A 115,917-nucleotide genomic window follows, 5' to 3' on the forward strand; every position below is an offset into this window, starting at 1 on the left:
AGTACACCAAGGTTGTAGTGTTTATAATTATTCACCAGAACATTACATAATTATAATTGTCATCATCCTGACCAGAATATCTCACCACCCTTTACCAGGTGTTTTAATACTGTATAACGGTTTGTATGGTGGAAATTTTCGTATTTTTCGTATTGAAGAGCATCATACGAAAATTATACAGCAATAGATTTAACATGAATATTTATAATACAAAATATTTAAATGGGTATACTTCATACGAAAATTACCTGCTATACGGTATACCTTTACGAGGAGGCTGGAACCACTTGACCTTAGATTATTAAAGTCACTAACAACACCATGCACTGTATAATTATGCATGGAAGGAAGGTTCAATTTCGGGCAGTCAGTCAATTTATAATAAATCGTGACCAACCTCCTTTGGTTGCGGACATATACATAGGTGTATATAATATTGTTGCAGAGCAACTATACAATGCGTAGCATAAGCTAGTTTAAGAACTTTAAGATCACAGCAACAGACAAATGCACCAGTGAGACTAAAACATGTTACAGAACTGAACCATTATATTAGAATAAGACACTAAATCTACAGTTATGTCTAGCACTCATAAACAGTACAGGTACAGTTCTATTATACAGGTACAGATACAGTTCCAAAGCGTAGTATAGTTCCAACAACAACAACAAATAATTATATGTATAGGTGTAACATAATTGTCAGACATTGATAGGCTCAATATTAAGACATAATCTTGCATGGGTACAATTAATTAATTATTGCTGTTTATTTAAGGGCACTTACAGTCAGGCTTGAAGTCAATAGGAGTGTGGACATCGAATATTGTCTTAAGAAACCGTGAATTGAAACCATAACTGATTTTAAACAACATCAATTAAACTATTTGATGTGTTGTATACCCTTTACCTATTTGAATCAATATAACGCGTGCCCTGCACTGTGTTCATCAGAAATGTCACGGAGAGTGCACAAACTTGCTAAATCTACCCATGTAGTACGTAAGCATAATTTTTATCCCGTGTTTTGGCATGCAAACGTGCATGAGGGGATCTTAAGGGGAGCACAAAGTCTCCCCTTAACCAGGGTTTGGGGCTTTTAAGGTTTCAGCATTCCCGAGACGTCATTTGGCGGGTAGCTGAGGATGTGTACATGTACACTAAAGTTTTGTACCAACCTCATCATGTCCTGATATATATAGGTGTCGTCCTGAAGTTCCACGAGTACTTCGAGGCTGTCGAAAGCCATTAAGGATCCTCAACTGTAATTATAAGCCTTCCACGTGTAAGCAATAAAGATCACCAACTTCCATCAAAGGCAGAGGGTATTTGATGGAAGTTGGTGATCTTTATTGTCATCGATCACTTCGCTATAATTATATAGCTTAATGTTGGCTTATTGCTACTGTGTTGTGCATATTAGTTTGTTCCTGGCAGTAAAAAGGTTCCTAACCATTGTTTATGTAATCATGCATCATCCATGACTGGGAATGTAAATAGTGCCTATTCTACACATGACTTGTACAAATTAAGGTTTCAGGAATCTAGAAACCTTTGAGGAAAGTGACATCTCTAAATTTTAATGTACGCTGATCCAGTTGAACGAGATTATTTTTCCACGCCGAAATTTCTCCACATAATCTACCGGAATACCGTAAGACTATATAAAATTGAATATAAAATTGAATATAGACATGCAGCTAGCCTATAGTGAATTAATAAAATTTTTGCACAACACCATGCATTATTATGTATTTTGCAGGGAAAGAACTCAAGCTTTCAGCTGTCAACCTCATACAAACTCCACCAACGGCCCCCCAAAGAAAGAGAGCATGTGAACGTTCATTGTTCAAAACACAAGTCTGCTAATGTAGTGAGTGTGTAAGGGTGTAGCATAACTTGCTAATCTCATGTAAACAAACAAATCTCTACTGGCATAAACTTCCTTACAGAGTATTTGGGGTATGTGCAGTTATGGGGTTGGTGTCCTGTTAACATGTACATGTGTATATGTACTGGAATAGCTGATATACCAGGAGTTCTCCTCCTTACAACAGCTTGCAACAGCTTGCAACACTGTATTATGTTAATTACATTTGAGTGTATTTAGCAGGGAAATATGAGCTATGTACTTGAAAAGTTCACATGCATACACAATGGTACCAGTAGAAATGTTTCGACTGTATAGTATAGGTACTATAGATTGCTCTAGGGCTACAAACTACAACCTTATTATATCACATGTAGTGTCATTAATTAACTTACATGAAGATTACACATAATTATTGTCTAGATGTTTTGTCCATAAGGTATTATTTGATCATCCCAGTGATATTGTCGTAGTAGCCAATAGCTATTACAAATAGAGTGCAGACTAATAATGACTCTTCTTTCTTATACACTCTTGCTTATACAGAATTATGGCTATAGAAGTGCATGTATATAATTTATAGTCTCTAATTAGTTAGGCATCACAATTGTTAGCCGTTCTTTAAAGGGGGTTAAAAGGAATTTCACTGATTTGACAACACCTGCCGTAATCTCTCGATTGTATCCTCCTACTGGGAATTCTGCCATGCATGGGACATCACAGCCTGATCTGCTGTGGCCCAGCTAGGTGTTGTATTGTAGTATATGCATGGTTGTATAGTATGGTTTGGGACTATGTTTACCACAATAGTAGAAGCAAAATGTTTCACGCTGATTATCCCAGGTACACATGACTGTAGTGAAAATTGGTATAGGGACTGTGTCCAACTCTTTTTACCTCACTTGAAATAAAGCTAAAAGAGCAGCTAATCATGATTGTGTGTTGAGCTACTGTATAGTGCATGGTTGACTATAGTGGTTATGCCTCAGTGTGCATGCGCAAGCGAGGTACTACAGCTGCTCAAGGATCAATCAAGTGAAAGTCTATATAGGCTTCTAGTCATGTTAAGTTCGTGGATTTGCAAAATAATGCTTCGTTCTCGAGTTATGCCTATAGTTTTGCTTACTTGGAATTACTAAGTAGTTATAGCTCTGCACTATAGAACACTAGCTATTGGTAGCGCTGCAAGCGTGAGAAGAGAGCTGCAAGTTAAGGCTCTGCTGATGCAGCCATTAATTTTAGACTTGAACTTTTGGCATCGATCGTGCAGCAAAATTAATTAATGTTCATCATGATAATTATAATGTGTGTGTATAAAAGCTATTAGTAGCTTAATGTTTGGCACCTCCACCGAGGCGTCAGCACCGGTGGTGATTTCATGCATGGGTTCTCTATAACAAGGTTGCATTCAAGTGAGGTGAAAAGGGTTGTACATAGAGTCTTTGTTCTTTGTAGTACTCTACTGTGCAAACCTATAATTGATGTGCTTCTGACCAAAAGCTGTTATGCACACTAAACCCCTCTCCCCTAAACAACAGACCATTCACTGTTGTAAATACTGTGCTTTATTCACTAGAAGAATTCACTACCCTTTACCAGTTGTAAATACTGCGCTTTATTTCACTAGAACAATTCACTACCCTTTACCAGTTGTAAGTACTGTTTTATACTAGAACAATTCACTCCCCTTTACCAGTTGTAAATACTGCGCTTTATACTAGAACAATAATTTTATTCGCTACCTTTTACCAGTTGTAAGTACGTACTAAGTACTGTGCTTTATTCATTACACCTTTACCAAATGCATGATATAGCATTAGCTGGGCGTGGCCCGGCTGACGGGTTACTATAGTGTCCAGTCCCAGTTGGTCGACATAGGATTAAATTTTGCAAAACAACGTCACTATTGACTAGCTCCTTGTCTATAGCTGATCATCTATAACTCCAGTTTCGGGCTTTTTAGATTACAAACATGCTTGTGATATTGTTCCCTGTGGCTTTGCCGTGTTCTGTGTTTGGGAGAGGGTGTGTCTGAGTAAAGGGGCTCAGGCTGTTCTGTACTGTTGCTGCTATTTCTGTTTGGGGGAAATCGATCATTAGCTGGGAGTTTTGTCCGGAAATCCGGTCCATTCAAGGATTGCTGCATATCACTTATGTCTGGAGATTATAATTATGTTATAACAAGCTCATCTACTGTGCCATTCGTGAAACCATTGAAAGCTCCAATACCTGAAGCGGAAAAGTATGGAATTAATTTCGCATTCGGATCTATCAGAACTTGATTACAATCAGATCCACAATTCTCCTTCTGATGTGGTACTATAGCAGACCATTTATGGTTTTATGATTGTTGAATACATGTCACTATAAATTAATAATAGTGTTGGGTACATTTTGTCAAGCTTGAGACACTCTCACCGAAAGACTGTTTCAATAGTGGGCACATGTAAAGTGTATCTAGAAAGTGAAAGTACGAAGAGAATGAAGTGATGTCATTGTAATGATGTATGGGAGTAATCACTGTAGTTTGTGTAATCACCGTAATTCCGTAATTTTTTCTTCAATAAAGCATGTGTACGTGCATGTATAAGTATGTAGTTGGGAGGCCCTCTTTCGTTGAAAGTACATGTAATATCAGCGTCATGTAGGGGTCGATGATTTGATAATCTTGTCCCACGGATGCACATAATTGATGATTGAACAGCAGCGAAGGATAGCTTGCACCTTAACTAGCAGCTGATCACTACTGAGTAGTTTTTCCCTTCTTCAGGCAAGCATGTCTGCTAATCTTTTGGTGGCCTCTTGCCCAAGTCCACCTGTGGTTGAGAAGACGAGGGGGGTGAAAACTCCTTGTGATACAGGATTAATTGCTGTACAAACTTCAGTCTAATAGCACGTCATACGATTAGCACTGTACTGTTGAGTTGGTAGATTATGCTGGCATAATTTTGAGCATAATAGGCAAATTTTTTTGGTGAGAATTATGTTGGCATAATAGACACCTTTACGAGAATAATAATTTTATAGACATGCAGGTTTTGAAAACTTCGAAAAAATTAGACCCTCGAACAATTACAGCATCTAGGATAAAACGTTTGATGGGGAAGATTTGGGCGTGTCACAAAATGGCTGGCTACACCCACTTTTATTGACCACACACCCTATTGCATCACAGTAGATCTAGTTATAATAATTATTATTGCACAAGTAGGCTTGTAATCCCAATTTGCCTTTTGACATCCGAGATCAAAGAGTCTATTGATTTTTAATCGTTTATGATGAAGTAGAAATACTACACATCCTCTAACTAGAAGTTCTCTGCAGTTTTATTAACATTTCCGCCGCGGCCGTTATTCGCGAAAACAATACGATGTGCAAGTGCAATTACTGGACCAGATGTGATATGCTGTACAAACTCCCATCACTAATAGCACATCATACGATTACTGGTTACATATAATTTATATAGTGTGATATTGTAGTGTCAGATGACTGCAACAATTCAATGTTCGAAAATCTTATAAGGGTATACTTTCTGCCAGTGAGTGATCGAGCTAGTTAGGGTACATTGCTGATTATAATGAGGTGCTTGCAATAATCATACAGCGGATATGCTCTTATCATTATCATAATTATAGCAAGCATGTACCTCAATAGATCTATGAAGAAACACCTTTATAAGATCAGCTATATATGATCACCCTACAGAAAGTAGGCATCTATATTGACTATAATTATTGACTTTTTGTTGTATTATAGTGGCTCAAAGAAGTTTTCCTGAATGTATACCTTCGTAAGATTAGCAAGCATCCTCACTGGCAGAGAGCACACCCTAAAACATAATAATCAGTATTATAACCTCATTGACAGTCACCCTAGACACTAATATCACACCATGGGTTTGTTTTGTTTACTGTTATCACTAGTAGTGGTATGTGTTGTGACATTAAGTTAATGATTGTTGTGAAATTCACAGTTTAGATTTTGGCTTCAGAGAATTTATGTCTGAATTTGAAAACAAGCCTGTCTATTATGGGGTACCGTTTGTGTCAAACACCATTTGTAAAAACTGAATGTTGAAAAAATCACTGTATGGGTCTCCCAATTTACTAAATCAGTTAGTAAACGTGCGTTGTCTGTGACGTTTATGTTATGGTGGCCAAGCGGATATCAGCGTATAAAAACTGGCCGACACCTGTACAGCACCAGCAATTTCTCAAAGGGAAAAAAGCACAGTGATTCGATCGTATTGTTTGAGCATTGTCGAAAGTTGTATTACGGAGAGATAAAGTGCCTCATGTGTGCAGGGCCGCTGTTTGTGACGTTTTAAAGCGTAAACAGCAGATAAATGGTTAAGGCTGCAGATGGTAAAGCTAAGTAATTAACACACAGCATGAGGACATTAATCTGGACTACGATTTAGTAAATAGGGGACTGATACAGTGAAGAGCATTTTAAAGTTTTACATGGTGTTTTGACACAAACAGCACCCCATAGTCTATATAGCGCTAGCTATAATTATACTCTGCATGTATGATGTTAAAGTGAGTTACTGCACGTTTACTCTCTTTATGGTGATTACGGTACACTCTCGTTAATCCGGCCACCCTTGGGACAGTGAAGCTTGGCCGGAATAGCAAAGTTGCTGCATTTCAGAAAATAGCCTCGGCTAAAAAAACGACCTTACATCGATCAAAATTTTTGTGGTTCTGTCTCGAGGATAATGAAGGATAGTGAATCAATCTGCTCTCTATTTAAGTGTATCTGCCAAACCACACCCAAAACATCCAGCCGTAATAAGAAAACCCAGTATACGGAATAGCGAGTGGCCGCATTTTAGGGCGAGCTTTGTGCAGTAAACATCTAGCTAGCAATCCGTGCCGAACCAAAATAATGGCCGGTATATCGAGGTGGTAACAAAACACCTTATCGCCTTGCATGGGCTTTGCTGGTTACCACTCAACGGTGTAAAAGTCCCTGGCATACTTGTCAACCAATCACATAAAGCATCATAATTGACCACATAACTTAATTCCACTCAACACAACTTCCACTCAACGCAAATATAAACTTTAGTTAACATAACAGCTCTAGCTCAGCTTTGCAAGGTTCCCTGATCTAGAAATTGCTCCACCCTGTATAATTATAGCTACTGCACTACTGCACTCTATATACTTGTCAGTGTTTAATAGCTCTATAAATTACAGCTGTGTAGATCTAGTTTGGCAACAACAGGAAGTTTCAACTAGACTAACTCTAGATCTATGAGTAATCACTGTTCGGACTGGTCAAAGTTTTGCTGTTAGTGTTGTGTGCAACCAACTGTCTTCCACATGGACACAAGTCACACGACACAAGAGTAAGGAAACTTTTAGCTTAATATCATACAAATTATGTTGATTCAGATTGTATAATAATTAATATCTCAAGAGATAAGAGTGTTGAACTGCTATTAATTAATAACATTTGCCCGTGCAACGCTGCGTCATTGTATGCATGAATACTAGCAAGAGCCCATACGACAGTTAGATCGCAAAGGGTCAAATTTTTCTGCTGATATGCAAAGGTTTTCACCTGCAAAATATTCTAGTGGACATGTAATATATACGGTAGAAGCTTCTGTAAGGCCACTCTAAGTAACTTTCTTGTCCTGCAGGACAATAACTACCGTATAGCGGGTAATTAAATTTTGGGTAATTTTCGGGGGGAAAATATCCGTGGTTCAGCAATATTGAGACATTTCGTGGGTAATATTTTCGTGGTTGGAGCTTGCACTGCAGGTAAGCTAGGTAAGCAAGGTCGCTTCATTCGTGGGTAAAATATTCGTGATCAGACCTTCCAACCACGATAACCACGAATATGTTGCCCCACGAAATTACCCTCTATAGTATGAGGTGCCGGTTTGTCTCATTATGTCCATGGGTATTTATTTAGTGTAGCTTTTCTCATCATGGATTGATTTATGACAGTATGACATACATATAGTAGTACAAGATCATCACCTTCTGATAAATACCCTCACTTTGATAAATACCCATGGACATTTATAAGTACCCATGGACATTTATAAATACCCATGGACATATATATCTTACACAGTTTTTAGACAAACGGCACCTCATACTACAGTGTATACGGTATTATAGTCAGTCAAGTTGAAGTAGCATTATAGTAAAAAATTTAGACTAATTAAGGCCAGACAGTTCTCGTCAGCCTCCCTCTTACAGCTCTTTTATCACTTTTGCAGCTACCAATAGCTATAGCGTTCTAGTGCAGATAACTACTAAAGTAGAGCAGCAACACTCCATGATGGACAAGATTTGCTACATATTCTTCTAAAAAGGACAATAACATTCCAAGTACTGGGTACAGTGGCGTATCCAGCTAGGGGCTCAGGGTGCTCAAGCACCCCCCTAAGTTCAACATTATAATTACTGGATAGCTGGGAGCTGCATGAGCCTGAGCCTGCATCTATAGCTAGCAAGAGCTTTTATACTGCGGATTGCATGGAGACCACACCTTCATGCAGATATCCAAGTTTCTTGGGCATGCGTACTGTGTACTGTGACAGCATGCTAGTTAGTGACTCAGGTTACAACCATCACCAGCAGAGGAGAGGACCTGATCACACTCTACCTGAATAATTATACAATGGGTTTTGATGCAGATGTTCTGGTGATAGTATATTATCATTGTGCTCTCTCGGCACTATAGCCTATAGTGAGAGCACAATGATACTATCACCAGCTAGTCTGAACATCTGCATCAAAACCATTGTATAATTATTCAGCAAATGTTCTGGTGATAGTATATCATTGTGCTCTCACTATAGGCTATATAGTGAGAGCACAATGATGTACTACCGTATAGCGGGTAATTTTCGGGGGACAAAATATTCGTGGTTCAGCAATATTGAGACATTTCGTGGGTACTATTTTCGTGGTTGGAGCTTGCACTGCAGGTAAAGGTAGGCAAGGTCGCTTCATTCGTGGGTAAAATATTCATGGTCAGACCTCCAACCACGTAAACCACGAATATTTTGCCCCACGAAAATTACACGCTATACGGTATCACCAGAATATCTACATCAATATAATTATTCAGGTAGAGTGTGATCAAATCCTCTGCTCTTTTCTGCTATAGTATAGCCGCTCAGCAGAGAAGTCTTTCAGTGCACGGTCTAAAGAGAATAAAGACAGCAGTACAATCACACAGAACAATCGACTGACAAGACTATGTCTTCTACACATAGTGATAAAATACCTGTAGATATTGATATAAATGCATGGTAGAATTGTGATTGTTCTTTGTAAAATCAGTATCGTTGCCTATAATGCGCAGTAAAACGTGGGTGTGGCTTCCTGTACGTGGGAGGGATCTAAAAATTCCGCGCTGTTGCGCGACCTGAGCACCCTCCTACCAATATTCCTAGAAACGTCACTGGGGTAAACAAAACTAGAGATCGAAGCATTATGTTTGCAAATCCCAGAAGCCTAGAAGCTCTTACTTGCACTTCATTGATCCTTGAGCAGCTGCAGCAGTCTACACAGACAGACACACAAACACATGCACTACCGTATACCTCGCTTGCATGCGCATGTGCACTGAGGCATAATTCTACACATTTTCTTATTGAGTGACCTCCCCAACGATCTATTTTGTACAGTGCTCAAATTAAGCTAGCCAAGGATTTATGGGAGGCTGTACACCATCGTGATGTCATAAAAGTGAGGTCTCTGTTGGTACAGGGGGCGGACCCCAACCACCAGTTCTACTGGAGTGAGGAGTGGAGATTAAGGGATCCCCTATTACACAATGCTTGTTATCTGGGCTACCTTGAGATTGTGAAGACACTTGTTACCCATGGAGCTCGTACTGATAAAGGTAGTGGTCGGCGTAAAAGAGTTCCAATTCATTGTGCCTGTGAGGGAGGCCATAAAGATGTGGTGGAGTACTTCATTCAGGAGGTCGGATGTAGTACTGGTGAGTGGTTTTTAATCCGATGCCGGGCCGCGGCCAGGGTAGTCGTTTTGTCTGTTTGTCATTTCTGAGCATGCTCACCTGGGCACTTACAGCCTTCAGACACGTTTAATAGTGGCAGAATTTGCTTCGTTGTCGAATCAAGCTAGTAAATTAAAAATCTTAAACTTGCACGTTCCATGGCTATATAGAGCTAGCTAGATGTATGCGGCTTTAATTCGAAGCACATGCAGTGGCCATGTAGCTATGTATACAGTGCCTGAGAGTAAAATACCACAAATTTGTGAGTATAAATGTGAATATCCTGACATTGCAGAATGTGTAGGTGATTGTGTATAATTATAAGTAAATGATTGAGCTTCAATATAATTATCCCAAACATGTAAACTGAGAGTGGTGCATGGGTATAATTATGTGCATGGTGCATACTTTTTAACACTAGCTATATAGCAGGCCTGCTCTGCTATGGACTCCCAGTGCATGTCTTATTTGTAGGCTCCTTTGCTAACTCTGCTGTGTGCATGTATGCCTGACCATGCACAACTGCCCTTTTCAAAGACTTGTCATTATCTTGTTTTCCTCTGCATGTATAGTTTAGGTAGTTTCTGCTAGGTTTCCATGTCATAAATTATAATAATTGTGCCAACAATCTGATGGTGAGACGTACAACTGTCGTGAGATTTTAGTATTTTAGTTATTAATTGTGTCTTGATAAAATTCGTCCATATCTGATATTAATGTTATTATTGTGATAACAATACTGTATATAGGATGCCTTTTGTGTCAAACTTATTCTCATTCATTGCTATATGCCGCTATGTATTACATGCATTATTATGTATGCCATAGCCACGAAGTCATAATACACTTACCATGCACAAAGTCAGTCATAATGCACTTAACACAAAGTCATGCACCTACGTAGGTACCACAAACACCTCTGGCGATAATTATGTATATAGACATTATAAGCCTGGGGGACACAACCTTAATTCAGAACGCCTACATAATTATGGGTCAGATTTGTCTGCGTAATTGCATTTGTGCAATTACGCTGTGCATGGGCTAATAGGAAGCTACGTACAGGCTTACTCTAGGAACACCCACAATCAGAGCCTCCAAGTATACGGTTTTTTCCGGATTTATACGGATTTCTGTCTTCTAATACGGTTATACGGAATTAACTGCAAAAATACGGATATACATGTAGATCTAGAAGACTAGAAGTGACCTTTTGTCAGCTTTACATAATAAGTTAACTGGCCTTATAGTTGACAGTGAATGATCTAGTAGCATCCCTACAGCTGTAGTAGCTCTATGCCCTATACTGGTAGTAGTCTGATACTGAAAGACAGCTATAAATTTATCTTGTAAAGCCAAGTCTCGCTTGCCACGCCCCTTTATTGAAGGGGCGGGGAAATTACAAAGCCACTAAAAAGCATTTCATCTCATTTCCATGTTTTGTACTGAAAATTATCATTAAATACGGAAAAATGAGCTGATTAATACTGAAAAGAAAAGTCTCTACTTGGAGGCTCTGCACAATAACGTACGCGCTAATGGGATCAGTAGCAGAGCTCTATGCGCTTAATTCAAGAATACGCTTATATTGTCGTCATTTCGATCCCCACCTAGTAACCGGATGATTGTCTCTGTGACGAGGGATGACTCGATTAGCTAGAGCAAACTAGCCAAGCTAGATCTATATCACACTGTTATGTTACAGATCATGGCTGCCCTAGCTATAGCTACCGTAGATGTATAGGATAGACTACACCTAAGAGTAGAATATGCGTCTATGTAACCTCCGCGGTTGCGGTTAGCCCGAGGCGCAAAGCCGAGGGAATCTAACCGTAACCAAGGTGGTTACTAAGACGCATATTCTACGAGTGGGTGTGGTCTATCTAACTTGGACTTCATTGCGCATGCGCGAGGTGTGGTTATAAAAAGCCAGGTTTGGTGCGTAGCAACAGAAATTGAATTTGTGCGAGCTAGACGAGCTGGACGAGCTGTGAGAGACACCAGTTGACAGAAAAAGACAAGAAGACAGCTTCAAAACAACGAAAAACTACAGTAAAACTTAGTAGAGATTGTGAAACGCTTTTTGAAGATACTGGAAAGAACAGACAAGTAAAAAGAACCTAGAACTGACTGCAACACTACAAGAAGAAGAATGAAGCTCTGTGGTGGAGTGGACTGAGACTGGACCGGCATGGAACCTTAAAAAATTCAATGGAAAGTGTCAAGCGATTGCTGAAGTGTTTTTGATGCTTCCTGGTCCCCCTGCCCATGCCCAACTGGAAATAGCAATACAAAGCAACAGTGGACATGGAAAGAATGGATATTGACTGAACAAACTATTGCTTTCTGTGTTTTATAATGTTTTTGTCATCTTCTTGTCACTTTCACTAAAAATTTCCTTCCAACTTTTGAGAACTTCCTACAAATTATTTGTCACTTCCTGTAGAATATGCATCCATTTCCTGTAGAATATGTGTCCACTTCCTGTAGAATATGCGCCCATTTCCTGTAGAATATGCGTCCACTTCCTGTAGAATAATTAGTACCTTCTTGTAGATTATGCTTCCATGTATTCTAATGTTTTTAGCCAATCAGATCAATTACAGATGATGTAATGTAGTCTAAGTATGAAATTAGCTGATAAAACTAATATCCCTCGCATAATTGACTTCAATTCGAGTACAAAAAAGCTGCGCCTGCATGGTACTCAATATCCAACAGTTAGTTGTTTTTTTGCTTCTGCCCAGCTGATTATAGACGTCCTGTTAAATTAGATTCCGTATAATACGTAAATATTCAGTTCGTAATGTACAGATGTAAAGGACGATCATGGACAATCACCACTTGACCTAGCTCTGGATCAGGCTGAGCATCTGTATGCAGTTGATGGCTGTGTGGATGTTGCCCTCTACCTGATGAGCCGTGGCTGTGGTAGTGATGAAGACAAAGCTAAGTTACTGTGTGGAGCATGTCAGTGGGGAAAGCTGGGTGTGGTGAAGGAACTGGTTGAAGAACACCAAGTTGACCCCACGAGTGAGTGTACTTGAGCAACACAAAGTTGACCCCAAGAGTGAGTGTGACCATCTTTTAATGGCCCTCTAGTATGTGTTCATCGTGAATCATTCAACTGTGATATCAGTGAGTACTTACACTTACATGAGTTCAGACTTGAATAGACCTATACCTAGTCTATACCTATATAGGTACTATCAGCTTAGTGCTCTGAGCCGCTGTCCTCGAGAACAAGCGTTCGAAAAATAGCATATGTTCGATAATTGCATAGGTGCCAACCTCCAAAGAAAAATGTTCGGGGCATGAGGAGATTTAGTTGCTTTCTGCGCATGCTCAGTATGATCATCCTGGAGAGCCCCAACCAGAAAAACTGCAAAGAGTGCAGCAGCCCCACCCCTCTTTTCTAATCAATGTTTTGATCGTAGCAATAGGACGGACAGCATAGTGCAAGAAACTGAATTCTGCTCATGATTTAAACTTTCAAGCCATAGCTTCAGTATAGTTGAGCTTCTTTGGACTGTATTATCCCAGTTCAGGAGCAGCAACCTTGAAAATCCGGGACATTTCAGGTAAATAGCAATTTCCGGACGGAACACAGGACAGATCGACCCTTCATATCCGGGACAGTTGGCACCTATATGTAATGGATGGTTTACTCTAATTACCCCCTTCCCAAAAATCCTGGCTACACCCCTGTTATTATTGTGGGGCAAACTGGGTGTGATGAGGAACTTTTGATCACAAAGTGGTCGTCCTGCTTACCTACTTTTTGGCTGTGTAGATCTAGTTTAAAATCATTGCTCCCTCACTCCAAGAATGTTAAAGTACGATGTGTTTTGTGCAGATGTGAGGGACGATGGCAATCGGACCCCTCTCCATATTGCATGCTCTGGGGGACACAGAGATGTGGTGCAGTACTTGGTGGTGAAGGCCAACTGTGATATCAGTGAGTACAACACAACCCCCGAGTAGTATTCCTGGTGCTCAATTCGTGTATATAACCGTTGTGTTTGACTGTATATGTAATGTACAGATGTGAGGGATGATAAGGGACAGTCACTACTGGACATAGCTCTAGAACGTATGTATATTATTGGGTGTGTGGATGTTGCCCTCTACCTGATGAGCCGTGGCTGTGGTGGTAGCGAGGAAAAAGTCAAGTTACTGTGTGAAGCATGTCAGTGGGGCAAGCTGGGTGTGGTGAAGGAACTGGTTGAAGAACACCAAGTTGACCCCACGAGTGAGTGTACTGTGCTTTTAAAATGGGCCTCTTTAGTATAATGTATTCGATCATACCTGACAACTGTGATATTTTTTAGTGCAACACAACCCCCCATGCAGTGCATGCATGTTATACTTTTGTTCCCATCTATACGTACTCTTGTTCAGGTGCAACTGATGAAGATGGTGTGACTCTTCTTGACATCGCTACACAGAAGAATATCACTAAAATTGCTGACTACCTCAAGTCTCTGCCACAACAATGTAAGCTCACAAGTACACAGTGTGGTCCAATACAGCTATATGTACTCTCTCTATAATTATACAGCTGCTGTGACTGGAGAGAATGACTCTAGGATTGAGGATAATATACCACCACCAACAATGAAACAAAAAGGTAGCTTGCTATTTGAAATCACTGATTGAAAACGTTCATGTAACCACTGCAGTGACCTCTGACTCTCTCTCTGGTAAACAGACACCCAGTGCTGGCAAGGAACGACCAGAAACAACTGGTAGGAGACACTATAGCTAGCTACGTACTATAGGCCAACAATGAGCTAGCATGCTTATATGCTTGGTAGATATATTATTACCTGTCACTCCTATAAATTAATTATTATTATGTTCACAAAATTAATGTACATTATGTGTTGCATGACGCATTGTTCGTTACTTGTACCTTCAGATACTCCAAACTGTTTCAAGCAACTCTTTTCTTCAAAATATGACGAAACCTCATCAAGTGAGTGTAATAAAATAAGCCATTTGAATCAGTGATTCTGTGGTGCTGATTAATAATTATGTACACTGTTATAATTTTACATCACGACTAACTCTTATGCCTCGAGGCTACGCAATTGTGTAATGATAACACGGAAGGGACTGTATGATTTTATACGTACTATGCATTGGTGTTCTTATTATTGCAGTGTTTGCTGGCACTCCATTGACTGAGGAAGACTCTGATGCTCTACAACAACTGCTCCTAGACAACAAAATTGAAGGATTTGCTTTGACTGGTGAAAGGACATACGAAAAAGTTGTACACCATCTTTGTGAGCAAAGACAAGAGGAACTAGCTACAAACCTCAGACGAAACCTCGACAAAGGTAAGTAGTAGATAGATGTTGAATATTGCATTGAATGAAGCAGCCTAGCTTGTAGATGGCATAATTGATGTATTGGCATCTCTTGAACAGATGAAAATTATCACACATTTCACAGTGATTACACAGTTGCTTTAAGTCACTTTTTCATGAAAATAAGAATACAAGCATAATTATTATGATTGAATGACATGGGTTCAAAGGTAGCCAGGTAGAAAACTGGTTTAACAGGTCAAACTGTACAAATGGCAGGCTTTACACGAGACTAGAGATAACGTGACAGCATAAATCCTTTAGAACAAAAATAACCAAAAGCGTGTATTTTAATGCTGGTGCACTCGGATGCATGGACCGTAATGCGCTCAATATTCGTTGTATTAATTGTAACGTACCATGCATGTGCGTATTTAATAATAGTTAGCCTCGATCCTAGGCCGCACTTCCTCGAAGAGTGGGAGCTAGTGAAGGAGGCTAAATAAGCCTGCTAGTTACTGTAGGTACATTGCCATGCATATAAAGCTTTGGCAGCTCCACCGGAAAAATCAGCACCTGTTCATTAAAGTCCATATTCCATTACAATCATATAGTTGTGGTGTATTCTGAGGGATATGCTTGAGTCTAGTTTATAATGTATACAACACATGCATGTTTGAGATACCGTAGAAACTGCGTTTGCTCGATTATAAGCATATCTTTATTTTAAGCGCATGCTAATTATGCAGTGCTTGGAGAGCAGAAGCATTATTTGAAAAAATTGGACGATCTGATGACTGACAAAGAAACTATCTATATACAATATCTCCGACTCCTTCTTGTCGGGCCACCATTTGTGGGGAAAACAACAACCCTTAGTCGTCTGCTGAAAAATATCGAAAACATCAGTTCTGCTGGAGACAAGACAAAGCTATGCAGTACGCTACTCACCAATTGCGATCAAGCGGTCGTCTACATTAACAAAGATGCCACAGAATGGGTTTGTTCCAAAGACGCGGACGAGGAAGCAAAGATCCTCTTCGGCTACATGTATAGTAATAAAATCGATGACGCCCCAAGTGAGGAAAAGAGGACAAAAACTGGCTTTTTGAGCGAAAATCACACCAAACCTTCTCCTGAAAAGCCTCAACCAACGCCTCAAGAAGAAACCCACACTGAAAGACGAGAAAAAGCTTACCAACAGAACAGGTTCCTACACATCAAGACACGGCTTCAAAAGCTGATAAAGAGTGGAAACTACTCCCAAATGGCCAAATGTCTTGGCAACACCTTGCTAAACATCAACGATGTCGGAGGTCAACCAGGCTTCCTGAAAATGCTACCAGCCCTATGCAACGGTCCAGCCATGTATCTAGTGTTCTTGGATCTGAGCAAGGAACTTGACAAGCCCTACGAAATTCCCTTCAGTCGTGACGCCACAGTTAACACTCCTTTCAAAGCGATTCACACAGTGGAAGCTACTGTCTCTCAAATTCTCTCAGCAGTTGCCAGTGTCCATCATGTCTCAAGACCCTTGTGCAAAACCTTCAAATTAAGTAAGAAGTTTGAAACCTTCCAGCAAGTTTGCCCAGTAGCAGCTTTGATTGGTACTCACATGGACCAGTTGAAAAATCCGAAAGAGAAAATCAAGCAGGTCAACGATGCTCTGAAAGTGACCACTGAAAAGTTTGCCGAGATCCTGGTATCACCTCCGTCAGATTCTGAATGTTCGTTTTTTGCCGTGGACAACTTTGCTGGAACCGAACAGTCTGACATTGCTCCGATTCGTGATTTCATGAGCAAGGTTTGTGCCTCTCACTTCAACAATGCATCTCTGCCCATCAAACCGAAGTGGCTCCTACTGGGTACACTACTGCGGATGGAGTACTCAGTCTCAATCGTATCCGTGAAAGACTGCCTGGAAATTGGGAAATTGTTGGAGATGGATAAAGAAGATACAAAATTCTGTCTTTGGTATCTTCACCAGATAGGATCTATCTTACACTACAGGAATGTTCCTAATGATGTCGATGGCTGGCTAAAGAACCACATGTTTTGCACCCCTGAAGTGATCTTCACTAGCATCAGACAACTGGTGCTTCCCGCTTTACGCCTCCTCCATTCTGAAGGCCACGTCACTGAGTTTGAGCGAGCAGAGTTCATCAAGATGGGGCAATTTTCATTGAAAGCCATGATCAAGTACTGTACTGGCTCTGAAGTTACAAAGATGCTCAAAGAAGGCAAGATTATCCCAGCCAAGCAGCTCATTATACTGCTTCAGCATCTCAACCTTCTCTCTGAAATTGTCCACAAAGATGCCAATGATCCAAACGTTACTCGAGTCACCTACCTGATGCCAGCTATTCTGGACTGTGCTTCACAAGATGAGTTTACCAACCCACCTCAAGCAGACACCAACAACCCAGAACCACTCTACATCACATTCAGCTTTGGTTACGTACCAACTGGAGTCTTCTGTGGGATGATCGCTCGACTAGTTTCCCAAGGCCCCCATGGAATTCTCGGATTGATGTGGGAATTAATGGAAGATGCCGTCAAACAAAACTACGTCTCCTTTTATGTTGACTATGTACACAAAGTGACACTGCTCTCTCACGACAGAAGCTACGAGATACGAGTTGAACGCAATGCAGAACAGATCGATTTCTCCCTTCACGATCTTTGCTCCCACATTTTGTCAGCAATCCTGTATTTGCTCAAGAACCTATTCCCAAAGTTGAACTTCAGTGTTGCATTCCAATGTTATTGTTCCCGGCATGCAGCAGGCAAGACTCTCAACAACCTTTGCACCCTCGTTCAAGGCAGAAAGATTCACTTTCTGTGTGGTAGAAATCCTGTCACCCTCCGTGAAAGACAACAAGTGTGGTTGGGAAAGGTGGGAAAACATACTGTTCTTGTGTTGTATATTTACCTTAAGGTGACATATTTCACAGGTATAGATTTGTCTGTTAATTCACTGTTTAGCTCATTTTTTTCCTCGCACAAACAGCACGTATCTCTAGGAAGCAGTACGAAACTAGAGGTACTAAAGTTTGCTGAGGGTGGTTTCTCCTTTCACTGGACCAAAGAAGGCTCCAGGCGTCATATCAAGACAACTGATGATCGGCCCAACACTCTCAGCTTTCAGAGTGTGAGTGAAGAGGACTTTGGTCATTACCAGTGTGAGGTGAAGGATCAAGCTGCTGGGAAAGTGGTCCTCAATCTCTACATAGCTCTCTACAAAGAGAAGACAAGTGAGCTATCTAACCTTAAGTAATTACTATCTACGCCTGCCTTAAAGTTTTATCAAATCGTATCATGCAGATTTGTATATTGTTATTCGAAAGCTTTAAGTCAGGGAACTACATTGTCTTGATTCCTATACCCTTTTATTGTTGTTATCTCCACACATTAATTTTATCAGAATAATTATGGCTTGTATAAGATCACATGTTTTATTGCTTACTACCCTTCAGTCCAGGCCGATTAAAATACGGCCTGGTATGCATGTGTGATAGTGCGCATGTGCTAAATCCCATGCATTGTATGTTGAAGCTAGCTAGTTGTGGCTAAGTTATGCCTCTATTGTTGTCGAGAAGTCTTGTACACTATATGAATATTGTAGAAGTAGATGGGAGCCTCTTTCTGGCTTCAGACAAGGGCTTATAAAGAGAAGGGGGCATGCGACTCGACTATTCTCACACTCATTAAAGTCATACTGTTACTATTTTTAGACATTCTGCATTGGCAGAATTCCATATGAGTTACATAATAATAATAGTGAGTGCAGGCCCTTTTTCTCTTTATAAGCCCTTGCTTCAGACTATAGTGTGCAAGCCTTCTCGACAACGCAATACAGCCTGGTATATTGTATGGGTGATAGTGCATGTGCAAACTGAATCTGGGGAATTCGTTCTTCTACGTTAGTAAACCTTTGTAAATTATACCTGTTTGATTTTGTCTCCCGTGAAGCTGTGGCTTATGCCCTCTATTTTAATTGGCCTGGATTCGAAGCTAGTTGCTTACCTAATTATTGCTTATACTTGGTATCTGAACAATGCTAATAGTTTTATTATCTGTATACTGTAGACCATGCATGAGTATTATATTTACTTGTACGTACAGGATCATCATCAGTGAAGGATACAAACAAAGAAAAAAGTGCAAACCAGCCAATTGTTCTGACTGGAGCGGATATTCAAACAATTTGCGAGGGTCTCAAAACTGCAAGCAATAATTGGTTTAAATTAGGATTGGCTCTCGGACTGAACTTTTACGAGTTGAAAAACATAGAAAGCCGCTACCAAGATAACGGTCGCCGCCTAATGGAGATGATCGGCAAGCGTCTTGAAGTCACTGATCCAAAACATCCAATTACATGGCCTTACATATGTCAATGTCTAAGGAGTCCTACTGTTGAGCGTAACGATGTAGCTGATAAAATCAAAGACAGCTATATATTATGTGTGGACAGCAACTGCAGTTCCTTATAGTCATATTGCAATTCTATTTTATCGTGGAATCTGACAATTAATTAAGTATGTTTGTGCCATTAAATTTCACTACCCTTTATATAATAAATTATTATGTATACAGTGAAAAAATTTAAACTAATTGCCACTGCCTTTCACGTTATGTTCATAGAATTTATAGAAGCTCAGTATACAGAACCGCTTTTAACATGTACAATTATATTATTTTGGGGAAATTTGGAATGCCTTGTCAATATTTGCCATACCCAAATTCTTCACTATGTTGCTGCATGGGATTTAGTTAAAATTAATATCAGAGCCTTTTCTAAATTCTATCATGTGTCCACTCAACAGATCGGTCTTATTGTGGGCGTCTTGCCCAATCAGTATAATTTATAGGCATCCTATTATGATATTAAACCTCGATCTGGCTTCGTAATTATTAAAAGTGGCTATAATTACGGTTTAAAGACATCAATGAAAAACAATTTGTAGTTGTATTGATAGCACTACCTAGGTAGCCTCGTTCCCAGCCTCGTTGTCTCTAGCTAGATCTAGTACGTATTTTTCATCATTCCCAGCCTCGTTGTCTAGCTAGCTAAATCTCAACGTTAAAAAAAAATCAGCCCGGGACCGAGGCTGTACCTGAGGTAGCATTACAGAAAGTGAAATATAATCCTCTACATACCGAAAGAGAAAATACTCCTCCATGCCTGCTTAGTGGCTAGTGCTTACAGTATACAGTAATAATATATATGTCTATCTAGCTATAAGATGTGAAATTATAGGTCTACCAGACCTCTGAGGATCAAATTATGTGTCCTGTTATTCTCAACTATGCTTATTACTAGAAGTCTCCCTATTATTCCAAAAATAATTATTATGCTAGCATAATATTGTATGCCATAATAATGGTATATAAATATTATATCAATTACAGTGGAACCCCTCTATAACGGACACCTTTGGGGAACAATGTTTTGGCGTTTATACAGAGGTGGCCTTTGTTGAGAGGTTGTTTTGTACACAAACTGTTCATTTGGGACCTGGGTGCCTGGCCGTTATATAGCAGCTGGCCTTTATTCGGAGTTGATTGTTAACAGAGGTTCCACTGTATATGTGCAGATTTTGTTCGAGATGTCATGCATGCAAAACACAGGCTTGGCCGCATGTCATTTAACACACCCGAAGAAACGTTGATTAAAAACTGTATCTGCTGCAATTTACCAAAGTTAATTCGACTGACTTTTTCAGACTTTTCATATAATAATTATGCTAACAGCAGTATTAGCACTAGTACTGCATGCTATTACGTACCGTATAGCGGGTAATTTTCGTGGGGAAAAATATTCATGGTTTTCGTGGTTGGAGGTCTAACCACGAATATTTTACCCACGAATGAAGCGACTTAGCTTGCCTACCTTTACCTGCAGTGCAAGCAGCTATCACGAAAATAGTACCCACGAAATGTCTCAATATTGCTGAACCACAAATATTTTGTCCCCCGAAAATTACCTACTAGTATATAGAAACCGAACCGCATAATTACCAGTGGTAAAATTATATAATTATTATAGACATCTATATAGCTATTCCGAATTGATGTGTTCAATAAAATTAATGTATAATGTATAATTATTATAAAATTAATGATAACACATACAAAAATATAACAGGTTGTAAATAATTATTGCTCTATAGGTCTGCATGTCTAGGTGAATTGTGATTTTAGAATTTAGCTAGTTACTTACTTTAACTACATGCATGGATGCATACATTGCGAGCATCTTCACCTTTCCCAAACTTCAGTGCCATGGTCACCAGTGCTCGATACGTGGCCGATTTAGGATCGCTTTCCTTCCAAAGTTTCAATGCTTCTCTCATCGCTCCTTGATGGTTCTCAACATACTCTACTTTTAATAGATCGGCTTGCTTACTAGCGTCCAGTCCCAGTTGGTCGACATAGGTTTTATAATTACCAAAGCAACCAGCTAGGATTTGAATGTCACTATTGACTAGCTCCTTGTCTAGCTGAGCATCTGTAACTCCAGTTTGGCTTTTCAGATCAGCCATAGTCAGATTACAAACAGGCTTGTGGCTTTGTGTTCTGTGTTTGGGAGAGGGTGTGTCTGAGTAAAGGGGCTCAGACTGTTCTGTACTGTTGCTGCTATTTCTGTTAGGAGGCAATCGATCATCAGCTCGGAGTCTTTGTCCGGAGGTCCGGTCCATATCAAGATTGTCGTCACTCGTGTCCGGAGCTTTCAAAATGTCGTCATATGTTTTGACAAGCTCACCTACTGCGTTCTTCGTGAAAGCTCCAGCTTTTTTGAAGGCTTCAAGAAAAGTGTGGAATGCTTTCGGATCTATCAGAACTTGATTACAAACAGAATCCACAATTCTCCTTGCTTTATCGTCGTCATTGTGATGAGGGTTGCTGATGAACTGAAAGTCTTGTGGTGCTAGCAGACCATATGGTTTGAGCTCAGTGGATACAGTACCAGGTGATTGTTGAATACAGGTCACTAGTGTTGGGTAACATTTTGTCAAAGCTTGAGACTCTGGAGAAGTCATACTTTTATGTCAGTCGCTTTTATAACGGTTAGGCAAACAACTAGTATTGATAGACTAGCTACTCCCATGTCCCCACCCCTAAAGTCACTCCCATGAATATAATTTGGTTTTTGAAATTCATAATTAATTTACCTAGCCTTCACAAGGCCTCAAAAGTCAGTGCAGCCTGGAATCGAGGCTACTGTTATGCTTGCTTATGGTCGAATAATTATTACCAGCTTTATCTTGATCCGTTTCTCAGCACACAAACCAATAAAATTATTGATAAGATTATGTAAACTCTCGTTAATCCGGCTCTCTGAATTACGGTTCCCTCGATACGGTCGTTTCGTTTGATACGGATTGCTAGCTTGATCATTACTGCTCACCCTGAAATGCGGCCACTCGCTATTCCATATACTGCATGGTCAATTCTGGTTGCCTGAAAATTATAGATTTTGGTTACAGCTGAATATGACGTTTTGGGTGTGTGGTTTGGCAGATGAATATTATTGGATTACACTTACGCAAAATCAATATGTAGCCGCGGCTATATTCTGAAATGCAGCCACTTCACTATTCTCGGCCAAACTGCACTGTTCCAAGGGTGACCGGATTAACGAGAGTCTACTATAATAGAGTACCGACATGAATCGTATCGATTAATTTTATGTCTTGACAATGATACACAGATCCACAGTCATGCATGTAATGCACATTTCGTTAACAATTTACTTCTGAATACTGCATATTAGAATGAGAGATTTGTACATCTTCAACCGTCTTCCAAAGTCCCATGCTGTGAAATACAGCCACTCTATAGTGCTCTATAATAATAGGTAGCCAAACATAGTATAATAATGGTATAATTGATTACACAGAATGAATGTGAAAGGCAAAAAAACTAGCACAAACCTAATTCTGTCATTTCACTAAAAACCTACCATATATATAAAAGAGTCATGATCGACATACACCTGAACTGCATCAGTACTACATCACTTTCTCGGCGATGTGCTTTGCCATCCCAGTAGCTATGTATCCTTTATCCATATCCAGCATGATCTCCAACAGGGCACGATAGGTTGCAGCAAAGGGATTAGGATTTCGCCATTGTTTCAAAGCTTCCACCATTGCCGTCTGTGTGCCTCTAAGATGATACAGATCTTTGATGTCTGTTTGCTTGCCTGGTTTCAGTTCGAATTTATCAAGGTAGCCATCAATACGATCGAAATATCCTGCTAGAGACTGTAAGTGTCTGTCTTCAATACATTTCTTGAGTTTAGTTTCAGTGAGTCCTTCAGTGCCTTGAATGAGTGCTTCAATCGTGAGTGCTTGTACAGCTGATCGAGCTGGAGGGAGAAATAATGTTCAAGTTTTGAATTTGAATCAAAAATATTGTTGTGTGAAGCAAGAGTATCTATCGTACGTATTCTATTTTAGGTGACCCTAAAAAATGAGACGTTTTATATACACAGAACTAATTATTATCGTATTCTAGAATGGCATCAAACATATGCGAACTTTGCAAGTGTTTGATCACTACGCAAACGCAAAACCTAAATAAGTACTGGTATTTACACACGATTCTTTCCAGAACGCAATAGTTAGATCACAAAGGGTCAACATTTTTCTGCTGATTTGGCTCACATAAAGTTTTTCACCATCTAGTAATACGGTATAGGAGAAATGTCCAATTGTGGCATAGCTAGACTTGTGTGACGCCAAACACAAGTAGGTTCCGTCTTTAATAAAAATTATTATAGTACTTTAATAAGGGTACAGATTCTCTACCAAACGTAAGCCTCATTAATGGTCACTGAGTTAATAATGGTCAGTGTCAATTTTATGGTGTATAAATTATGTGGCGTACGTTTTGCTTCAGCTCTATCACCATTTCCTTTGTTTAAGGCCGTCCCAGTCAGACTCTTGTACTCGTCTTCTAGAGCTTCCACCAAGTCCTTCGTCCACAGTCCAGTTGAATGTAACGCTTCCACAAACTCTAGAAATACACGGGTTTTCTTTTCTTGGTTGCCAAAGTCAAGCCTAGTGTTCACAGCTGCTATTATTCTCCTAGCTTTTTCAGCATCATCGTGCATTTGATGGGCGATAAATCTCTCGTCTTCAGGAGACAGAAATGCCTTTAGTCGATCAGCAATGTCTTTAGGGGCCCGTGAAATACACTTAACAAGCTGAACATTACAGTTCACAAGAGTAGTCTTTTCAGACATCTTGACAATAATTATTATGTGGTAAAGGTTTATCAGCCAGAAACACAAGTTGATTTACGTGTTTCAAGTAAATACAAACTAAGATCCTTACCATAAACATAATGAAAGTAATGTAGATCTAGTCAGCACAGTGTCTCTGTAATATATAGTACAGTAGATCTACTAGATCTAGATCTACTAGCCTAGATTGAATCGAAGCTAGATCTAGTCATTCCAGGTCTATATTAAATACCCAGCTCGGCTCCCTTTGCAGGCTATAAGCTTAGCAGTTGCCACAATCACCACCATTAATTAATACTGGCCCGACTGCATGGTCCTCCAGCTCATGGAGTCATGCCTTGAGACAGTCACCCATGCATGGAATCATAAATATGCTGAAATCGAGGCTACAAAGTTGGCAATAGTTAAGCTGTCGACTATAACACATGATGTAATAGTATACCCCCCCCCTCCGAATATTAATTTTGTTCATCTTGAATTATATAGACCCATCCGATCTCCCTATAATTATATAGTGAGCAAGTGCTAGAAATGCTAAGTGTACGACATACTCTCTTTGCAGTAAATCTCCCAACCTTCAGTTTCGCTTTCTCAGAAATCACTCGTGCATATCTGCATCAGTCCAACAACTGCTGTGTTTCATACATGAGGTTATACCACTGCTCTATAATAATATAGACTCGTCAGTCACATGCAGGTTGATGTTATAATTATACTTCTATTTAAGAAAGCTTTTGATAGTCTCCCACCATGGCCTACATGTAAAGCTGAAATCACTATAGGTTTTGCTTGAAAAAAAGGCTCTGTGAACTATTAAATATCTCTATAATTTTAACAGACAGCAAAATTAGTACTTTCAGTCAATATGCATGCATGTGTGGTAATTATTTGTCAATTTTGCTTGTTAATTCCTGAGTTGCACCCCCGATATTCTTTCATACCCAGCACCGTTGAATTTGCGACTCCTTGTGATTGTGACAATATTGTGGTTTTTGTTCTAATTCTTGCATGGTGCTTCTCATGCTGTGGTATCACTATATGATACTTAATTGGCTGAAGCCCAGAAAGTAGTCAAAACAACATTAATTGTGGTTGGACCTGCCTTGCTAGGAAGGCACACTGCATCATGTTTATGATGTAACTGGACAGGAAAAATTCAATGGCTGAATTGTACAGGTGCTATAGCCACTCGGCTTTTTACCATACATTAATTACGGACCATGCAGAGTCGTGAGTTCTAGGTTGTGTTGTCATGATTATATAATTATAGCAAAGATAATTAAATTGATGACGTGATGTTGAAATAAATAAATGGCGCAATATTAGTGCCGATGCCATGCAATGATGAGTGCATGAGGTCAAGATTGTGTTAAGTGAGTGTGCATGGGCATGAGCTATAGAAAGTGTTGACTGCATGGATTGCATGAATATATACAATTCATGGCTGTCAACTTTGACCAGATCAAACTCCAATTCTTGCCTGAGGGAAGGAATGTATACTAGACCTGTAACAGAAAAGAAATCGAAAAACATTTTGCCAGTTTTGCATCGGAGACTGATTTGGTTTACATTATCGATGTGGCTCTGACAGACGAGCTCAACAGTGCTGCTCTGAGCTATGTTGACCCTCAGGTAGTATCTGTTTCCACTGCCGTCCTTCACAAACAGTTTCACACCCACTGTGGCATTAGGGGTTACATGAACCGTGGGGTTTTTATAATTACATTCATAGCGAAATTTGTATGCGTGGGTGCAACTGTTGCCTGTAACCGTTATCTTGATGATTATTGTTGATTCCTCTTTAATTTATATAGTCTGCTATAATCGGCATTATAGTGATAACAGTTCAAGGGTATGGGGGATTATAAAGGACAAACATATTATTAGTGAAAAGGATTCTATATGATAACAACATGTCATTGAACTTCCTGTTTTTACTATAATTATAGTTCCTGCATATGGAACTGCAACATGCCAACTCATGGAATTCCTTCACACGTCATGCATGCATGCATGCAGCAGTGCATGACAGGAATTGTTAGATCTATAAATATATACATTAGGTGGTTTTAGGTATGATGTATTTCAATATCAGTCGGTGAAGTTTGTGAATGCACTGACTCTAATGCACTCTTAAAATAATTATGAGAACATTCAAACAGTCAATATTATAATCATGTCAAGCTGTATTAAATGTCACTCTCGTATAGAATGTCCTCTAACACACACATGCACACAATTAATTATATACAGCATGGATGGGATATTTCCAGAGGAGGGAGGACACAATTAACCTTTAGGCACTATAATTATGACCTTTTAACGAATGATTCATATTGGACACGCCCACTCGCTAAGGAATGCCATAATTATGAGTAGCATGTCTAACATGCAGAGTAATAAAGAAATAAAGATGAATCGTTCAAATAAAAAGTGCCTTGTGTCCTCCTTCCTCCGGGTTATTTCAATAAGTGCTGCATGACCTATACTTTATGACCTAATTATGGATACATTGCATGGTTTTAGGGTTATATAAGACTATACAACGTACATGTAATATTTATATAAGACTACAAGTACAGTTATACAATCATGAATTTAAAAATCTGTATATAGTTAGTGTATAGAGTATCTGTTTCCACTATTATACCGTCCATATTATATATATATACAGTTTCACACCCATGCATGCATGTACTGTGGCATTATAGGGGTTACGAACCATGCATGCATGGATATCCATTGGGGTTCCTGGTCAAGTATTGCATGGATATATCTCTGTTTGGAATGTGAGATACCGATATCTTTTTGTTGATATCACTAAACACTTACAGTCTGTGAAGAGGTCCATTGTCATATAGTGGAAGCTGCAAGAAAACACACTCATGCAGTCGTAAATAGTTTATAATAATTATCGATTGATCCAATAATATCCAACAAAATAATTAATTAGATGGTTCAGACACTCATTCTCAGGAAACAAGGGTGTAATTACACGTACCATCTGAGCATGATTACGTGTATGTATAATTATGTTTGGATAATCCACCTGTGAATGACATTGGGATAGATTGATGTACCGGCCGGTACGTCTCTTCACTGTCGCTTTTTTTTTACTTTTTGGATCGACTACAACACAGGTGGCATAATAGGAATCAAAACAAAACTGTCACAACGTTAATTATGACTTATTTACAGGTGACATAATTATTATTAAGTAAAATGGTTCAGAAGTCTGGTCAGGATGTCTTTTTTACATGGCTATGAGGAAAGCCTTAAGGCTCTTGATCACAATCTACTACCGGGCCGATAAACTGCTTGTGGCACGAATTGCCATGCATGTAATAACTAATTTATTGCCTTGAAAACCATTTTTTGCATATAGAAACCTGCATAGAATGCATAGATACGAAACAAAAATGGTAATTTGGTCGTTTTTGTTCTGTTTTTAGTGGCTGGAATTATATACACTGCATCGAAACCATGCATTATATGCTGCCTGGTAAGTTTCCCACAGCAAATATATATATAACTGTCTCATTCAGTGCATGTGCACTATAAAAGTAATGATTTGACAGTTTGGATGGGAGGTGGAGCACTTCACCGAAAGGTCAATTTTCTGTATGCCATAATTATACAAACTGACCACAGTGCAATATGCCATAATTATATCTTAGATATTTCACGTCAGTATATTATTATATTTATATGAATGCTGTTAGCCACACAGGCTATACTGGGAGTGGGGGCTTTTTGTAACGTTGTGTATAATTATACAGAGCATGCATTGATTTGATCCCTATTATATGGGTTGGTCGCATGTGTTCTCAATAATATATAAACGATGATATGTGTGATGATAATGAAGGAGTATTGCGATTGAGATGGCAATGCTACAGTAATGGTCATTGTATTGAGTGATCGATTGTCGGCAGTTCTATGTGAGCAGTACTATAATTATAATGTTCAGAGTCTACAAGTCATTGATGTCAACTGTAACCAGATCAAACTCCAATTCTTGCCTCAGAAAGGGATTGTATTGTGCCTATAATTGAAAATAAGTCAGAATGAAAAATATGCATATCGTCGTATTAATAAATCAGGACGTGTGATGTATAATTATAATTATGTAAAATGTAAATTGAAGTCGACTTACATTATCGACGTGGCTCTGACAGACGAGCTCAACATTGCTGCTCTGAGCTATGTTGACCCTCAGGTAGTATCTGTTTCCACTGCCGTCCTTCACAAACAGTTTCACACCCACACTAGAATTAGGAGTTACATGAACCATGGATCCACTGGGGTTCGTGGTCAGGCCTTGGGAACAGCCTCCAGCTGGAACGTGAAATATCTTCTTGTTGCTGTCACTGAACACTTGCAGTCTGCGAAGGGGCCTATCATCATAGAGATGGAAATTATCAGCAGCAGGAGATTTAGAAAAGATTTTTGAAAGCCAGTCGAGGACTCTGTTTTTATGAATTATAGGTACAAAATTCTTACATGAACTCTATAATCATTATTAGCATGGTAGATCTAGTGCTAATAGTAGGGTTGGGTCAAAAACAGCAAAAAGGCCCCCTCTGGTTATATATAATTATAATTATAGCTATTATGTCAAAAGGAAAATGATGATTCACACAGGAATACCATGCAGGGGCGTTGCACCATTCGTACAGAGCATGCACTTTGATTTGAGTATCAACGTTTTCTCGATAATTCAGTATTGATAATAATTATAGCCAAAAATTAGGTAATAAAATTAATTATGATCTACATGATGATGAAAGCATAATTATTATAGGAAAGTTGTGTTGTAATAAGTGATAGACTGCATGAATCGTCGGCACTTCTATGTATTATGTGTTCAGAGTTAATACAAGTCATTGATGTCAACTGTAACCAGATCAAACTCCAATTCTTGCCTCAGAAAGGGATTGTACTGTGCCTATAATCGATAAGAAATCAGAATGTAAAAACATGTCATCGTAACATAAATCAGGACGACTATAAAATTTAAATAGGGATTTCCGTCGAATGAATTAAGTCAACTTACATTATCGACGTGGCTCTGACAGACAAGCTCAACATTGCTGCTCTGAGCTATGTTTACCCTCAGGTAGTATCTGTTTCCACTGCCGTCCTTCACAAACAGTTTCACACCCACACTAGAATTAGGGGTTACATGAACCATGGATCCACTGGGGTTTGTGGTCAGGCCTTGAGAACAGCCTCCAGCTGGAACGTGAGATATCTTCTTGTTACTGTCACTGAACACTTGCAGTCTGCGAAGAGGTCCATCGTCATAGAGATGGAAATTGTCTGCAGAAGAAATTAAAATGCACACATTTGTAAGCAAAAACATTAATACAGCTGTATGTAGTCTAGTTTACTCTCAGATATAAAAGTCAACTCATTATCTTACTTGAATGATTCTTCAAATGATGAACTGCCACAGAGCTTCCGTTATGGGTAAGGTACTGGCTGGTCAGTACATTTCTGATGAGATTTACAGTGCTGGCCATTTTAATGAGCTTGGAGTTGTCTTGCTTGAAGTTTTAAGAATATGCGATTGATATGCTGTTTTGATTTGTAAGCCCAAAAATTTATTTTTATAGCCTGTACCAAGTTGTTAGTATGTATTACAATAATATTTAACAGGGGAATATTACAGAAAGGATGTTTAAAAGCCAGTCATGATTTATGGTTTCTGTTTATGATGTGCAATTTACACTGATGAGTGGGCCTATAGCATCTTGGGTTCCTGTTTCCCACTCATATAGATCTAGAAACATGGAAATCCTTACACAAGGTTCAAAGTAACTGTTATTTGTATTCACACAAATGGCAATATCTGTGAACTTTGTGAGTGTACTCTTAAACCCGTATCCTTTAATTAAGACAACATGTTAAAAGCTATAATTATAATAATCTTTATGACAGCACTATATAACGTCATACAGAAGGGTAAGTTCCTAAAGGAACATTTTACTTAGACTTTGGAGTAAGCAATTTTAACCATTATTATACAACACCATTATTAATTATACTGATCGAAACCCCGAAATATTCGATAGGTAGACTACAAGAAAACAATAATATGATTGCATGTGGACTTTATATGCACGGTATTATATACCCGAGGCTGAGGTAGTTTATAAGCCTATTACTAGGCAACCAGTCAATAACTATAACATTATAGATAATTGTTAATGAATAGTGGTAATAATTGTCTCCGCTAATAATTATTCTTTTTTTTTATTATAATTGCTTTATTTAAGCGTTCATTTTTTTTCAATTCGAATAAATGTATGTCATACCGTATAATTATTGATCTAGATCTATAGCGGGTAATTTTTGTTTATGTAAAATTATGAACTAGATCTAGCTATTAAATATTATATTCATATATGCAGCTCAGAATAGTGATGTACATTCTATTGGGTGCATAATAATTTGCTAACCTACGAAATCAGCCAAATTGCGTGCTATATGGCATGCCGGTATAAATTTTACTGATGGTAGAGATGCATGTATCAATTCGCGGCAAATTAATGATCTACGATAGCTCAGGAATTGGGTTTTACCATAGTTAAGTACAACAACTGTATTTCATTTTGCATTTATACAGCATGCATGCAGTAGATCAGGAATGCTGAGTAGACCTATATAAGTAATTACAAAAATTATTGATAATAATTGTTGAATAGCTAGATCTATATAATAATTATAGCATTAATTATAAGCTTCATGTTTGGTGCCTCCATGCACTGAGGCGAGGCTTCAGCACCCGCGGTGCTTTCATGGATTAAGTAATCAGTTTCATGAGCTAGAAAGTGCTAGAAAGTACTACTGCATGCATGTGTTTAAAGTTCATTGCTGTCAACAGTGACCAAATCGAACTCAAATTCATGTCTGCAAGGGATTTAGAAAGGATGTTTGAAAGCCAGTCGAGGATTCTGTTTTTATGAAAGTATTATACGGTGAAATTCTTACATGAACTCTATGTATATATAGCTCAAAATGGAGTTGTATAAATTTGTAAGCCAGCTTCCTGTTTCCTGAAATATGTTTGTTCCTGCCACTCATATATACATGGAAATCCCTCACTCCAGCTTTTATGACAATGGCAATATCTGTGAACTCTTAACCCATGCATCCTTTGATATGTTCAGCTATTATTATAGGCTTAGTTAAGCTGCAATGCATGCATAATTATATAGATCCTGCAGTCATGCAAATTCTTGAAGGGTATAATAATTTATTTCGTAAGGAATTAAATTATATCTTCCTTCCTAGGCCGAGTATAATTGTTGTTGACCTATAGCAGCCTGGGAATGAGGCTAAAACTCTGGCTTTTAAGTTTCGAGGTTATAGGTAAAATAATATGAAACTGCAAAAGATTATGCGCCTCGAAAATGTTATACAATAATTATGATTGCACATTATTGTGTTCAGAACATGAACAAAAATGAGTGATTTAACATAGAAAGAGCATATAGAATAATCTGGTTCAATTAATCGCGAATGAAGCCAATAATTAATCAAAATGTATAATTATGCGTACGTACATAATTCACATCATGACATTCAAGCAATCTATGCTTCGATTATTACCATCTATAGAAGCATATAGTTTCGTCGCATTGCAACCGTTGAGCATGCAGTTGCAGCTGGAACAGACACAGACACATGTACGGACGCAGACAGTCAGCTTTACCGTATCTGTGCAGCTATACGCCTCAAGGCATAATAATTGTATCACTGTATATAATTATAAAGTGCTAGACTGTAAATGCGTAATACAAACTAATGCTATTATTGCAAGGGCCTACTATATATATACATTTGTATCGCAAAATGATTGGCGAGGCCTGTACAGTCCCCATTGAAATCGCGGTATTTAATTGAAGCAATCGCACATAAAAATTGCATAATGTTTTCTAAGCCCTAAAAATTGGTCAAAACACAGTATTTTATGCTTGCATATAATTATATCATTTCTACACTAAAGATCGAGTCTATAACAACATGCTTCAAATGATAAAAGAATATAGGTATAATTATAATGGCTTCGATACAGTATATGCATGTATATGTATGATGATTCACACAGGAATACCATGCATGCAGAGGCCATTGTACCGTTTGTACAGAGCATGCAGTTTGATTTGAGTATCAACATTTTCTCAGTGTAATAATTATAGCCAAGTAATAAAATTAATTATGATCAATAATTATGATGATGAAAGCATAATTATTATAGGAAAGTTGTAATAAATTGTTGTAACAAGTAATAGACTGCATGATCGTCGGCACTTCTATATATGTATAATGTGTTCAGAGTTTACAAGTCATTGATGTCAACTGTAACCAGATCAAACTCCAATTCTTGCCTCAGAAAGGGATTGTACTGTGCCTATAATTGAGAATGAAAAACATGTCGTCGCATTGAACATAAATCAGGACGACTATAAAATTTAAATAGGGATTTTGTCGAATAAAGTTAACTTACATTATCAACGTGGCTCTGACAGACGAGCTCAACATTGCTGCTCTGAGCTATGTTGACCCTCAGGTAGTATCTGTTTCCACTGCCGTCCTTCACAAACAGTTTCACACCCACACTAGAATTAGGGGTTACATGAACCATGGATCCACTGGGGTTCGTGGTCAGGCCTTGGGAACAGCCTCCAGCTGGAACGTGAGATATCTTCTTGTTGCTGTCACTGAACACTTGCAGTCTGCGAAGAGGTCCATCGTCATAGAGGTGGAAGTTGTCTGCAGGAGAATGGCAATGTGTAAAACCTTATTTTGAATAGACATGTCAGTAATTAGTCTATAATGATAATTATGTATTTTGCATTAAATGTATCTTACTTGAATGATTCTTCAAATGATGAACTGCCACAGAGCTTCCGTTATGGGTAAGGTACTGGCTGGTCAGTACATTTCTGATGAGATTTACAGTGCTGGCCATTTTAATGAGCTTGGAGTTGTCTTGCTTGAAGTTGTGAGAATATGCTATTGATGTGCTGTTTTGATTTGTAAGCTCAAAAATCTCTTTTTATAGCCTGCACCAAGTTGTTAGTATAATGTTAATACATAACATGGGTTATTACAGAAAGGATGTTCAAAAGCCAGTCATGATTTATAGGTTTCTGTTTTTATGATGTGCAATTTAGGTACTTTTACACTGATGAGTAGGCCTATAGCATCTTGGTTCCTGCATGTTTCCTGAAATGTGTTTGTTCCTGCCCACTCATATAGATCTACATGGAAATCCTTACACAAGGTTCATAGTTATTTGTATTCAGACAAATGGCAATATCTGTGAACTTTGTGAGTGTACTCTTAAACCCATATCCTTTAATTAAGACAACATGTTAAAAGCTATAATTATAATAATCTTTATGACAGCACTATATAACGTCATAGAAGGGTAAGTTCCTAAAGGAACATTTTACTAAGACTTTGGAGTAAGCAATTTTAACCATTATTTAAAATTATAATTGCTTTATTTAAGCGTTCATTTTTTTCAATTCGAATAAATGTATGTCATACCGTATAATTATTGATCTAGATCTATAGCGGGTAATTTTTGTTTATGTACAATTATGAACTAGATCTAGATCTAGCTATTAAAATTAATATTATATTCGTATATGCAGCTCAGAATAGTGATGTACATTCTATTGGGTGAATAATAATTTGCTAACCCACAAAATCAGCCAAATTGCGTGCTATAAATTATGGCATGCCGGTATAAATTTTACTGATGGTAGAGATGCATGTATTAATTCGCGGCAAATTAATGATCTACGATAGCTCAGGAATTGGGTTTTACCATAGTTAAGTACAACAACTGTATTTCATTTTGCATTTATACAGCATGCATGCAGTAGATCAGGAATGCTGAGTAGATCTATAAGTAATTACGAAAATTATTGATGATGATTATAATAATATTGTTGAATTAAACAAATAGCTAGATCTATATAATTATTATAGTATAAATTATAAGCTTCATGTTTGGTGCCTCCACTGAGGCAAGGCTTCAGCACCCGCGGTGCTTTCATGGATTGAGTAATCAGTTTCATGAGCTAGAAAGTATACTACTGCATGCATGTGTTTAAAGTTCATTGCTGTCAACAGTGACCAGATCGAACTCAAATTCATGTCTGAGGAAGGGATTGTACTGCAAGGGATAGAAAGGATGTTTGATAGCCAGTCGAGGATTCTGTTTTTATGAAAATATTATACAGTGAAATTCTTACATGAACTCTATGTATATATAGCTATTATGTCAAAAGGGAGTTGTATAAATTTGTAAGCCTGCTTCCTGTTTCCTGAAATATGTTTGTTCCTGCCCACTCATACATGGAAATCTCTCACTCCAGCTTTTTTGACAATGGAGGTTATTGCAATATTTGTGAACTCTTATTAAGCTGCAATGCTTGCATAATTTATATCCTGCAGTCACGCAAATTCTTGAAGCCTAGGAATGAGGCTAAAACTCTGGCTTTTAAGTTTCGAGGTTGGAGGTAAAATAATATGAAACTGCAAAAGATTATGCGCCTCGAAAATGTTATACAATAATTATGATTGCACATTATTGTGTTCAGAACATGAACAAAAATGAGTGATTTAACATAGAAAGAGCATATAGAATAATCTGGTTCAATCAATCGCAAATGAAGCCAATAATTAAGCAAAATGTATAATTATGTACATAATTCACATCATGACGTTCAAGCAATCTATGCTTTGATTATTACCATCTATAGAAGCATATAGTTTCGTCGCATTGCAACCGTTGAGCATGCAGTTACAGCTGGAACAGACACAGACACAGACACATGTACGGACGCAGACAGTCAGCTTTGCCGTATCTGTGCAGCTATTATGCCTCAAGGCATAATAATAGTATTACTGTATACATGAAGTGCTAGACTGTAAATGTGTAATACAAACTAATGCTATTATTGCAACGGCCTACTATATATATACATTTGTATCGCAAAATGATTGGCGAGGCCTGTACAGTCCCTATTGAAATCGCGGTATTTAATTGAAGCAATCGCACATAAAAATTGCATAATGTTTTCTAAGCCCTAAAAATTGGTCAAAACACAGTATTTTATGCTCACATATATATCATTTCTACACTAAAGATTGAGTCTATAACAACATGCTTCAAATAATAAAAGAATATAGGTATAATTATAATGGCTTCGATACAGTATATGCATGTATATGTATGATGATTCACACAGGAATACCATGCATGCAGAGGCCGTTGTACCGTTTGTACAGAGCATGCAGTTTGATTTGAGTATCAACGTTTTCTCAGTGTAATAATTATAGCCAAGTAATAAAATTAATTATGATCAATAATTATGATGATGAAAGCACAATTATTATAGGAACGTTGTAATAAATTGTTGTAACAAGTGATAGACTGCATGATCGTCGGCACTTCTATATATGTATAATGTGTTCAGAGTTTACAAGTCATTGATGTCAACTGTAACCAGATCAAACTCCAATTCTTGCCTCAGAAAGGGATTGTACTGTGCCTATAATTGAGAATGAAAAACATGTCGTTGTATTGAACATAAATCAGGACGACTATAAAATTTAAATAGGGATTTTGTCGAATAAAGTCAACTTACATTATCGACGTGGCTCTGACAGACGAGCTCAACATTGCTGCTCTGAGCTATGTTGACCCTCAGGTAGTATCTGTTTCCACTGCCGTCCTTCACAAACAGTTTCACACCCACACTAGAATTAGGGGTTACATGAACCATGGATCCACTGGGGTTCGTGGTCAGGCCTTGGGAACAGCCTCCAGCTGGAACGTGAGATATCTTCTTGTTGCTGTCACTGAACACTTGCAGTCTGCGAAGAGGTCCATCGTCATAGAGGTGGAAGTTGTCTGCAGGAGAATGGCAATGTGTAAAACCTTATTTTGAATAGACATGTCAGTAATTAGTCTATAATGATATGTATTTTGCATTAAATGTATCTTACTTGAATGATTCTTCAAATGATGAACTGCCACAGAGCTTCCGTTATGGGTAAGGTACTGGCTGGTCAGTACATTTCTGATGAGATTTACAGTGCTGGCCATTTTAATGAGCTTGGAGTTGTCTTGCTTGAAGTTGTGAGAATATTCTATTGATATGCTGTTTTGATTTGTAAACCCAAAAATCTCTTTTTATAGCCTGCATCAAGTTGTTAGTATAATGTTAATACATAACATGGGTTATTACAGAAAGGATGTTCAAAAGCCAATCATGATTTATAGGTTTCTGTTTTTATGATGTGCAATTTACGTACTTTTACACTGATGAGTAGGCTATAGCATCTTGGTTCCTGCATGTTTCCTGAAATGTGTTTGTTCCTGCCCACTCATATAGATCTACATGGAAATCCTTACACAAGGTTCATAGTTATTTGTATTCACAAATGGCAATATCTGAGAACTTTGTGAGTGTACTCTTAAACCCATATCCTTTAATTAAACAACACGTTAAAAGCTATAATTATAATAATCTTTATGACAGCATTATAAATGATAGATATTTATAGAATTGATCTATATAACGGCATACAGAAGGGTAAATTCCTAAAGGAATAGACTTTGGAGTAAGCAATTTTAACCATCTAGATCTATTATACAACACCGTTTAATTATACTGAGATCAAAACCCCGAAATATTCGAATAAAATTATATTTTGCAAATGGTAGAATAATTAACTATGTAAGAAAACAGTAATGTGAATTGCATGTGGACTTCGATCATATGCACGATATTATACGCCCGATGCTGATGTTAAGCCATACTATTACTAGGCAACCAGTCAATAACTAGATCTAGAACATAATTTTAGATAAAAAAATTATTGTTAAGTTATGAATAGTGGTAATAATATTGTGTATCTGTTTCCACTGCCGTCCCCTTCACAAACAGTTTCACACCCATGCATGCACTAGAATTTGGGGTTATATATATGAACTATGGATCCACTGGGGTTTGTGGTCAGGCCTTGGAAACAGCCTCCAGTTGGAACGTGAGATATCTTCTTGTTGCTGTAACTAAATACTATAGCAATCTGCGAAGGGGCCCATCGTCATAGAGATGGAAATATCTGCAGGATAAAACACACATGCAGTTGTACAAAACAAGAGGAGTATAGCTCAACTGCCTCTCATGCAGATAGAAAATTATAACTTACTTGATAAAAATTAATGATGAACAGTCACAGAGCTTCCGTTATGAGTAAGGTACTGGCTGGTCAGTACATTTCTGATGAGATTTGCTGTGATGGCCATTTTTTAAATTAATGAGGTTGGAATTGTCTTGCTTGAAGTTTTGAGAATTATATTGGTTTGTATATGCATGATGCACTATAGGGCCAGCCAGCATTATGTTAATTGTGGGTATAAGAGCAGGGGATTTAGAAAGGATGTTGTTTGAAAACCAGTCGAGGATTCTGTTTTTATGAACATAATTATTATACGGTGTAATTTAGGAAATTCTTACATGAACTCATATAGCAAAAGGGAGTTCATCTGGAGTATAAATTAGCTTGCTTCCTGTTTCCTGAAATATGTTTGCTCCTGCCCACTCATAATTAGAAATCCCTCACTCTAGCTTTTTATTTTGACAATGGAGGTTATTGCAATATCTGTGAACTCTTAACCCATGCATCCTTTGATATGTTCAGCTATTATTATAGGCTTAGTTAAGCTGCAATGCTTGCATAATTTATATCCTGCAGTCACGCAAATTCTTGAAGCCTAGGAATGAGGCTAAAACTCTGGCTTTTAAGTTTCGAGGTTGGAGGTAAAATAATATGAAACGGCAAAAGATTATGCACCTCGAAAATTAATTTTGATACAATAATTATGATTGCACATTATTGTGTTCAGAACGTAAACAAAAATGAGTGATTTAACATAGAAAGAGCATATTATAGAATAATCTGGTTCAATCAATCGCGAATGAAGCCAATAATTAAGCAAAATGTAAATTATGTACATAATTCACATCATGACAATGTCATTCAAGCAATCTATGCTTCGATTATTACCATCTATAGAAGCATAATTATTATAGTTTTCGTCGTATTGCAACCGTTGAGCATGCAGTTATATACAGCTGGAACAGACACAGACACATGTACGGACACAGACAGTCAGCTTTACCGTATCTGTGCATGCAGCTATACGCCTCAAGGCATAATAATTGTATTACTGTATACATGAAGTGCTAGACTGTAAATGCGTAATACAAACTAATGCTATTATTGCAAGGGCCTACTATATATGTACATTTGTATCGCAAAATGATTGGCGAGGCCTGTACAGTCCCTATTGAAATCGTGGCATTTAATTGAAACAATCGCACATAAAAAGTGCACAACATTTTCTTATCCCTAAAAATTGGTCAAAACACAGTATTTTATGCGGGCATATACATTTCTACACTGTTATTATGGTATAATTATAAAGATCGAGTCTATAACAACATGCTTCAAATGATAAAAGAATATAGGTATAATTATATAAATCGATAATGGCTTCGATACAGTATAATTATGCATGTATTATGTATGGTGATTCACACAGGAATACCATGCAGGGGCCGTACGTTGCACTGTTCGTACAGAGCATGCAGTTTGATTTGGGTATCAACGTTTTCTCAGTATAATAATTATAGACAAAAAGTTAAGTAATAAAATCAATAATTATGATGATGAAAGCATAATTATTATAATTATATAGGAAAGCTGTAATAAATAAATTGTTGTAATAAGTGATAGACTGCATGATCGTCGGTACTTCTATGTACATGTGTTCAGAGTTTACAAGTCATTGATGTCAACTGTAACCAGATCAAACTCCAATTCTTGCCTCAGAAAGGGATTGTACTGTGCCTATAATTAAGAATAAATCAGAATGAAAAACATGTCGTCGCATTGAACATAAATCATAAAATTTAAATAGGGATTTTGTCGAATAAAGTCAACTTACATTATCGACGTGGCTCTGACAGACGAGCTCAACATTGCTGCTCTGAGCTATGTTGACCCTCAGGTAGTATCTGTTTCCACTGCCGTCCTTCACAAACAGTTTCACACCCACACTAGAATTAGGAGTTACATGAACCATGGATCCACTGGGGTTCGTGGTCAGGCCTTGGGAACAGCCTCCAGCTGGAACGTGAGATATCTTCTTGTTGCTGTCACTGAACACTTGCAGTCTGCGAAGAGGTCCATCGTCATAGAGGTGGAAGTTGTCTGCAGGAGAATGGCAATTGTAAAACTTTATTTTAAATAGACATGTCAGTAATTAGTCTATAATGATAATTATATAATTGCACTTACTTGAATGATTCTTCAAATGATGAACTGCCACAGAGCTTCCGTTATGGGTAAGGTACTGGCTGGTCAGTACATTTCTGATGAGATTTACAGTGGTGGCCATTTTAATGAGCTTGGAGTTGTCTTGCTTGAAGTTTTGAGTAGATTAATTGTTGAATTGCTGTCTTGGTTTGTATGATGTACTAAGCCCAGACACCTCTTTTATAGACTGAAATACAGTAGGTAGGTAGAATGGGTTTTTTTCTAAAGGAAGTTTAAGAATCCTATACATATTATACTTCCTATAAGGAAGTTCTGACTTCCTGAGTTGTATATGGCTATTACATATACAATGTTGCACGGTTCTGGAAATCCCTTTGAACCATGGCACACAACACAAGATAGAGCAACAGTTACTGCAACACCTATGAACTTTGTATGCATGCACATATCTTCTCTCAGGAAGTAACACAAGAAGTTTATAGTAAAAGCTCAGAGACAGTCCACCTACAGTACACTAAGTGCCTTATGAAAAAATGATACGTTGTTATGACAGAAGACATTATATAAACATAAGTAGTATAATTTTATAATGTTATGCATGCATGATTCAGATCATAATAATTATTATTATATAATAGGCTGTACATTCAATCGAAATACATGTATAATTATTACTGATGTTATCTATGCGCTATACGGCTTGCAGGTATAATTTTACTGATGGGTAGAGATGCATGTATCAAATTAATGATTTGTTACAAATCTTGGTATATCGGTACCTAGATCTGTTGAAGTCAGAATTGTGCCTCTTTTTCTCGTCCAGTCAGAAAATGTACTCATCATTATTTCTGAGTAATGTCTATTTTCTGCACCGATAAGAGTGTTATACCGTACAGCGTGAAACCTTTGAGGCACTTACATTTCATGGAATGGCCTCTAAAAGCATTTCGTTGATGAACAATGTTCGTGGAATGACTGCTTAACGGAAGCCATCCCTTTAATCTTTGCACGTTATAGATCTAGCAGATTTCTAATTAATTTTCGTGGACTTAATTTTCATGTAGGATTGCTAACCCACAAAATCAGCCCACTTTTGTGCTATACGGCATGCAGGTATAATTTTACTGATGGTAGAGATGCATCATTATGTAATGATCTACGATAGCTCAGGAATTGGGTTTTACCATAAGTACTATAGTATACAATACAGTGGCGTGCGAAGATTTTTTGCAAGGGGGGGCTCATAGTAGTCTGGCCACGCCCTCCCCAACTTCGTATTCTTGCAAAGACTGAAAGAGGCTGGAATTCGAGACTAGACTCATATATAGAGCAATCATTATCTCTGTGGTATAGATCTACACGTATCACTTTGCACATACACATTTTAAAACTTAGCCCATCATTGAAATAATCACGTAATTTGCAGCCAGCATGCTGTAGCTAAGCTAGCTCAACAGTTCAAGCTAAACATTGCTTTCTGCAACAAGGGGGGGCTCCAGCCTCTGGAGCCACCCCACTGCAATAATTGTATTTCATTTTGCTGTATGATGATTCACACAGGAATACCATGCAGGGTACATGTTGCACCGTTCGTACAGAGCATGCAGTTTGATTTGAGTATCAATGTTTTCTCAGTATAATAATTATAGCCAAAAAGTTAAGTAATAAAATTAATTATGATCTATACATGATGATGAAGCATAGGAAAGTTGTAATAAATAAAATTATTGTTGTAATAAGTGATAGACTGCATGATTGTCGCCACTTCTATGTATAATGTGTTCAGAGTTTACAAGTCATTGATGTCAACTGTAACCAGATCAAACTCCAATTCTTGCCTCAGAAAGGGATTGTACTGTGCCTATAATCGATAAGAAATCAGAATGAAAAAACATGTCGTTGTATTGAACATAAATCAGGACGACTAAATAGGGATTTTGTCGAATGAAGTCAACTTACATTATCGACGTGGCTCTGACAGACGAGCTCAACATTGCTGCTCTGAGCTATGTTGACCCTCAGGTAGTATCTGTTTCCACTGCCGTCCTTCACAAACAGTTTCACACCCACACTAGAATTAGGGGTTACATGAACCATGGATCCACTGGGGTTCGTGGTCAGGCCTTGGGAACAGCCTCCAGCTGGAACGTGAGATATCTTCTTGTTGCTGTCACTGAACACTTGCAGTCTGCGAAGAGGTCCATCGTCATAGAGGTGGAAGTTGTCTGCAGGAGAATGGCAATTGTAAAACCTTATTTAAATAGACATGTCAGTAATTATGATAATTGTATTTTGCATTAAATGTATCTTACTTGAATGATTCTTCAAATAATGAACTGCCACAGAGCTTCCGTTATGGGTAAGGTACTGGCTGGTCAGTACATTTCTGATGAGATTTACAGTGGTGGCCATTGTAATGAGCTTGGAGTTGTCTTGCTTGAAGTTTTGAGTAGATTAATTATTGAATTGCTGTCTTGGTTTAATGATGTACTAAGCCCAGACACCTCTTTTATAGACTGAAATACAGGATATATAGGTAGAATGGGTTTTTTTCTAAAAGGAAGTTTAAGAATCCTATACATATACTTCCTATAAGGAAGTTCTAACTTCCTGAGTTGTATATAGCTATTACATGCAATGTTGCACGGTTCTGGAAATCCGTTTGAACCATGGCACACAACACAAGATAGAGCAACAGTTACTGCAACACCTATGAACTTTGTATGCATGCACATATCTTCTCTCAGGAAGTAACACAAGAAGTTTATAGAATATACTATAAGTAAAAGCTCAGAGACAGTCCACCTACAGTACACTAAGTGCCTTATAAAAAAAATGAAATTATACCATTATTACGTTGTTACGACAGAAGACATTATATAAACATAAGTTGTATTATAATGTCATGCATGCATGAGTCAGATCATAATAATTATTATTACATAATAGGCTGTACATTCAATCGAAATACATGTATCAATAAAATAATTATTACTGATCCCATAGCTACGTGTACATTAGAATTTAGAAAAAGTAAAAACGTACAAAGGTCTATCATAATGATAGATTACCGGAAATGATTAAAATTTTGAGAGGGTGGTTGGTCGTTTTACAAAAGTTATAATACTCTTTGAGCTAAGACCTAATGGCACTCAATTGAGTGGTTAGCCAGTCAGGTATAGGGGTTTTTACATGTCTACGTAGCAACTGTGCAAGTTTTACATTATCAACTCTATAGTACTGTTCCAAAAACTTCAAGTCACCGACGGCGATATCTGGATACTTTCTGCCTTTACTTGGACCAAGACAGTGATTGTTGACGCAGTAGAAACCTTTACCGGAGTTCCACCTTAGTTAGGAGTGAGGTGCATGTGTGTGGCAGAAGCTAACGTAGCTATACTAAACTCACTTCAATACATGTCAGTAAATAATTATGTGCGAGTAATTCATATACCTGGAGTATGCATGTGACCGTGTGTGTGTGGTCCAAGTAAACGATGTACCACAACCGTGATCATCAACCAAGGAATGTTGTCCCTCTCATATGGAATGTACACTAGCACATGCACACACACACACACAAACACACACACACGCACAACTGTACTTATACAGTACTGCAATTGTGTGGGTGGGTTATTTCAATAAGTGCATACTGTATGACCTATACTGTTATCCCCCTATTGGATAACAGCCAAAATAGGAGTACTCCGCTGATAAGCCTAACATACCGTGATTCGTACATTATGAATTTGTAAAAAGTAAAAAGTAGGGGTACACCAGCCCACATAAACTGAAATAACTCACTTTAATATCTCATTGTAGTCAAGCATTTCTAGGTTTAGGAACTCCTGAACTGTTTCCATGACAATGGATGGTTTGATCGCAAGTGTTTCCCCGTCAATCAGCAACAATTGCTCAGGTAGAAAGTGATCCAACCACCTGCAAGACAGAGAGATACATTGTACAGAGAGTTCCATATGCTCGTAGGTATACATGTACATAATGTACTCTCCCTGTTGAATAATTACATGCATGCATGGACTTTGTATACTTGTAGAAGCTAGTATAGACCATACAATGAAGCCATGCAGCCACCCTTAGGACACCAACAATAGCCTGCTAACACACAAGGGAAGTTCGGGGCTTATTGAGTTACCACACTAAACAGCTAGGATTTGTCTGTTCAACTTCTACAGAAAGCCAATTAACTACACATTGAGTATATGTACATGTAGCACATGATTGCATGAGAAAACCACTTACAAGTTCAAGTGCCTCTGGTACTGGCCCGGCGACAAACAATGTTGCCGTAGTGACAGCAATCCTCGATCAGTGATATTAGAAGCACTGTTGCTTCCTATTACTTCAGAGAATGTGTACTTAAGAGCAACAGGGCTGTTGTGTGCCTGCATGTGCTGTGGGTGTGCGCATGTATACAATAATTTTTTATTGCTTTGGATAAAACAGGGAATAAATTCCTCAATACATACTATAGTAAATTTTTCCTTAAAAATGAGTGCGCATACATGTATACAGTACCTGATACCAGGAGTAAGCTCTATTGACCGGGTCCAGCAGAATCACCACCAGTTTGATGTTAGGGAGGAGGGCTTTCACTCTAAGTGGGAGAAAAGCAATCTATGAATATGATACCCACCTAAACCGATATAATTGACAATTAGGATGTTGCTAAATTTTACACATCCTGTCTCCCGGCCTCCATGAATACGATTATACTGTGCTGGTGTAAGCTAGATAAATCGTTGACTTCCCCTTTGATCTTGACCTCAACCACAATATCAATTTTGTAGTACAAATAATTTATACATATACCTTAAATTACAGCACTACGTGTACAACAGCTTTGTGCACTAACGATGGAAGTATTTCATAACTGCCACTAAATAATGTTCAGTGGAGGATGCACAGACTGATAAAGTGATCTCAACAATACAGTATGCACAATAAAGCAATAAAGAATGTTTGTGTCATATCTGCATGGGGGGGGACCAACCTTTTGGGAGCCAGAGGGTGGGTGAAGTATGTAGCACTCTTCTCGAATATGACCTGGTTGTTGCGGGGGACAGGAAACTGTTCCATGTACCTACAGGGGAAATAGAGCAGTGTAATGTATGGTACCATGTATTGTTAGTATAATGTAAGGTACAACGACCGTTACTTGGGGCCACGATATGCATGGTTTAGTGGATCACAATTTAAGTTGTTGCCATCTCTGTACCTATACATACATATATAGCCCCCCATCCCACTGATGACACCTTGTGGCCTTATCAAATTTGGTTGAACAATATTCAGTATAAGCATCACACTTTCATACATGGATTCGCAATTTTCACAAGTTAATTAACAATTATGAGGGTAATTTAAGATAGCATGCAAGTTCCTTAAAGTGATACACTGTCAGAGGACCATGCATGAGCATGACCTGGAAATGTAGCCAGTAACTACATGTATAGTTATCACATAGGAAGTGAAATGTGACCTTTAAGCGAATTTCATTTGACCATTCATTACACGCGGAAGCATACAAGTATAGCATGGGTTGCACAACACCTAACTTATACAGCATCACTAGCATGCATGACGGGTGGCTGTAGCATAACAGGATATTTATTGTATATAAGATCGATACTGCCAGTACAGTAGAACCTTGTTACCAAGAGTGCACAAATATTCATGCACTCCTGTTGTTACCAATACTACTTCAGTGCTACCAATATCAAACAATCAATCCTAGGTGTAGTCCTTGGTACATGTAACAAGATAGCATACAAGTTCCTTTGATCTGGTAAGTAATACACTATAAGAGGAAATGACCTAGCTGGAAGGGAAGTCAGTAACTAAGGTGGAACCCACTATAACGACCACCTCCGAAGAGCAACTACACATAACGGCCAAGAGCTCGGGTGCAGATTTAAACTACAATGACTTCAATGTAAAGCAACCTCTCAGAAACGGCTACCTCTCTACTTCGTGTAACAAGCAGCTTTCTAGCCCACCAGCTTTAGCAATGGAAAATTACCTCCCAGAACAACAGCTATAACTAACAGAAAATTATTGCTGAGATGGTATATTATTGTGCACAATCGTGAAAACCTACAAGCTACAGCCTTTTCGAAAACCTTAATTTGGCAATCTTCGGTAATTTAAATTCTCGCCAAATTTCCCGTTATACAGTATACGCTCACACTTACCACTCGATTCCATAGTTGTAGAGTGTCTCATTGCTGAAGAACTGGACTTCCTCGTAGTGATCTTTGTTGTTCTTGTTAGCTGATATCAGGGGGTGCTCCTTCAGGAATGTGTACAGAGCCGTAGTACCTAAAATGGATACGTGAACAGTATGCACTTAATGTACACAGGAAATGTACATAGCAAACTATACGAATCATATCGACCGTTTCCTGACCAAAATTATAAGTCGAGCAAAATTTGAGCACTTACAATACATGGACAAATGTCTGGCCAAACCAATGCATATGCTGTTAAGTGTCACCTGATTTCTGTGGTCCAAGAATTAGCAGTGAAGGTAGCCGAGAACAGTTTTTTGAAGGGGGATAAATGTCAATGTGTCTCTTGTGACCACACGGAGACTGTGTGTGTGTGAGGGGAGTGAGTGCTAATGACAGTATAACTGCATATGCATGAGCAAGCAGGTTCACTATTACTTTACACACGTACGTGACTAGCTGTGTACAAGTGTACAAAAAGCTGTACAAGCTGAGGGTGTGTGTACAAATAGCTTTACAAGCTGAGAGAAATTGATAATGGGATGATGTGATACAAGCTAGTAGTCACAACAAGGTAAAGTGCAACGGAAATGAGGTTGTTTAATGACAATCTTTAAAAGTTGTAAGAGGAGGAATGCGGGCAGTGGAAGATGGTCACCATGTACTGTTATGGTGGCAGCTAGGTCACCTCTATAAGTTAATGGGCTTATATGCAACATTGTGAAGTGTTCAACCAGCGCTAGTAGGCCAACTCTTTATTCATTTATATAGCCGCTGTTGGTCTAGCTGCTTGATAAGGTACTGAGTTTCAATACAACGACAATGGGAAACCTACCCCCCAAATTGGTACTTTATCTTCTGGGAAGATCTCAAAGTAGCGTTTCCCGAGGTTTAAAGGTCGATCAGTTGTTAGCTCCAGATTGGTCCAGGTGCGAGTAAATTGGAAAAGGTCCGAGAATAGTTGCAAAGTGAGTCGGTCTGTGGCATAATTGGTGACGTGTGTCATAAAAATGGAGATCTGTGGTAGGTTTTGTATGTGTATGTGGTGTGTGTGTGTGTGTGTGTGTGTGTGTCATATAATATGAAAGCATACAGTGCAGATATGAAATGATGCCAAAAGAGACAATTAATTTGTCACTCGCACAATTCAGACGATTTGTTTAAAGACACGTTCAATTTAGATAGAGACTTGTATACGTGTATGTACGTACCATCCATTTACTATTGAGCTACATGCATGCAGCCATTTGTAGTGTTGAAAGGAATAATGTTAGGCCTCATACTGAATGGGTATGGGTTGTTTCGTTGAGTACCATCGTTTACTCTCACACAAACATGACAGTGTATATATATGGCCACCATTTCCATACACACAGTGCTCAGTGTGCAGCACCCCTACACAATATCAAGCATCATCAATGCACTTACTGGATTAAAGAGGAGGGTGTTGAAGACGGTCCCACCATTGCCAGCTTCATGAAACGCTTCTTTACCTCCGGGGAATGTTTCGTAGGATATTGTGTGAGTGAACAACCTGCACGTCTGTCTGGGGAGCACCTAAAGAGGAGGTTATGAGTATTAAGCTCAGTTGTACATAGTACATGCATACATGCATGTTCAGAATTACTGGTGTACAATTTTGAGGACCCATAGCTCGACTTCAGGGCAATAACGAAAGTAGGAGCTCTATTAGCCTCGATTCCAGGCCTTCCTTGCGGCCTGAAGTAGAGGCTAGAGTTTCTATCAAATCAAAAATCAATACAATAGTGTGAGACGGCCAGGTTTCAAATTTGAGTATTAAACAAGGTTCTTCCATGAAAGAATCGCAGCGAAAGCACTGAAGAAAGCCTGCCTGCTTGAAACTAGAGGCTGAACCGCAACTATGCAAATTAAGTTCAATTGCAATTATTTATAACTACATACGTATTCTTATTGTATTTCATACATGTACGCAGTATTTGAGAAATATAGTTATCAAGTTATCGCATGCCTACCATGATTCCACGATGTATGAAACCTCTCCTCAAATGCTCAGGATAGATATTCGGGTATTCCTCCGTGGTTGTCATAGTAATATTCCATATCCGCCCCCAGGTCTCGTACAGAGGTGGGTAGACCGGGTACACGCCCGAGTGGTGGGGAGACACTGAGTAACCATGCCCCACAGCAATGGAGGTATTCTGAGAAGGGGAGAAACAGTACACTGAACAGCTACTAGTATGTATGACTTCTATGTAGTCTCTGCTTGACATTGTACAGACTGCAAATTTTCAATCTCGATAGGGATGGCAATAGTTGTCCTGGTGCAGTGATTCATTAGCACATGTATAGAGCCTATACGTATAATTCCTTGGGCTAACCAAGAGCACCGAATGATTGCACACGCACTCAGTAAGTGTAACCCTCCCACACACACACTCACTTGAGCGAACTGTTTGCTTTGGGTCATGAGCGTAGTGAGAATGGCAGTAGGTGGGGTTGAAGGTGGTTGAAGATGTGACCAAACCACTGAAAGTTGTTGGACCGGCGGACCTGCATGGGTGTGGCAAGATCGTACACTCATAATATAATATGTTGTCAAGGTGGTAACAATCATAGTCCCTACAGTACTGTACGTGCTATATAATTATTCCTTATTACTAATTTAATAGCGTATACATGTATATCAGGGTACTTGATCAATGTGCCCTTGTTATTACACAGTCATGATGTCTCGAGGCATACATTGTAATTTGGAACAGGGTCATCATGATATAAAACACAAATTGCAATTAGCCGCTGGCCAAATGCAATTATAGTAACTGCTTCGTGAGGAACAATTGGTCACAAACGTATGACAATCTCCCCCTCCACACAAACAATCACAAGCTCGTGACTTCCCTCCCCCTCCACACATACTCACAAGCTCGTGACTTCCCTCCCCCTCCACATACACTCACAATCTCGTGACTCCCCTCCCCCTCCACACACACTCACAATCACGTGACTCCCCTCTACCTCCACACATACTCACAAGCTCGTGACTCCCCTCTACCTCCACACATACTCACAAGCTCGTGACTCCCCTCTACCTCCACACACACTCACAATCATGTGACTCCCCTCTACCTCCACACACACTCACAATCATGTGACTCCCCTCTACCTCCACACATACTCACAAGCTCATGACTCCCCTCTACCTCCGCTGGGGTGCCTCTCTTGTAATATGCCCCACAGAAACCAAGATTAAACGTTAGTCCAGGAACAAAACTACGCAGTTTCTCCTGAGTCTGAACGAGTGCCTGCAGTGAACGGTAATAAAGTAAAGTGCACAACATCAATGCATGCACGCAAACTTTGTGTGCTTTCACACGGTGGTACGTGCTACATGTACATGTTAATGGTTACGATGACATTTTTACGCACCTGTACATCATTTTTGTTCATTTTCAATCCCTCTGGAGCCACAAAGATATCATCAATGTCGATTAAAATCGATCGTTTCCTATCAAACCTCAAAATTCTCGTTCGAGAAAACAACCTCAATAAATCCATCAATAAAATTTTTGTCAGCCAAAAATTTATTGGTGTTCCAATAAAAAAAATCTGAGGCCCACCCTCCGTAGCCTGTTCATTCAAAATGCAAGGTGACTTATTTATTGACCCTTGAGAATCGGTGTAAATCCAAACACATTTCTTCAAAATTCGAGGCAGCCATCCCTTTAATCTTTGCACGTTATAGATCTAGCAGATTTCTAATTAATTTTCGTGGACTTAATTTTCATGTAGGATTGCTAACCCACAAAATCAGCCCAATTTTGTGCTAAACGGCATGCAGGTATAATTTTACTGATGGTAGAGATGCATCATTATGTAATGATCTACGATAGCTCAGGAATTGGGTTTTACCATAAGTACTATAGTATACAATACAGTGGCATGCGAAGGTTTTTTGCAAGGGGGGGCTCATAGTAGTCTGGCCACGCCCTCCCCAACTTCGTATTCTTGCAAAGACTGAAAGAGGCTGGAATTCGAGACTAGACTCATATATAGAGCAATCATTATCTCTGTGGTATAGATCTACACGTATCACTTTGCACATACACATTTTAAAACTTAGCCCATCATTGAAATAATCACGTAATATTTGCAGCCAGCATGCTGTAGCTAAGCTAGCTCAACAGTTCAAGCTAAACATTGCTTTCTGCAACAAGGGGGGGCTCCAGCCTCTGGAGCCACCCCACTGCAATAATTGTATTTCATTTTGCTGTATGATGATTCACACAGGAATACCATGCAGGGTACATGTTGCACCGTTCGTACAGAACATGCAGTTTGATTTGAGTATCAATGTTTTCTCAGTATAATAATTATAGCCAAAAAGTTAAGTAATAAAATTAATTATGATCTATACATGATGATAAAAGCATAGGAAAGTTGTAATAAATAAAATGATTGTTGTAATAAGTGATAGACTGCATGATTGTCGCCACTTCTATGTATAATGTGTTCAGAGTTTACAAGTCATTGATGTCAACTGTAACCAGATCAAACTCCAATTCTTGCCTCAGAAAGGGATTGTACTGTGCCTATAATCGATAAGAAATCAGAATGAAAAAACATGTCGTTGTATTGAACATAAATCAGGACGACTATAACATTTAAATAGGGATTTTATCGAATGAAGTCAACTTACATTATCGACGTGGCTCTGACAGACGAGCTCAACATTACTGCTCTGAGCTATGTTGACTCTCAAGTAGTATCTGTTTCCACTGCCGTCCTTCACAAACAGTTTCACACCCACACTAGAATTAGGGGTTACATGAACCATGGATCCACTGGGGTTTGTGGTCAGGCCTTGGGAACAGCCTCCAGCTGGAACGTGAGATATCTTCTTGTTGCTGTCACTGAACACTTGCAATCTGCGAAGAGGTCCATCGTCATAGAGGTGGAAGTTGTCTGCAGGAGAATGGCAATTGTAAAACTTTATTTTAAATAGACATGTCAGTAATTAGTCTATAATGATAATTATATAATTGCACTTACTTGAATGATTCTTCAAATGATGAACTGCCACAGAGCTTCCGTTATGGGTAAGGTACTGGCTGGTCAGTACATTTCTGATGAGATTTACAGTGCTGGCCATTTTAATGAGCTTGGAGTTGTCTTGCTTGAAGTTTTGAGTAGATTAATTGTTGAATTGCTGTCTTGGTTTGTATGATGTACTAAGCCCAGACACCTCTTTTATAGACTGAAATACAGGATATATATATAGATAGAATGGGTTTTTTTCTAAAAGAAAGTTTAAGAATCCTATACATATACTTCCTATAAGGAAGTTCTGACTTCCTGAGTTGTATATGGCTATTACATATACAATGTTGCACGGTTCTGGAAATCCCTTTGAACCATGGCACACAACACAAGATAGAGCAACAGTTACTGCAACACCTATGAACTTTGTATGCATGCACATATCTTCTCTCAGGAAGTAACACAAGAAGTTTATAGTAAAAGCTCAGAGACAGTCCACCTACAGTACACTAAGTGCCTTATAAAAAAAATGATACGTTGTTACGACAGAAGACATTATATAAACATAAGTTGTATAATGTTATACATGCAAGATTCAGATCATAATAATAATTATTATATAATAGGCTGTACATTCAATCGAAATACATGTATAACTATTACTGATGTTATCTATGCGCTATACGGCATGCAGGTATAATTTTACTGATGGGTAGAGATGCATGTATGATTTGTTACAAATCTTCATTAATTTTGGTATATCGGTACCTAGATCTGTTGAAGTCAGAATTGTGCCTCTTTTTCTCGTCCAGTCAGAAAATGTACTCATCATTATTTCTGAGTAATGTCTATTTTCTGCACCGATAAGAGTGTTATACCGTACAGCGTGAAATCTTTGAGGCACTTACATTTCATGGAATGGCCTCTAAAAGCATTTCGTTGATGAACAATGTTCGTGGAATGACTGCTTAACGGAAGCCATCCCTTTAATCTTTGCACGTTATAGATCTAGCAGATTTCTAATTAATTTTCGTGGACTTAATTTTCATGTAGGATTGCTAACCCACAAAAAATCAGCCCAATTTTGTGCTATATGGCATGCAGGTATAATTTTACTGATGGTAGAGATGCATCATTATGTAATGATCTACGATAGCTCAGGAATTGGGTTTTACCATAAGTACTATAGTATACAATACAGTGGCGTGCGAAGGTTTTTTGCAAGGGGGGGCTCATAGTAGTCTGGCCACGCCCTCCCCAACTTCGTATTCTTGCAAAGACTGAAAGAGGCTGGAATTCGAGACTAGACTCATATATAGAGCAATCATTATCTCTGTGGTATAGATCTACACGTATCACTTTGCACATACACATTTTAAAACTTAGCCCATCATTGAAATAATCACGTAATTTGCAGCCAGCATGCTGTAGCTAAGCTAGCTCAACAGTTCAAGCTAAACATTGCTTTCTGCAACAAGGGGGGGCTCCAGCCTCTGGAGCCACCCCACTGCAATAATTGTATTTCATTTTGCTGTATGATGATTCACACAGGAATACCATGCAGGGTACATGTTGCACCGTTTGTACAGAGCATGCAGTTTGATTTGAGTATCAATGTTTCTCAGTATAATAATTATAGCCAAAAAGAAATTAATTATGATCTATACATGATGGTGAAGCATAGGAAAGTTGTAATAAATAAAATTATTGTTGTAATAAGTGATAGACTGCATGATTGTCGCCACTTCTATGTATAATGTGTTCAGAGTTTACAAGTCATTGATGTCAACTGTAACCAGATCAAACTCCAATTCTTGCCTCAGAAAGGGATTGTACTGTGCCTATAATCGATAAGAAATCAGAATGAAAAAACATGTCGTTGTATTGAACATAAATCAGGACGACTAAATAGGGATTTTGTCGAATGAAGTCAACTTACATTATCGACGTGGCTCTGACAGACGAGCTCAACATTGCTGCTCTGAGCTATGTTGACCCTCAGGTAGTATCTGTTTCCACTGCCGTCCTTCACAAACAGTTTCACACCCACACTAGAATTAGGGGTTACATAACCATGGATCCACTGGGGTTCGTGGTCAGGCCTTGGGAACAGCCTCCAGCTGGAACGTGAGATATCTTCTTGTTGCTGTCACTGAACACTTGCAGTCTGCGAAGAGGTCCATCGTCATAGAGGTGGAAGTTGTCTGCAGGAGAATGGCAATTGTAAAACCTTATTTAAATAGACATGTCAGTAATTAGTCTATAATGATAATTGTATTTTGCATTAAATGTATCTTACTTGAATGATTCTTCAAATAATGAACTGCCACAGAGCTTCCGTTATGGGTAAGGTACTGACTGGTCAGTACATTTCTGATGAGATTTACAGTGGTGGCCATTTTAATGAGCTTGGAGTTGTCTTGCTTGAAGTTTTGAGTAGATTAATTATTGAATTGCTGTCTTGGTTTGTATGATGTACTAAGCCCAGACACCTCTTTTATAGACTGAAATACAGGATATATAGGTAGAATGGGTTTTTTTCTAAAAGGAAGTTTAAGAATCCTATACATATACTTCCTATAAGGAAGTTCTAACTTCCTGAGTTGTATATAGCTATTACATGCAATGTTGCACGGTTCTGGAAATCCGTTTGAACCATGGCACACAACACAAGATAGAGCAACAGTTACTGCAACACCTATGAACTTTGTATGCATGCACATATCTTCTCTCAGGAAGTAACACAAGAAGTTTATAGAATATACTAGTAAAAGCTCAGAGACAGTCCACCTACAGTACACTAAGTGCCTTATAAAAAAATGAAATTATACCATTATTACGTTGTTACGACAGAAGACATTATATAAACATAAGTTGTATTATAATGTCATGCATGCATGATTCAGATCATAATAATTATTATTACATAATAGGCTGTACATTCAATCGAAATACATGTATCAATAAAATAATTATTACTGATCCCATAGCTACGTGTACATTAGAATTTAGAAAAAGTAAAAACGTACAAAGGTCTATCATAATGATAGATTACCGGAAATGATTAAAATTTTGAGAGGGTGGTTGGTCGTTTTACAAAAGTTATAATACTCTTTGAGCTAAGACCTAATGGCACTCAATTGAGTGGTTAGCCAGTCAGGTATAGGGGTTTTTACATGTCTACGTAGCAACTGTGCAAGTTTTACATTATCAACTCTATAGTACTGTTCCAAAAACTTCAAGTCACCGACGGCGATATCTGGATACTTTCTGCCTTTACTTGGACCAAGACAGTGATTGTTGACGCAGTAGAAACCTTTACCGGAGTTCCACCTTAGTTAGGAGTGAGGTGCATGTGTGTGGCAGAAGCTAACGTAGCTATACTAAACTCACTTCAATACATGTCAGTACATAATTATGTGCGAGTAATTCATATACCTGGAGTATGCATATGACCGTGTGTGTGTGGTCCAAGTAAACGATGTACCACAACCATGATCATCAACCAAGGAATGTTGTCCCTCTCATATGGAATGTACACTAGCACATGCACATGCACACACACACACACACAAACGCACGCACAACTGTACTTATACAGTACTGCAATTGTGTGGGTGGGTTATTTCAATAAGTGCATACTGTATGACCTATACTGTTATCCCCCTATTGGATAACAGCCAAAATAGGAGTACTCCGCTGATAAGCCTAACATACCGTGATTCTACATTATGAATTTGTAAAAAGTAAAAGTTGGGGTATACCGGCCCACATAAACTGAAATAACTCACTTTAATATCTCATTGTAGTCAAGCATTTCTAGGTTTAGGAACTCCTGAACTGTTTCCATGACAATGGATGGTTTGATCGCAAGTGTTTCCCCGTCAATCAGCAATAATTGCTCAGGTAGAAAGTGATCCAACCACCTGCAAGACAGAGAGATACATTGTACAGAGAGTTCCATATGCTCGTAGGTATACATGTACATAATGTACTCTCCCTGTTGAATAATTACATGTATGCATGGACTTTGTATACTTGTAGAAGCTAGTATAGACCATACAATGAAGCCATGCAGCCACCCTTAGGACACCAACAATAGCCTGCTAACACACAAGGGAAGTTCGGGGCTTATTGAGTTACCACACTAAACAGCTAGGATTTGTCTGTTCAACTTCTACAGAAAGCCAATTAACTACACATTGAGTATATGTACATGTAGCACATGATTGCATGAGAAAACCACTTACAAGTTCAAGTGCCTCTGGTACTGGCCCGGCGACAAACAATGTTGCCGTAGTGACAGCAATCCTCGATCAGTGATATTAGAAGCACTGTTGCTTCCTATTACTTCAGAGAATGTGTACTTAAGAGCAACAGGGCTGTTGTGTGCCTGCATGTGCTGTGGGTGTGCGCATGTACACAATAATTTTTTATTGCTTTGGATAAAAAAGGGAATAAATTCCTCAATACATACTATAGTAAATTTTTCCTTAAAAATGAGTGCGCATACATGTATACAGTACCTGATACCAGGAGTAAGCTCTATTGACCGGGTCCAGCAGAATCACCACCAGTTTGATGTTAGGGAGGAGGGCTTTCACTCTAAGTGGGAAAAAAGCAATCTATGAATATGATACATGTACCACCTAAACCGATACAAGTGGTTGTTGCTAAATTTTCCACATCCTGTCTCCCGGCCTCCATGAATACGATTATACTGTGCCGGTGTAAGCTAGATAAATCATTGACTTCCCCTTTGATCTTCACCTCAACCACAATATCATAATTAATTTTGTAGTACAAATAATTTATACATATACCTTAAATTACAGCACTACGTGTACAACAGCTTTGTGCACTAACGATGGAAGTATTTCATAACTGCCACTAAGTAATGTTCAGTGGAGGATGCACAGACTGATAAAGTGATCTCAACAATACAGTATGCACAATAAAGCAATAAAGAATGTTTGTGTCATATCTGCATGGGGGGGGGACCGACCTTTTGGGAGCCAGAGGGTGGGTGAAGTATGTAGCACTCTTCTCGAATATGACCTGGTTGTTGTGGGGGACAGGAAACTGTTCCATGTACCTACAGGGGAAATAGAGCAGTGTAATGTATGGTACCATGTATTGTTAATACAATGTAAGGTACAGCGACCGTTAATTGGGGCCACGAGATGCATGCATGGTTTACAATTTAAGTTGTTGCCATCTCTGTACCTACATACATGTATAGCCCCACCCCACTGGCCTTATCAAAGTTGGTTGAACAATATTCAGGTGTATAAGCATCAAACTTTCATACATCGATTCGAAAATGTTCACAAGTTAATTGAGGGTTTCAATCACTAGAGCTAACTGGTGTAGCCCTATGTACATGTAACAAGACAATGTACAAGTTCCTTTGATCCGACTAAAGTGATACACTGTCAGAGGACCATGCATGCATGAGCATGTCCTGGAAATGTAGTCAGTATAACTACCTTTATATCTATATTATAGTTATCACACAGGTAGTGAAATGTGACCTTTAATTGAAAGAAGTGAAATTCATTTGACCATGCATTATACACGGAAGCATACAAGTATGGCATGGGTTGCACAACACCTACATGTAACTTATACAGCATCACTAACAGTGTTTAGCATGCATGACGGGTGGCTGTGGCATAACAGGATATCTAGATCGATACTGCCAGTACAGTGGAACCTTGGTACCTATAATTGTTACTAAGAGCGCATGAATATTCATGCATGCATTCCTGTTGTTACCAATACTACTTCAGTGCTACCAATATCAAACAAGCCCTTTGTACATGTAACAAGATAGCATACAAGTTCCTTTGATCTGGTAAGTAATACACTATAAGAGGAAATGACCTAGCTGGAAGGGAAGTCAGTAACTAAGGTGGAACCCACTATAACGACCACCTCCGAAGAGCAACTACACGCTATAATAACGGCCAAGAGCTCAGTTGCAGATTGAAACTACAATGACTTCAATGTAAAGCAACCTCTCAGAAACGGCCACCTCTCTACTTTGTGTAACGAGCAGCTTTCTAGCCCCCAATCAGCTTTAGCAATGGAAAATAACCTCCCAGAACGAACAGCTACACCCATAATTAACAGAAAGTTATTGCTGAGATGGCATATTATTGTGCACAATCGTGAAAACCTACAAGCTACAGCCTTTTCGTAATTTGGCAATCTTCAGTAAATTAAATTCTCGCCAAATTTCCCGTTATACAGTATACGCTCACTTACCACTCGACTCCATAGTTGTAGAGTGTCTCATTGCTGAAGAACTGGACTTCCTCGTAGTGATCTTTGTTGTTCTTGTTAGCTGATATCAGGGGGTGCTCCTTCAGGAATGTGTACAGAGCCGTAGTACCTAAAATGGATACGTGAACAGTATGCACTTAATGTACACAGGCTATGTACATTTTACATAGCACGAATCATATCGACCGTTTCCTGACCATAATTATAAGTCAAGCATAAATTTTGAGCACTTACAATACATGGACAAATGTCTGGCCAAACCAATGCATGTGCTGTTAAGTGTCACCTGTTTTCTGTGGTCCAAGAATTAGCAGTGAAGGTAGCCGAGAACAGTTTTTTGAAGGGGGATAAATGTCAATGTGTCTCTTGTCACCACACGGAGACTGTGTGTGTGTGAGGGGAGTGAGTGATAATGACAGTACAACTGCACATGCATGAGCAAGCAGGTTCACTATTACTGTACACACGTACGTGTGACTGTGTACAAATGTACAAATAGCTGTACAAGCTGAGCTAGGGTGTGTGTACAAATAGCTGTACAGGAGAAATTGATAATGGAATGATGCGATACAAGCTAGTAGTCACAACAAGGTAAAGTGCAATGGAAATGAGGTTGTTTAATGACAATCTTTAAAAGTTGTAAGAGGAGGAATGCGGGCAGTGGAAGACGGTCACCATGTACTGTTATGGTGGCAGCTAGGTCACCTCTATAAGTTAATGGGCTTATATGCAGTCTCCATAATATTGTGAAGTGTTTAACCAGCGCTAGTATATAGGCCAACTCTTTATGTTATAGTTATAACACGGGCACAAGGGATGTATGGAATATATTGCACTGAAGCACGAGGGCGTAAGCCCCGAGGGCTGAGTGCAATATATTCCATGCATCCCGAGTGCACGTGTAATAACTAGTTTATATCCCGAGGGCATAGCAACATAACACTGTCTTAGTAACACAATATAAACTGCACAAAAAGATGACAAAGACAACTCTAGACACAGCTCCATCTCTTCTCTCTCCTAGACGCCAGTATATGCAGCGTATAAGATTGGCATGACAGACGAATGGCTTGACACAAAATTGTTGGAGTTCCAACGCTGAAACCACTGCAAAACAGCCCCACCCCTCTACTGCATGCTGCAAAGAAACAGCCCCACCCCATTTACTGCTGCGAAGAAACAGCCACACCCCACTATACTACTCAGTGTAACTGCTGCTCGAACAGCCCCCTCCACTAGCACTATCCTCGGTATCACAACCAAGCCAAAGAAGCTCGCCTCTACACTGCTGCAAAACAGCGCTAGTATATAGGCCAACTCTTTATTCATTTATATAGCCGCTGTTGGTCTAGCTGCTTGATAATATATACACGTAGGGTACTGAGTTTCAATACAACGACAATGGGAAACCTACCCCCCAAATTGGTGTTTTATCTTCTGGAAAGATATCAAAGTAGCGTTTCCCGAGGTTCAAAGGTCGATCAGTTGTTAGCTCCAGATTGGTCCAGGTGCGAGTAAATTGGAAAAGATCCGAGAACAGTTGCAAAGCGAGTCGGTCTGTGGCATAATTGGTGACGTGCGTCATAAAAATGGAGATCTGTGGTAGGTTTTGTGTGTGTATGTGGTGTGTGTGTGTGTGTGTGTGTGTGTGTGTATGTGTGTGTGTGTGTGTGTGTGTGTGTGTGTGTGTGTGTGTGTGTGTGTGTGTGTGTGTGTGTGTGTGTGTGTGTCATATTAATGAACAATTTAATAGCTAGAGGGCTGATACTTGACATGATGCCAAAAGAGACGATTAATTTGTCACGCGCACAATTCAGACGATTTGTTTAAAGACACATTCAATTCAGATAGAGACTTGTATACGTGTATGTACCATCCATTTACTATTGAGCTACATGCCATAATTTGTAGTATTGAAAGGAATAATGTTAGGCCTCATACTGAATGGGTATGGGTTGTTCCGTTGAGTACCATCGTTTACTCTCACACAAACATGACAGTCTACATGGCCACCATTTCCATACACACAGCAGTGTGTAGCACCCTACACAATATCAAGCATCATCAATGCACCTACTGGATTAAAGAGGAGGGTGTTGAAGACGGTCCCACCATTGCCAGCTTCATGAAACGCTTCTTTACCTCCGGGGAACGTTTCGTAGGATATTGTGTGAGTGAACAACCTGCATGTCTGTCTGGGGAGCACCTAAAGAGGAGGTTATGAGTATTAAGCTCAGTTGTACATAGTACATGCATGTTCAGAAATTATTGGTGTACAATTTTGAGGACCCATAGCTCGACTTTAGGGCAATAACGAAAGTAGGAGCTCTACTAGCCTCGATCCCAGGCCTTCCTTGCGGCTTGGAATAGAGGCTAGAGCTTCTATCAAATCAAAAATCAATACAATAGTGTGAGACGGCCAGGTTTCAAATTTGAGTATAGAACGAGGTTCTTCCATGAATGAATCGCAGCGAAAGCACTGAAGAAAGCCTGCCTGCTTGAAACTAGAGGCTGAATCGCAACTATGTAAATGAAGTGTCGATCGCAATTATTTATAACTACATACGTATTCTTATGGTATGACATACATGTACGCAGTATTTGAGAAATATAATTATCAAGTTATCGCATGCCTACCATGATTCCACGATGTATGAAACCTCTCCTCAAATGCTCAGGATAGATATTCGGGTATTCCTCCGTGGTTGTCATAGTAATATTCCATATCCGCCCCCAGGTCTCGTACAGAGGTGGGTAGACCGGGTACACGCCCGAGTGGTGGGGAGACACTGAGTAACCATGCCCCACAGCAATGGAGGTATTCTGAGAAGGGGAGAAACAGTACACTGAACAGCTACTAGTATGTATGACTTCTATGTAGTCTCTGCTTGACATTGTACAGACTGCAAATTTTCAATCTCGATAGGGATGGCAATAGTTGTCCTGGTGCAGTGATTCATTACCACATGTATAGAGCCTATACGTATATTCCTTGGGCTAACCAAGAGCACCAAATGATTGCACACGCACTCAGTAAGTGTAACCCTCCCACACACACACTCACTTGAGCGAACTGTTTGCTTTGGGTCATGAGCGTAGTGAGATTAGCCAATGGCAGTAGGTGGGGTTGAAGGTGGTTAAAGATGTGACCAAACCACTGAAAGTTGTTGGACCGGCGGACCTGCATGGGTGTGGCAAGATCGTACACTCATAATATAGTATGTTGTCAAGGTGGTAACAATCATAGTCCCTATAGTACTGTACGTGCTATATAATTATTCCTTATTACCAATTTAATAGCGTATACATGTATATCAGGGTACTTGATCAATGTGCCCTTGTTATTACACAGTCATGATGTCTCGAGGCATAATTTGGAACAGGGTCATCATGATATAAAACACAAGTTGCAATTAGCCGCTGGCCAAATGCAATTATAGTAACTGCTTCGTGAGGAACAATTGGTCACAAACGTATGAGAATCTCCCCCTCCACACAAACAATCACAAGCTCGTGACTTCCCTCCCCCTCCACACACACTCACAAGCTCGTGACTTCCCTCCCCCTCCACACATACTCACAAGCTCGTGACTTCCCTCCCCCTCCACACACGCTCACAATCTCGTGACTCCCCTCCCCCTCCACACACACTCACAATCACGTGACTCCCCTCTACCTCCACACATACTCACAAGCTCATGACTCCCCTCTACCTCCACACATACTCACAAGCTCATGACTCCCCTCTACCTCCGCTGGGGTGCCTCTCTTGTAATATGCCCCACAGAAACCAAGATTAAACGTTAGTCCAGGAACAAAACTACGCAGTTTCTCCTGAGTCTGAACGAGTGCCTGCAGTGAACGGTAATAAAGTAAAGTGCACAACATCAATGCATGCACGCAAACTTTGTGTGCTTTCACACGGTGGTACGTGCTACATGTACATGTTAATGGTTACGATGACATTTTTACGCACCTGTACATCATTTTTGTTCATTTTCAATCCCTCTGGAGCCACAAAGATATCATCAATGTCGATTAAAATCGATCGTTTCCTATCAAACCTCAAAACTCTCGTTCGAGAAAACAACCTCAATAAATCCATCAATAAAATTTTTGTCAGCCAAAAATTTATTGGTGTTCCAATAAAAAAAATCTGAGGCCCACCCTCCGTAACCTGTTCATTCAAAATGCAAGGTGACTTATTTATTGACCCTTGAGAATCGGTGTAAATCCAAGTACACATTTCTTCAAAATTCGAGGCAGAAAATTGTGTCCTGTTAATAAGGTGATCGAGTTGTGACGGCAGATTGCAGCGGTGGTTTCTTGGGTGTGGCCCCGTGCAGTTTGTGCGATTGACAAGCTTAAATATGTGGTTTTGAATCTCTGCAGATGCCAATGTTGGGAAGGTATGCCAGACGCCACTTTTGGCAATAAGCGATTTAGGAAGCAGCAAGTTGTTCTTGGAGTAGTGGAGATTGAGTTTGGTGGAGATGTGTACCTGTGGGAGTGTGTAGTTAGTTACATCTAAATTAATGTGAAGGACAAAGACGATTAGGGTGTGGGAAAAATGTAATACTATGCAAAAAGGCTTCTCATAATAACATTATAGCCAGTTACGTATCTCTCAAATGACAGCTACACAGTCAACTTAAGATAAGCACCTTGGTGGTGCATTGCCATGTATATATAATTATGAATAAAACGTGGGCTTGCGCATGCACTGGATATACCTGGTCAACTGTAGTCGGTGTTAGAGGCAGGGAGGAGTGGCCCTTGTAACTGAATAGGTGATGATAGTGGCGGTCTTTCAAGTCTCGTCCATCTTGAGGTATAAAAATGGTTGTCACGTTGAATTGTCGGGAATAGTTAGTAAAACGGTCACGTACTTTCGGAGTCCATCTACGACAACGAGAAATTGTGAGTGTGTAGAATGCCATTTCATTAATAAGCTGTAACAGTTGAACATGTTGAGCAATATTTGTGATGGAAGGTGTATAATTACCGTATTACAGTATGCCTAAAATAAATAGAAAATTTTAACACTGTAGAACCTACCTCCCAAAACATGTTTACCCTGCATGCTTAGTTATGAACCATGCAGGGTAAACAGTACGAGATTGTATGACTATCTGTCTACACCAACAATCGAGTGATCCGAACTCACTTGTGAAAGAAACTGATGTGGTCAGCGAATATCAGAAGAGAATATTTCCCTATAGGTCGAGAAGCAGTATCCTACACAGTGTGTGTGTGCGTGTGTGTGTGTGTGTGTGTGTGTGTGTGTGTGTGTGTGTGTGTGCGTGCGTGTGTAGAGCAGATACAACACCCAACACCATGCAACTCCTGAACAATTAATTCTACAAGAGGCCTAATTCGGTATCTATATGGTTATAGTGTCCCTCATCCATACACATTCATACACATACACTGTAGATACCTCATGCCCATGTACTAACTACATTGTATAACAACATTTTATGCCGTTGCTGTATATGTTTTTTTGGCTGAAACATTCATTGGTTAAAACTCTCTCATTATGGATTGTAAATATCCATGCAATCACTCACCTTTTCTTCAGTCAAGCTGATGGTTTGTTCCAGGCGATACTTGTACGTGTCCACAGGCACACGGAGAGAGTCCAGAATGACCTTTAACCCTTTGGCAGTGTGGGTAGAGATGAAGTCATACATCAGTAATACTCGTCCTTGAACCTGATTGGTTTGTCGGGGAGCTTTAGCTGTACGAGAGAAAATTATATATGTTTCAGAAATGTATCATGACCATCAACAGATAATTAAGCCACAGAAAGTTCAATTGATGCCTTGATCCTGTGTCTATCCGAAATAAATAATGTCTACAGCTGGACTGGGATGACAAAAAAAGGGGAGCTCAGATGTGTACGAGAAATGAATGAACAGTTTCAATTTTCGAAAATGAAAAGATTGGGGGGGCTCTCAGGTATACTCAAACTGATCACGAAACTGCACCATGTCTACGCTATCAGTATATACTTGCTACCACTTACTTGAAGCAAATGCCTTGGGTAGTGTGGTTGTTGGCTGTAACGAAAAGGGCGTCTCAATGATGTTACGAATGGTGGCATTTGATTGAACAACTGATTCCTTGAGGGTACGCAATTTAGTAGTTTTCTCTGAATATTCAAACGGTACTAGGTCACTGCTGTGATAATGATTCTTGTTGATGAGCACAAAAATAAATAATAATGATATTAGCAGTAAAAAAATACATATCTTGCGATGGCTCATTCGACATCTTAGGAACTGGAGCACAAGTCGTAAAAACTGCCCCATTTTGACTGATCACTATATGCTAATGTCAGTATTGTCCCTTGGTTGCGCATTTCAGGATTCTTCAGTGTAGCTTCATTAAATATCTTCAGAAGAGAATACCTGCAGGGGGAGAATAATTATAGTTGCCAAATGAATTGTCTAAACTAACCATATTCCCATGTGATAGACTGAATTAGTGTACATTAGCTGTTAACAAGCAATTAGAGTGCCTACATGCACTACACCCACGTGCATAGTTACAGAATACAGTCAGTACAAGAAAGTGTACTCCATTGTATAAATTTAATTATAGACTCAATTAATAGTCAGACTTATTTGCATTAGAGCAGACACAGTGACTATGCAGTATGCACACTAACGTATCTGTTGCAGTCAATACACATACCAGTAAACTATAATTAATCAACAGCATTTTTTCACAAGGACTGAAGCAGTCTCTGCAATGATCAACTGTATACACCGTGCAGTAAAGGGTAATTATGTCATTAATAGACCTTGCAATTGATGAATCATACTTGCCAATGCCTTCAGGCCTTTATAAAACATTAGGTATTAATACCTCTGGCTAAACAGAAACCATATCTAAGCAACCTCAGGCATATGCTGGTTCTTTAGAGGAGTCTATACTGGATATGTACTGACTACTTTAAAACAGCAGCTATAGCACAAGGCTCAAGAATAACTGGAAGACACACATTCCTCACAGTCAGACAGTTAAGTGCGTGGCAACAAGGTAACTGAATACTTCAGTCAGCCAATTAAACAGCACTAAAATTTGGTAAATATTGACTATAGACCCATGATGAATAATGCCTGTGGGTGTATGTGAGTAAAAATAAGCAGAATTTAAAAGAACTTCCTTAGGACACCAGAAGAGTACATGCAATTAAGGCACTTCAAATGCTGAGTAGGCACTGCCATACTACTGACTAACTCCATCAGCATTTCGTCAGCAAATGAATCACCCCCAGATAAACTGATTGACCAAAGATGACCACAATGTACCCAGAGAAACCCTATCCACTCCACCCTCAATACTACCTAACAACTTACACTTGTACCACACACTTCTCCCAGATCTTTGTGCAGCAGTCAGTGCACTTCTTAAAGACTATTTTTTAAGTACAATGGAACCGAACCAAATGTTCAGTTTTTGTCTTGGCTGCATTGCACTTGCATTGCGCTTACATTATATTATCTCGCTCACTGAAACCCATTGAGGACCATGCACTCATCTGAATTTTTAAACTCAATGACTCCTAACCAGGCCACCAGCTTGGGATCCTCTGACTACCAGAAAACTAAGCATTTTGTCAGCAAATGGGGATACTACTGACTACCTCTATCAGCATTTTGTCAGCAAATGAATCACCCCCAGATAACCGTGATTGACCGAAATTGACCACATTGTACCACAATGTAAGCAGAGAAACCCTATCCACTTCACCCTCAATCCCTCAGCACAGTGCAATACCAACCATCGTGGTCAAGTGGCACTATCAATAACTGACCATACTTCTCTCAGATCTTTGTAGTCAGTACATCAAACATTCCGGTTCTCTCTTGGCATTGCACTTGTCAAACTAATCCCCCTCCCCCCTCCCTACTGGGGATAGGTTGATTTGTACCATACTTCTCTCAGATCTTTGAGACTAGTCTTCAGTACAATGGAATCAAACATTCCGTTTCTCTCTTGGCATTGCACTTGTCAAACTAATCCCTACCACCCCTCCCTACTGGGGATAGGTTAATTATTTTCTACCTAGAGGATCGCTTAGAGTTAGATACAGGTCGAATTCCCACATAACCCCTGTGTACTTGGAATACCAGGGGATTAGACCTAGCCCAAATAACATGCCCAAAGGTAAGGGGATTAAACCATGTGATTGGTCTAATCCCTACTTATCCCGGTAGGGATGAGGGGCATTACTTTGACAAGCTAGTGTATATACATGCTTACGTATATATATTAATATCTTGCTTGCTAATGAAACCCATTGATAAGGACCATGCCCGGCACTCAATATAGATCAGTCTTTCTAAGAGTAAATAAATTATTAATGACTGCTATTACACGTACACCAGGTTGGACTCGGTATTCTACCAACCTAAACTCCAATTAAATTTAGTTACACTGAAACTCTAAAAAAATATTGTGTGTGTGTATGCATATGCGCATGTGTGTGTATACAGTAAATGTCATCATGATACACTGTACTGGTACATAGTGCTAGTATAGAGTACACTCTGATCATCAATCTTACCAAAACACTTCTCTTCTGGGCAATCTTTGTCCACTCAATAAAATAAACTGTACACACTCAATCCATCAACTGTACAGTGCAGTGTACTCCCTTGGTGTCCACAGACTTCTTATAATCTGTTTTATATACACTACTCGATCCAATAGGCGGCGGCTAATACTACATTAAGGTGTGGCCTAAATTTTAAATGTACCGGTGTCACAGGACACGGCCTCCCCCAGGACAGGAGCTCCGGGGGGGGGTTCCGTCCTTAGGATAAATCCTCCCCCCGGAGTTTCTGTCCTAGGACAAAAGCTCCTACCCCAGGACCAGAGCTCCCCCATTCTGCGGTGCAGGTGAAAGTCTAGCCTCGATCCCAGGCCGAGTTTTCGCTTTTATAACGGTTAGGCGAACAACTGGGCCTGGTACTAGTTGTCTGCGCATGCGTCAAATTTTCATTGTATATTTGTGGTCGGCAAAAATATTTAATAAATCAATAATCCAAATTTGTACACAGAAAATGCACAGAGTGAGTACACAAAAGATGCACATAGGGAGCTGCTTCACAAAGGCCTGGGGAGTTGCCAGTTGTGCTGCAGCACAATTACAGTGACCCAGGGCAACTTCAGGATGATTGAATGCCTTCAAATTACGTTTCAAAAAGATTTAGCAGGCTGCTGGACTTCTCTGATTCTAGGCCCCAACTCGTAACTCATTGCTTGAGAAAACGTAGATTCTCTTGATGTCTCTGAGCTACCCAGCAACGCTCGAATGAGCAGGTCATACTCCAGTCCTGTGTCTGTGAGTATAGGACAATATTAAAAGAAACCAAAGACGGTTAAACCCTTACCTCAAACTGTCCAGTCTCGTCCGTTAGTATAGCCAAGAGGAGCACTGTTGGGATAGCTGGATATTAGCCATTGCTCCTGTACAGAGAAGTAGACATTTTAAATACGTGTAGATCTATACATATTAAATTTCTCGGTTATAGTGTCATTGTCGACGAGCTGATGATGGCAGCACCAAGTTCTCTAGCTCACACTCTTCACTTGATCCACCATATTAATGATGAAACTATAGTCTACCTACATTCTTGCCAAACATGAACAAGACTTGATAGCATAGCCGGCCATAGGGCCCACACAAAAATATCTGACCTTAACAAGCTTGACAAAGCTTTATACCTCTTCCCTTGTTGTTCAGTCTTCAGAATAAGCTTCAGAGAAGAGAGAAGCTTCAGCTAAGAGCCATTCCAATCGATTCCAATAATGATAAAACGGGAACTGACTTCTAGTACACGATAGTACACGAATATAAATGGCACGAAAGTGAACGAGAATATCCATTCGTCAGAATCTGACAAACGACTGACGCATGCGCAGACAACTAGTACCAGGCCCAGTTGTTTGCCTAACCGTTATAAAAGCGAAAACTCGGCCTGGGATCGAGGCTAGTGAAAGTCAGTCCACAGGTAATCTGAGAGGACTAGTCTAGGCTACGAAGTAAACAGCCATAGACAAAGCCTAACTAGATGCAATAGATTCTGTATCTATTATGTTATAGATCTCAATACTCAATATATACAACAATGCAAGAGAAAGAAGTACAATAAATATAACCAAAAGTGCACAAATCATAAAGTGATGCAACCAGAACAAAACCAATTACCTACTGGTTCTTTGCGAATTTTGGCACAGCGATAGTGATACCACTCACTTCATTTGTCACACATGACCATATCCTCAAAAGAGTCCGGTCTCTTGCACATGCAGTATATTGTAATGGCAATGGTTTGTGGTGTTGGTCTTTTGGGCATCGCTTTCTTTGTGCGAGGGAACCGTGAGAGTTTGCCCTTCTCAAAGCACTTAATGAGATGTGCTCTCATTTTGGCCTCATCAAACACTAGAGAATCCACATTATCGTTCATAGCAGCGTGATATGCAGCAGCAATGCTAAATAGTCCGCAGTTGTTAGCACCCTCTTGCTGCTGGAGAGCCACCACAGAAATCAACAGCCCATTGCATTGAATTAATGGGCTATACACTTGTGCTATCTGGAGCTCAGTACTTGGGGAAAGCGTTCCATTGAAGCAGCTGTCGTACAAATACAGTTCACCCTTAAACAGAGAAGTGGCAATCCAGTGCTGTCGTTCTTCAACAAAGAAGATTTGCACAGCTGCATGTGTACAAGTAAAATTATCATAATTACATAAACGTTGTCTTACCTGGGCCTTGATTATTGGAAACTGGTGGAAATGCCTTTAATTGGGCCAAGAGAGTATTATAGCAGCCTTTAAACTTAAGGAATTGCATCGATAATAACTGGTGGGCTGCACGCATATGCTTGTCGGAGAGCATACCACCTATTGCTCTCAACACTTGTTTGTCAAAGAGGTTTAGATCTAGGGTCTTCAGCCACATCGTTCCCTATAATCATATACACAGAAGTCTAAGAATTGTACAAGATATATACACAGCTTATACAGAATATTCTACCAAGAAAATAGACATGTTATGATAATTATATATTATTACCTGACTCTTTTGTTTCTTCCTAGGAGGTGACTTGCAAGGATCTTTTGTGTCAAGAGGACGCTTATCACGCTTATCTTGCTTTTGAGAGGGTAGGTCAGGCTTTTGAGAGGGTAGGTCAGGTTTTTGAGAGGGTACATCAGGCTTTTGAGAGGGTACATCAGGCTTTTGAGAGGGTAGGTCAGGCTTTTGAAAGGGTACATCAGGCTTTTGAGAGGGTATATCAGGCTTTTGAGAGGGTACATCAGGCTTTTGAGAGGGTATATCAGGCTTTTGAGAGGGTAGGTCAGGCTTTTGAGAGGGTAGGTCAGGATTTTGAGAGGGTACGTCAGGCATTCGTTTATTCTTAGGAGGTGATTTGACTGGAGAAGAGTGGTTGTCTTCAGAGCCAGGAAGAGTGTTTTCTTCATCGTTGGTTTCTGTAAAATGTTTTAATCATAATTATATAGCAAGGAACACGACAGAAGGAGGTTATTGCTAGCCACACTTTACCTGGAGAGTAGTATTCCTTTAGCAGTACCCCATTGTAACACTTTTTCAATACTTTGCCGCTCCCAGACTGCAACTCGTATCTACCCTTGTCAAGGATCTTATGGACAATATATGGACTTTCCAGGTGCAGTCCATTTTCCCTCCCATTCGATGAGAATTGGCCATATTCTTTAGCATGACACTGCTGCCAACTGGATAACTCTACGACAAAAATGGAAAAAAATAAGCTAAAGTTTGCTATATAAAATAATACCTTCAAAGAGTTATGCTTGTTGTCATACTGCTGCTTCTGTTTTTGCTGTGCAGCAGCAATGTTCTCCTTGGCATTGAGGTGACAGCAGTCACGAATTTCCATCAACCTTCGGAGAATTCCATCCATGTCTTCTCCGTCTTCTTCATTTTCAGTCTCCTCTCCACTCAATTGGTCAGCATCTCCTCTATCTTCTATAGCGTCGGCACCATCTCGTTGATCCATATCAAAAGTAACAGCTTTCCGCGGGTGGCGATTGAACATTAGGAAAAAGGGTGTGTACTTTGATGACGCCTACAATCAAAAAATAACATATGCATGCATGATATAATAATTAAAATTTTACCTGTTTTGATATGCGATAGGCATAAAGAGCAGCAGAGAGATGCTGATCCCAGTCATCAGTACTAGAATCGATTACCTTCTTGAGAGTGTTCACTAGAGTCTGGTTGAAGCGTTCATCAAGGCCATTTGTTTGTGGGTGGTAAGCACTTGATACGCAGTGCTGTATGTCAGTCAACTGAAAAAGTTGGGTGTTGATTTCGTTGACAAACTCTCTTCCTTGGTCTGATTGAATCACTTTTGGCCACCCATGCCTGCAAAATGTGTCAAACAGAAATTTTGCTACACCTTCTGCTGATTTTGATGGGAGTGGGGCAGCCTCAGGCCACTTAGAGAAATAGTCTGAAAGGGTGATAATGTACTTGTTTCCAGAGCTTGTTTCAGGTAGAGGTCCTACCAAGTCAATACCAACTCTGTACCAGACCTTTGTCACAGGGATGGGGTGTAGTTCTGCTCTGGGCTTCTGCAGTTGGTGATTCGTTCGTTGGCATTTGTCGCAGTGCTTGCAGAGCTGTATGACGTCAGCATGTAGGCCTTTCCAGTAGAAACCCTGAGCAACCTACATGCATGAAACAGATATAATTATACTTTATAAGATATGATATACCTTTCCATAGGTATTGTCTCTCCCAAAATACATCCCATCCAGTCCATCGTGGCACATGTTTAGTATCCTGCTTTTCTCCTCTTGCTTCACCACAACTCTTCTCATTCTATGCATGCCAGTGCTGTCCTTCTCAGGCAGGTATAAGCATTGTTGCTGCAGAGCATATCTTTGAGCTTTGTCTCTTATACTTCTCTTGTCATTAGTGGAAAGCCCGTCTCTGTATTTCTTCTGGCCAGCATTCCTGGCAGCAGTCTTGTACAGCAGTATGTCCTCATACTCTTGTTGAGTTAGCCATTCTGATTGCTAACAGTCTATACATTTCGCATGCACGCGCACGCTTATTATACTAAAGCCTTGACAGGTTTTGACAGGGTACATGTACCCGGATGATATATCCTGGGGGCGGGGATTCTGTCCTAGGAGTAGGACAAAACCACCGGGGGGGGAGGCATTGTCCTAAGACCGCAGCTCCGGGGGAGAAACTGTCGCCCGGAGGTTCTATCCTATGACACCGGGTAATTTTCGGGGGACAAAATATTCGTGGTTCAGCAATATTGAGAGATTTTGTGGGTAATATTTTTGTGGTTGCTGTTTGCACTTGCAGGTAAAGGTCGCTTCATTCATGGGTAAAATATTCGCGGTCAGACCTCCAACCCCAGTGCGGTACTCCTGGCTGGGTGTCAACCACAAACATGCATGCAACATGCAGGAAGTCTATAATAGGGGGATTAACTGCCAACTGGTACTACATAACAAGCCTATAAATAGAGTGTTTGCATGTACTTGGAAGCATCACTGATCACTCCATAGATATTGGACTTATCAGTCCAACCATTACCAACACATCAGCAACAACAAGTCTTTCAGTTCATCTGCTAAAAGCCATGGCAGTCTCCACCATTGTCAAGATCGTCCTTTATCTAACGATTGGCCAATGCATCCTGTCTACCTCAACCTTTGCAATTCCTCTTCTTGAAGGCGATAGAAGAAATGAAGCCTTTGTTGTGGGTGGTTCCATCGTGGTGTTTACAACGAGCGTTTCTACTCAAGCCAGAGAAGATGTCCGGAATGGAATTTTGAGTGCCCAGCTGTTGCTAACAAGAAAATCGATCGTGAGAACAATGCTGACGAGTGGTATATAACATACAACACTTTTCTGAGTAAAGTCGGCTTTGGTGTCCATTCCTTTGAGAACAAGAAAATGGTCAATGCTGACACGTTCACAATGGAAGAAATAGCCCTCAGCACTTTTAAGGATATAACTACCCCGACTGGGAATTCCCTGGCAAAGACTGCAATCGAAGCTCTGGGAAAGCTACCTGCGAGTGACCGATCAGTGCAGATCTCACTTCTAATGGGACCTTTGTGATCAACACAATGGGGTGGTAGCTATTGGTTTTGGGATGCTGAGTTTTCATGCACGCCCTCAATGGAACAAAGCTGATATTACAATGTTCACTGCTAAGCAAAGTATTGTCCTTAATGAAGACGTTTATGCTAGCGTGAGGGACGTTCTCAACAAGAAGCTGGGAGACAGAGTACTCACCTTGACTTCTGAAATTAAAATCTGAATTGTGATTGCTATCGAACTTAATTGTAGTTAGTCGTGTTCTGTGCCTTAATTGCCAGTATAATTATAGTTAATGTGTGCACTGCATGCTAATTCATTGTGATAACCTGAACAATTACTAGAATGAAGAAACATCAACATTTTAAATCCCATAGTGTTTTTGTATAGCCATTATAAGGCAGCCATTGAATTTTTTTCATGCTGTTCTTGTATGCGGATAAAACTTTGAACAACGGTAGGGCAATATACTTCCCCCCTATCTCGGCCCTGTCACACTGTACATTGGTCAGACTTCATTAAAATAAATTTTATTGATTGATTATGTAAATTACAAGGCAACTGCAGTTAAATGCCATTTACCTGAAAACCCTGCCCTTTTTGCAGAATACATGTAGTCATGTGCACCTCTAGAGAGTTAATGTGTGTGGGTGTTTCCTGAATAGTCACGTCCACCTCTAGAGAGTTAATGCATGTGTGTGGGTGTTTCTTGCTTCTCTAGTCCATGCATGCAGCCGAGTTTTCTCTAAAATAACGCTAGTTTTTCAACTTCGTTCTTCTTTTAAAAAAATCAGCCTGGAACGAACCGAGGCTATATATCTTTTTTTTGTAGAAATGCAATTTGTGGTCGCTCTGCATGTGTGCATACACAAAACTAATTCGCAGGTGTATTTTATTCAACGTGGATTAGGCCTCGCGTGTATTCATGGTTGATGACCACAGTGTGGTTACAATAATGTGAAAACCACAGCTCTGCAAGTGCAGTACAGTCATGTAGTTGAGAGTTCTTGGTGCTCAGTGCTCAAATCTGGATGGATCTACACATGCAAGAAGGAGAGAAGCTATAGTAACTACTCTCAGAGTCACTAGAAATATCCAGACTGACCAGGCATGTTATGTTTCAAGGTTCTCAATGGCATGGATTCAGTTCTCAGAGCAAACGATGCAAATCAAATCTTATTTGCAGTACTGCCACTTGAATATAGAATGCTAGTTTTAGGTATAGATGTATTATAGTCTAGTAGGAGACATCCTTGAAGCTAAATATCTACAACTCAGCTCTTGCTTTTGTGCAACTACCCATGAAACTTCTCTCTCTTTCTGTGATCTTCTGGGATAGTCTTACAACATTGTCAGTTGCATTTAGCTGGAAACTGTAGCAAGTTGGGCAACAAGAGGCCGCTTTGCATAACTTCTTTTCCTTCTTTTTGCCTCCAATTGACCGCAGCGGTTAACACGCCGAGAAATCTTCGGCGTGTCGACACAACTTCTACATAGGAAGTTCACCAGACCCATGCTATTGACCTAGCGTTCATATAGAAAACATCCGGGGCTGGCTGCGCGAGACTACCCTATACACCAGGAAACTTTCAGGCAATTCGTTGCCTAATACAATGGTTGTAAGCAACGAATTGCCTGCAAATTTGCAAGCAACCCATTGCATACAATACTTGTACCCTGACTTTAAAAATGGTGGTTTGGACACATTTTTAGTACATCTTTTGATCTTTCAGGCAATCTGTTGCCTCAACTTTAGGCAACAAGTTGCATGCAACATAGATTGTAGGCAATAACTTGTTGCCTAAAGTTGATCCATGGTCAACTTCAAGCAGCTGTAGCAGTCTACACACACACACACAGACACACAAACACACTACCGTATACCTCGCTTGTGCCAAGCAACAGATTGCCTAAAGGTGTAATTATTATATTATACAAAACCACACTACTCAGGTTGGTTAAGGCCGTTTCCGCATAAATATGGGCCATAAATGAGGGTGCATTGCAATCCATTCGTTGTCATTGTGTAATGGTTTCAATATGTACCTTTATATTCGGGATTCATATTATATACGTAAAATGGATCAGGATGATAACATCGTTGCCATGGTTACTGCCTTGTTGCGTACGTTAACTTGCTATTTACTTAAACCAAAGAACGCTGCCTCCAATAATCACTTTCATGGTACAATCTTAGTATCAAAAGAAAGCTCTTACTACAGTGTAATAGAAACCAAGTGGATATTTAGGGCTGCTATCACGTATTTTGTACAGTAGGCATACAAATCATAAATTTTCACCTTTTTTTAGCATTTTTTTCAATAATTTTGCTGTAATCAGAGCTAGAATGAGTTCATACCAAATATCCACCTTGTTTCTAGTAGATCTCACTAAGAGCTTTCTTTTGATACCAATATAGCTTTCTAAAACTTGGTATTGGAGGCAGCGTATTCAAAACTATTGTTAAGGTAAGTCATATTTGGTCACAGTTAACGCACATACTAAGATAGTAACCATGGTAATAATGTTATCAGATGAAAGGTATTCATGTTTACAATACATTGTTGTACATTTTGGAAAAAATAATGTGTAATTGACAAGATTTTTTACAAAAAATGGTAGTTTTTTGTAGTATATGTTTTCTTCAATTTCAAGAAAAAAACAGCCTTAACCTATACCTAAGTACCAATATTATCATCAAATCAAATGTTATACCCCATGCCCAAAAGATATACTAACCTGCTCTAAAGTCTGGGATTTGTTGTCGATATCGCTGTTATTAAATATGATTATGACCAATAATCGTCACATATGAAGAAAGCTAGGTCTATCAGTGTGCATTCAATCTGGTAAAGACGTCCTAATGGTTGACACACAAGAAAGCTAGATTTAAGTTCGACCGTCCAGGCTCTGTGAGCCGATGTCCCCTCTAACATGCCGAGTATCAAAGCGTACATGCGGCGACACGCGAGCGGCTGTCGCCCGCCTAGCCTCTAAAAATTAATGCGCATGCGCAAACCACATTGGCGTACTCAACGGTATACACAATTATAACTATTGCAATGCATAAATAGAGCAATGTGAGCATCAAGCACTCCAGCAGTAATACACCTCATCTTTTAACTCGTTGACTTTCCAATTCAACAATTAATTTGACGATCCTTCACACTACCAGACAATTTCAGCCATGGCAGTCTCCACCATTCCCAAGATTGCCTTTTGTCTAACAGTCGTTCAATGCTTCCTGTCTATCTCAACCTTTGCAATTCCTCTTCTTGAAGGCTACGGAAAAAATGAAGCCTTTGTAGTGGGTGATTCCATCATTGTATTTACAACGAGCGTTTCTACTCAAGCCAGAGAAGATGTCCGGAATGTAACTCTGCTTGTCCAGTCTGCTGCGAATTTTGAAGCGAATCCTTTGAAGAATCCTGACAAGTGGTATAAAGCATATGTCCGTATTCTCAATAATGTAGGCTTTGTTGTTCAATCCTTTGAGAGCAAGCAAAAGGTCGACGCTAATACATTCACAATGGAAGAAATAGCCCTCAGCACTTTGAAGGATGTGTCTACCCCGACTGGGATTGCCTTGGCAAAGACTGCAATCGAAGCTCTGGGAAAGCTACCTGCGAGTGACCGATCAGTGAAAATCTTTCACAATATGTCGGTCACCATGAATGTCACTTTTAGTGGGAACTTTCAAGTCCTTGTTTGTGATCAAACTCTTAATGGAGAAGTTGTTATTGGTTTTGGGATGTTTTACTTTAACGCCAAAAAGTATGATTCTCGATTCTTGTGGTCTCAATGGAACAAAGCTGATATTACAATGTTCACCTCTAAGCAAAGTGCTATCCTTAATGAAGAAGTGTACGCTTATGAAAGGGGCAGTGTTGCCAGGAGACTCAAAGACTTTATTTTCACTGTGACTTCTGAGATAAAAATCTGATTTGCTAATCCTCCTTTTAACTCATGCAGCTATATAATTATAGTGCATGTAACAGATCGTGTATATTTTTTAGTTACTGCCACAAATATTAGATAATATGCTTGCATGTAGCTAACGAACATTGAACATTCGTAGTTATTAGCATAATTATGATTATATATACATGCCGTCGTTTGTCTGTCATTAGATTATTGCAAAACAGTCACTCCTTTAACCATTAAATTTTAGTTCTACCTGCCAAATGATTGAAAAATTACTACCTTGCCGGATTCATGTGCAGATTTCTGCAACAAACCACCCATTGACATCACTTTTGGCCCCTTTTTCCCTATTGGTAACCAATCTAGACGGGATTTTTGATATTTTTGACGGCATCAGGAACTGCAGAACAACACCTATACATTATAGGACATGATGAGGTTGGTACCATGCAACTGTAGCATATAATTATACACCTACTCTACTCGCCAAATGATGTCTTAGGGGTGCTGAAACCTTAAAAATGGCAAACCCCAAGGCAAACCCCCATACATGTTTGGGTGAGAGGGCACACCAAAACACGGGCGTAAACAGAATTTCAAAGCATAAATGGATCCAAAAAGCGGGTTTTATGAACAAGAGATTGAACATGCATGCCACCTTACACCACTAGCTGGTACTCTCCGCCACGGGGGTTAGTAATAAATTCTACAATAGACTGGCATTACCATGCATGCACTGCGTATCATGGTAACCAAATGGAATAATCTTTACAATAGTACCATGCATGTGTTGGCACTGTGTTGGCTAAGATACCGACTATCGTTTTCTCTCATCCGGTCATCAATCATGCATGTCCATTAGAGGAGCCAGGTCCTCATGTTGTGGGCACACAGTATAGACCCCTAGGGACAGGTGTTGACCAGTCACCTGGTGAACTCAAAATTGAACACAAAACTATTTATATTTTCGCCCCTTAAGAAATTAAGATAGCACTCTTTGTGACATTTCTGATGGGCGCAGTGCAGGGCACGCGTTTATGACTTGTCAATGGCAGGTAAAGGGTTAAGTGTTGTCTCCAACCGTGCAGAGGGTTTTGCAACTGTGACTATATATATTGCCATGCACATGCAGTTTACCTTCATTCATGTATTGTTACAATTGCACTTAGTCTATTAGAATATACTGTGTTTTATGTACCGTATATATATAACAGGAAACTTTCGCTTGGCTTGAGAGCCTTTAGCAGTTGTAATAATTATTCACATTTCAATGCCAGCTAGGAAACCTAAAAGTTTTGCATGTGAAATACTGGTGCGTGCACGAGTTTCTCCCAGTTTTAACTGCTCTATATAATTATTATGATTACGATTTTACCCAAGAAAGTTGTGTGCAGTGCATGCTTGATGTTTAGATCTGCATGCAGGTATATATAGACCTTTGTAGATTATGCTGAAGACATTGCTAAAAGTTGCCCACTCAATGTAAATAAACAACAAGCACGAGCATATTAACAAACATGTATACTATTAGTGATTACCATGCATTTGACATCACTCACACAATGCATGCAATTAAGTGACACAAACATCATAATAATAATTATAGCCACATACGTAACTCTGTTACTATAATAATTGTGAATTACATGCTATGTGCCGAGGAGATAATTATCAATAATCGAGAAAGTATACCCAATCCCCGGGCATGCAAAAGTTCTACATGCAGATGTACACATTATGCATGAATCTGTACTGTGCATGTGTGTATAATTATGTAGTCTAAAGCTGCTCCAATTATAATTATTATGCTGCATGTATAATTACTATGATTTTATTATTGAAATCAGTCGTGGAAAATATGTTGAAATAATACAGCTGATATATAGGTATATAAATGCACTATACAAATAATACAGAAAGGAACTTCAGTCATTATGATTATGTATAAATTATAGCCTATAATTATTATAATGGGCTGACAGTTGTTGCAGCAAGTCAACACATGCACACAGCAAAACTTTTGTCGCTTTTATTATAGCAGATTTGTACTATTATTGTATATTAAACAGATTGATGTTGATGCTCCCTACCCATAAACAACCTCATTGTCCACAAGTTAAACAGACTGATGTTGATGCTCCTTACCCATAAACAACCTCATTGTCCACAAGTTTCCCAAATTAAGGTGTTATCGCTGCAAAGCCAATAATTATTATTGGCTTTGCAGCAATACCACCTTTGGAAAACCTTTGGGAAACTTGTGGACAAAGAGGTTGTTTATGGAAGGTATACGTCGAATAAACTGTTTTCTAATAGCTCTCTCACATGCAGATTATTTCATTTATGTATCTTCCATAATATCTGAAATGCTCCCAGACCCACCCCTGTTTGCCCATTTCCTTTTTTCTGCCCCCCCCACCTAAAATACTTCTTACGGCCCTGCACGAATATTAGAGGCTGCATGCATTCCACAAATAATGGTGACATGCAGGACGCACAGTAACAATGGCAACTATGTTGCGATACACACACTGAATTTGGACCTACCTAATTTAGACCCATGCACCCAGGGGTCCTTATTATTATTTTGTTCAATTAATGTGTGGTGTCTACATGGAAGAATCAATCAAAAAAATGACAATTTCAGCCATGAACAGTCTCCACTATCCCTTTGTCTAATGGTCGTCCAATGCATCGATCCTCACCTTTAATTAGAAATTCCTCTTCTAGAAGGCTACGGAAGAAATAAGCCTTTGTATAGTGGGTGATTCCATGCATCATGGTGTTTTCAACGAGCGTTTCCACTCAGAGAAGATGTCTGGAATGCAACTCTGTTCGCTCCTGCACTTGACTGCCAATACAAATTAAAGCGAATTCAGACAAGTTAACGTTGTATAAAATGTATGTCTCTGTGATCGATGAGTAGGCCTGTGCCAAATATTCAAACTTGTTCATGCACCTATTATCACCATAATTATAACTATTCACATTTTCTATTACATGTAACTTCATTAGCCATAATTATTATTCAAATTGATGACACCTATATTATTCACATACACAGCAGCGAAATAAAACATCTATAAGAACCAAAAAATGGGATTAAGTCAATTTCAGCAGTGAAATAACAAAAAAAAATTAATGTGGATTGGACTAAATTTACTGCCACGTAAAATGTGGGCGTGTTGTGCATTGTCACAGTAACTATAATTATGCTGTAAAGAGTTAACATGCATTACCTTCGTTGGTTATATATATAGTTAGTATGATCATAGATGATACAGTACTGACGTGGATGTGAAACGTTTCCGGATTCCGGTATTCTGCTTGAAGCTATCATAGTAACGAGCATATCCGAGGTAATTTACTAGTTTCCGTAAATTAAGCAATTTGATCCAAATAAACGCCGAGGAAATTATCGAGGTTATACCAAGCAGCTGTGTAAGTGAGTTGGCAGAACTGGCCAGAGACAGATAAAAGAGAATCTATGTATTAACAGAAAGGATATTGATGCTGCAAGTGTATTAAGCGAAGACAGTAGTAGTGACTGTGAGGAGGTAGAATGAGTAGAGGAAGTACAGTCCAGTGCAAGATGATATTAACTATTCTATAATTAGTCTAGTAAATAGTCTATAATTATTATTTTATAGTAGATCTACCCCTGTACCCATGTAATTATATCCAAAAAGCAAGCCACTCAATGTTGGTAGCATGCATGTAGATCAAAAGAAGTGTGGCTGACTCGTAACACTAGCATGAGATAAGCAAACGGGTGAAATTGTTGATGATCTGTACGTGTACGTGTACGTGTACATGCTAATAATTATTATAATAGTCTTGAGAGTATTAATTTATAGTACACGATAAACTGTTTCTTGATCGTTTACGAAGTGGCTGTGAGAGAGACACATTCCAACTTGCCGGTTCGAAATTCCTATACAAGTGTAGATACACGGCACTTGAAAAGAGGTTGGACGTTAATGCTGTCTTCACCGATGGTGTTGCCTAGAGAAGTAGCACTCGAGTAGGTCCTGGGATAAATTTCACTTGATAGTATAATTAGCTAACATTTGGCAATTGATATCTTAGCTCAGCGAAAGACAACACTGCAATTTGGAAAGTTAATGACATGTACATGTACGTGTGAACTTATTGATAGAAATCATAATTGTAGTTGTAATAAGAACGTAGCATTAATTTTTGTTTAACAGTACATGTACATGGATTTTACATATTTTTCTTGAGGCTGTATTTTTCCAATAACTTTACTGTATGCTTAGTTAATAGATTCTCCTGCTGCATCAATACACGAAGGTTTTCATCAGCTAAATATGCAAAAAGTAGGCTCAACAGGTTTAGAAATAACCTCACGCAAAAAGTGCAACTAACTCATGCTTTAGCCCTTTCTATAGCACTTAAACTTTCATAACAGTTGTCAAACATAGATTCTCCTCGTAGTTTACAGTGTACTTCAAGTATTACTACTGAATGGTAACCTGAATATTTACTGTCCAAGCCAAAAATCTCACACAAAGTATTTTTACAGGAAAATTTATGCTAAAATATGATATTCTCCCATGAGCTTAGAGAAACTAGTCTTACCTACAAGCCCACTGCAAGTATCAATGTGTGCCGGTCATTTTCACCAGTTTTCAGACACGGAACACTGTTTACTACGCTCTGGTTGCTATATAAACATGACAGTTACAGGGTTTCTAACATAATCTGCTCGTTACGATGATAGCTTCAGACAATTCCCGTGGACCCCTCCGGATACTAGGCCGTTTCACATCCACGTCAGTACTGTATCATCTATGGTATGATATAGAGTACACAAGGGAGACATTATTATGATATGACCTGCAGGTCAGCAGGTACATCAGAAAGTACAGGTTAAAACAACATCACTGTATTGACTATGCTACAGTTATCAACTCTTGAAAGGTCCACCATGTATCGACACATTTATACTGACATAATTACACGCCCAAAATTAAAGGTCCATGCATGCACCTGTCTGAAAAACTGATAAGTAAAATCGTCTGAAGGTTGAACCAACAATGTATCAGAATCACTAGCTGTATTGATCAAGGCCTATATACAGAGATATCAGGCCCATGCACTTAATGCATTAATTGAAACTGAGGTATAATTATACACCATGTATATGCAGCATACAGGCATAATTACTACAAGTTTATATATACAGTTAAACGCACGTTCAGCTGAGAAACAGAAAGTAAATGCATTAAATCATGTTTTCCTACAAGGTAGAACCAACAATAAATCAGAATCATCACTCTATATTTGAGTGCTATATAGATCTATACAAGCCCACTCATGCATGCACATGCATGCAGAATAGAACTGGCTGTTGATTCTGCTATACACTGTTGGACCTATATAAATATAGAGTGTCTGACGAAAAAATTAATCAGTCCATGAGCAACAGATAATTTCCGCCATTCCCAAGATTTTCATTTGTCTAATAGTCGCTCAATGCCTCCTGTATATCTCAGCTTTTACAATTCCTCTTCTCCAAGGCTACGGAAAAAATGAAGCCTTTGTTGGGTGATTCCATCATGGTGTTTACAGCGAATGTTTCTACTAAAGCCAGAGAAGATGTCCCGAATACAACTCTTCTTACCCAGTGGACTACTGATACAAAATTTATTGCTGCAAACAATTTTGAAAAGTGGTATTAAAACTATATAATGTCTATGTTCTCAATCATGGTGTAAGTTCAATCCTTTGAGAGCAAGCAAAAGGTCGAGGCTAATACATTCACAATGGAAGAAATAGCCCTCAGCACTTTGAAGGATGAGTCTACCCCGACTGGGATTGCCCAGGCAAAGACTGCAATTGAAAGCTCTGGGAAAGCTACCTGCGAGTGACCGATCAGTGAAGATCTTTAACAATCACACCACACACTTCTCAGGGGAAACTGTGTTTGTGATCAATACAATGGGGCGGTATAGTTATTGGTTTTGGGATGCTGAATTTTCATGCCAACAAAATAATACGACTCTCGATTTTTGCATGTGGTCTCAAAGCTGATATTGCAATGTTCACTGTTAAGCTAAGTGGTGTCTTTGATGAAGAACTTTATCCAAGGGACAGTATTGTTAAGAGGCTAGATTTGTAAAAATTCCTTTATCACTACATGTATAATATTATTTTGAAAAGATGTACTGTATAGCGGGTATAATTATTTCAAGGGTATATATAAATGTTCGTGGTTTTCGCGGATTGAGCAAGTACCGCAAATATTATTTTATACCCGCAAATTTTATATTGCATGCATGCTGCATGCTGCAAAAAGCTGCATTCCACGAAAATTAAATCCGCAAAAACATTTTTCTAAAGGCAGTTCCGCAAAAATTTATACCCTCGAAATATACCCGCTATAGAGTCTATAATTATATACGGTATCTTTAAGTTTTTTTTAATGAGATTCATAATTTTTTATATAGCGTTGACTTAATTTACCCGTTCATAATAGTCGCTAAAGTACCGTTTGTAATTATAGACGCCTAGCCTTCTTCACAGGCCCTGGATTGCTCAGCGAAAGTGCAGCCTGGGATCGAGGCTATAATAATTATAGACACCCTGCATGATCTTGGTGCATATAATTATAGTTTTGAGGTAAAGTCTTTTCAAGTTCCAACTTGTTGGGGGTGGGGCTCAATCTTTGTGATTTTTAGGGTGGTATAGGAAGGGGGGAGGCAAATAGGGGCTGGAGCCCCCCCCCCATCTTTCTAGGCTATTATTTGTATATAGAGATGACTTATCAAGCTGCACTATAATATGTATATAGATAGCCGTACTTTTTCCATTTAAAAAAACTAGAGCTATTGAGAAATTGCTTCCTACGCCACTGCCCGATGGAAGAATGATAAAAAGATGTCTTTTTGTAGTTTTGCTATTCTCATAACTTTTTCATAATAAATCATTTCAGGTCAGGTCACAAATGATTATGGGCAACATACTAGCTGTATATAATTATGTCTTGAGTGAGATCCAGGGGGGGTCTTTTGCTGTTTTCAACCCAAACCTAAGCTATACTGTTACCACTACCTGCTAGTGATAATTATATGTTTCTACTTTGAGTCTTCCTATAGTTATACCGGTATAAGTATGGTCAGATTGTGTAGGGCACCTTGAAAAATGCAAAACACACTGTTATTCAATAAATTCAACACTGAAACACACAAAAGTGTACATACTTCTGTACAGCACTTTGTGCCTTACCTAGATAAAACGGTGTGGGTGAGTTCTAGCTAAAAATAGAGTCTATTGCTCGTTCAACATCCCAACCATGAGTGGATAACGCCGCTCTAGCTTGGTCCTGCAACGTGTGTGAGATGGCCGGAACACATAAATAATTGAGCATGCATTGAACACAGAGAATCAAAACATTCCCACATGCAGGGATTTTAATTTTAGCCTGAAGCAGCCAAGATACAATTATGCAAATAATTTGTACATAGATACAGACACATATTTTGCAAAACATACTGTGCAGTACGTGCATGGAACTCCTCTGAAAAGAAGTCTTAGAAAGGTCAACTGCAAAGGCCGTCACAAATAAACGAACAGATTTACAAACGAAAGGGCATATGGATGCCGTTCATCTCAATCAGTCAATTAAAAAAAAGCATAATTATAGCTTAGTCGATGTTTTATAAAGCAGCCAATGCTTATAAAGCAGTCGATGTTTACCCTGTCATGAGTCTACTGAAGCATGCTGGAGAGGACTGCATGGAACCACTTGACTTTAAGGTCACTTATGACCGATGAAATAATTATGGAAAACATATTGACTGCTCTGTAAGCATCAACTGTTTAACGTGCAAACATTAAAGGCGTGCAATCTATGAGAACAAATGTAGTACATGAATAATGCTCAGTTGGTCTCTAGTCTGAGGGTGGTCGGCGTAAAGCTATGAAATGTAACTGCTTCATATAAATTAAGTCATACAGAATTTTTTTAGATTTGACTCAAACGGCTCCCCATAAAGCGGGCATGCATGCACCTCTGTATTATCTAATATCCCAAATGTCACTGCCATTAATCGTACAACTACATACTGAATCTGGATCGGTGTTAAATTAGCGTTACATGAAAATTAATGGGTAATTAAGGCTTAATTCTCACCTGATCAATTCCCATTACTAGTAGCTGTTTAACTTTATCATCAAATTCGCTTTGGTCCATAGATAGGTCTTTCTCACCTGGAGCTGGGAGGGGATGGTATGGGGCTACATGTATACATGTACACATGCACGTTTCAAAATGAGGAGCACAGTGAAACGTTTTTTACATGTAGTGGTCTAATTATTAGGCAGTGATTGTGTGAAAAGGGATGGCCTCCATTCTAACACAGATAATGCTATGAAATGGACAGACCCACTCAGTATAGCCTACCATAATCGACTGAACATTCAAGTACGATAATGGCATCTTAAATACTATGGAACTTAGTACATATGTACCAACAACTTACTTAGTATCTCGTTGTCAAGTTATCGTATTGTAGTCAAGCCTCGAGGGCAAGGTTTGCGCTAGCCTCAAGACCAGGCCGATTAAAATACGGCCTGGTCTCTATTGCATGTGTGATAGTGCATATGCGAAAACTGAGTCACCTAGAATCTAGGTGACTCGTTATACTTTATAGTAAACGTTTGTAAAATTATACCGTAAACTAGTTTGTTTACTAGTTTCTTTCCGTATTAATTTTAACAAATACTTGTCTCCTGTGAAGCTGTGGCTTATGCTCTCTATTGCGTTGTCGAGAAGGCTTGCTAGCTAGCTGTGGCCCTCTATGGTGTTGTTGAGAAGGCTTGCACACTAGCCTGAAGCCAGTACAGAAACCAAGTTTAAAACATCACGACCATCCAACCATCATAGAGGTAGATGAGAGCCTCTTCTGGTTTCAGACTAGTGTGCAAGCCTTCTCGACAACACCATAGAGTGCCACAGCTAGCTAGCTAGGCTATAAAGCTTCATAGATAGTACGTGGGCGTGTATGGACCACGCCTATGATTAATTACAGATACCAGGCCGTATTTTAATCGGCCTGGATTCGAGGCTAGGTTTGAGCATGCGAACTAGTATCTAAAATATAGACACTGTTTTTGCGGTGTCCATATGATTTGGAAGTTCTCAATTGAGCACCACTCACCATTTGCATATTTCTGTGACCAGTGTCTAGCTGTTTTTTTATACAAGTCAGGACTCTCTTTGTACTGTTTGGCTACCACTGCGTCCTGAGGGTCGTCTGGCTCAGCTGCCTGTGGGGGTGGACAGGTTAGGGGAGGGGTTAATTAACCATAAATCATACAATAGTCTAGGATACTGAACAGAATTCCTTTTTTGTGTTTGGTTATGTGCATAATGTAACATGGTTTCATCTAGGGGGTGAACCTTCCCCCAAAAATGCTTAGCCTTCCCCTCCAAACATTATGACATTATCACCTGGGTTTCATATAAGATTTTTAGCTGGGAGGGGAAACACTTAATTTAGGGGGGTCCGGGGGTCGTTCCCTGGAAAATGTTTTACGAAATGATTATCTGAGGTGCAATTTGGATTTTTTGTGTGTTTCAAACCATAATAATTATGTTACTAGTATACTTAATGTTGTTACGACATCATTAATTTTTGAGGGGGGGGGTCTCAGGGCGCCCTCCCCTCTCTATTAAACCTTGATCACATTAGACATCATCACATTGGTAACCACAATCATAAGGCAGAAATTATAATCTTCTGTTGATAATGTGCAATAATTATGTAACTAGATGTACTGTGATGCACTAGCATGTAATAGGGGGTGTGGTCAACAAAAATGGACGTGGCAAACTAATTTTGCGCTGCGCAACAAACATCTCCCTCAAACTTTTTATCCTAGATGAAAGCTACAGTAATGAAGTACAGCAAACGGAGCATGAACATGTACGTACATGTCTGTATCTATGATTGTTGTACGGAGGGATATTGCTAAAAACTTACTTGTAGTAAGGCCTGTATAGAGAGCAGAACTGTTCTCAGAGTCATTGCAGCTGCCCTGTAATAATTATGAGACAATAGCGTAATTATTGCACCAGAATACAGGAATGAACATTATGTATGTGTATGACACTGGGCACTGGCTGCAAAGAACTTAGGTTTAAATCACATGCTCGCCATTAACTAAAGTTGGTATGTGCAACACAGATGGGTAAGAATCATCAAATCTATAAAGTATGTCTAGCTTCAGTTGGTCTAGCTTCAAATGCACCACACTGGTATACGTGGTGGTCAGTATATTAACCACCACTAGGCAAAAAATATCTACATTTAGACCTACAGTAGCGGTCAATATAAAGTATCTGTTCCGTTTACGTAGTATGTTTGTAACGTGTAGTTATAATTATAGGCTATTTATGAGGAAAACAATTATGTGTGTTGTGCTGAATTGATATTGAGGATGGTAAATACAAAAATTCTCTGAGGAGTGTGTGGGGAGTTATATCAGGTTGTCAAGGTAACGAGTGTGTAATATAAGTTATACAATCCCGTAGCATGAAAAGTGTTGTATGGAATATACAGGTACATACCACCCCGGGGCGCACTCAGTCTCATGCTACATGTATATAATAAGCTAGCCAATGCAAATGCTGCTGCCTGGCCGTGAAGAAAACCCAACTGCAAATAAAGGCTATGATTCAACTGAGTAGCTTGCGTATAAAACAACACGTCAAAAAAACAGGTCTGTAAAATGGCCAGGGCCTAAATTAATGTGCTCGCTTTAAACAGGTTTCACTACAGGTGTTACAGTAATCTGGGATATGGTATATGCCTAAGGGCGTTGCATGGAGTATAGCCGTGACTCTCACCATTGATCCTTGAGAATATCCAAACAGATAGCACCCGTCACTGAGCTGATGTTAGGGTGCCAGATCTTGGTCACAAATTTCACCTGTAACAACAGAAACAGAACAGTACACAAGAGATTTTAAACGGTATACATACGTGTACATGTGTATTCACGGTAATTTACAGAGAAGGCGTAAATTGCACCTCCTCTAAGTAAAAACTTCACCTTGGGCGGATTAAACGGGTAACTTTCGGGTATTTGGATATCGAGTATAAACTTGCCACCTGTTGCAGAAGAAACAAAATAATAACAAACTACAATCATGACCGGTGGGACATGCACCTTATTTTTGATTCACGAAAAGCATGTAAGTATAAGGCCACTCCAAGTGACACTCTGGTTTCTGGTCCTGAAGTTTTTCTAATTGCATGCGGGCGGGCGGCTTTTCTCATTATGTCATTATCAATTTCACCTTATGAATCTCATTATTTTGCAAATGAATATCATTATCACACTATTTTGTACCACATGGACCATTCTGCGCATGCGTAGTAGAAATAATGAGATAGAAATCCAAGAATAAAATCTGATGCGGGCGGTGGACCAGAAACCACTTGGAGTGGCCTAATTACAACGAAAATGGACAATTTTGAAATGTACATTTTGATAGTAGGTCAATAGACTAGATGTGAGCACACACCTTCGAAGGGTGTGTCAGGAGGTCCTGTGATAAACCCTCGCAGCTTGGTCAGATCATGATCGTTGATAATCTCCACCTTGATGGCACATGCCTGGGCCTACACGGAACAAGTGTGCAATAATCACATGTCAGGTCAGGCTACCTCTTCACATGTATGAAGTCAGGTCAGGAGTGGCAATTTAAACATTTCATAGGTCAATGAATTCCATTCAAACAGTACACGTACGTATGTGGAAGTCATACTATTCGCAACAGAGTACCAAATATTGTAAGCACATGTACATAGTAGGTATATAGGATGTCTGTACGACATTAACACCTAATTCCTGTCTACCTCTTCACTGTTGACCACTTCTCTGAACTCCCTCCTCACTCTAGTCACGTGCAGCTGAGCCATAAAACCACACTCTCTCAGGCCTCTGGGTCCAACACAGAACTTTCCTGGCTTGTCCTTCGTTTCTAGTTGAGTTTTAACTTTGGTAGCTCTCGCTCTGTGTGCTGTTCTGTGTGGCTTCAGAGCAATGTGCACTTTGAACCTTGAATGCAGTCACATGTAGGGAAATCCCCACAACACGTAAGCAACCCGTTCTCATTTAATATTTAGGACTCGACCAGTACCAGCTAGCTAGCTAGCTAGAGACTATACTAGACTGTACTGCACAAGGTCATGTGTGTGAGTTGAGTCTTTGCCTGGTGCAATTTTTGGTACTGTGCTCTTACTATATTATGTTTGTGGTTCCTTTCTTTACCTTGTTCATCTACGTGTCCCATTTCCAAGTCTTCGCATGCGCTGCAGATGTTATGAGATCAGGGGAGGTTATACATATACCATAGATAGAACAGGAGAGGGATTGGAAACGGCCGGGCCTCCCTGTGTAAACAGTTGAAACATTCCGCGTTATGATTTAGTGATCACAGATATTTTCGTGGTTGATTGTTCTGTGGTTATAGCTCCCCTATCTCCACTAGCGATCACTCAGGAGCTGAGAGATACTCTAGAGAAGTACCGTAAATGATGTAATTACAGCGCCTGAAAAAATTAATTCCATTTCTGAGTGGTCTATCTTTTAGAACCCCAAAAATTGCGTTCAGCCCAGCTGGTGCCTAAATATGATGGCGCTTATGTTCTACAGCTAGTATACCCATTTTAGAGAAAATGGGCTAGGTATAGCTCAGTTTCACTTGCTAGCTAGCTATACCGTTGAGTGCTGACCTGTGAACAACATTTATGACAGCAAAGGACATTGCTTAACTTCATTATAAATAGTGCTACACTCTAAATAATAATGCGACACAAGAACTTCAACAAAAATGGTTGATCTCCAAAAGATCTAAGCGCCTTGACCAGTACTGTATGGCTGCATTAACACTTTAATCGTCATGCCATTTTTACCCTTCTCATTGATCGACGTACCAGATCACATTTGAAATAATTATTTTTGTGACATGTGCAGCTTTTAGTGAATATCCAATGATCATGGCGACCATCGACATACCATTCAAGACCCCTCTGGAGATAAAGGAGACAATTGCTCGCCTGGAGGAAAAGTTTGCTGATCGCTACACTGAACAAGATCCGTGGTATCGTCACACCGTCCAAGAGAGACATCGGTTAGTTGTTAGGGCAACTCTATCTGTATTATGTACTTGTGCACATGCATGTTTGCTATGTAGTATATACGTGTGAACATGCACTATCCAGTCAACGAATATTTTACTTGTTGCATATTACGGATCGATGGCGTTTGATAGGCAATTACGGAACATTTTACCTGCCTCTCTATGGACACAAAGAACAGCTACATGTAGTGCTTCCACCACTAAAATCCTATTTCCTACACAAGCAAGGTGTACTAACACATGGGCTTCCCTAATGCTCAAAATGCTGCCTAATAGTCTAGTCTTGATGTCTCATCAATGTTGTTACCTATAGTTAGTGTTTTGATTCTCACCCAATAGTTGTTGGATTACCTGTCATGCATTAGAAGCTTGTATTCTAAATCACCGTATGCTTCTCTTCTTCTTTTTACCAAGCATACATTACATGAAAAGTTTCATCAGCTTCTGCTGATAATATATGTAGCAGGGCTACATCCAAGATTTTGGGTCACGGGAACAAATATAGGGCGAATGAAAAATGTAGGGGGGCAAAGCCACCCGCAGCGGCGTATGCTTCAGTGCACGCCGTCTGGGGGCATGCTCCTCTGGAAAAAATTTGAGGGCATTCTGGTGCAATTTCTGCTGACAAGTCATCAGAATTATAGCAGAACTTTACAAATGCCAATTACTGAATCTAGGGAGCGAAACTAGGCCTATTACCCCCCCCCCCTCAATGCAGCCCTGAATAGTGTTATTTTGTGTGATGTTGATCAGTTTAAAGGGTACAACTGTACATGTGGATCTCCATGATTAATTACTCCTCACATGTACAGATTAGCAACAATGCATTGCTTTCTGTGTGTAGATGGAGGAATGTCCCTGTAATGCACCCATGGCCACCAAAGACAGTCAGAAACAGGCAAAGGTAAATTTGGCCAAGCTGAATGCCCTTAACAATACCTAGGGGCATTTGCTAATTAGCTCATAATTTATGACCTCTGTATACAAAATGTAATAGACTCGCAAGCTGTCACTGTTGCACGGGCGAACTACTCTCCGTGTAGAGACTTGTGTTGCACAATAAGCATCAGACTATAAAAATTATGGTTGTGGTTTTCGTGACGTCAGTCTACTGCACGTGATACTTAGTGCTACGTCACTATCAATGATCTTGCGGTAAACGCATGCGGTCTAGCCACTTGAGTTGCCACAAGTATCATAAACGTTGCACAAGTCTCTACACGGAGTTTGACCAGTCTACTGTTTGCCGTGCAACAGTGACGGCTTGCGAGTCTATGTTTAAGTCACTCGTAGATAATACGTTAATTGTTTCCCTACAATGCAGGGATGGTGGTCGTCGCCATTGCTACCACGAGAACCGGGGCGGAGATTATCGGGATCGCCGTGGTCACCATGACAGAGAGAGGAGACGGTCACGTTCCCCACGTCCCTCAAACTATCATAATCGCACACCCCCTCCACCTTACCACCAACAATCACCTCCACCACCCTCACACCATCACACAATGCCCCCACACCCACACAATCAGTACCACCTGTCCCCGTCTCGTGAACACCCTCCCACGCAACCATTTCTAAGTTCCTCTTTGGAGCCGCACCCGTACCAGGGAAATGTTCATCAAAGCATACCTGACAAGGGAATTCCACCTCCACCAGGTGATTAATTTTTTAGTGACTAATCACTAAAAGAGTGCTGCTAGATTTGTCCAATCTCATTGCACCATCTGATTCATCATCGGAGAGTATTACGGGCCCATGCTAGGCTGTTTCGAAATACTCTTAATTGTGCTGTGGACACGCTTGCATAACTATGTTATAGTGGCCATTACCGCATTTCCATTATTATGCGTTTCTTACTGTACCTGCAATTACGTGATGTGTACTGTGCTTCACTATAGAGGTGCCGATGTTGGAGGCCCCGCCCACTCCCACCGAGTGTGCCTCCACTGAGGAGTCCAATCCTTTCACCAAGACAGAGTCTGAAACAGACAAGAAAGGATTTGATATTGAAGGTGATTAGATCATGGGAAAACCTGATTTCCTGTCTAGCAAAATTGTATTTCCTTATTCACGTAGACCGGCACTGTGGGGTTTTTTATGTGCTCTATATATAGTGTTGTGGCAGCTTGTCTGCTATTAGGTTACGAACTATCTCACAGTAGTGGTAATAATTTATGTCACAATACACTATACATGTACATGGCTGTAACATTAACAGTGCTTGGATCATTTGGAGATGATGAGCCTAAAGCTCCGCCCACTAAGAGTGATGTGACGGACATCCTCAACATGGCTCACGGAGGTCACACCAAGAACAGTCTCAAACCGGTACATACACATCTCCATAGGTAAAACACACACATGTACATGTATATATTTATGTCTGTTGGGAGAAGGGCATGCACAAACCACTTTCTTTGTGTTGTTAGGTAGTTACCGTATAGCGAGTTATTTTTGTATTGGGGAAATTTTCATATTATAGAGCATAATTATATCATACGAAATTAAAACTACGAAGTAATTATTTGGTTACTATAGCTGGACAGCGAATCACATAATAATTACATGTGTAGACAATTGGATACATTCAGGCTAGAAGGCTAGAGATGATCGAAATGATCGAAACTTAATTCTTTGCCACTAGGAGAATGTTGATCATTGATGAGCATACATGATTTAGATCAACCGAGCCACTTTATTTGAGTGTATAAGGCAACGAGCGTAAGGTTTGTTTGCTTTAATCGAGTGACATATAATACAAATAATTATACAACCATATACTGTACATGCAAACAGCACACGAATAGCAAACAAATTAACAAAGGTCGATAATCACTTCACTCGCCTAATTAGTACACTCATTGATACCTCCAACCCGGCAATTATATAATTATTGCTGTTTTTATTAATTAGTACACTCATTGATACCCGGCCATATATATTTCATGGCTGGCTGTTTTTACTCTCTCCAGAAGACAACCTCCCTCACTGGCAAGCACAGACGTGGAGAGAAGCACATGAAACAGTCAAAAAAACAATTTGAAACCAACCAACCGTCTAGCTCAAGCAATCTACAAATCACACACGGACACTCTGTGAACGTCTCTCCTACTGCGTTGCTCGTTAACCCGACAGCAAGCGAACAGAAACACTCGATTATTGCATATTCTTCAGAAAACTCGGACAGTGATATAGATATTATGACCCATGATGTCAACATTATAAGACCGTCAACTGTCAAGTACAACACAACAAAGCTTGGGACAGGATATACTTCAAATGAACCTGGTGGTGTAAATATTGGCTCTTCGGTTGTGGCATCGAGTAATCGAAAATCAGCTTTCTCGGTCCTAAACGAAAGTTTGAGTATGACTGGATCTATTAACACTACTCCTGGAATTGTACCATCTATAGCTACAAACGTGAACGTCATTCAAAACGAACCTGATGATAGTTTCGTTGTGCGGATACAAAGATGCTTCACATCAGAGGGTAATTCCTCTAATGAACTTGCCGTAACCACAACAGCCCCAGGCAATACACTCTCATCACAAGCTGAGCAGGTGGATGGTGGTCATGATAAGAAAAAGAAAAAGAAAAGAAAAAAGAAAAGGATGAGAGATGAAGATTTGGTGTCTACCGTATTCGATGATGGAGCTCAAGTTAGGATAAAATTGAAGCTCCATAAATGAGGTTAATTTTATGTACTCCATGCTATATATAATTATGATCTGTATATAAATTATTGTATTATACACCTACAGTCATGTATATATAAATTGCTAGATGGTATATAATTATATCCGATTTTTGTCTCAAGTGATTGCATGTGCATGTGACTGATGTATGTTTTTAGACACGAGAAAGAATAACCGTCAGTTATCAATCAATGATCACATAAAATTATACTCAATGATTGTTTATGAAAGCTAAAAATGAATGATTTGATAAACACAAATACATACAACACGTATACAGTACTGTAACAAGTGCGTAAAAATTATAATTATATCTTGTATCTATGTGGATAATTTCTAACGAGCCTTTTTTAACTGTTCACAGAGTCCAAAGAAGCAGTTGTGTTAATTGGTGGGGGTGCTGCATCTGTTAGTGCGTGCATGCGTGTGCATGGGTGACATGTGACGTGTGTAGGGTGTTAACTAGCGTAGAGCATCATACGAACATTAAAACTACACAATAGGTTGTATATACGTCACTACGCTGAACTGCATGAATATTAATATGAAATACTTATAGTTAGGCAGTTCATACGAACGTGCATTAATTTGCACCAACGAAAATTACCCGCTGGTATACTGGTACGTACTTACCATGATTATTACTGTATATGCATGCTTGATCAGAAGCCGCGGCTACTAAACGTTTCATTTTGTTATAATTATAGCAAAGGAGGCTACTATTTGAGAGCGGCCTCCAAACATAATATAATTATACGGTATGTACTTATTGGCATTAAGCTTTATATACTTACGGTCAACAAAATGTAAGATTAGCAAACTGCAGCTGCTATGAATTTTATTGTGCTAGCTAAATTAATATCCCGAGCATAATTATAAACTTTATTACGGTTATCGTCATTCCCTACTGCCGTTAATTGAGTCCTATAATTATAGATCTATATGCCCAAAAATACAATACTAAATACTCAAGATATTTCCCTGCAAGTTGCTACTGCTTTATAGAGTGGCACTATAACAATTAACACTTACTCGTCGCTTCGTTACTCCCATCTGTGCTCATTATGCCATTGCCGTGGTGACTGGATTTTTTGTTACCTACAGAAAATGATTATCGTGAAAGGAAGCTTGTACGCAAGCGCCAAAACCACGTGTTTCAAAGCTGAAATGAAATATTTTTTTCATAACAATGATATAATTTTTATAGTTTCTATAATTCTAGTGCCTGTAAATCTAGTGCCCTTACCTTGTTTCATGCGAGTTCGTTGAGCTGTAGAAAGATTACCATGCACATGAATGAATATCTCACAATTAAAAACTAGCTTTACCAGATTTCTTTTTAGCTCCATCAATAGTGTCATCACGACTGAGATCACCTGCATAATTATACCAGGAGCCCATAAATAAGAGAAAGAGAGATAACTAGGGGATCACGTTTCATAATTGCTGGTAAACATTTCTTTTATGGAAGCGACTAAGTACTTGCAAACTGCAGCCCTGTGTTATTGCGTACTGTTGTATAGCTGGTTATTTTTTAGGCACAAACTTTTCTGCATAATTATAATTATGGAACGTGATCCCTGTAGTTATGTGATTCTCATGCGAAAATATATCCCACAAACTTACTAAATTAATTTTTGATCACGCCCGGAAATTACCCGCTACTACATGCATGCACTTAATATAGTTTGTGAGAATGAGTTGTTCTCCAATGCTCCGTTTGTAGACCCACACATGCACATACTTACAGCAACCGTTTTTGGCTTCTAACTTTGTGTTTTTGGCTTCTAACATTGCCTTTCTTTTGTCCGTTTCATGATCAGTTCTGTTACGATGACCTGCATGAAATAGTTATTGATCAATAAAACAAAAAACCGACAAGGCCTTATTTCGGAGCTGAAGACAGAGATGTGTTACCGTGAGACCTCTAATTAGGCGACCCTCCAAATAATTATGCGACATCCTCGAGCTTAGGCAATTTTTTGACCTCTAAAAGTAGTGACAGCTGCGTTAACGTAAACGGAGGTAAATGTACCACACCCTAGCCTCGATTCTCTAGCCAGTGCAGCCAGCTACATGTACCTCTAATTAGATGTGACGCTCTAAATAAGCGACACCAGGTCTTCAATATAATTTTTAACCTCCAAAAGAAGCGACATCTTCGTAATTTTTAACAGTGTCATCTTAATTAGAGGTCTTTAATACGGTAATTACATATGCTGGAAAATTAATACCGTATACACAATGTAGCAGGTAATTTTCGGGGGACAAAATATTCATGGTTCAGCAATAATTATTGAGACATTTCGTGGGTAATATTTTCGTGATTGGAGCTTAGGTAAAGGTAGGCAAGGTCGCTTCATTCGTGGTCAGACCTTCAACCACAAAAACCATGAATATTTTGCCCCACGAAAATTACCCTCTACACGGTCAATACATAGGTTCATATATAAAGAGATCCATCATATAATTATAACATGCTAATGTTTTTAGGCATCACACAGGACAGCCTATTATATTAGAGATAGACACAAAAACCAACCATCTGGAGCTATTCTGCGCTCCAACATCTGCATGTCCATTGCTCTTGGCAATCTGTAGTCTTGTTTAGTGTCTAAAGGAGTGTCTAAAGGTTCCTTGGCTTGCACCTCCATCTGAACTGCACTGGCTAAGTTAAGTAAGTACAAAGGAAAGGGATTGGAAACGCATTACGTCATACGGTACAATCCTACTTACGGATTGTAGCCTCGATTACAGGCCCTCCATTGCGGCGTAAATCGAAGCCACATGGTATAATTGTGGTATCTCAAGCTGGAGCCCTAAGCATGTCTAAGCTCATACTGTGGACAGTGTAGTTAAAGGATAAGGGCTTCATGATGGCATCCATATCAGTAAAAAAAAGCTAGATCTATTTTAGTTACATAATTATAAACACGACAACAATGTATTTATTATCTTACTAAACTCCCTTTGTGAGTCTTGACACTAATCATAAGTGTAATACTGTACTCTAATGGATGTCAATAAATTATATTATATAATGTTTAAAGTAAGTGGTTGCAAAACTACAGTGTATACACACAAGCAAAAATAAACATGTATATATGTATACTTAATGATGAGGTGACAGGTGAGGTTACTAAGTGTCTTATGGTTGAATTTATATCGTCGAGAGAGGGTAGGATCTGGTTGAGGTCGAGGATGGCTTGAATTTTTTCTTACGAGCTTTTTGCTTCACATCCTAAAAAGACAATTATATAAATTACAAAAAACATGTACGTAGTACGTAAAAGTTGTTGTAAATCAATAGTGCATGGGTGTCTTGATCACTCCAAAATCATTTGCACCTCATTTACTAGCATGAGTACTACAACATACAAATAATAATAAAAAAAAATCTGCCAAAGCATTATGAAAAGGCGCCCACAAAATTGTCACTACAACGAGAATGATTTCGATCTCACTAATCCATGTAACATGCCTCTTATATCACATACCACCTTATAGCTCAATCATGCCAGAAAAAGATTCTTTCGTGCAATCAATCCTTGTTACCTCCTATTGAGTAATAAAGCGCCTGCAAACAACTCACCCTAACTTTCAAGGTAGAAAAACACTTTTTTGGGTACAATATACATCCAAACTTTATGGTACCACTACCATTGGAAAGCTTATGTTTTTATGTACCCAAATAGCTCACTTGATTGGCTTGAAGGCTGAAAGAATGATCTTGAGGTCCAAAAATATAGCTTTAAAAACAGCAAATGATCTTTTGACTAGCAATGAATAACATTAAAAATCGTAAGTAGGACCATAGGTGTAGAGAGAGGGATTGGAAACGGAAGTGGGCCTCGGAAAACATCCGCGCCTCGCTTTCTTGTCTTCTTTTCTTGCCTCAAAATGAGGAAAACTCATTGCATAAGCGGTGAAAGAAGAGGGAAAGAGACACAATCAACACAACAGTGCATTGGTGGTACATGGTAATAGTAAGGAGAATGTACAGAGCTAGTGGTATTGGATACTTGTTTCACAGTAGATATAAAATCATCAGAGGATGCTTAGTTCCCTGAAATTGTGAATGTATTTGTGACTGTCAGAGGCTTCTCTTTTGCTGCCAACTTAATTAAATGAAAAAGAAAACCATCAAGAAGTCCACTAGTTTGAGGCAATAACCATGATCATTCATACGACAAGATACATAATACACCATGTAACTTTCTTAATAATAATTTATTGTTTTCACTTTTGATGAATCAATTGTACTATAATTATATATATATACTAGGCTGGTGAGCGTACATTTCAATTTCCAATTCATTAAGTATAATTACATACACTTGGAGACAGCAAAAACACTCCACAGCACTGCCAGTTGCTTTCTAAGTGTAAAACGAGTGGGATCAAACCGAACAACATTAACAAAAACTTACACGATAAAAATGATTATTATACAGCTATAATTATGATTAGTTTAGCACTCTAATCAGACAGTCTTAGATGGAGAGAAGCTGGTGAGGTATACAAGGGTGTATATATAGCCGGAACAGCCGATAACATTTACGAGGGCGGTGACGTGTAGGGGTGTAGAGAGGAGGGGTATTCTTCTGTCTTCTTTTCTTCAGCGTACTCAGTAAGTTTTGGCTTGCGAGGTATTGCTATATAAAATATAGATGAAACAGCATTTGTAGTAGTTAAATATCTCGGGCCTACAGGCCCTTCACCACAATCTACTACCGGGCCAATAACAATTATGAGGTAAAAATAGGTGACTACACATTCATGCACACAAAAGCTATACATCCACCTGATCCAAAACTAATGCTCTTGGGGTGATCACCAATCATAAGGGAATGTATGCCTAAAATTAAAATTTCTGTAACGCTTAGCGTATTCCCAAAAAAGGGATCTTTAGTGGTGCTCTTTAATTCAACTTTTTTCTAGCACTAAATTCTACCAGCTGATGTATGACTAATTTTCTTTGGCTTGGGGTGATACCACATGATTTACCAACAAGCATATTGAAGTATACGACCTAAACATTAATCATTTCAGAGAAAAAGGGATAAATGTGTACAATACAAGATTAAACTTACCTAAATTCAATGAAGAAGATAGTTGCAACAGTAAATAGAGCTTGAATAATGGTTATTCACTATCTATATAAAGCACAGTTGCACTGGATACTGGAAAACTTGACAGAATACTAGTGACAACTCATAAAATCCTAGATGTGCAATAATCTCAGTTACCCGCGAAGTTCCTGGGGAATAGATTAGCCCTCATTAAGCGAGGCGCGGATGTTTATCGAGGTCATATGTGAAGTACATTGACATCTACTTCCGTTTCCAATCCCTCTCTCCTACATCTATGGTAGGACTGTGCCATCCAGACTCTGTTGAAAACAATGGTGCACGTGATGCGTTTCCAATCCCTTTCCTATGATTATACTTGGGCGAAGCCTATATCTAGCTCCGCCCAACTACATGCTCATCATCAGAGATCGCGATACGCATCACGTGCGACTTGGATCCATCGCGCTCTAGCGTTTGCCTGTGCGGTCTCCAATAGCGATCTAGCGTGCAGAGAATTTCATTTATTCATGCAAGTATTGAAGAAGATGGGGAAGAGAATACGTAGAAGGTTTAAGAAGGTCATCAAGACTGTTACCAAGATCATCTTCTGTAGAGGTTGCTCAACTCCAGTCATCCCCATTGATGACAATCAAACTGATACAAATCCTAAAATGAAGGTAATTCATTGACACCATTATAAGTAGATATACTAGCCATTACTGTATACAGTGTCGGGAGATTAGTGTTTAGCTGTAACATTTTCACATCCTTGTGAAATTGTAGGAAAAGCTCAAGCAAAAAGTAATGTCAAGGTCTGCAAAAAATCGAGCTACTCCTATCACTGTGGTTGCTGCCACCAATTACTCTACCTCAACAGGAACCAGTATCGGGCCAGTTGATAGTGAGACCTCCACTCCCATCACTGTGGTTGCTGCCACTACCTCAACAGGGACCAGTATCGGGCCAGTTGATAGTGAGACCACCACTGCAGTTGCTACCACCAGTCACTCCACCTCAGCAGGGACCAGTATCGGACCAGCTGATACCACTCCCACCACTATTATAATAGCTACCACCAGCCATTTTACCTCAGCAAGGACCAGTATCGGGCCAGCTGATGGTGAGACCTGGTCTCCTGATGCCTCCACTCACACAAATACGGTAGATCAAGAATATCTACAGGTGAGACCTGGATGTTATTGCTTTGAACTGTTTATTGCAATTTTCCCTGTGGAATCTCAGAACAATGAAGGCATTGTTATGCTGAGTGTAGCAAGTGAACCTGTTGTGATCTTTAGAATACCTTCTGCTGAGCTCTTGGAAAAACTCGAGAAGTTTATAGAGAATCAAGAGGTTACCAGTAGGCCGTTGCCTGATCATTGTGAGATTGTCGATGCTTCCTTGCCTTGCGACACTGAGCAAGACGAACCATTGAAACTCTCTGTTTCAGACATGTTATGCATTCAGAATGAACCAGTAAGTTACAAAAGATGGTATAGAAAAAGTATTGAGTAGTGTGTATCTCATTTATGTAGGGCCTGGCAGATCATATTGACAGATTCCAAGGGGGTACTGTTACCAAACAAGAACCTCTGTACATTGCTATTGATACCAAACTCTCAAGTCCTACTATCTTCCAGTTTGATCAGCCACTCTTTTGTGAAGGTTGCTTTGCATCCCGTGTTCACAGAAAAAAGATATCTCTAGAATACTGCTTGTATGGGTGTGGAAATGAGTTCACGGGATTCGTACGGGTGTCTGACTCTGTACCAGCAAAAAAGTTGTTTGTTCATTACACACTTGATGAATGGAAATCATGCGCAGACGTTTCAGCCACCTTGATCAGGACTAATTACAAAGGAGAACAAACCAATAGATATGCGTTTGACCTACCGTACTTTAACCCTGGCTGCACTGACTTTGCCTTGTGTTTGGAGTCTGAAGATAGAAAGAGTTGGTGGGACAATAATTCCGGCAAGAACTACCGAGTTGGACTCTAGTAGCCGCAAACTACACGTATACAGAACTCTTAATACAGCAATTCATATTCATGAATTTTGTAAGTATGCCGTGTATAAGTTCCTGCAAGCCACAATTATGTGTTGAGTTCAATCCTGTATTATTATAGGCTATAATTTTAACACACATGACAAAGTCAGACTAATATACGTCAAGCTATAGTTGAAGACTACATCAAGTTAACAAAATTAATAAGAAGCCATAACATTGCAGGAGAAAAACTCTAATGATTAGAGTAGCTTTAAGAGGACGGAGGTCAAAACAATTCGTAAAATGTTAGAATTAATATGAGAATAACATAATAATTATTATGATTGTGGCATAAAATTAATCCATGATTCCGTGCAAAGTTTACATAGCTCATTGGCAATTTTTGTGCCAGCTCAGCAAAAAAAGTGGTGCACGTGATCGTGTCCAACCACTTCTGTGTTACATGTGTTACCATCATTCAGTGATCATCAGATTGGCCTAAATGTAAATTATGCTCGGAATAATAGGTGTCTAAAGAATAATATGATATTATCCTATGGATACTGAAGATTATCACGAGTCTGTGCCAGTAACTGCATGAGTGCCTGCAAGGTACGAGTGACAGTTACTAGGCACGGATGAGTGATAATCATCAGTATCCATGGGATAATGCATTTATTGCTTGGCAACCAAAATGCAGGTTGAATCTGCGCATGCGCAACATGCGGTTGCTTTACAACCAGAAGAATGCGTAGCAACAAAATTGAGTTTTCCCAGTTGAAGACGAGTTTAAGAGAAAGAAAACAGCTATAAAGACAAAGAAATAAGACTCTAGAACACCAAGAGAGCTTGCAGAAGGCTACTTAAAGATTTTGTAGAGAACAGACAAGAAAAAAAGACAAGAAAAACGTTGACAACCAGCAACCCGTTTTGAAAATGGATAGTTCTGCAGCATGTGCTTGCTTTCTATCATGCTCCAGTGTATCAGAAGAGGAAACATGCACCGCTATAACTGAAGAAAAGTGTGACAACCGTTTTTGAAGCCAAATGTAGAAGTGTACTGCACCGTACCACCATAATTACAAGCCTGAACATGCAGGCTTATAATTATGGTGGTACGGTGCAGTACACTTCTACATGTGCAATACTCCGCTCAAAGCACCCACTCCCAACACTGATGCTTGTTTGATGCATTAAATATGAACACTGACAATTAACCTCCTGACCCTCAGCTTCACTGCAAAAAGAGCACAGAAGTGATACAGAGCATCAGAAAACAAGAAAAGAGACTGATAAACATAACAATGCATGATTATAAGTGTGTAAACTATGTTTTTCTTGTTCTCTCACTGCTGAAAACGTTTTATTCCAAATAAGAATCACTTCCTAGTGTGCAATAACAAGTGCAATAATACTTCCGGGTGTGTAATATGGAAAAATATCTGCACAGTCGGTGATGAGTCGCTTCCTGTGCAATTTGAATGTAAAACGCTGATGTCAGCACTTATTAAAAAGCAATAATGGGGAATAATAGGTATCAAGAGTAGATAAGACTCTTATCTATAGCTACTCTTGCAGGCATGTCCATTTTTATTACGTTTTGTATAACTCATGACAGCAAGATAACAGAGAATCATGATTACCATAAAGCGCGAAATTTTCGAGGCACTTATATTTCGTGGATAAGCCATTTCGTTGCAGAATGTTCGCGGAATGACTGCTTACCTGCTTACCAGAAGCCACGCCTTTAATTAAAGAGCAATTTTCGGGGAGTTAATTTTTGTGTAGAATTCTAACCCACGAATCCGTGAAAATTAAGCCCCTCGAAAATTTCGCGCTATATATACGGTATACTGTGTCAGTTGGTCTTCGCATTTTTTGGACTTTTATAAGGATTTTTATTAGAATAATAGGCACATTTTTCAAGATTATAATAATGGGTGAAAAAAAAGCATAGGGCCTACCTAAATGCTCCGTTCACGCTAAATTATATGTTCGCATTAATAAAAACTCATGAAAAATTAATGTACTACCATCTATACTGCATACATGTTGGCTAGTGTGGTGGCATAATCAGGGTCAGAATATTACTGAGGTAGCCTCGGAAATTATAGCAATGAACATAATAGGCAATTCAGGGAAACACCAGCTGCAAGGTAGCTAGAGGTTGGTAGATTATGCTCGAGATAACTATTATGCTATTCTTTTGTGCTCCCTATTATTCTTTTCAAATTCTTTTCTATTATTCCCACATTATTCCTCCAAAGCACAACATAGGCCCCATGTCGTGACCATCAAACTAATTGCCACGTGACTAATTGCCACGTGACTATCTATTAACACTATAGCATTTCAAGGAGATAATTAACCACCAGTAATTCCAATTGTTGTTTATACACTGACCTGTATATCTATAAATGTACCTATTATGCCAGCATAATTCTCACCCAAAAAATGTACCTATAATATAGGTACATTTTTAATTTTGTGCTCAAAATTATGCTAGCCAACCCCTACTGCAAGGTGTTAGCAAAGAGCTCGATCGTACGCGGCAAATATGCTCGACAGGCAAAAGCTTAGAGAAAGTGGCAATAAAAGTAGCAGAAAGAAATTTCTGAGCATAACTATAATTATTAATTTGCCTTTTTGGAAAAGTTCCCCATTCTAACAATATACGTTTATATCAATGATCATTTGTACATGATGCTGACACTTTCAACCCATTATACCCACAGGAGTTGCTGGTCATGTCGCTGCCTTATTGTGCTGCTGTGATGAACTACATATAAAAGCAAGATCATCAAAGGATGTCGTGGTGTGTGCATGTAGTTAAAGCCTATTGGGAGTAAGATCGCACAATGGACTTGTGGGTATAATGCTAGGACTGTACATTCGATGATGATTAAACATCTTCACAGTGTTCATGAAATGACCCCTGGCACGCCAGTATTCTCAATGAGAACCATGCACTGCTTCCAAAGACCCTGACAGCTCTACATATCTAGAATCATCTGACAATTTCCTGATGATCTATTAGAAACTGATCTGCATGCATGATTGTGATTGACTTTAGAGTGTCCGGAGGGAGGGAGCCATCACCAGAGAGACACTACCATCCTCTTCACCACCTCACTGAACTCAGGCTGTGGGGGGGGGGGGGAGGGGTGAAAGAAGCTATAGGCAGTAGGTGTGTGGTGGTATGCATGTAGTGTCAAGTTATATAGCAGTATACAGTTGTGGCTATAATCTGACAATTTCCTGATGATCTATTAGAAACTGATCTTATGATTATATATAGGATGGGGGGTACGTTTATTTCAATGGTATCTATAATAATTATTTAATCTATAATTATAATTACATGTAATTTCGTGCAGCTGATTGCCGAACTCTGGAGGCACCTAAGAAAGGAAAACAGCCCCCAGATGCTGATCTTTGGACAAATTCATTCAGAAAATATTGGAATGTGCCAAACCAGTACCAGTAGAGCATCCAAGAAATTGTTGGGGAAATTGGACAGTTGCAGGTATAATATTATTCATAGGGGCATTTGTGCTTGAGTATTGCTAAGAAAATAGTCGACATTGTGACAACTGTACAAACGATGAAACCTGCATGTCATTATCTTATGGAGTGCCATTCAGGTCAAAAATGCATGACAGAATCATCAATGGATGGCAGGTCAATCATCGATCATTGCCAATCGGTTTGTCGATCACACCAATCGGTTCATCGATCATTTCCAATCGGTTTGTCGATCACACCAATCGGTTCATCGATCATTTCCAATCGGTTTGTCGATCGAGCTTTGCCTCTATGCTTGACCCTTGACCTGAGCTCTCAACCTTCACCTTGACACTACCGTAAGATCTCGATTTAAAGCAACACTTTTTAATAATTACGAAGCCAGGGGTCGCATCTTTTGGAGGTTGAAAAATTATATTGAAGTCCTGGTGTCGCATATATGGGTCCATTGCTATTTTTGGTTTTTATAAATGATTTACCTAACTCTGCCCTGTGTTCTTTTATTCATTTGTTTGCTGACGACACAAAGTGTTCAAAACAAGTCATATGTTGGAACGATGTCTCTAACTTGCAGGAAGACTTGGATCGTCTGTATAGCTGGAGTATGAAAATTAATGGTCTCTCTTCTTCAACGATTCAAAGTGTATTAGCATGTCTTTTTCCTCTTCTCAACCATCCATCAACTCTTCCTACCACATCGCTGGTAATAGTGTTAAACAACTAAACTTCCATAGAGATCTAGGAATTATATTGCAAGAGAACTTGAAATGGGATCATCACTACGACTCATATCAGCAATAGCTTACCAGAAACTTGGTTTAATTAAGAGAACATTTTCTACCTCAAACTCCATCTAACAACTGTACCTCTCTCTAGTAAGGTCCCAGCTCTCCTATGGCGACCAATTATGGCGACCAATGCTCATTAAGCATAATTATTGTTTCACTTGAAAAGATTCAACGCAGGGCAACTAAATTCACAGTAGGATACAACTCTAACCTGTCATAATTATAAAGAGAGGCTCATTCAATTGAACCTACTTCCACTGATGTATCATTTGGAGCTATTGGATGTTGTATTTTTTGTGACATCTTTCAAAAACCTATCAAATCGTTTTGATATCAGTAAGTATGTCTCTATCTCTACAGGGAAAACTAGGAGCTCTGACAAAACCACCATCAAACATAATTTTGCCAGTTCAAGTAAACACCATCACTTCTATTTTAACAGGATATCCAGATTATGCAACTATTTACCACAATCTGAAACAATTCTTCTGGTCTCAAACTTTGACTCGGAAAACCCTTGTTCATATCATTTGAAATGTCCTTGCATTCTTAAGCGTTAGCTAGTTAATATAATAGTTTTGGTAACCTGTTCAATCAGGATTGCCCTCAGCATCACTTATTTTATGTAATCATATCAAAATCTATCACTGTACATGTGTATGTCTATTGCTGTAAAATCATATTGATTGATTGATTGATTGATTTAGAGGGTCGCATCTACGAAATTTTCGAGTGGCTTAATTTTCGTGGATTTCGTGGGTTAGCAATCATACACGAAAATTAAGTCCACGAAAATCGTTCTTTACCTGCTATAACGTGCAAGACTTAAAGGCATGGCTTCCGGTAAGCAGTCATTGCGCGAACATTGTGCTTTTAGAGGCCATTCCACGAAATATAAGTTCCTCGAAAATTTTACGCTATACGGTAATTGGTTTACAGAGTCTACTTGCCTCGATTTCAGGCCGCTTAAAAACACTGATTTCCAGTGGGCTACAATCGAGGCTAGGGAGTGGCTACATTTACCTCTATTTAGAACGCGACATTAAAAAATAATTGTCAACGCAGCTGTCGCTACTTTTAGAGGTCAGAAAATTGCTGAAGCTCCTGGGTGTCGCATATTTGGAGGGTCGCCTTAAATCGAGGTCTTACGGTATATATATTAGACTGGAACTCGACTACTTACGTATTACGTATCTATAGCTAGCTATTAAAGATCAAGACAGAAGTGAAGCTCGAAGAGGGCCAGTCGTATTATGAATTCTGATGTTTCCCAAGTTGCATGCCCTCTCTTCTAGATCTTTTATACCCCATGGTATTTGTGTTTATGCAGGAAGTGATGTCGTCCCTTTTGGGGTTAGACTTGTCGCCTGTACTCGCATTCTGGCCAAAAGGAATGTTCCCCACATCATCAACCTGTGCACTCCACCTTACACTACCAACACAGTACCACAACCAGCCAGCTCTTTTCAAAGAAAAATGCTGTATGCATGGCCTCAAGAACCATAGAGGTTTTGGGAAGCGCTAAGTGTTGCTCATAACTCATAACTCTGTAAACACACTCTCATTTATGCCAGAACATGTTTTCTGTATTTAACCTCTTTGGACCATGTTTTCATGAACATGCATGCGTGTTATCATGTAATTTGCGTCACTTATTCATCCAGTATTGTCTCACACTGTTTTCTGAAGCTGTATTCCAACATTATATATCTTTCATTTCAATTGACATGTGCACATACAATTTAATACAAGTTAAGTGTTTCTAGCGAAACTGTAAAGTTGAAAGGTCAAGGGTCAAACCGATTGGTGTGGTGAACAATAAACCGATTGGAAATGATTGACAAACCAATTGATGTGATCGACAAACCGATTGGCAATGATCGACAAACCGATTGATGTGATCGACAAACCGATTGGTAATGATCGATGATTCTGTCATGCATTTTTGACTTGAATGGCGCTCCATACTATCTAAGCAGGCCCGTGATTCATCCATCCGGTTGCAGCCCACTGCTTTGCATTAATTGTGTGATGTACTGTGGAGTGCCAAAGTGTTGCTATAATAATTATTGTGGAAAAAATTATAATCGCAAACTATAAGGATATACTCTATACCTCGGAAATATACCAGCTTTTTGCAAAAATATCACGTTACACTATAAATATGAGTTAATTATTGAGCATTAATTTGTGTACTATAATAACACATGTGTATATTGTACATTGCATGTGGGGAGTGTATAAACGTGACATTTATGCATGCATGCATAATCATAATTAAGTAATCACATTTCTGATAACAGCACTGATTGTATACATGCAGGCTTCACTGAGCATGGCAGCAGCAGCAAATTATTGTAGTAACGTCATCCTTCCTTGCTTGTGAAAACTGCATGATGAGAATGGGGTTGTCAGCAAAGTCTTTTTGATTTGCGAAAAGACAATCATATCCCCAATTAAAGGTGTAGAGGCCCCAATTGTCCTTCTAGCAGCATGCAGTACCCAAAGGGATTGCAATCCAATTGTTCACTCTCATGCATGGAAATACTCCTTTGTGGTTTGAAGCCTAAAAAATGCCCACCATTGTATCGAACATGCTTGGTATAGTGATGAAGTAGAATATAGATATGACTGATTAATTGTACTATCCCTCCCTAGTAGCTGTATACTATAACAATTGTGTTTTAACATTTGATTGTTGTGTATTATTTGCATGTGCAAAGTACTATCGTAATCGAATTTATTATTATGGAATTTTTTACATGGTTATTATGACGCGCTTGCTGTGTGGAATGTTATACCGCATAGCGGGTAATTTTCGTGGGGTAAAATATTCGTTATTTTCGTGGGCAGGCTGACCTCCACGAAATTTTAACATAGGCGTGGCTTATCTGAACGTAGGAATGCCGTGCAGCCACGAGACTAAACGAAATTTTTACTCACGAAAACCACCTTTTCATCGAGTGTTACAGTGTATTGATATAAAAAAAGTAAAACTTTTTTGTTTTCGTTGTCAAGAAGATGGTGAAGAAGACTTAGCTATAGACACTCCCGAGTATACACTGACGCAAGTTGCTGAACATCTTAAAGTATGAATCCAACCTTCACGAGTTGAACGAATTTTTTACCCCACGAAACTTACCCGCTATACGGTAGTGCGTTAAAACCACACCAAATTTTGAGTGACTACTGTGGCAAATGAATCACGCACCGTTTTGCGTGAAAACCACGCATCATTTTTTACAGTGTATAGTCAGTCAGTGGGTAACAGCTGCAGAAATTTGCACGTGAATCGGGTGAGATAGCTTGCTTAATGGTGCTATCTCATGTCTCAGACAGCTCAGAGACTAGCTGCATGCCTCATACAATAATTGCTAAGGCATACTATACACGCATACTTCAACCTGCTGTCTTTACCTTGCACAAGTAAACTCCACAATCTCTCGAGTTGGTTTGCTTAGGAACAATAATTATCGACAGAGTGAGTGCATGTATTATTATTGTTACCGACGACAATTAAGTTGGTACACTCAACAATTAAATGTCCTATATAAAATGACGTCCTATAAATACATATAGTTATCATGACATGTTGCATGCATGGGCAGTATAATTATTATGTTTGATAAAAATAATACTTACACAATAATAATTATTGGTTTCAGCAAAGAGTGATCGAAGCCATAACGTCTCACTTTATACTCCGAAAGAATAAGGGTGGTATATACCAGTGCTAGGAAACCATGAGCGTTTAGACCACACCACGAGGCAATGAATGCCGCATTACATACATACGTATAACATCCCAACATTAATTTTATTGTCCAAAACTGAAGAAACCCTATCATTTTTGTCTATTGATGATTTCGAACACAATACAGGAAAGCCAATACTGCCCTCTACATTATGTTGTTGGACCAATCAACCTCACAACTTCAGAAGTGCCATTATATCTACAACTTACATCATCATTCAAGCGAGTGTTTACCACAACAAATCCTTATTTTATTCAGCTGAGTATGGTCAACACAAAACTAAACGGGACAGTACAATGTGCACATTCTGTGCTGGAGGAGAGGAGCAATACGGTGCCTCGTGGATAATGTACCGATAGTTATCCTCAAGACATTCAGGTTGCTACTGTACGTTAGAGGCTGGTATGCTGTTAAAGTTCAAAAGGATACACTGCCTGCAGCTTGCTAGAGCAGTTCAGTTGGAAGCACTTTTTGTAAGCACCTAGCTGTCACAGCAAGCAATTATGAATACCTTGACATTGATTTAGTCAGAGCAACATAAACACCTATTTATTAAGTAAAGCCCGAGAGTGCGTTGGGAGGACAATTCCTACCAGCTAAACCGTTGGAACAGGGGAGTGAAGCGGAGGGCGCTCCATACTCGAACTCGTACTCTGTGCCGTACATGTTGATCAATCCTCAAAAGCATAATGAGGGAAAGAATTTGCTGAGGCCAAGGAATGCGCTTTAATTGAGCAGCTGAAAGGATCGAGACAACAACATACCAGATCACTTCAGTTGGAAGGCAGAGGTTTGGTACTACCAAGTCTTTGGAAAGCCACCCCCAGGACAATCTGTTCCTAATTGAGTTTTCAAGGTATACTTGACTTTTGGTCTTGCCTTATTGTCTTGCCTGTTCTTTTATCTTGGGAGTGTCTCTGGTGGTTCAAAGAGTAGGAAGGTACAAAATGATGCATGCAGTCGATTTAGGAAAGTACTTACACTATGCAAATGCGGAGATGGCAGATTGGATCAACACCACCAAAATTGAGTGGCCAGGTCTCAAAGCTAAACGTTATCTCGCAGAGCAGTACGTACACGAGGATTCTCATGCTATAATAATACTGTTCATATACATGTATCATGACGACCCTGCAAATTTATGTTCACTTAATAGAATTATGTTAGCTCCTTTGGGATTAACATTCTTCCAACTACCAATGACCAGCGTCCCATCTGAATACCTGGTAAGTGCAGGTTAACTTGGGCACCTTAAATATAGCTATACTGTATATAATTAAATTATGATGAATATCATTTGCAAGCACAGACTTTTGTTATTCACCGCTACATGTTGTGTACAAACAATGATATCTCAACAAAATAATTTGCAGGATGCCAAGTGACGTCTCACAGGAGAAAGTACACTCATCTCATCTCAAATTTGTAGCTTCAGATAATTATAGCTAAGCATGGCAACTACCTACCCTATGTCATCACAACATATCCCGCAGTAGTGAGATATGCTAGAGTTGCTGTGCGTATGATGGAGCAGGCATACGTCAACATGCCAAGGAATCAACAAATACAAAGTAAGTCTGTAGCAACCTACAAATTATTTGTATAGTTAGGTGTCACCCAAATTCCTGAGCAGGTAAAAATAAGTAAACATGAATATATACTGTAGAAATTTATCCTGCAGATGATGGACCTATTGCGCCCAGGACGAGGTCAAAGACAAATAAACAGACAAGAATAATCCAATGTAACAATCAATCATCACAGCCTTAGACATAAAATTATAATTATATACTCGAGAGTGGATCATTTTCTCCTTAGCATGATCTATGGGTTAGAATTACGGTAAGAAAGATTGTACAATAAAATTATTACTAATTGCAAAAATAAATTATAAGTGAAGATTGCAACCCATTGCCAAATTCACCAGGCGAAAACATGACAATCACAGGAATAAAATTATACTTTTTGCCTCAATCATTATAATGATTTCTTTAGTAATGAAGGTTTATACAAGCTCAATATATATAATAGTATCTACGCTTATACTTACTTACGTACTTAGATAGCTTGTAAAGTATATACTGGTTCCAGGATTTGGGATTTTGGATATTGGTTAACTGCCTGGAATATAACAAACAGTTTTGTGGAATTATCATTGATGAAATGAAGGCCTCATGTATGACGGTGAGGTTTGTGGCTACTGTGAAATTGGTGACTGAGTGTTTACATAGGTCCTGAAGTGTTTGATGACCTTCCATAATTTCCTCAATCTGTGTTAATGTATACCGAATGTATGTTATCTTGGTAAAAAATAAATAAGAAAAAGGTGTGGCGGGGGCAGACCCAGGTCAGATCAGTCCGGCACTGAGAGGGTATGACGCCCATCCCTGAGAAGGTAGTGAAAAATGGAATTGGGGGACCTCTTGCCGGAAGTCTGGACGAGAGAGGCCTCCATTCAAGAAATGTACCAAAGAAAAAAACGGGCCCAGTAACAAACGTGGAGCAGTGAGTACAGTGTTTTTCCGGGTTTGTAAGTGTACTGTCGACACGATACCCGGCGGCAGTCCCAGAACTATAATAATGCCCACCATAGTGAAGTGTTCACGAGACTACCACGAAGTTTAGGAAAAAGCGTCTCACATCACATTTGATTGTATGAATTTCAACTATAACTCAAAGTTAAGAAAAAAGTAGTTAATGCGTTATAATCATGTAGTATCTGCGAATCGGCCAATTCATTCCTGCAATGCTTTGAGGTTTTATACTTAGCCTTGAGACTGTAGTGTTTTTATCACAAGATATGAAATGCCATATTGGTAAACGCACCAAAATAATAACTAGCCACGAATATGAAAGAATACACTCCGATTCAACCAACCACAACAAACATCAGGAACACAATGCACTGAGTTATTTTCGGGAACTCATTGTCCGTACACACCAGCTGCAATTCATTCCTGCAATGCTTTGAGGTTTTATACTTAGCCTTGAGACTGTGGTGTTTTTATCACAAGATATGAAATGCCATATTGGTAAACGCACCAAAATAATAACTAGCCACGAATATGAAAGAATACACTCCGATTCAACCAACCACAACAAACATCAGGAACACAATGCACTGAGTTATTTTCGGGAACTCATTGTCCGTACACACCAGCTGCAATTCATTCCTGCAATGTTTTGAGGTTTTATACTTAGCCTTGAGACTGTGGTGTTTTTATCACAAGATATGAAATGCCATATTGGTAAACGCACCAAAATAATAACTAGCCACGAATATGAAAGAATACACTCCGATTCAACCAACCACAACAAACATCAGGAACACAATGCACTGAGTTATTTTCGGGAACTCATTGTCCGTACACACCAGCTGCAATTCATTCCTGCAATGCTTTGAGGTTTTATACTTAGCCTTGAGACTGTGGTGTTTTTATCACAAGATATGAAATGCCATATTGGTAAACGCACCAAAATAATAACTAGCCACGAATATGAAAGAATACACTCCGATTCAACCAACCACAACAAACATCAGGAACACAATGCACTGAGTTATTTTCGGGAACTCATTGTCCGTACACACCAGCTGCAATTCATTCCTGCAATGTTTTGAGGTTTTATACTTAGCCTTGAGACTGTGGTGTTTTTATCACAAGATATGAAATGCCATATTGGTAAACGCACCAAAATAATAACTAGCCACGAATATGAAAGAATACACTCCGATTCAACCAACCACAACAAACATCAGGAACACAATGCACTGAGTTATTTTCGGGAACTCATTGTCTGTACACACCAGCTGCAATTCATTCCTGCAATGCTTTGAGGTTTTATACTTAGCCTTGAGACTGTGGTGTTTTTATCACAAGATATGAAATGCCATATTGGTAAACGTACCAAAATAATAACTAGCCACGAATATGAAAGAATACACTCCGATTCAACCAACCACAACAAACATCAGGAACACAATGCACTGAGTTATTTTCGGGAACTCATTGTCCGTACACACCAGCTGCACACTGTTAAAACAAAGGTGTACGCTCTACACCCTAAAAGGTGCATGCAAAGTGTTAGCAAAGAGCTAGACAGCAAGAGTAAGTGGCTAAAACTGAGTACGCAACTAATTTTCTGGATGCTAATTAAGCCACCTTTTTGCAGGCCTATAACCACTGGATTAGGGGTGCACCCCCCTTCACATTATGTGCACAAAAATTGATGCAGAAAGCAACAAATCTTTCAATCGAGCAGATTCTTGGGCTGGGTGCCCAAATGGTTTTGCAATGTACGTTCAAGACATGGCAAGGTCTAAACGAAAATTAAGTTATAGATAGTACATGGGCATGAGGTATGGGCCCGCATGATAAACTACTAATTGGCCTAATTTCTTGGGACCACACTATAATAATTATTATGACAAAAGTCTGGGTGGCTCGATAGGGCCAGGACTCCATCTCCAGGGTCTAATGTGCAGTGATGTAAGTACCTTTAGAGAACTGGAGTACAAACGTTGTGACCCCCGTATTTTTGCAAACAAGTAATACATCCAAGTATTTTCATCCCAAAACATGGAAAGCGGGGGTTGATCTATTGACGGGCCAAGCATTGGTATGGCTTTGTGGTAGGAAGAGAATGTTGGTGCAAATTTGCATGGTTAGCATTAATTTTTGTGTAAGAAATAATATTACATGTATGTGTAAATTAAATGTGGTAAATGTTCGGCTGTGTTGGAAAACCAAGTGTTGCCCAAAAAGCGACCAGGGCCAGTAACAGATATCGGACAATGGATCCAGTGTTTTGCTGAATATGTAACTCTCGATCCACAAAGTACCCTCAGATCTAGCAACGTCTGTCGATTCGAAAAGTGTCGGTTTGCTCATGTTTATTGGCACCATAGCTTGGGCAATAATAATATGTAAGACCAGCAGATGAGCATGCAGCTAGATGTTACGCACGGAACGAGACAGAATTCACGGCTCCAGTTTGCATGTCCGCCGGTAAGAGTAGTTGTCGGGTGGGACAGTCACCACGGTAACTCCTTTTCTATTGGTACACTAGTAAAGATGGGAGCTGAGGGAAAACAACTTGGATTAGGGTATTGTCCAGAACTATTTAAAGGAAGTTATGAGGCACAGCCACACAGACCATGTCCCAGTGCCAGAACTTTTAAAGCCGGTCTACACATTGCTTATAAAAACAAAAAATCGAATAACGAAGAGCCAAAAAAGAAGGTTAAATTTACTTTAGCGAAAAATTTAATGGTGTAAAACTAGAACAGGAGTGAGAACTCACTATAATTTTTCATGTTGTACCTGCCATGTGTATGACTATTAATAATCATGACAATATTTAATAACATGTGGTCTGGCTTGTGAGAACGATCTGTATGCACTGAAGGCCAGAACAAATGTGTATACTTCTTGGAAGCAACAGGACCACTTTCAGTTCACACCACACCTTCGTAATTAGAGGGCCAATCAGAATTAATATGCACTGATGCTGAATGGTTATTTGAGTTTGTTATAGAAGGTCAGGACATTAATTGGTCCTCTAGTTTAATATGCCAGGCTCAGTGATTCTATAGTAAGAAGTTTCATATATTTTCTCAACCTTCTCATCATGCATGTCACATGGCTGGAGAAACTCCTACACTGTCGACTTCAAAATACTCAGCGTGTGAGGACATGCAGCCCGAGGAGTATTGTACATTGAGTGAGTGCACTTGCATTTTTAGTGTAGGTGATTTTTCCTCTTGAAATGTTTTGTCACCCGCTTGGATTCCTACTTGCACCTGCAGTCTGTTAAAAAAAATGAGAAGAAGTGGTGAATGATCTCAACCTCCGCTCTTAGCACATCAGGGAAAGAGTGCGGATGTGAGTTGAAACCTCTAAATTCTGTTTGTTCGGTTGCAGATCAGCTCTTTGTTGGTCTGTGTGTGGGAAATACTCACCTCAATGTTGAGAACTGATAACCCACTCGGCCCCACTAGATCATGCATCACCCAGGTATCGTCATAATTAATTAATTCACTTGGGAGCTCAACTACAACAAATTCTTCAGTTTCGGTGATGTAACTGGTTGTCCCCACTGAGGGGCTCGTCGGAAACAAGGCACACCTGCTACCCTGTCACCCGTAAAAGAAAAGAAGAGTACTAAGAAGTAAGTTGCCAGTGAAAAGCCGGCCTCGGGGATGATCATTCTTAATTGCCATCTCATCTAAATGCTCTGAAACAGAGGTTATCCGATCTGGTTTCTTATATTTGAGAAGGTCAGCTATGACTCAATTCCTAGCTTAAATGCAAAAGTAAAAGGCAAACAACCCTTGGGTCATTTTAAGACCTACTTCGATGGTTTGAACTTAATTATTCGAATCAAATTTGGGAAATAAATCACTGGCGGTAAATAGGATGCTCTGCATGGGATTTCCTTCTCTCCGCCAAAGTATTACAGTCATAATTATATTTAAGATCGAGTGATATTTGGCCGACGCCTATGGATCCAGAGGTGGTTAAGTAGTTGATCGAGGAGGTTGGACGTAGCACTGGTAAGTAAAGAGGTGGTTAAGTAGTTGATCGAGGAGGTTGGACGTAGCACTGGTAAGTAAAGAGGTGGTTAAGTAGTTGATCCAGGAGGTTGGACGTTTGCACTGGTATAGTGTAGTCATTATATTCACTATCAGCCTCTAATCCAGTAACCAATTAATCTTGTATCGTGTACATTTTAACAAGTAATGTTTGGTCAACATTCACTTGAAAACACTCTTGACGACTCACCATTTTTGTGAGAAAATGGATGAGGTAAACACCTCATCAGTGCTCTACTGACACCAACATTAGAGCTCCAAACTGACTGTGATATAGTCAATGATGTCTACCTGTTTAATTTCAGGACCATGCACGGTGACTTGTAATTAATACTGTCACAATACCGTGTATTCACTAGCTGTGTGACGTCTACCTGTTTAACTTCAGGACCATGGAGAGTTGTATTAATTATTATAATTTTTGTACTGTCACATAAATGCACAATACTGTTGTGTTACTAATTTTATGATCGTCGTGGATATGTACGGCATTCCACTATTTTCCCATTGTAGACACAGAGTGGCTGGATGGAGGATTCTGAAGAGAGACCATCCTTCACTGACCTGTCTGTATAGATAGGTTCATTGTCATAGTAACAAAATACGCGAAGCAAAACCTGGCGAGAGGCATTAGCACAGACAAAAGATACGCATACGTCTTTCATGGTGTTACTATTGGACTTATGTCCCCATGATGGGACTTTATATGATGTTTAGTTAGACCTTTATTTTCCGTGTACACATGTTCCTTGATAAATGCTTATCAGATGGAGAAGTAAGAAAAAAGAGAAAGAGGATGAGGAAGAAAGGATCTAGAGGGAAAGAAGGGATGAACTGGAAAACATAATTTCCTCCATCTGCAGATATTCAAAGCCCCAGTAACAATAAACCAGAACTCTTGAAGTAGACTTGTTTAATTAACGCCTGCATGCAATAGATGTCTAGTTACATCATTCAAGACACTTAGAGCCAAGTGAAATCAGACTCTGCATGAGGGTCAAGGTCAAATTATGATTTTAGTGCCCCAATGCTAGTTCTACCCCTCCTTCTTCAGCAGCACGTGAATAAGCGTCTGCATTTCCATTAACAGTCCCAACTCTGTGCAAAACTTCAAATTCTCCAGCGGGTGATCCTTTCAAAGATATTACACAAAATTAATAAATACTTTGACGATGTGATGTTAATGCCACTTTCTTTTTATCTGCATGTATTATTAGTTGTTACACGAATTCAACGAAGTGGAGGGCAATGATATGCTAGAGACAATGAAGACAAACTGGAAGTGAGTATGCATGTGAGCAGCTTAAGGATGATTCACTAGAATTGTTAGAAAGTTACAACGTCTACATCCGTCTGTCAGGGACAGAGTATGTTTCAAAACTGTAACAATTGTACTATTAATAATGTTACAGTTAATAACAGTAGTTTTGTGTACTTTGTTTATGAATAATTTGCTCTCAAATGACAACTTACTAATTTCAAGCCGATTTTCAAAAGGAAAAGCTAACCATCAATTGCAAGGTCTAATTTTCAGGAACCATAGTCGATAGTTATCGGCACAGTAAAAAAAAAAAAGGAAAAGGGGCAAAATGGAAATGTATAGAAAAGAACGAAACAATGATGTATGATCCTGTCAGACGTTTTACTTTATAAATAATACATAAGTCAATTAATTAGTTCCTTTGATATAATTTTAGATCCAACGTGGGCACAGTGACTGTGAAGGGTTCACGAAAGACTATCGTGACGGAACAGAGTTCAAGGAACACATAATTATTTGGAGGATCTATCTACAGATTTCCCTCAAGCAGGGCGAATGTGGTTGCAAAGTTGATGTCTATTACTACGATGACGACATTCTGGTATCTCTCGTGAAAGAAATAGCAATAGTA

The 115,917-nt window shown here is 39.2% G+C and overlaps 13 protein-coding genes and 3 long non-coding RNA genes across 27 annotated transcripts; 3 read left to right on the top strand and 13 right to left on the bottom strand.

The window, feature by feature from the left end:
- The first annotated feature begins 6,941 nt into the window (after positions 1 to 6,941).
- On the top strand, positions 6,942 to 19,782 carry LOC135340556 (uncharacterized). Of its 2 annotated transcripts, XM_064536914.1 has the most exons (13): positions 6,942 to 7,229; positions 9,537 to 9,853; positions 12,686 to 12,904; positions 13,728 to 13,829; positions 13,917 to 14,123; positions 14,273 to 14,368; positions 14,433 to 14,501; positions 14,554 to 14,619; positions 14,793 to 14,849; positions 15,037 to 15,216; positions 15,936 to 18,082; positions 18,197 to 18,440; positions 19,312 to 19,782. In XM_064536914.1, the coding sequence occupies exons 1-13, from the start codon at positions 7,204 to 7,206 to the stop codon at positions 19,677 to 19,679; spliced, it is 4,098 nt and encodes a 1,365-aa protein (XP_064392984.1). In that variant the 5' UTR covers positions 6,942 to 7,203; the 3' UTR covers positions 19,680 to 19,782. The 2 variants fall into 2 exon arrangements, with proteins under 2 accessions (XP_064392984.1, XP_064392991.1); XM_064536921.1 differs by lacking the exons at positions 6,942 to 7,229; positions 9,537 to 9,853 and having other exon boundaries at positions 12,777 to 12,941.
- Positions 19,783 to 23,044: 3,262 nt separating this feature from the next.
- LOC135330769 (uncharacterized) lies at positions 23,045 to 24,464 on the bottom strand. Its single transcript, XM_064525719.1, has 2 exons — positions 24,082 to 24,464; positions 23,045 to 23,560 (listed from the first exon to the last, which is right to left on the bottom strand). The coding sequence occupies exons 1-2, from the start codon at positions 24,437 to 24,439 to the stop codon at positions 23,202 to 23,204; spliced, it is 717 nt and encodes a 238-aa protein (XP_064381789.1). The 5' UTR covers positions 24,440 to 24,464; the 3' UTR covers positions 23,045 to 23,201.
- A 3,795-nt stretch (positions 24,465 to 28,259) lies between these two features.
- LOC135330781 (uncharacterized) lies at positions 28,260 to 28,853 on the bottom strand. Its single transcript, XR_010392868.1, has 2 exons — positions 28,596 to 28,853; positions 28,260 to 28,484 (listed from the first exon to the last, which is right to left on the bottom strand). It is a non-coding gene; the product is annotated as an uncharacterized LOC135330781 (long non-coding RNA).
- Positions 28,854 to 29,146: 293 nt separating this feature from the next.
- LOC135330760 (uncharacterized) lies at positions 29,147 to 30,047 on the bottom strand. Its single transcript, XM_064525707.1, has 3 exons — positions 29,865 to 30,047; positions 29,496 to 29,761; positions 29,147 to 29,387 (listed from the first exon to the last, which is right to left on the bottom strand). The coding sequence occupies exons 1-3, from the start codon at positions 29,962 to 29,964 to the stop codon at positions 29,313 to 29,315; spliced, it is 441 nt and encodes a 146-aa protein (XP_064381777.1). The 5' UTR covers positions 29,965 to 30,047; the 3' UTR covers positions 29,147 to 29,312.
- Positions 30,048 to 32,623: 2,576 nt separating this feature from the next.
- On the bottom strand, positions 32,624 to 33,495 carry LOC135352444 (uncharacterized). The gene is made up of 3 exons (XM_064551629.1): positions 33,320 to 33,495; positions 32,955 to 33,220; positions 32,624 to 32,858 (listed from the first exon to the last, which is right to left on the bottom strand). Exons 1-3 carry the CDS (start codon positions 33,417 to 33,419, stop codon positions 32,787 to 32,789), a joined length of 438 nt encoding a protein of 145 aa, XP_064407699.1. The 5' UTR covers positions 33,420 to 33,495; the 3' UTR covers positions 32,624 to 32,786.
- Positions 33,496 to 35,842: 2,347 nt separating this feature from the next.
- LOC135340569 (uncharacterized) lies at positions 35,843 to 36,660 on the bottom strand. The gene is made up of 3 exons (XM_064536930.1): positions 36,476 to 36,660; positions 36,115 to 36,380; positions 35,843 to 36,018 (listed from the first exon to the last, which is right to left on the bottom strand). Exons 1-3 carry the CDS (start codon positions 36,573 to 36,575, stop codon positions 35,947 to 35,949), a joined length of 438 nt encoding a protein of 145 aa, XP_064393000.1. The 5' UTR covers positions 36,576 to 36,660; the 3' UTR covers positions 35,843 to 35,946.
- A 2,566-nt stretch (positions 36,661 to 39,226) lies between these two features.
- Positions 39,227 to 40,027, bottom strand: LOC135341741 (uncharacterized). The gene is made up of 3 exons (XM_064538407.1): positions 39,839 to 40,027; positions 39,486 to 39,751; positions 39,227 to 39,388 (listed from the first exon to the last, which is right to left on the bottom strand). The coding sequence occupies exons 1-3, from the start codon at positions 39,936 to 39,938 to the stop codon at positions 39,317 to 39,319; spliced, it is 438 nt and encodes a 145-aa protein (XP_064394477.1). The 5' UTR covers positions 39,939 to 40,027; the 3' UTR covers positions 39,227 to 39,316.
- Positions 40,028 to 41,484: 1,457 nt separating this feature from the next.
- On the bottom strand, positions 41,485 to 51,307 carry LOC135341718 (uncharacterized). Of its 3 annotated transcripts, none has more exons than XM_064538392.1 (3): positions 51,103 to 51,297; positions 41,777 to 42,042; positions 41,485 to 41,678 (listed from the first exon to the last, which is right to left on the bottom strand). In XM_064538392.1, the coding sequence occupies exons 1-3, from the start codon at positions 51,200 to 51,202 to the stop codon at positions 41,607 to 41,609; spliced, it is 438 nt and encodes a 145-aa protein (XP_064394462.1). In that variant the 5' UTR covers positions 51,203 to 51,297; the 3' UTR covers positions 41,485 to 41,606. The 3 variants fall into 3 exon arrangements, with proteins under 3 accessions (XP_064394462.1, XP_064394455.1, XP_064394467.1); XM_064538385.1 differs by lacking the exon at positions 51,103 to 51,297 and adding an exon at positions 42,130 to 42,313; XM_064538397.1 differs by lacking the exons at positions 41,485 to 41,678; positions 41,777 to 42,042 and adding exons at positions 50,401 to 50,642; positions 50,750 to 51,015 and having other exon boundaries at positions 51,103 to 51,307.
- On the bottom strand, positions 42,885 to 49,760 carry LOC135342694 (bifunctional heparan sulfate N-deacetylase/N-sulfotransferase 1-like). Its single transcript, XM_064539507.1, has 13 exons — positions 49,480 to 49,760; positions 49,233 to 49,355; positions 48,581 to 48,603; positions 48,066 to 48,339; positions 47,500 to 47,628; positions 46,907 to 47,089; positions 46,338 to 46,434; positions 46,036 to 46,162; positions 44,835 to 44,924; positions 44,360 to 44,438; positions 44,084 to 44,235; positions 43,625 to 43,759; positions 42,885 to 43,166 (listed from the first exon to the last, which is right to left on the bottom strand). The coding sequence occupies exons 1-13, from the start codon at positions 49,606 to 49,608 to the stop codon at positions 42,953 to 42,955; spliced, it is 1,755 nt and encodes a 584-aa protein (XP_064395577.1). The 5' UTR covers positions 49,609 to 49,760; the 3' UTR covers positions 42,885 to 42,952.
- A 1,400-nt stretch (positions 51,308 to 52,707) lies between the features above and the next one.
- Positions 52,708 to 66,073, bottom strand: LOC135340844 (bifunctional heparan sulfate N-deacetylase/N-sulfotransferase 1-like). Its single transcript, XM_064537257.1, has 20 exons — positions 65,957 to 66,073; positions 63,407 to 63,791; positions 62,949 to 63,118; positions 62,546 to 62,616; positions 62,112 to 62,280; positions 61,355 to 61,879; positions 61,108 to 61,230; positions 60,443 to 60,559; positions 60,016 to 60,201; positions 59,456 to 59,584; positions 58,793 to 58,975; positions 57,665 to 57,761; positions 57,361 to 57,487; positions 56,096 to 56,185; positions 55,617 to 55,695; positions 55,341 to 55,492; positions 54,882 to 55,016; positions 53,390 to 54,423; positions 53,030 to 53,294; positions 52,708 to 52,931 (listed from the first exon to the last, which is right to left on the bottom strand). Exons 2-18 carry the CDS (start codon positions 63,690 to 63,692, stop codon positions 54,210 to 54,212), a joined length of 2,853 nt encoding a protein of 950 aa, XP_064393327.1. The 5' UTR covers positions 63,693 to 63,791; positions 65,957 to 66,073; the 3' UTR covers positions 52,708 to 52,931; positions 53,030 to 53,294; positions 53,390 to 54,209.
- LOC135341923 (uncharacterized) lies at positions 59,417 to 60,333 on the top strand. The gene is made up of 2 exons (XR_010396692.1): positions 59,417 to 59,548; positions 60,116 to 60,333. It is a non-coding gene; the product is annotated as an uncharacterized LOC135341923 (long non-coding RNA).
- A 327-nt stretch (positions 66,074 to 66,400) lies between the features above and the next one.
- LOC135341480 (uncharacterized) lies at positions 66,401 to 70,111 on the bottom strand. Of its 3 annotated transcripts, XM_064538071.1 has the most exons (8): positions 69,555 to 70,111; positions 69,212 to 69,502; positions 68,959 to 69,159; positions 68,470 to 68,885; positions 68,160 to 68,361; positions 67,093 to 68,110; positions 66,786 to 66,861; positions 66,401 to 66,734 (listed from the first exon to the last, which is right to left on the bottom strand). In XM_064538071.1, exons 4-6 carry the CDS (start codon positions 68,800 to 68,802, stop codon positions 67,653 to 67,655), a joined length of 993 nt encoding a protein of 330 aa, XP_064394141.1. In that variant the 5' UTR covers positions 68,803 to 68,885; positions 68,959 to 69,159; positions 69,212 to 69,502; positions 69,555 to 70,111; the 3' UTR covers positions 66,401 to 66,734; positions 66,786 to 66,861; positions 67,093 to 67,652. The 3 variants fall into 3 exon arrangements, with proteins under 3 accessions (XP_064394141.1, XP_064394132.1, XP_064394124.1); XM_064538062.1 differs by having other exon boundaries at positions 66,786 to 68,110; positions 69,630 to 70,111; XM_064538054.1 differs by having other exon boundaries at positions 66,786 to 68,110.
- A 9,079-nt stretch (positions 70,112 to 79,190) lies between these two features.
- On the bottom strand, positions 79,191 to 80,384 carry LOC135341855 (uncharacterized). 2 transcript variants are annotated; one of them, XR_010396676.1, is made up of 2 exons: positions 80,032 to 80,384; positions 79,191 to 79,460 (listed from the first exon to the last, which is right to left on the bottom strand). It is a non-coding gene; the product is annotated as an uncharacterized LOC135341855 (long non-coding RNA). The 2 variants fall into 2 exon arrangements; XR_010396677.1 differs by having other exon boundaries at positions 79,191 to 79,535.
- Positions 80,385 to 82,589: 2,205 nt separating this feature from the next.
- Positions 82,590 to 87,474, bottom strand: LOC135341579 (ubiquitin-conjugating enzyme E2-22 kDa-like). The gene is made up of 8 exons (XM_064538174.1): positions 87,321 to 87,474; positions 86,987 to 87,083; positions 86,512 to 86,570; positions 86,306 to 86,388; positions 85,440 to 85,494; positions 84,615 to 84,723; positions 83,588 to 83,670; positions 82,590 to 82,777 (listed from the first exon to the last, which is right to left on the bottom strand). The coding sequence occupies exons 1-8, from the start codon at positions 87,381 to 87,383 to the stop codon at positions 82,706 to 82,708; spliced, it is 621 nt and encodes a 206-aa protein (XP_064394244.1). The 5' UTR covers positions 87,384 to 87,474; the 3' UTR covers positions 82,590 to 82,705.
- A 74-nt stretch (positions 87,475 to 87,548) lies between these two features.
- Positions 87,549 to 92,413, top strand: LOC135341310 (uncharacterized). Of its 4 annotated transcripts, none has more exons than XM_064537846.1 (7): positions 87,549 to 87,659; positions 88,441 to 88,597; positions 89,419 to 89,510; positions 89,931 to 90,262; positions 90,505 to 90,618; positions 90,825 to 90,934; positions 91,579 to 92,413. In XM_064537846.1, exons 3-7 carry the CDS (start codon positions 89,470 to 89,472, stop codon positions 92,296 to 92,298), a joined length of 1,317 nt encoding a protein of 438 aa, XP_064393916.1. In that variant the 5' UTR covers positions 87,549 to 87,659; positions 88,441 to 88,597; positions 89,419 to 89,469; the 3' UTR covers positions 92,299 to 92,413. The 4 variants fall into 4 exon arrangements, with proteins under 4 accessions (XP_064393916.1, XP_064393902.1, XP_064393908.1 ...); XM_064537832.1 differs by having other exon boundaries at positions 89,451 to 89,510; XM_064537838.1 differs by having other exon boundaries at positions 89,451 to 89,510; positions 91,582 to 92,413.
- Positions 92,414 to 92,484: 71 nt separating this feature from the next.
- On the bottom strand, positions 92,485 to 99,909 carry LOC135341770 (uncharacterized). 3 transcript variants are annotated; one of them, XR_010396634.1, is made up of 8 exons: positions 97,398 to 99,909; positions 96,005 to 96,959; positions 94,847 to 95,545; positions 94,053 to 94,142; positions 93,633 to 93,680; positions 93,551 to 93,574; positions 93,337 to 93,402; positions 92,485 to 92,710 (listed from the first exon to the last, which is right to left on the bottom strand). XR_010396634.1 is itself a non-coding variant. In XM_064538431.1 (6 exons), the coding sequence occupies exons 1-6, from the start codon at positions 94,956 to 94,958 to the stop codon at positions 92,655 to 92,657; spliced, it is 396 nt and encodes a 131-aa protein (XP_064394501.1). In that variant the 5' UTR covers positions 94,959 to 95,033; the 3' UTR covers positions 92,485 to 92,654. The 3 variants fall into 3 exon arrangements, 1 of the variants encoding a protein (XP_064394501.1); XR_010396633.1 differs by lacking the exon at positions 97,398 to 99,909 and having other exon boundaries at positions 95,897 to 96,120; XM_064538431.1 differs by lacking the exons at positions 96,005 to 96,959; positions 97,398 to 99,909 and having other exon boundaries at positions 94,847 to 95,033.
- Between the last annotated feature and the right edge of the window lie 16,008 nt (positions 99,910 to 115,917).

This window comes from Halichondria panicea, chromosome 1 (assembly GCF_963675165.1).
Source record: "Halichondria panicea chromosome 1, odHalPani1.1, whole genome shotgun sequence".
Taxonomy (NCBI): Eukaryota; Metazoa; Porifera; class Demospongiae; order Suberitida; family Halichondriidae; genus Halichondria; species Halichondria panicea.

What these genes read in the sequence shown, in the direction of transcription:
- LOC135340556 (XM_064536914.1), top strand. Translation starts at nt 7,204, where the DNA reads ATGGACACAAGTCACACGACACAAGA. An exon ending in ACACCAAGTTGACCCCACGA is followed by an intron (nt 14,124 to 14,272) that starts GTGAGTGTACTG and finishes ACTCTTGTTCAG; the next exon opens with GTGCAACTGATGAAGATGGT. An exon ending in AACAAGTGTGGTTGGGAAAG is followed by an intron (nt 18,083 to 18,196) that starts GTGGGAAAACAT and finishes TCGCACAAACAG; the next exon opens with CACGTATCTCTAGGAAGCAG.
- LOC135330769 (XM_064525719.1), bottom strand. Translation starts at nt 24,439, where the DNA reads ATGTCTGAAAAGACTACTCTTGTGAACTGTAATGTTCAGCTTGTTAAG. An exon ending in TGATAGAGCTGAAGCAAAAC is followed by an intron (nt 23,561 to 24,081) that starts GTACGCCACATA and finishes TTCTCCCTCCAG; the next exon opens with CTCGATCAGCTGTACAAGCA.
- LOC135330760 (XM_064525707.1), bottom strand. Translation starts at nt 29,964, where the DNA reads ATGGCCAGCACTGTAAATCTCATCAGAAATGTACTGACCAGCCAGTAC. An exon ending in TCATTTGAAGAATCATTCAA is followed by an intron (nt 29,762 to 29,864) that starts GTAAGATAATGA and finishes TTTCTTCTGCAG; the next exon opens with ACAATTTCCATCTCTATGAC. An exon ending in GTCAGAGCCACGTCGATAAT is followed by an intron (nt 29,388 to 29,495) that starts GTAAGTTGACTT and finishes TATCGATTATAG; the next exon opens with GCACAGTACAATCCCTTTCT.
- LOC135352444 (XM_064551629.1), bottom strand. Translation starts at nt 33,419, where the DNA reads ATGGCCAGCACTGTAAATCTCATCAGAAATGTACTGACCAGCCAGTAC. An exon ending in TCATTTGAAGAATCATTCAA is followed by an intron (nt 33,221 to 33,319) that starts GTAAGATACATT and finishes ATTCTCCTGCAG; the next exon opens with ACAACTTCCACCTCTATGAC. An exon ending in GTCAGAGCCACGTTGATAAT is followed by an intron (nt 32,859 to 32,954) that starts GTAAGTTAACTT and finishes TCTCAATTATAG; the next exon opens with GCACAGTACAATCCCTTTCT.
- LOC135340569 (XM_064536930.1), bottom strand. Translation starts at nt 36,575, where the DNA reads ATGGCCAGCACTGTAAATCTCATCAGAAATGTACTGACCAGCCAGTAC. An exon ending in TCATTTGAAGAATCATTCAA is followed by an intron (nt 36,381 to 36,475) that starts GTAAGATACATT and finishes ATTCTCCTGCAG; the next exon opens with ACAACTTCCACCTCTATGAC. An exon ending in GTCAGAGCCACGTCGATAAT is followed by an intron (nt 36,019 to 36,114) that starts GTAAGTTGACTT and finishes TCTCAATTATAG; the next exon opens with GCACAGTACAATCCCTTTCT.
- LOC135341741 (XM_064538407.1), bottom strand. Translation starts at nt 39,938, where the DNA reads ATGGCCACCACTGTAAATCTCATCAGAAATGTACTGACCAGCCAGTAC. An exon ending in TCATTTGAAGAATCATTCAA is followed by an intron (nt 39,752 to 39,838) that starts GTAAGTGCAATT and finishes ATTCTCCTGCAG; the next exon opens with ACAACTTCCACCTCTATGAC. An exon ending in GTCAGAGCCACGTCGATAAT is followed by an intron (nt 39,389 to 39,485) that starts GTAAGTTGACTT and finishes TCTTAATTATAG; the next exon opens with GCACAGTACAATCCCTTTCT.
- LOC135342694 (XM_064539507.1), bottom strand. Translation starts at nt 49,608, where the DNA reads ATGGATTTATTGAGGTTGTTTTCTCGAACGAGAATTTTGAGGTTTGAT. An exon ending in CGCCGGTCCAACAACTTTCA is followed by an intron (nt 48,340 to 48,580) that starts GTGGTTTGGTCA and finishes TCGAGATTGAAA; the next exon opens with ATTTGCAGTCTGTACAATGT. An exon ending in ATAAAGTACCAATTTGGGGG is followed by an intron (nt 46,435 to 46,906) that starts GTAGGTTTCCCA and finishes ACACACACACAG; the next exon opens with TCTCCGTGTGGTCACAAGAG.
- LOC135341718 (XM_064538392.1), bottom strand. Translation starts at nt 51,202, where the DNA reads ATGGCCAGCACTGTAAATCTCATCAGAAATGTACTGACCAGCCAGTAC. An exon ending in TCATTTGAAGAATCATTCAA is followed by an intron (nt 42,043 to 51,102) that starts GTAAGTGCAATT and finishes ATTCTCCTGCAG; the next exon opens with ACAACTTCCACCTCTATGAC. An exon ending in GTCAGAGCCACGTCGATAAT is followed by an intron (nt 41,679 to 41,776) that starts GTAAGTTGACTT and finishes TATCGATTATAG; the next exon opens with GCACAGTACAATCCCTTTCT.
- LOC135340844 (XM_064537257.1), bottom strand. Translation starts at nt 63,692, where the DNA reads ATGGGGCAGTTTTTACGACTTGTGCTCCAGTTCCTAAGATGTCGAATG. An exon ending in CACATCAGTTTCTTTCACAA is followed by an intron (nt 62,281 to 62,545) that starts GTGAGTTCGGAT and finishes TCGTTGTCGTAG; the next exon opens with ATGGACTCCGAAAGTACGTG. An exon ending in TGAACAAAAATGATGTACAG is followed by an intron (nt 61,231 to 61,354) that starts GTGCGTAAAAAT and finishes CGTTCACTGCAG; the next exon opens with GCACTCGTTCAGACTCAGGA.
- LOC135341480 (XM_064538062.1), bottom strand. Translation starts at nt 68,802, where the DNA reads ATGCCTGACGTACCCTCTCAAAATCCTGACCTACCCTCTCAAAAGCCT. An exon ending in GGAAGAAACAAAAGAGTCAG is followed by an intron (nt 68,362 to 68,469) that starts GTAATAATATAT and finishes ATATGATTATAG; the next exon opens with GGAACGATGTGGCTGAAGAC. An exon ending in TTCCAATAATCAAGGCCCAG is followed by an intron (nt 68,111 to 68,159) that starts GTAAGACAACGT and finishes GTACACATGCAG; the next exon opens with CTGTGCAAATCTTCTTTGTT.
- LOC135341579 (XM_064538174.1), bottom strand. Translation starts at nt 87,383, where the DNA reads ATGGCTCAGCTGCACGTGACTAGAGTGAGGAGGGAGTTCAGAGAAGTG. An exon ending in AAGTGGTCAACAGTGAAGAG is followed by an intron (nt 87,084 to 87,320) that starts GTAGACAGGAAT and finishes TGTTCCGTGTAG; the next exon opens with GCCCAGGCATGTGCCATCAA. An exon ending in TCCTGACACACCCTTCGAAG is followed by an intron (nt 86,571 to 86,986) that starts GTGTGTGCTCAC and finishes CTTCTGCAACAG; the next exon opens with GTGGCAAGTTTATACTCGAT.
- LOC135341310 (XM_064537832.1), top strand. Translation starts at nt 88,458, where the DNA reads ATGATCATGGCGACCATCGACATACCATTCAAGACCCCTCTGGAGATA. An exon ending in ACAGTCAGAAACAGGCAAAG is followed by an intron (nt 89,511 to 89,930) that starts GTAAATTTGGCC and finishes CCTACAATGCAG; the next exon opens with GGATGGTGGTCGTCGCCATT. An exon ending in GGGAATTCCACCTCCACCAG is followed by an intron (nt 90,263 to 90,504) that starts GTGATTAATTTT and finishes GCTTCACTATAG; the next exon opens with AGGTGCCGATGTTGGAGGCC.
- LOC135341770 (XM_064538431.1), bottom strand. Translation starts at nt 94,958, where the DNA reads ATGGAGGTGCAAGCCAAGGAACCTTTAGACACTCCTTTAGACACTAAA. An exon ending in TGGAGCTAAAAAGAAATCTG is followed by an intron (nt 93,575 to 93,632) that starts GTAAAGCTAGTT and finishes ATCTTTCTACAG; the next exon opens with CTCAACGAACTCGCATGAAA. An exon ending in ACGAACTCGCATGAAACAAG is followed by an intron (nt 93,403 to 93,550) that starts GTAAGGGCACTA and finishes CATTTTCTGTAG; the next exon opens with GTAACAAAAAATCCAGTCAC.